The following is a 144,179-nucleotide window of genomic DNA, read 5'->3' as shown; positions in this document are numbered from 1 at the left end:
ATTGTACGGATATGTCTGATGTATTGCGTAATGTAAAGTAAAGTAAGTGCTATTCTTTTAAAGGAAGTGATATCTATCTTTTAGAAATTTAAAGAGTAACTATAACAGATTGTATATATTTATTTCTATGTTACATTTGCTTATGTTGTACTTTCATTGTTTCAGGCTGAATTAAGTACGTACATTCGTACCTAACAATAACATAACGTCACCAGCCTCACCCCGGCATCTGTTTGTGATTATTTGGCCAGTAGATCACCGACTCCGCTATCGGCCAACACAAGCACGGTTACATTCAGAAGTTAGACAATTCCTTGGATTCGCAGGATACTATCGGAAATTTGTGAAGGATTTTGCCAAGATTGCCAAGCCATTATCCTCACTGATGCCAAATGGGAAATCTAAAAGACCAAGAATTCACTTGATCAACCATGGCAATGGAAAGAAGAACAAGAACAAGCCTTTGAACAACTCAAGACAGTACTGGCTTCACCACCTATCCTTGCATACCCGGATTACAGAGGGCCATTCGAGCTGCATACAGATGCTAGTGGACGAGGACTTGGCGCAGTGTTGTAACAGGAACAAGATGGAGCAAAGAGGGTTATCAGCTATGCAAGCAGAGGACTTACCAAGTCAGAAACCAACTACTCAGCTCATCGACTGGAGATCCTTGCGCTGAAGTGGGCGGTCAGCGAGAAGTTCCACGACTATCTCTTTACAAGGTTTACAGTGCAGACTAATAACAACCCCCTTACCTACGTCCTCACCAGTGCCACAGGTCACCGATGGTTAGCAACTCTGCTTATGACTTTGACATCCACTACAGACCTTGAATGAAGAACACCGATGCAGATACATGATCTCGACATTATCTTGTTTTAAAGCTATCCGTATTCTATTTAAAGATACCATAATGTTTTTAAGATATCAAAAAATAATGAAAGATTTATTTCTGATATCCAAAATACAATTACGGATATTTTAAAAAGTTACTGTGAGAAATTGTTATTGATATTATTTATTTATTATATTAGAAATAGATTCAAGATATCTTGAACTAAGTTATACATATCCACAAATGCATTATATATATTATTAATTCGTTTTAGATATCTTTAATTCAATTCAAGTTATCATTAATTCTTACCGTTACTGATATCAAAAATCAAATTCAAGATATCATTAGTAGTATAGGTAATGGGGGTTCTGCCGCAACTCCACTGGAGCAGGATTCATATACCTATACTGCTACTACAGGAGGAATTTTTTATGTCAAAATGATGATGTGATTTAATGATAGTCATAAGATTAAGTTAAATTGGCTCTAGGTGGAGTCAATGATATAAATTTTTATAGGTAATGATGGTTCTGGACCACTACCAATACCTGGGGCCAATCATTGCTTTAGATGAGTCTAAATGGTAATAAAAATATTCTTTATTATTTTTATCGATAAAGCGATATTCAACATTTTTATTAAGTTTTTCGTTCATTTTACTAGGAGACCAGACTATATAACTACACTCTTCTTGTAAATTGATAAGAAACAATTGATAACCATATTTGGTTGGTTTGACATCACTGATATAATAAAAACCTTGTGGTAATTCTTTCCATTGAATAGCTTTCTCCATTATTATATATATTTATGTAAGCATTTGTCTAAATGTGATCAAACGATAGTAAGCAATCTATTTTTAATCTCCAACCAGTTCTTTGGTTTTGACACGGAATAATTGACGCGCTTGTTGCCTCCCCTGTTCTATGAACTTTTTTTTCTCGTCTTCGTTAATACCACTGGTCTTACGAGATTTTGATCGAATCTCCTGCTTCATTTCATTGTATTTGGTGAGTTCCGACAGCACTAAACGAAACTCATCCTCGGATATCTTACAATCGGCCATTGCTGTCGAAATATGATCCTCAATGGTGTTCAACTTTGCTTCGGCAAGTATCCGAATACTATCGTGTTTTAATGCTTTCTTTTGCAACCTACGAGAAATGAATTTTATCGCTATTCCTGCCAGTCCCGAGACTCCAGCTGTTATTTCCATGCCGACCACGATAGGCGCGGCGATTATAGTTGATAGTAAACCGATACCCGCTACACCGAGTCCCATGCTAGATACTAAAAGCGCGGTGTCAACTCCGTCCAGAGCATTCACGGCTCTGCGATACTTTTTATACAATCCAAGTCTCAACTCCCTTTCCTTCCCTATTCGATGTTTTATGTCGTTTATTTGATGTAATCGAAATCCATCAACAGTTTCCATCTTTTCAAATGCTTCACCGAGCGCCGGATATAAACTCATAGTGTATATTATGATCATATAATAGTCTTTAATTGGTCTTGCTTAAATGTTTTGATAGTATACATCAACCTTATCAAATGTATATTATACGGCAAGAATATCTTAGTAAGAGAAATACTGTCACTTTTAATAATTTGGACCCCCTCGAGGGTTGTAACGGGCGATGCTCCGATATGAATAATACTGCAACGTTGACGCTCGTGTTTCTTGAGCCATTTAATCGATAGACCTGGTAATATGTCGAAGGCATCTTCCGGTGCATCTCCGAACAAGACTTCAATAATAAGCGTAGAACTATTAGGTATTGCACGCAAGATCTTTTTATATTCTTCGAATTCAGTAACCAAATTTAAAGTAACATTTTTTATGGACGGACGACTATATAACATATGACCTGGGTTTCCTGGTAGAAAAGTGACTAACACACTTTTTCGTTTTGATGGGATATAAGCCGCGAGTGCGATGCCACTATTTATTATCTTAGTTAAATTATGTCCCTTACCCATCATCACATAAGGTGGGGTAATGACGATATTCAGTAGCCACTCGATGTTTGCTTCGATCATAGTCCATTTTTTATCGTCGTTGCGAGTAATATTGTACGAAGTGTTTTTAAGGAGTCTACTTACATCGACATCGCTTAAATCTTCTAGATTACCCGTGAATGTGACTTCTTTCCGCTTGTATACATTATCGTGTAAGTGTAAAGCGTATAACTTACCATTGTCACCGGGTTTATCAAATCCTTCCGTGTCTCCGAGATCGGAAAGCGCAATTGTATTACATTGTCTTACTGTTCCAGGGCCTGATGCATCAACCATGATTTTTAATATGGAGTGTTACACTTAAGTATCCTATATGTACAGGTTGATGTTTTACATCTAATACAGAAATTTTGAGGTCTGAAATAATACCACGCTTCAATTTTTTATATTGTAATGACGAGAAAGATTCCGTTCTACCGCTATTATATTTTTCATCTTTCACTGTAATAGATCTGAGCAGAGTTGAAGGACTTTCTAGTTGAATATTATCCGTTGTACTGATCTGATCAAGATGGATGCACAACTCTTTATAGGGAACTAAGTTGGGCAATTTAACTCCACGCTCTCTTTCGTTGGGTCGTATTATTACTTTTTGTTTAATAAATCCAAGTGTGTCTGCTAAGTTCTCGTAAAGAATTACGACCTTTTCTCCAGCGCTTAAAATCAGTATCCCATCTGACTCATTTTGTGTGAGACTATCCCCAAAAGGCTTAAAAATTTCATCATTGAGTGAGCATACGCTGAAATACCCATCAGATATAATGTGCACGTCTCCATTTATCCATATCTCATTATTTCTTTTCGCAGCACTTATATTGGTCCACAGCGGGTAATACGTTAAGTCACAGATAGCGACTTCGAGCTGTCCATCCGAGTTATCGATAGTATGAAGCAGTTCAATAGACTGGCCATTTGTTATTCCCGGGAGTGTAACATACATATTAAATATACAATGATACTATATCATAACTTAAATATGAAATCGAGATACATTACTAATCAATCGATTATAGTAACTGCCTCCGGTGCTGAGTTTACCGTTAAATTTCACGATATCTTTGAAAATTACAGGGTCACGGCAACTAGCGATAAAATGGTGCACGATTGGTTTCACAATCCGATGCAATTTTGGCAGAATCAGTTAAACTTTGCGGTATGGTGTGCCACAACGGGATGTGGTGTATCTGTTAATGCTCCAGGATATATGCTAAATAAGTCTGTTATATTATTTCATGTGTATTATCAGATTAGACGTATACTTCAAGAAATTAATGCTCCATTACCGCAGGATCGAGCGTGGAATGCATCAAATAATCCGTATAATAGGGGGGCGTATGAACGTATTTGTAATGAATTTAATGTTTCTACGAGTAAAGATTGGCGTATTAAAGGAGCAAACCATGGTCTAGGTATTCCGTACGCTGGTGCACACTCTGTTCAAGAAGTCAGCGATGATTTACTGAAAAGGGGTCGGCTCCTTCCGAGCTTTGCTCTCTCAAGTAACGAGTGGAGAGATGATCGTATGAACTTTAAGGGTGGTGTTGCTTTCACCATCCAAAAGGTTGAGCAACCACCTGGAGACGCTTGGAATGAATTTCTTAATGATAAAACGGAAAATAATTTTACTAACCCAGGATTTGAAAGAGTTAATGAATCGATAAGAACTTATGTATGGGCAATTCTCGGTGCACAATCGCAAACACGAACGGGAATCATCGGTACTGGGACGGCGTTCGATGCGCAAAAACAGTTTGTCTCAAACGTGGAGGACGCCATTAATTCACCGGTTGACATACCATCGTCTATAAAGCGTTTTCAAGATGCATTACAGTACGCTCAATCCAAAGTGGACTTCGTTTATGCGCCGGGACTATACATGTCTCCGAGTAATATGGAACTTAAGATCGGTCAAGTGATAGGCTATAATAATAAAATTGTTATCGCTACCGATCAACAAAAACCAGGTATAAATTCGGATATGAACGTCGAATTAATAACGCAAACGATCACGGGCGAAAAGGGAATAGTCAAGCCACAAACACCACATGTTTCACAACCATCTTTTAATGCACAAGTGCCACCGCATATTGAGGCTAAAAATCAACAACATATCGATGAAAAAACAGCGCTTGTAGTGGGTGGAGTCTCGGTTGGTTTACTCATGATTTGGTGGTTAAATAGTTCTTAGCGAACATGTACAACAGCCCTGCAATTGCTACGATCAGCCCCCACAAGTTTTGACTGAGCCAAGTGGTGGTCTTAGCTAATAAATTCAATAGCCAGGAAACAACACTCCCTATTATACCGGGAAGTGCAGCCGCGGCTTTCTCAGCGAGCTTTCCCAGTGCTGAACCTAATGCTTTTAAATGCTTTTTTATCCACTCTTTTATACCATTGTTATCGTTAGGAGGTGATCCGCCTCCACCTGTACTACCACCTGTTAATGAGAGAGTCAAAGTCGATATAATAAATCCCAGCGCGGTTAAAATACTGGCAATTGTTATTCCCTGTTCTCTGAACAATGTTTTAATTTTATCGGCCAGTGTAGTGTCATCGTTGAGGACTTGATCGATAGTTTCTCGAATACGACTGATTTGCGACCGAAGTGCCTTTCTATTACTGGAAGCTGCTTCCAGGCGGGCCGATCTTTCGTCTTCTAAGTTACGCAATCTTTCCGCTACGCGGCGTCTACTGAACTCATCGCCCGCCTGTTCGAGTTTTGTTTTCTCTTGAGCTATATGCTTTTCGATTTCAGATATCTTGGCTATATTATTGATGAGTTCTCCCCGCATTGTTCGCATTGCCTTGTCAAGACCTCGTAATTCCCTAATACTAAACTCTGAATATGGTACCTGTAACGTGGAATTATCGTAATAGGTATCTAAGATTTCTCCGAGTCCGTCCGAGGCCACCATCGAGGCTGCTTCCAAATCATCTGTATTAACGAGTTCAGTACGCACGGTTCGAAGAACCTTAGTAGTCTTCGCGGAAAGTCGTCGGTAGTCCACAAAACCTAATTTATCACGAACAGTGCTGATGCCGTGTTTAGCAGCTATCGTAGACAAGGCTAGGGGCTTACGAGTACGAGAATGCATAAGATCAATATCCGGAGCGCCACGCAGTCGCAATATTCCTTTACTATCTATCTCAAACTTTGAATAGTCACGACCTATTGGGGTATCTTCTTTTAAGGCATCGTAATAATCATTGACGGACGATTGTAAAAGTTCATCGTTAAGATTCGTGGCACCAAAGTTGGTTTCATCAGTACCCTCTTCGATTGGGTTATCAAAGTCATCAAAGGTACTTAGATCAAAGTCATTATGTTCAAAATTAGTCATTTTTATATTAAACATAGGGTACATAATTTCAATATAAACAATGTCTTCACAATACGGACGCAAGTTAAACCCACAACGTAGACTTCGAGATCCATTAGGGGTCAAAGCAATTCGTCAGTCTGTAACTATAACTAATAACCCTAGTACCATTGATCAGAATCAAACCCTTCTGGTTCGCTTTCCTAATCTCGGCGCACACGATGTGTTAGTTCCGGGAACTGTCCGACTAGCATTTACGATTAGTTTGACTTCTACAGATGTTAACAGGGAGCCCGTTCAGAACATAGGTCGTGCTATCGTTAAGAAAATCGCGATTAAAATTAGCGGTAATGAGGTTTTGAGTATCGACGATAGCGATGTATACTATTGCTATTTGGATCTCTGGAGAACAGATAAAGAGCGGGAAAACTTACAGTACCAAGGTATTTGTAATGAGAACACATTGAGACTGCGCGTGGGTGCTGATAATGGTGATAATACCGTCGTAAAAGATCTCGCTGTTGCCGACGCATTAGGAAACAGATTCTATATTCCCCTAGACTTTGAATTACTAGATTCCCACATGCCCTTTTATCAAGCATCCCTAGGCGATAGGTTAGAATACGAACTCACTTTTAATGACTACGGCAGAGTAATCATTACCGGTGGTGAAGATGCTAGATATTCCATTGACAATATCTCTCTGGAGTACGATATGATAACGGATCCCGAATTAGCCAGACAAATTCGTAACCAGTATACGGGAAGTTTAGCCATTTTGTACGATCGCGTGCTGCGACATCGAAAGATCACGAGAGACAAAAAAGATACGATGTGGAATATCAATCTAAACGTCCCCACGAGGTCGTTGAAGGGTATTTTAATGTTGTTCGAGGACCCCTCCGATGCGTTTAAAAGAAATACCGAGAAGTTCTACAATCCCAAGATTACAAAAGTAGAATTGACTATCGAGGGCGTTCCTAATCAACTATATAGCCAAGGAATGCTAGCGTATCACCAGTGGGATGAGATTAAAAAACTTCCTTCTATAAAACGTTCTCCGGAAGTTAACGCGGTCGTGAAAGATCTGTCTCTCGGGAGTGTATCGATGGGTGAATACCTCACCACGAAGTACGCGCTGTGGCTCGACATGCGAACAACGGACGATGACCAACTACACGGCAGTGGGAGGAGAATAGAAAATGCTAGCGAGGGTGTCACCATACAGATAACGAAGCTTCAGGAAGCGGCTGGTAAATTAAACATATATTTGTACGTGATTATGGATGCGCAACTTAATATACAGAATGGGAGATTCGTGCAAGCAATCTATTGATAATCTTTTACCTAAAGATCCGCACTGCGCTATCATATGCGGGCAAACGGGCTGTGGAAAAACAGCCTTTATTCTAGATATTTTAGAAAGTCATTATCGGGACGTTTTCGATCATATTATTATTCTGTGCCCGACTATAAGCGTTAATAAAACATACTTATCGAGAGATTGGGTAATGAATGACGACGGGGTACACAGAGTCGATCCGGGCGATCGTTTACAAGACTGCCTCCGAGTATGTCACGAAAAATACAAAGGAGAATCAACCCTTTTCGTAATAGACGATTGCAGCGCTAGTAAAGAACTCACAAAAAAGAAAGATATGCTTTCGTATTTAGCATTCTCCGGTCGGCATACTCAACATAGCGTTTGGGTACTTACTCAAAAATACAACTCTGTCCTGAAAGATCTCAGAGAGCAGACCAAATGGATAGCACTGTTTCATTGCAAAGATCGAGATTCATTCGAGGAATGTTTACGTGAAAATGATGTCATTTATACCAAGGGCGAACGAGACAAAGTCAGAAAAGTGTTAGCGGCAACGAAGCACTGTAAACTCGTATTAAAAACCGATCAACCAGCTGCTTATGCAATTGCTTAGCAAATTGTAGCAAAATGTAGCAAAATATAGCAAAATTATAGCAAAATGTAGCAAAATTATAGCAAAATGTAGCAAAAATATAGCAAATTGTAGCAAAATGTAGCAAAATATAGCAAATTGTAGCAAAGTTATAGCAAAATGTAGCAAAATATAGCAAAATTATAGCAAATTGTAGCAAAATTATAGCAAAATGTAGCAAAATATAGCAAAATTATAGCAAATTGTAGCAAAATTATAGCAAAATGTAGCAAAATATAGCAAAATTATAGCAAATTGTAGCAAATTGAACATTAGCGGTTAATATTACATAAAATGTGGTTCGAAATCCTCATTCTTTCGCAACAGTTCATTATTACGGGATGTATTGGATATGTCATATTATATTATGTTAAACTTAAATATCTCCTTAGGTATTACATTATGGAATGCGACGAACTCATCGAACAAATGCTCAAAGAATCTGAGCCTGATCAACATGCTGAAGTAGTTACAGATAAACATAGAGAAAGACTCGCGGCTTTGGTAGCCGGTGGAAAATGTTTCCAATATTTGGGGGAAAATTATACCATCGAAAAAATTGATAACATGACAGACGAAGAAATTAAAAAACTGTACGCGCGTTACGAGTCTAGACTGGGAGCTACCATGACTAAAACGATAGGGTCTTCTATATTACAACTATACACAGCCGTAGCTAGTACGTTTCTTCCCATCCCGGCAGAACATCGCATGTATTTATGCGAATCTCTCGAGAAAGACCCATTCATCGAACACGCTATAAGCGCAGTGAGCTGTGAGTTTTATCATAGATACGGAATGTTCTTAGCTCCGTTCACCACAGCTTTAATAACGGCTAGGTATTGTCAATTTAAACATACATGCCCACTTAATAATATAAAGAACGAAGTTCAAATTAATAATGGAGACACCACAGATTGTGAACGAGGAACAACAGATTGTGAACACACAACAACAAGTGAACGAGGAACCACCAGTGAATGAGAAAATACTGAAAGCTAGAGTTACTAAGAACCCCCAAAAAATAGCCGCAGGAAGAAAGGGTGGGCTGGCGCGCAAAGCGAAATTAATAAATAATTCAAATATTAATCCGATTAAAACATGGGCACTAGTAGGAGTTGCTGGTATAGCGGCTGTATGGTTCTTTTATAAGACCGGAGAAGAGAAAACATCACCCCCGCCGCAACAACAAGTTCAATTAGAGGTTAGTCCTCATATAATGCTATAAGAAGCATGACTACTCCAGTTACAGACGGTAAAATGTTGGTAAACGCGACGTATCATTCAGCAGTGGTTACCGGCTTGGCCATTGGCTATGCCCGTATGGCTAAAATGATTACTAAAGCCACACCTCCCAAGCTAGATTTTAATGGTTTTGACATAGGTATGGCCATCCTGGATATTGGATTGGCTATGGCAACGAAGGATATGCTCATCAAACAAGGACTTATCCCGGAAGACATAATGAAGTAATTAAACATTTGAATATTTTATATTATTAAACATGGCAACAATTGCGATGATGGTCGGTGGAGCTGTTGTTAATGCTCTAGCTTTTTCGGGGAGTAATTATTTATTTTCCAGTATGAGGGAATCAAACGCTAAAGAAGTTGAAGAGGAGCGTAAACGACATAACGAAGCAATGGAACAACTCCAAGCAGCTCAGTCACAATATACACAGCGGAGAATGAAGAGATTAGACTTTATTCATGAACAACTGATTAAGGAAGGACATTCAATTCAAACGTTTAAGGATGTTGAATCTGCCATGCACGAATACTTCCTCGTTTATGGGAAAAAACTAGACCCAATACCTAGACCAACAATGAGTCAGTTTTATACACCGTCAGAGGCTCAGAAAGACCGCGAGGTCACATTTGTGATTATGGGGTTGACTGCTATTGTAATTGTCAGCTATACCATGACAGCTAATCTATAAATAGCGTTGGCTGACTGCCAATAGTGTAGATGTGATTTACCTTTTAAACAAATGATATGATATGTATATAACCATGAATCTATGCAAATATACACTCATGGGGAAATCGATTCAATGTCAGAAGCCATCGGTGGGTGTTTACTGTGGCACTCACGCTTATAACATCAGAAAGGGTTTTAAAAATTACGTTTGTTCTGTATGTGGGATTGGAGTCAAATGTAGTTACAGTTTATGTAAGAGTCACGGTGCTGATAAGGTCAGGAAGCAGATTATTTATGCTAGGAAGAGAGATTACATCAATGAGAGGAATAGGTTGGGGAGAATACGTATTTATATATGAAACACAACCATTTAGACAAATGAATCATTTTGTATATACCATTCAACCACAATGGTTTTTGTCAGAAAGTTGAAGGCTATGGCAAAGCAACGTGGTCTACGTGGATATTCTCGAATGAGAAAAGCTGAATTGTTTACCTTACTCGGTTTGGAATACAACAAACCCCAGACTGTTAGAGAACTCAAAGTTCGAGCGAGAAACAGTGGGCTGAGAGGTTATTCTCGAATGAGAAGAGCTGAATTGATCGCTTTACTGGATAATAATGATGTACATAATCAACATAATGATGATGAACAAAAAGAATTAATATTTGTACCCACATCCACCGGTGTTGGTAAATATCTAAGAGGTTGGAAGATGGATATTAATTCCAACATGGATGTTAACGATATTAAACCCATCATATTGAGTAAAATTAACGATGAGTTATATGATTTACATAGTATAAAATACCAGCTGACGATTAAAATGGCATTGAGTAAAAGTAGCGCAGACGATAGCACCGAATATACCGAACCATATTTCCGTAGCAATCAAGAAGTTATAACCGAATCCGATACTATAAACTCATCATTAGATACATCAATTCAGAGAATACAGGAAACTTTAGAACGCTGGACTAATAGAGGTTCGGGTTGGGGTGTGGATAAAATCGATAGTTTATATTTAGATATAGCAAATTATATGCCTTTCAAAGGTGGATCTTATATAGATTTACCTCCGTATTATAAGAAGAAAAAAGCCATAATTAACGTAAAAAATAAATCCGATGACTGTTTAAGAATGATGATAAGATCTGCATTGTTCCCCGTAGATTCTAAAATTGCAAATAGACCTTCTAGCTATCCTCAAAACGATGGACTCAACTTCGATGGTATAGACGAACCTACACCAATATCACAAATTGATAAGGTGGAAAAGCAAAATAATTTAGCTATAAACGTTTTCGGACATTCTTCTAAAGGAATTGTTGTACACAGGATAAGCTCCGCTCCGGAAAATATCCCCAGAATCAATTCATTTCTGATCGAAAAAGATGGTAAATATCATTATACGTGGATAAAGAGTTTAAACAGGCTGCTATACGATCAAACAAAACATAAAGAAAAGAAATATTTCTGCGAAAGATGCCTGCATGGGTACAGCAGACAAGATCTATTAGAAGCGCATAAAGAAGACTGTAGAGGTGTTGGACAGAATGCTATCAGGATCGATATGCCTAAAGAGGGAAAAAATATATTAAAATTTGAACATTATTGTAATCAAATGCCAGTACCGTACGTAATTTACGCCGACTTCGAAGCGCTTATCAAACCCATAGAAAATACCAACCGTAGCAATACTGATAATAGTTTTACGTACAAAACTCAAGAACATATTCCTTGTGGGTTTGGATATATAGTTGTAAGGTATGATGGGAAAACAAACACTCCCGTGATTTACAGAGGTCCAGATGCAGCGGGAAAGTTCCTAGAATATCTACAAAATGAAGAGAGAATAATCAGGGAAGAATTATCGTGTAAGAAACCCATGCGTATGACGAGGGATGATTGGAGGGCCCATAAGAAGTCAACGAGTTGTCACGTTTGTAATAAACCCCTGGATGGGGATTCCGTAAGAGATCATTGCCACGTCACGGGTAATTATCGGGGAGCCGCTCATAACGAGTGTAACTTGAAACTAAAAATGAACTCTCAAACAATACCCATCCCCGTTGTGTTTCATAACCTTAGGGGATACGATTCACATCTCATTATGCAAGCTATCTCGAAGACCGACGGCGGTTTAACGTGCATTCCTAATAATATGGAAAAATACATATCGTTCTCGTTGACTAAACCTATACATTATAGGGACAAGGATGGGAAATCTAGAACAAAGCAAAGTAATGGGCTTAGATTCATAGACTCCGTACAATTTCTGTTATCTTCCCTGGACAATTTAGCTAATGCGAACAATCCCGATGACTTCGCGATAACAAATAAATATACCGATAAGATAACACGTCATTTGTTGCTGAGAAAAGGTGTATATCCTTACGAATATATGGATGATTGGTCTAGATTCGAAGAAACTGAATTACCATCCCTCGAATCATTCTATAGTAACTTAACAGAATCTAGAATAACAGATGCCGATTATGAACACGCTCTAACGGTCTGGGATAAATTAGGTTGTAAGAATTTAGGCGATTATCACGATCTGTACTTAAAAACCGATGTACTGTTACTTGCCGATATATTCGAGATATTTAGAAAGACATGTTTAAAACAATACGGCTTGGACCCGGCATGGTACTATTCCAGTCCCGGACTATCGTGGGATGCATTGTTGAAGAAGACCGGCGTAGAACTAAAACTACTCACAGATTACGATATGCACTTGTTTATTGAGAAAGGATTAAGAGGTGGTATATCAATGACAGCTAAAAGGTATTCTAAGGCTAATAATAAATTAGTGGAAGGATACGATCCGAGTAAACCCGACACACACATATTATATCTCGACGCCAACAATTTGTACGGATGGGCTATGAGTCAACCTTTACCCACGGGTGGTTTTGAATGGGTCAATGATATCGAAGTGAATGATATCCATAATATCCATAATAATGATATCGAAGTGAATAAAGGGTACATACTAGAAGTTGACTTGGAATATCCAAGTTCGTTACATAAAGATCATAACAGTTATCCGCTAGCTCCCGAAAGATTAATGGTTAATAAAGATTGGATGTCGGAATATCAACGCTCCTTGATGGGTAATAGTAGGTTAGCTAACGTAGAAAAACTCGTACCAAATTTGATGGATAAGACAAAATATATAGTTCACTACAGAAATCTCCAGTTGTATCTATCGTTAGGTATGAAACTTAAGAAAATACACAGAGTTCTAAAGTTCGATCAAAGCCCTTGGATGGAGCCCTATATAAAGTTGAACACAGATTTAAGAAAGATAGCTACCAGCGATTTCGAAAAGAATCTATATAAGCTCATGAATAACTCGGTATTTGGTAAAACTATGGAGAATCTAAGGAAGCGTGTTGATGTTAAATTAGTCAGATCTAATGAGGAAGAAAGACTCAGGAAACTTATAGCCAGTCCGGCTTTTAACAGAAGCAAGATATTCGATAACGACTTAGCCGCGTTGCATATGCAGAAGAGTAATATAAAATTCAACAGACCGGTGTACGTCGGTATGAGTATTCTCGACTTGTCAAAACACTTAATGTATGACTTTTATTACAACGAACTTAAGAAGCAATACGGCGATAGATGCGAGGTGTTATATACCGACACAGATTCTTTGTTGATGGAAATACAAACCGAGGATGTGTATAAAGATATGGCAGAAAAAATAGATATGTACGACACGAGCGATTACCCAAAAGATAATCCACTGCACAGCATTGTAAATAAAAAGGTGTTAGGTAAGATGAAGGATGAATGTGCTGGGACCCCTATAGCGGAGTATGTGGGATTAAGACCTAAGATGTATTCTATAAAGAAGTCCGATAATGGAGAGATAAGAAAAGCTAAGGGCGTTAAGAAGTATGTTGTAAAAAAGCATATCAAACACGAACAGTATAAAGAATCATTATTCAACGGTAGAACGTTCAAACACGAGATGAACTCTTTAAGAAGTTACGATCATAGGATATATGGATTAAGAATGAACAAGACATCATTATCCCCCTTAGATACAAAGAGATGGATTGATAATGATGGTGTAAATACCTATGCTTATGGTTATGGTGGTAATACCGTACCGTCGGGAACTATGAACAACTCTTCTCGTACAAATGCCCTACCCGGTCCATCTTGAAGATAATAAAGAATAGGCTCTCCTTCTTTCGTAACCAATCGACTAATGTTATACGTCTTAAGGGACCATATGGGATCGGTTGCGCGACGTAGGCCTCCTTCGAGTTCACCGGGCTGGTATAAATATCTTACCCTTACTCTATCCGGAAGTTTTCGTTCTTTGCCTCTCCTCGGTGCTGAAGATTCGGAAGTCACGGATTTCATTTTAATCGCATCGGATGGTTTCTTCCCTATTAATCTCGTTACTTCATTATTCAGCGCTGATACAACGGCTGATAATCGTGTCACCCATTCGGTTGATCTCAATCGTTCCGATTTCATTTCGATCCCATACTGATAGCCAAACAAACGTTCCGCTAATGTCCGGTTAAATCTTTCGACAATAGCTTGACTGCGGTGGGCCTCTCTTTCACCACGGACGATTTTGACATCGTTCTTTGTTAACAGTTTAGTTACCGATCCCATAAACTCGCGACCAGGATCTACTTGAAATAGCTTAGGCCATTTTAGCGGTCCGCGTTTATATATGCGACTCAGTGCATTAGCTACCTCTGTTGATTCTTTCGATGTTAACGGCTCAGCCTCTTTGTATCGACTAGCCACATCCACTACTGTTAAAGCGTATTTATACGTTTTGCGTTTTACCTTATCGTGGGGAAGAAACAAGAGGTCAGCCTGATGAACTTCATTCGTCGTGAAAATATCAAACTTCTTCCTCGGTATATAACGCGGTGCCGGTAAATATATCTGCCAGATCGCTTGTTTCTTTAACCAATCCTTGGCCACATCTTTAGATACCTTAGCCGCGGTGGCTAATTTTTTTATTGCTCCTACACCTTTCCAATATCCTCGTGGGCTATAGTATATTTTATTCATTATTAATTAATATTGATATTTCTTTTAATACGACTCATGACTATCATTAAATCACATCATCATTTTGGCATAAAAAATTCCTCCTGTAGTAGCAGTATAGGTATATGAATCCTGCTCCAGTGGAGTTGCGGCAGAACCCCCATTACCTATACTACTTCATTAATAATTTTGAAGATATCTTTATACCAATAGTTGATATCTGTAATATAATTTAGGTAACATGAAGGAACGTCAAAAGAATTATTCCGGTCCCCAAAAGTGCCGGAAATGATTTACAGATATCTTCAAATACTTCCGGTCTGGCAACAGATCCGTAAATTCTTCCGGTTCCGGTTGTGGATATGTTTCCAAGATTTCAGGTATTGAATTACTTTCTGATATCTTTAAATCATATTTTGATATCATTATTCGAATTTAAGATATCAGCAATTATTTTATTTTCAAGACATCAGTAATAAGCCCTAACCATATCCTTAATTAATTTCATGACATCTACAATTGTCTGTATTTAAGACAATTCAAATCAAGATATCTTCAATTCAAGGTATCTATTAAACAACTGAAGATATAAATAATTCTGTAACAAATGTGAAAACGGCTTGCCATACTCCTGCGTGACGAGCGAACGCTTTAACCACTCGGCTATCCCACCGCCCTATTCGCAGGGAAGTCAAGTAGGAAGGAACACAGGTAGGACAGAATCACACCGACACACACTCCCCACTCACGAATAGTTAACACACAGGTTTATTTTTTAAAATGTAATACAGTTACTGATTGTAAAGAAACAACAAAAATAAGCAAAGTAACACAAATAACATAAAGTGCATGATTTGGTGAGGGATGGTTGCACAAACAGGGATGTGGACTATGTGCATTAGGACAAATAAATAAACATGTCTTTGGTCAAATTAGCAATCGAAAGTCAGTCCTGGAACACGATGACATGTTATATAACCAGGTATGCTGCACGTGCATGCATTCTTCACAGTATGAGCTAGTCACAAACATACACGCGCCATTTGTCTCGCCAGACTGGACGTGTACAATTGTGTTGGGAATCAACAGTATTTCTAAAACAGTTGGGTGGAACAGGTTTAACAAAAACCTGGTGAGTGGTCATTTTGAATTTTTCAATAGTATTCAAGATTATTTTCATGAGCTTGCCCTTGCAAAAAAATCAAGGTTTGATTTATTCGTTGTAGTTTACTGGCAAGTCGATGGGTAATATAAATAATCACCAACGAGAACAACAAGCAAAGTAAGAGAACCAAAAATAAGCATATACATTTGTCTGGATAAAACAAATAAAATGTCCCAGATAATTCGTGTAGACAGTATGCTTCAGACTGTTGAAAATTATGCAAGGCGTTTTTTAGAAAATTCATATTTAGGCTCATAGTATTAATCTTTTTATCTTGTTTTGCAGCTGTTGCTGAAAAAATATCTTGTCTCCCAAAATAATCCCAGCTCAGCTTATTTAATTTGATTTTAATCTGAATAGGCGTCCTTGTGGTTGGTTTCTGGCTGCTGTTTGACGCTCGTGGGTTGTAGTCGAATCTTAATCTACAGCGATTCCGCGAGTTCTTCGAATTGCAATCTCATGGTGATTTGAAGGGCCTTGTCTATAGTTTTGACGAGTATCACCCCGTTCCTTGCAGAGACGGCGAACATGAGCTGCGATCCGAGCCCTGGACCCCGTTCCTCATAATGAATTGTAACAAGTATATACAACCTCTTGCCGCACTTAGGCAACATTTCGTTTCTTAAAATTGTAACCCTTTTTTATTGGGTTTCGCAATCCTGTATGTGTCTCATAGGCCTTTTATGGCCTGATGTATGTATTTTATGCAAGTTTTCTTTTATGTCTAATGTGTACACATACAACATGTGACATGAATATAATATTTTCTTATTTTCTTCCTCATAGTGATCATAGCGCCACAGCCATCGTGAGCCTATGTTAAACAAAGAGAGTTGCGTCTCGTCAGTCTTCATGTTAGCCTCACAAAGTTGGTTTCAGAAGATCGAGTTTATTGTCTACTTTCTGAAAAAAAGGTTTCGGTAAAAACATTGATAACCTCGTCACGCGTGAGAAGCTTCAGCGAGTTTAGTTTTCATCGAGGGCATTTTGGGACAAATGACAAGTCAAAATCCCCTTTTAAGATGCCACTGTCCTGTAGCGTTGATTGTCTCACCCTCCATGACGATGTCTCGGACGTCTCTTGGCGTTTCAGACGAGATCTAATATAATAACGGCATTCGAGGAAATAAGTTAGTACCACAATTACAAATATACGCTTTACCTTGAATAAGTCAGATTTACGTCTACAGCTAGTCTGTCACACAGACCCTGAAACAAATATATCCCAAACAGACGATGCAGGTCTGTAATATAGGGGGCAAGTCTAGATTACTGCAGTTTCAGAAAAGTCACGTTATGGCTGAAATACTGCCGATGTGGCGTTAAATATTAACTCACTCACTCAGTTTCAGAAAATGAATGGCGTCTCTGGGCTCCTTTTTATTATAATTTATTTAGATAATTTAACAACTGTTTTTTTCTGTAAGATATGTTTTTTTCTGAGACTGGATGTTAGACTGGTTTACTGCATGTATGTACACCTGCTTTCCTATCCCATCAGAAAATACTCAGTAATAATAAGTAATTGTTTCAGGCTTTTTTCCTGTGTAAAACGAAGCCGTCGTTGTTCATTTAACGGGACAGCCTCCGTGGTCTAGTGGTAGAGCGGAAGGACCGGGGCTCGATCCCCGGCCGTGTCATACCAAAAGACTTTGAAAGATGGTACTTGTTGTTACCCTGTCTGGCGCTCGGCATTAAGTGGTTAAAGCAAGGACTGGTCGGCTCGGAGTCGGTATACTGTGTCTGAGGGGTATTCATGTAAAACTGCGACATGGTATCTCAGTGTGCTAGCACTACAAATCGGCATCAGTCCGGACTAGTTCAAGCAGCCATACACACACACACGTGCATGCACGTAGTTACATAAGTGCAATAATCCTGGACGCGACGTAAACACCATTTCACCTCACCTCATTTAACGGTACTTTGTTTATGTTTTGTCTCGGGAGGACATGCTAGGTTATTATGGTACTGCACCTGTGGGTTTGTGGCTGTCGCAGGATGAGGAGTCACACTGAGTTTACCTACACCTCAGTGTAGTATAGCTGGTTGGTTAAACGTCCACGATCCACTCTCTCATGTATTTTTATTGTATTCTTTGCAAATCTTTTGTCTCACTTTCCCTTCATTCCTCCTCGATGTTTAGCGTTCCCTGCCATTCTCCCGACCCCGTGAGCGTCTTAACTCTGTTCTGGGGCCGCCCTATCTACGGCGAGACGCTGTCCGACTGCGTCACCATCACCTGCGTCGACCACTACCCTGCCTCAAGTGACGACGACAATGGCTACTGCGTGTACGAGGACTATCACAACCTTGTTGAGGATAGAGAGATTCATCCTTTGAGTAAGGCGCTGACAAGAGTGGCGTCCTGTTTCAGAAAGGTCTTCTCTTACTTCCTTGTCCCTTTATGTCGTGAAGAGTTTATGTGGATGAAAGTGTGACTGAATGCATGAGAGATAGATATGTTATCTCTGTAGACACACCGTTTACACAGCTTTTTGCTGATTTTTCATGTAACTGGTAACAGTCTATTATCACACAAGGTGAAACCTAGAATATTTGCCTTGTTTTGGAACCCCCTTTGGGAATATTACTTTCGACGATCTGTCACCCGAATAAATGTATCTTGACAGCGTACAGTTTATTTTCACTCCCGTACGGTCACTTTGTGACTGCACCATCGCAATAGCAGTATCTGGACAAAACCCCAGGCCTCTAATTTTGAGATTAAATACATTTGGATGTTGTAAAACAGTGAGATTTGGTCCTATGGCTGTAGGGGGAACGAGTGGCCCAGTCATCGCAAATTGCTGTGCAAGGTTGCGTCCCATGAGCACGCCAAAAATCGATGACTGTGGGTTCGAATCCCGGTTCGCCCCGATTGTATCTAGGTTTGTCAGCACCATGCCCGTGCTCTTGAGTTTCACTAAATATTTCAAAGTCTAAGACCTGTTTAAATTCGTTCTTTCCACCCAAATTAAGCTGACACTTCGTGCTATACCGGAATGCTTTTAAAAGCGGAGTTAAACTCAACTCACTCACTCCTGTGGCTGTGCTGCCGCCACCTAATTCTACACTTGTAGTTGTGTACAGCACCTGAGTTCTGATTACGTGGGATTATCTTAAATATTAGACACTTCTTTATGTGGCGACAATTGTGACGCAAGTCCTTATCTCTTCAATAATTTACAAAATGATTTTTACATTCCAACATGCGAGGGTAACTCCCCATTTCGTTACTTTACTGTTGAAAACTATATGCGACGTAACATTTAGATATATATTTAAACTCCCTTGGAAGGATAAGAAAAAGAAAATTTAATTTTGAAATAAGCAACGATTTCATGATAGCGGGGTTTTTAGGTTTTTTTTCATCCAGTGATTAACTATTTGTTAAATTTCATAGATCGTGCCCTCACAGTTCAATTTTATCATTTTATTTTATACCCAGAACTTCATTCCATTCAAGGTCTGGATCTGGTCTTTAAACCTGGCTATTTGTGTTCGGACCTATCCAGAGCAATTAGGATTTATCATAGTTAAGTTTGCTGAGTGCGGCGTTAAACAACAAACCATACCAAATAAACATCAACTTTCAGATTCCCACTGTAGCAAAAAGTAAGGTTACCCATCCACGATTGATGGAAGTAGATTTGTCAGTTGCAATATATTAATAGCTTACTGTCGCTTCCTTGGTATATTAGTAGCATTGCAAATGGAAGATACTCAATTAATTCTTCATCTGACGGATGCCACTGAAAGACCTCTCGGCTGGGGAAACCAGGAAAACTAAGCATATAAAGTGTTTCTATTGTACTTAATAACTTGCTGATTATGTTTGTACCTGAACGCCGCATTCAGCAATATGACGTCGGTCTGTAAATAATCGAGTCTGGAAAGTACAATCCAGTGATTGACAAGCCTGGGTTGCTGAAGACCCTATTCTACCCCGGATCTTCACGGAGCTGATGATTGTGTGTCAGTCGGTGCAGTGTCTGTTCCAGACTCCATTACATACAGAACGCCATCATATAGATAGAATATTGCTCGATGTGGCGTTAAACAGATGTATCTAAAAGTCATAGGTTGCTCAGCGACTTTGATGCGTGGTGTGTAAGGGAGATAACTCTCGATAGTATTGCGAATTAGCCGATTGATCAGAAGCGTTCATAAAAGGTAAATGCAACCCCAACATAATTTCAACGTTGGGCAAGACGTCTGCAAGGTCTTTATGGCCTATTTTACAACTTCCCCACCAGATTTTACTCTGGAATTTTTTGGTCCGTGGAATCATCAGAATATTCTCTGATGAATCAAATGAATCAGTTACGAAGTGTGTGTGTTGTCCTATTTTCCGCAAATCTGATTGGCCAACATAGAATCAAAATATAATCATTAATGGTATATTTGAATGATATATAGCCAAACAATACCTATGACAATGGTCAGATAACCCTTTGACGAGAAATCAGGTAAATAGAGGTTATCACGCGAGTGTGTTTGGGGATGGTAAATATCCTGCATTAGGAATAAACATTGTATATAGCGAGCCTTGGCGAGCTAAATACATAGTGTTTATTCCTAATACAGGATATTTACCATCCCCAAACACACAAGCGTGATAACCTCTTTATCATATAATGTCTTTAATTCTGTGCTTCAAAATCGCTTTCCCTCTCTCACAAACTTTACCGAAACATTGCGAGTTTTCCTGGAATGCACGCATTTATATTTATTACGTCACAGGGTAAGTGATGTGTCAGTCGGACAGTGACAGTAGCCAATATAGTTCCAACTGAAATCTCTTTCTTTTACACTGGCGAAGCAACATAGACGCAAAACAACAATTGTTTAATTGCCTTACGCGGCAATCCATCTCTATCCGCATATGACCCCCACGGATATCGTGCCGAGAAACCTACCCATTATATGATAAACATATACATGTATATCCTTCTTCAGGGCTCCATATTTGCCTATAATCTCCGTCGGCATGTAATAACAATGTGCAAGCGATTGATAAACCACTATTTTAGGACTTCACGTAATGATGAGGAACCGCGGACAAAGCGCAAACAGCGGGAGAGAACGCACTCCTCGTGCATCACGCAAGGGCGACTCTCACGGTAAATAAACTCTACAAAGAGTTCTCTTGTATTTTACAAATATTTTCCACAAGAATGTGTTTTGTCAAATTGTAAAAATAGGGGTGTATTTTAAGTAGGGGAATATGCGACAGCTCTTCATCCCTTAAAAACTTTGGTGACTTCCGTTTTATGGACCTTCTGAAGGTATAGATATAAATGGATATTGCTAAAGTGCTAAAAATCGTTGGCAAGCTGCTGTACAACTTCTGTACCCTTACATGCAGTCCCCGTATAATGAAATAGAGCAAACACGGGTATCCAAAATGTTAAAGAACATGTCAAAAGGTAACGGCTAAAACATTGACAATCTGAATATACCAAACATAGTTGTTTAGCATGTAAACATACATATTGTGAGTGCTTGGTCAGTACTAATGACCTACTAAATAAAACACCAAGATATTTATATGAGGAAACGACAATCTTTTAGTAAACTATGATAGAACCAATTTCAACAATATTTATACAGTGGTGAGAGATTGCAGAGACAGACCATCTGTCACTTTGGGGGTGATCTCGCAGTGATTTTATAGACAGTACTTTGTGATAACATGCTATTATCTCACAAGCTGATTCTTATGATGCTATTGGCCTCGTTTCCTTTCGACGGTCTAATAAATGTTTGTTAACTATGCTCAGCAACAAAAGTTCCTGTGACACGATATATAACTAATTTTACAAGAACCTGACTAAAGTAGACGCACACATCTCCAAGAATTCATATTTTCAATCCGACAACGGACCAATAAAACAAGTTTACACATTTAATGACACATGTGTAGCACAGAAATGACGTCATGACAAGAGAAAGATGCAAGAACCGAAATGTCAAGTCACACGTCTGTAGCGTGTGCGTCGCCGTCTCGCTCGGATGCATGCAATGCATCCCCTTCGCGTTGAACGGATCAAACGTCTTACAGTACTGTGTGATGGCATCCCCCCATATCCCCCATCAACCTGCCTCTCAGTTCCTGTACTGTAGTCGGGGCACGTGGTGAACGTCGGAGACGGCAGTCCATTTCATCCCACATGTGTTCAATTGTGCCGATATTCGACACTGGTTTTCGCAGTGATTGTTGCAAGCTGGAAGCGATTTCGCAGAAGAGTGGTTCGAATCCAACGACCTGACGGAAGCTCGTAACGGGATGCCTGCCGCTCCTTGGTCGGTCTCTGATAGTGTTTCTTTGCTGCCACTGCTGCCACTCCGTTCAAATTGTTTGTCTGTACATGTTCAATCGCCTAACAACTTCACCCTGCGGCGTGTCTGACTGGAGCATACCAATGGCTCTCAAGCGGCCATTTTCAGATAGGCGTGGCATCTCCAAACTTAAAAAAGCAGAAACAATGCATACCGAATCCAGACCCGTGAAGATTCGGGGTATAATAGGTCTTCAGCAAACCATGCTTGCTGTAAAAGGCGACTATGCTTTTCATCATCAATTGCATGATTGCTACATGAAATACACTTTTTGACATAAGATCATGCTTTACTGCTGAAGTTGCGTTTGTGCTACATATTTTCGTATCCGATTTGAACACCAGAAAGGTTTTTCTTGTATGCAACCGATTGGAAAGGGGTGTCATGGGAACTTATGTTGCTGAGTGTATACATTGGTCTTCAGCAACCAATGCTTGTCGTAAGGGGAACGGGATAGGGTGATCAGATCGGACTTGGTAGGTGCATGTCATCGTATCCAAATTGCGTAGATCGATGTTCATGGTGTCAATCTCTGGATTGTCTGGTCCAGACTCGATTACTCAGTCATACAGCTGCAACATTGCTGAGTGTGGCGTGGAACCACAAATAAGCAAACAATATCCGCAGGATGTTTTAATGACTAGGCGACAGCAGGATCGCTTTCGGAGCATGCACCTAAATCCCCAATCCTGAGAATAAATACATGTCGATGTAAAACTTGATGTACTTCTGATTAGGTGGGATTACCTCAAATATTAAACACGTCTTTTTGTGGCGACAGTTGTGACACAAGTTCTCTCGTGAAGGCAGGTCTCTATACTGTTCTTTGTAACTTACAAAATACTTTATAATTCCAATATAAGAACCCGTTTCTAATGAAAGATTATTATGCCGCCCTTGTAAATGAGTGCGACCGTCGCTGTATTGTCGAAAACTTGGTGATGCGACGTACAATTTGGACGCACGCACGCAAGCACGCACGCACGCATCTATGTATGCGTGAGAATCTTCAGTGTTAGCGAATAATGAAAAAATAGCATTCGTGGCATAAATGAAAAAATATAGATGTTTATCCAAACTGTGGGAAACGTGTAAATACAGGGTGTAGACATTTGACATGACAGGACTACATTGGGATTCACCACCTAATACTTACAGCGTGAAGGTCAACTGTCGACTAAAATGGCTAAGGTACAAGAGTTTCAAGTACACGTTGCACAGTCTCGGTGGCCTTGTAGTAGGAATAATGGATCTAGTTTCCTCCGCCACTGACGGGAGAACTACACCCAATTAATCCATGTTCACTGAGTGATACGTCTGATGCATGGATGTGACACGGGTGGCCAAGCAAGACATGAAGCATGTGTTTAGCGTGCGGAAGGAGATGTATCTGATGTGCTGATGTGTTCCAGTCACGCAACGGAGGCTTCTGGGGCTGATTTCAGAGTAGGAACATCAATGGGTGGTTCTAACACCTGGATCTATATTTCGGTTCAGCTGGTAGACGCCTGTTAATCGTGCAGATATGCATTCTTTTTATCAACCCGCAGTGTGTCCTGTTAGCCACTTTTGGTCCCGTATTTTAGAGTGAGTGAGTGAGTTAATCCAAATATCACGATAAGTGACGCAAAGAAAAGGCGTGGCACACTGAACCCAGATAAGGAATCGAACCCTGCGAGGTGTTCCGTGGTTACCTAAGACATGGGAAGCCTCGGATGTCCTGCTACAGTAAGCTGACACTGTGATTTAATTGGAATGAAGTTCAAAGCTGCATTATAAACAACGGCCCTCCTCTCTTTGTAAAATCATGGGTTGAGCATCTGAGGTCCGGTACACGCCCACATCCTGACAGCGCATTACATCAGTTCAGAGGAAGATCTGTAAATAGAATTGAAGGTACAACAATTGTATTGGACAAGTATTTTAATGAGTGCAAGTTGTGCAAAACACATCTTCCTTACTAGACCCTCTCCAGAAATACATAACAGATATAATCATCATAAACCTGTGAAATAGAAATATATTCACGAATGTAGCATAGCATAAGGAGAAATTATATGATCAATACAACCGATCACATCAAACTAATGGAATCTTTGGCTTGCAGTAATATATACGTACTGCTCTAAAAACAACTTCCTTTCCACTTTCCGAAAGGTTTATAGTACTAAAACATTGTATGTTAAAGCTTACACCACTGTTTGAGAATTCAGAAATTACTTGAGGACGGAATTATTATACATAGGGCATTCAAGAAACTAATGAAAAGCATGTTCACTTTCTAAATCACAATCGCTTGATTGGATGTCACTAAGATTTGCACGAAAGAGATACATGGATGTCTTAGCCTATCATGAAGACAATTTATTTTTCTGTCACTCTGCAAGTAGAATTGCTGTACCTTTACAAGAACTTGGATTATAATATTTCTTTAATAGTGATAAAACGTTAGTGTCCTTAATTTAAAGTCCGCAGTTTGGAAAGTGTTCCACAAATGTCTGCTTTCATAGACGAAATACTTTTTGAGGGTATTAGTTCTTGTTTAGGTTTTGCAAAATTTGTTGTATCTCTTTGATTGTAATCAGATAAGGTTCCATTTGTAGGAGGAAGTAAATCTTGAAGATACTCCGCTGTCCGTTTGTTGAAATTTTTGTGAAATGTACAGTACATGTAAATGTCAGAACATGACAGAATACATAATAATGGTACATCTCTATCGGAGAAGGTAGATGAAAAAAACCCACGAAGATCCTTGGTCAGGACATTATCCTCGTTGCGATCGGGCAACAAGCAGCAAAACTCATGAGTGATGGAAACCGTTTTGTTGTCTACGCGTTGCTGACACGCTGCTGACGTGCTGCTGACGTGCTGCTGACGCGCCGCTGACACGCTGCTGACGTGCTGCTGACGTGCTGCAGACGCGCTGTCTCAATCTGGGTTGCTATTGAGAAAAACACTCCCGCAGTTTGTGTTGTGTCGACATGCTGCGCTGCGCTACTCCAGTTTTGGCGGCCTAATTCACTTCCTGACAAAACCTTGTTTCTCATGACTATTTTATAACAAAACCTGCCAAGGCAGGTAGTGAGGATCTTTTTATTTATTTATCTATTTTGCAGGTTACAGGTATATAAATGTAATCTTGATGTTAACCCACGTGACTTCTTTTGGCCACGCCCCCTCCTACTCGAAGTGTGAAGAGACTGGCTTGAGGCCACGGTTCCCTTGAGAATCTGACACACTACGAGTAGAAGTCACTTATTATGATGACTGTACCTTAACCAAACACGGGGCAGGGTAGTCCCTGTTGAACACCTGCAGTGATCTACACAGCATCGGTGGAACCTGGTTATAACTAAAGGTTAGATCAAGAGGGACGAGGAAATGGAGAGTCTGAGGTCTGTATGCACTTCAACGATGATACCAGGGACCCGAATTTCCGAATGTTTAAACGGCATTGTGTAAACCGTAGTCGAGGTATCGAGCGCTTCATACAGACCGGACAAAGTGGCTATGCTTTTACGTAAATTTAACTGTACAGCTGAACACGTATTGAAGTAAGCCAACAACGATTTCATTTCATACCTACACTGCTCCAGGTGGCTTATAATTGATGGTGTCAGTACCGACAAGACGTCAAGACATCTGACAAGGAAACACTTTAACACCTGCCGATGTACGTGTCCCTCATGGACCGGAACACTCCGGAAACACCCGACCCTCTTAGCCCCCTCGTCGTTTCAAGTCGAAGGAAAAAACCTGGGACGTGATAAACACTCAGTGTCAAGTGCCTTGTATACGGTCAGACTCTTAGTGACGTGTTAGGGGCGGTGTTCACACAGCACTTGAGCCTCGTCAGGTGTTCCCTGAGTATATCCTCGTGCACGTCCCAGATAACGTGTGTGTAGATTTGTTTGTTTGTTTGTTGTCTAACGCCGCACTCAGCAATATTCCAGCTATATGACGGCGGTCTGTAAAAGATCGAGTCTGGACCAGAAAATCCAGTGGTTAATATCATGAGCATCAACCACGCAATTTGGATACGATGACATGCATCAACCAAGTCACCGAACCTGACCACCCGATCCCGTTAGTTGCCTCCTACGACAAGCATAGTCGCCTTTTACGGCAAGCATGGGTTGCTAAAGAGCTATTCCACCCCGGATGTTCGCGGGTCGAAGCCTATACGAGTGTTGTTGGTCCAGTGCAGATCACAAAGGAGACGGGAACTCCCGTTCACGGGGTGTATTTCCGCAAGTGAAACATGCTCACGTGTTGAGGTTTGCTGCTGAGGTTTTCTCCTAAATGGTATATGTGATGTTTAACTTAACATCGATAGATTAGAATTACTGAATAGTAACCCTTACTATCACATTGTATATTATTTGACTTCTACGGTTATGTCGACGTGGCCTTAACTTTCATAGTGTATATCGTTTCACTAATGCGGTTATGTCGACGTGGCCTTTACTTTCATAGTGTATATCATTTCACCACTACAGTTATGCCGACGTGGACTTTGCTTTGGAAGTATATATCATTTCACTAAGTACTACGGTTATGTCGACGCGGCCTTTACTTTGATAGTATATATCATTTCACCACTACGTTTATGTCGACGTGGCCTTTACTTTCATAGTGTATATCATTTCACCACTACAGTTATGCCGACGTGGACTTTGCTTTGGAAGTATATATCATTTCACTAAGTACTACGGTTATGTCGACGCGGCCTTTACTTTGATAGTATATATTATTTCACTACTACGGTTATGTCGACGTGGCCTTTACTTTCATAGTGTATATCGTTTCACTAATGCGGTTATGTCGACGTGGCCTTTACTTTCACAGTGTATATCATTTCACCACTACGGTTATGTCGACGTGGTCTTTACTTTCACAGTGTATATAATTTCACCACTACGGTTATGTCGACGTGGCCTTTACTTTGATAGTATATATCATTTCACCACTACGGTTATGTTGACGTGGCCTTTACTTTCATAGCGTATATCATTTCACTACTACGGTTATGTCGACGTGGCCTTTTCTTTCATAGTGTATATCATTTCACCACTACAGTTATGCAGACGTGGCTTTTGCTTTGGAAGTATATATCATTTCACTAAGTACTACGGTTATGTCGACGTGGCCTTTACTTTGATAGTATATATCATTTCACCACTACGGTTATGTCGACGTGGCCTTTACTTTATAGTGTATATTATTTCACTACTACGGTTATGTCGACTGTATATCATTTCATCTATACCTCAAAATCGACGTGACACATTCCCAAACAAAAATATCGTATTTCAATTGAAAGTTCCAGGAACACTAAATTCGGCCCTGTCATAGCAAGAAATAGCTTTTCAAGAGCAAGATTGAAAGGATTGCTTTGTTGCAAGGCCAGCGCAAACCACTACAAGACAAACAAAATACACGAAACATCCAAAGAACGACTCGTGTCCTTACAAAAAAGAATGTGTACAGTGTATCAACCTACCCTATTGCCTCCAATCTTACAGCACCTGCCCCCACAAACGTCTCGGATCCTAATTAGTGTCATGTGTGGAAGATTGTATAATAATATTATATACATAAATATATCGCGGGGAAACGGACCGTTTATCGGACTGCGATTGTTCATTGAACATGTTTTGTTTGGATTCAGATTAGAACTGCATACAAAAACAGGGCGCTATATATCTATCAACGGTTTATCGACTTCCTCATACATCACCTCACGTCGAGATAGCGGGCTGAACACACACAGACGTTGGGGCAAGACCTGACCGTGTGCTTATGTTGTAAACGTCTATACCCCACAAGGTGTCACCACTTCATTCATAGACAGATATTTATAGGAAGTATGCCTTTATTGTATGCGTCCAAATGTGCCTGCACGATATGTTAGATTTAAAGAAAGAAAACGTTTACTGTATATGCCATGGTTTACATGAATATAATAATTGCCCGTTTTCTAAAACGCGGACAGGACAGGCTCAGTCTTCCAAGGCGCTGCAATCCGCTGTGCAGAGTTGCGTCCCTTAGGAGAGTCGGAATCCGATTCTCGTGGTTGACAGTCCCAGTTTCGTCCTGATAATGAATGTATGTTTGTCAGTATCATACCCGTGCTGGTGGGCCTCATCAAGGTGCCTGACGCTACAGCACTTACGGACTTATCCCAAACTGTAAAACTCCCATTTGGTGTATGAGTGCGCGAGTGAGTATGTTTTTACGCCGCTTTCAGCACTATTCCGGCAATATTACGGCGGGGGACACCAGAATTGGGCTTTACACATTGTACTCATGTGGGAAATCGAACCCTGTCTTCGGCGTGACGAGCAAACGTTTTAACCACTAGACTACCCCACCGCCCTCTTGGTGTATGAAACACCCAGGTTTTATTTCAGATATCCCCGTCGTTATAGCTGGTATATAGTCGGTCTTGTTCCACACTGAAGCACATGTTGCACATGGGGTGTCTCCTTCTGCGAGTAACTTTGTTCGAAATGTGCCCGGTAGGATGAGATGGTGATGGCACTGCTGACCTCACAGAACATTGACTGAATGATTTGTTTCAAATTCACACACCGGAGTGAATCAGGGTCGCTGAATGACTATTACGCACACTGAATTTGGTCTCGGGTTCGTTTTCCAGAAACTGTAAATGAAACGTTAATGCCGTTTGGTGTTAATGTATCAGCCTGTATATTTCCCTGACGACACCGGGGGCACGGGTGGCCCAGTCGTCTAAGGCGCCGCGATTCGCTGTGCAGAGTCGAATCCCGGTTCGCCCCGATTATGTTTCTAGGTTTGTCAGCACCATACCCGTGCGCGTAGGTTTCATCGAAGTGCTAAACGTCTGAGACCTGCATCACTTGGGGCTTTCCTCCTACATTAAGCTGACACGCCATGATATGACTGGAATACTGTTAAAAGCGGCGTTAAACCCAGCTCACTCACTGACGACACCTATAGGCATAATGTTTTCTTACTAACAGAACACGCCCCAATGTACTGATTTCATGTAAGAGAAATCTTAAGGGGTATTGTGGGTTAACTGTTAACTGTGGTTTTAAGAGACGATTTGAAGGGTGTGTTAATACCAGAACTGGAGACGTCACTCAGCGTTGATGTCCACGGAACTGCAATGAAGGCATGCAACTTCTTATACGATTTATACGATCTTGTAAAAAGAGAGAGTACAAATTCATCTTTTGAGAGTAAGCACATAAACTGTCATTTCCCCTCCAGTCATACATGTCTCATTTCGATCCAGACTAGATGATGGTATCAATGAAACTAAGTATTCCAGTGAGACACATTCATTCCGTGTACATTTCAGTCGTTTTGACACTTATTTCCCTATTGACTATATTACATCACGCTACATATTTCGACATGAAGAATGTTACCGTATTGACTCGACATGTGCACGTGTACGTCTCAGACAGCTGATGTCTTTGACTGACATACTGAAGACGCACTGTGTCAATAGCTGCTGTATTGCGAGGCGTGTGTTCCAGCAGCAGTAATCGATGGACATGGATGTGGTTGGTGAGTTCAGCTGACAGGTGTACATTGCAGTTCAACTCCATTTCCAATACAGAGCCACATACAGATATCAATGTCATGGGGAAAACAATTTGTACATTTCACTATAATCTAGATATGGGGCGGTAGAGTTGCCCAGTGGTTAAAGCGTTTTCTTGTCACGCCAAAGACTCGAATTCGATTTCCCTCACAGGTACAATTTGAAGCCTATTTTTGGTACAATCTTTTAACGTCTTTGGTATGACACGACCGGGGACATTGACTATAGGCTGTCTAGGCGGACGCTTTGTCCATTGGACCACGAGGGTGGTCCCGGTTTAGTAGTAGTAGTAGTAGTAGTAGTAGTAGTAGTAGTAGTAGAGAATTGTAAATGTAGCTGTGATGGTGGTAGTAACAGTAGCAGTAGCACTGGTGGTCGAGCTTATCAGAGAATCTATCATAATGTTAACAAGCATGAAATACTCATATCCCCGTCAATATGACATGTCCGGTTGTGTGCAAGGCATGAGCCCCCGGAAAACGAGCACTACCGCCATTTTCAGTCAAAGTCAAAGTCGTTGCTATGGAAAGTCCTAAATATCCCAAACTATCTAAGGGAACCAGTTTACCACTACACCGATCAATGTGCCAAGTTTGGTGAAAAATATTGATCTGCTCCGGAGAGAAGCACTACCGCCATTTTCAGCCAAAGTCATTGCCATGGAAACTCGAAAAAAATAAAATATCCCAAACTATCAACGGGCACCATTTCACCACTAGACCTATCTTTGTGCCGAATTTGGTTTAGATATCTCTCATGGTTTTTTACTTCTGCTCCGGAAACGAAACGTGACGGACGGAAGGACGGACGGACAGAACCCATTCCAATATCCCCCTTCCATTTCGTGGCTAGGGATACTAATGACAACAAAGGAATACAAAACCAACATATACTAATAAGTTATGACAGGTACAGAGCTGACCAACATCAAAGACAATAAGTAGTAACGTCGCGTTGAATCACATCGTAATTTTCAATTGATTGACTTTATTGACAATGTACTCCTTTGTCGTCAATGGCGTGAACAACATCTTCTACAACACACGTCCACGGCTGCAGCTTCATGTATCCACATCCAAGCACCAACTACCACACCAAGGTGTGAGTCGACAGGACATGATTACATAATTCGGTTAGTTCGACTTTCACGAGATAGTTTCTCTCTGTGAGGACTCAGAAGCAATAATTGGCTTGACAGCAAAAAGCGTTACAAGTGCCTCCTAAAACCAGACACACTCATAAGCCGATGAGCTATAGGCAGTATACATGAGGACCAGATCGAACGCGCGCAAGAACGATGTTGTTCAGACAGTACTCGCTACGTCAGTGGAGGATGACACACTACACCAACGTCCCCAACGACGATATGCACGGGAAGGAAAAGCTGAAGGTCGGTTGCGTCGTGAGAAGTTGGATGCTGTCTATAGGTCGAGTCATGAGGTCGTTGATGTTCTACAGGTATGTTTAGGTTATTGTAATGAATACTCAGCGTCATTAATAAAGGGACACCTAGGTATGTAGGTGTCAAACATGAACATAGGACAACAAGCTTCACTGGGTCTGAGTATGTTGACAGTGTGGTTTACAGTTGAAGGTGTTGTTTATGCCTTCATCACACTGATTGAATGTTTTATGAAACTGGAAAAATGGACAGCGACTCTCAGAAAATGAAAAGTGAAGATTGAAGGCGATGGAAAAAAGCTACCCAAAACACACGCTGAACGCAACCATTTGTTTAGCCCGTACACGTGCAATACATGCCAAATAACAGTCAAAGTGGGTAACTGCTGGGTAACTGAACTGCACACTTGTACGTTGCAAATGCGACGTTTTATGAATATATTTATTACCTTCGTGATCCCTCAGTTATGGCGCTGGGTATATCTATAAATATGATAATAATATATGTCCAACTTCATCAAGCTCATAGAAGTGCTAGGAATGTTACCCGGTAATGACGAACGTTATTTACATAACCGGTAGTGGAAAATTTCGAACGTTGAGATAAAATAACAATGAGGTGAAATGGGGTTTAACGTCGCGTCCGAGATTATTGCACTTATATAGCGTGTGTGGCTGGTTGTACTAGTCCGGACTGATGCCGATTTATAGTGCTAGTTCACCGAGATACCATGCCACAGGTTAATATGAATACCTCAATCAGATATAGTATACAGACTCCTAGCCAACAGTCCTGGTTTTAGCCCCTTAATGCCGAGCGCCAGACAGGGTAACCAAGTACCATTTTGTAACGTCTTGTGGTATGACGCGGCCGGGGATCGAACCTCGGACCTTCCGCTCAACGGGCGGACGCTTTACCACTAGACCACGGAGGCGGTCAAATAACAATGATGGTGTCCCTAGTTGTGTAAAAGACACTGTGAAACTGAGCAGTGACAACATCATAAAGAAGCCGAGTCTCTGGTCGTTCCAGAATCCGATGATCACATGTTCAACTCAAAGAGGGGCACGGGTGGCCCAGTCGTCTAAGGCGCCGCGATTCGCTGTGCAGAGTTGCGTCCCTTGGGCACGCCAGGAACCTATGATTGTGGATTCGAATCCCGGTTCGCACCGATTATGTTTTTAGGTTTGTCAGCACAATACCCGTGCTCGTGGGGTTTCACCGAAGTGGTAAACGTCTAAGACCTGCATCACTTTGCGCTTTCCTCCCACATTAAGCTGATACGCCGCGCTATAAGTGTAATACTGTTAAAAGCGGCGTTAAACCCAACTCACTCACTCAAATCCAAGATGCGCCTTTATGATTCTTGGTTTGTCAGCGCCATACCCGTGTTGGTGGGTTTGGCCACATATGTAGATGCCCAGAACATGCATCATGGTCTTTCCTACTACATTAAGCTGATACGCTGAATATTTTTCAAAGTGGTGTCAAACTCATCATGATGTCATGGAAGAAACGGCCGTCAGTGATATTCCATCTGGAGTTTTGTTCAAGACGCGAGTTTACTATAAGTAGACCATTTGGGTGATTTTGTCAAACAGCATGTCAATCTAATATTCTGACCTGACGAGTCAATGAGTCTCTATAGCTTATATGAGACCACACATAAGGTAATACATCACCACTCGCCCCTTTCCGTAACCTGCAAGAAGACTCGATCCCCACTCGATGAATGTTATGTGCGAAAATACGACAAACCAATCAGAATGCGCGTATGATTGAACACATTTAACCGTGTCTTGTTTATATTTTTAGATGCCAGATATACGTAAAATCCAAAAATATTTACTGAACCGTGTTCATAATAATCGTATGTGCGCTAGTGCAAATATCACTCTACGCGGACCAGTGCACTGTCTACGTTGTCTTGACGGCATTGTTGACGTCATTCGAATCTTATTGTGATTTAATGTCGGAGTGACGTCATACTAAAAGAAGACGTCATGGCAGAGGATTGTTGACGTCATCCGACAATTGTGGTTTTCTGATACGGCGGTCGTGATTAGTGCATATTTCTGCAGGGGAGCACAAAAGGATTAAAAAATGGTGGGTAATAAAAAATTATTCCACTCGCATGTGTGTCACACTGATTCATCAGTGATTCATCATCATACATGGTCGTACACTAAATCTCTATGTACCATCTGCTCTGATGTTGTTAATCACAGCAAACATCCGACTGATAATATTGCTAATATTCACATTCGTGGAAAATGAGTTTGATTTCGAAACAGAAATCACAGATGTCATTGAATATACATGAACACATCACCATCACCGACTCCAGACAAAACGATCAATTCTTCCCAACCCGCTCGTGACTTTCTCCGGTCATATCTCATATCACGTGACTAGAATGTACTACTTTCCTGACAATGTCATTTGAGTGTGTGTTTTTTTTGTCGTATTCGATGTAAAAGTGTAGCTTGCCCCCATGACTTTTCTGTTCCGAAAACAAACTCATTTACCACGATCACCGTGGTTCGGTGTCTTGTATGTCCTCTATGTGTCTAATATCTAACCGTGCAGATACAGAAATGTGAAACCTTTGGCCCGTAGAGACCAGGTTAAGCCAATTAGAAGCCATTTTGATTTATATTACTTTGTAATGCAGGCGTCACACTGTCCCGAAATTAACACGAGATGGCCATACGAATATGGGATTTTTAATTTCGCGCGAAGATGGCCCCGAACTTGGTCAACAACCAATCAACAGGCGATCCAAGTACGATGCCTACAGAAGGTCACACGATGGCACCCGAACCACACACGAAGGCAACACGAAGATGAGAATTTGTATAGTAGTTTATACCCGCAGGACACACGAAGGCCACGCGATGGCTACACGACGTCGTATTGAGAGTACGATGCGTTCGAACTAGGTCACGAGGGCGTCACGTGACCTCCCGATGGTATAAAACCTTCGGCCGACCGTGGGAAATTCAATTGCTGATTCAACTTTAACATGCCACCCAAGGCAGGGACAGGCAAAGGGAACAAGCGGGCTGTTAAATACAGAACTCAGAAGAGGAAAGCAGAGGAAACTGATGATTTAGATGTCCAAGAAGACACCACTGAGTCTCCAACCAGAGAGAGAAGGGGGAGGAAATCCAAGAAAGATGTCAGTCCGTGTCCAAGTAAGGCCAGCCAGCACTTTTACTCAGGGCTACGTACCTACTCCTCGCAAGGCTGCATTCGTCCAACTTCCTTCTCAGCCTCCTCAGCGGCAAATATCACCCAGAAACTTGAGATTGTATATAATAAAAATTGTCACTTTGTTCTTTTTTTGGTCCGTTATCCTTACTTTACAAATCCTTTACTTATTTTAATTTCTATGTTAAAGTAGTATGGGAGTTTACTTTTTGAACTTGAGATTTTTAAATGTTGGGCCTTTATTTTATTAATAAGTCGAAAAAAGAACAAGTATTTTCAATCAAAATTTCAAAAACAAAATTTATTACTCCATACACATTTTGCTTTAAACTATAATGCAATAGGTGATAATAATTTGTTCATCATCACAATGTTAGTGTCTCTGTATTCATTTTACTGTCACTGCTTTGTGGGAATAATTACATGATCATCTTGTCCTGCCATGGCACTGAACCAGCCTTTGAGGTAAAGTAGTGGCCCAGGTATCTTCTAATTTGCCTCCCCTCCTGGGTTCCAGTGTTCCTTGCTCTCTCATGGTAAACATCCAGAAGTACTTTGTCATTTCTCAATGCCCCTGGGATGACATTCTGGTTCTGGTCCTCCAAGTCCATCAGGTTGTTGTGGGTGGCTGGATACCTCAGTCTGGTGAGATTGTGAAGGATCACACAAGTTGAAATGATTTTTCTGCATGTCTCTGGCCTCTGGGTCATGGTCCTCAGCAAAACTTGGAACTTGTGTGCCAGAATGCCAAAGGCATTCTCCACTACACGCCTGGCTCTGGAGAGTCTGTAGTTAAATATTCTCTCATGGTGCTCCATGTTTCTGATTGAAAACGGGTGCTACTATGTAGCATGGGACAGGAACGTCATCACCAGGTAGAGACTTCTCTTCAGGGAGATTGAATATGTTGTTCGGACTCTCCAGGCCTTCTTTCAGTTCTGACCCAGTGTAGATACTGGCATCGTTGCTGGAACCATCAGAGCCGACATCAATCCAGAGAAACTTGTAGTCTGTATCGACCAGGGCCATGAGGACAATGGAGAAGAAGCCCTTGTAATTTCTGTACACAAAGCCAGTATTCCAAGGACAGGTGACCGCCACATGCTTGCCATCCAGAGCACCACAGTAGTGTGGAAATTGCCAACTGCTCAGCAATGGCGATCCACTCTTCAGTTGTAGTAGGACACTGGATCACCTCAGCAGCAAACTCGGCATTGATGGCATCGCATACTTCATTAATGATGAGGGAGATGGTGTTTGGAACAACTCTGAAGTTGTAGGACAGGCTTGGATAATTGTCCCCACAGGCCAAGTGTCGTAGAGGGATGGACAGCTTGAGACCAGGAGGGAGAGACTCTCTGTACCATGTATGCTTCTTCTCTATTCTGCCTTCTACCCTTCGCAGCACCTCATCGTAGAGGCCTCTGGAAAGTCTTGTGTAGTTGTAGAAGGCCTTCTCATCTTCTGTCTTCAGCTCATTTAGTAGAGAGCTATTGTGGCCATAGCTTTCGCTTTTTTGTCAGACAGCCATTTCCTGACCCACATAGACCTCGGTTTCCTCCTTCGCCTCGGTTTGCCCCTGCCCTGGAAAATAAAACGCAAAACAAGATAAGTACATTGTCGAATGCTAGAAAGGCAAATAGCAAGAGGTGAGGTGAAATGGGGTTTAACGTCGCACACAAGATTATTGCACTTATATAGCGACGTGCATGTAAGTGTGTGTGTTTGTGTGGTTGCTTGTACTAGTCTGGACTGATGCCGATTTATAATGCTAGCACACTGAGATACCATGCCGCAGTTTAACATGAATACCCCACTCAGACACAGTATACTGACTCCGAGCCGACCAGTCCTTGTTGTAGCCCCTTAATGCCGAGCGCCAGACAGGGAAACAACAAGTACCATATTTTAACGTCTTTTGGTATGATGCGGTCGGGGATCGAACCCCGGACCTTCCGCTCTCCAGGCGGACGCTCTACCACTAGACCACGGAGTCGGTGCAAATAGCAAGAAATGACAAAGTGAAATAAGACAATTTTTACCTGTAAGAGGAGGTGCTGGGCCTGTAAGAGTTGCTAATCAGTTTTTTTAGGTGCTTCAAAAGAAGAAATGCTGCTGCCTTCTTTTTCCTGGTTGTCACATCATCAACTGAATTGTGATTAATTGTGATTGAAGCTTTGAGAGTTACACACTCTTCTGCTCTGTAGAGTTGCTCAGGACTGACCGAGGAAGATGCTCTGAGGCTGGCCTTTTACATGTCCACGTTACCATGACACATGATAAACGCTTGAGCTACTCAAATTCGGCTGTCTTCGCCGACACCCTGGTCCCATCTCGATGTCATCGTACTATAATACGATGGCTACACGACGGCATTGCGAGGGCTTCACGTAGTCGTGTTGCCTTCCTAAGACAATCGGGCAGCTTCTTGTTTCCTTCGTATTGTCTTCGTAGGCGAAAAATGCCCGATGGCACCGATAATCACACGAAGTAAAGACGAAGATGACACGATTTGACAAGATGCCCTCACGATGGCGTTACGAAGGGCAAAATGGACACACGAATTCAATACGAAAATGAACCTTCGCAAGGTCTTTCGGCAATTTTTTGGCATGCCAAAAATTTTGCCACCGCTCACGAAGTTGCTGCCGGAGCCTGAGACACTCCACCGGCGGTCATACGATGGCTTAAGATGCCCTCACGAATGGCCCGATGTTTTTACGATCAGAGCCGAATTTGAACATTTCCTTTATCGTGTGTCCATCTGGTGTCAATTTCGGGACAGTGTGACGCCTGCATAAGCAACTGAAATCGTTGTGTATAGATAGCGTTGATAGATACCCCAACGTACCCCTGGAAGCGTGTGATAGGGTGCTTAACGTGCCGAGATGGCTGTAGTGTGAATACACAGTGTGGTAATGTCTCACTTGGCACTTAGACGCTAGCTTTGATTTCCTTGCTTGTTATCAGGTTTTAATTAATGACATAAATCTGGATAAGAAATAAATCACTACAACAAACTATTTGATTTACATGTTCGGTAATTACATTTCCCTTCAAAGAATACTCCATTTCCAGGCTCCCGTTGTCACGTGTGTGCAGTCGTAGGTGTTCAAGAATACACATGTGTGGGAACTTGCCGTGTGAATCTACGCCCGTCTTTTGGCCGTGCAAACGTGAATGTGCTTATGTGCCTAGGATAGGATTGATGACATCCAATATGCAACAAAATCTACTTATTTCCTTGCGTTGTACGTCAAGAGGCTTACAATTTTTTTGTACTCAGATAATCGGAAACTTGATGATAAAAGAATTAAACAGATTATTGTTTGTACGAATTCGTACGTTTATCAAATGATACATCCACATTATCTGATTACAAGTTGTTTTTTGTTTTTTGTCTTACAATACGTTTTAGGCTTCTCCGAAAGAAAAACAGTGTTGCAACTGAGTAAGAAATTCCATTTGTATTGAAAAATATATATCTGGCTTGCACCTATACCTTCAACATTATAAATTAAAAAGAATTTTAACTTATCGCCGCTATTTGCTGACTGCGGAAACAAGCATCACGACCCAGATGGTTTTGGAAACTTCAGGAAGCGCCATTCGCCTACAGCAGAGAGGGTCTTAAAATGAACTCTTGACAGTATCTGATGTATCCGAGCGTGTATCTCACAGAGCACATACATCACGTCAACTAGCCCGCCCATGTGTAAGATGCCATTTACCAGTGAACACGGAAGTGTTTGATAAGGCTAGGTATTTCATGGGGATGACACTGCTGATAACAGCATCTGTAGTTGTTGGAACAGACGCAGAAAGGAAATAATCACAACAAAACTCGGGTAGAAGTTATAGGATTGTTGTTAGTCAATTGGGATCGCTGGAAGTGCAGGTGCGGTAGACATGTACAGCTAGAATATGCAGCAGTAGCAGTTGAAAAAATTCAACCAGACAGACAGAGCTGTAGCAGTAGCAGTAGTAACAGATACAGCTGTAGTAGCAGTTGTCGTAGTAGACAGCTGTAGTAGCAGCCAGTCAGACAGAGCTGTAGCAGCAGTAGTAGCAGCTGTAGTAGCAGCCAGTCAGGCAGAGCTGTAGCAGCAGTAGTAACAGACACAGCTGTAGCAGCAGTAGTAACAGACACAGCTGTAGCAGCAGAATTGCAACAAAGAAAGATACAACTCAGTATTGTCCACATTGTCTGGAGACAGTATGCTTAACTTATCATGTCTCTCACTAGTTACTGAAATAGAAAGTTTACATCACTGTGTGTCTGGACGGATTTTTACGATGATTGAATGTTGGAACTAAAGAACGTAAAATATGCCACAAATAGAGTTTTGTATATAAAGACAGTCTGCGTCTGAGCCCGGCGAAGGGACATCGGAGTCGGTCATCGATTATTTCATTCAATTATTGATCCAAACCATTTGCTTGGTCGGAGCGTCAATATTCTGCCTGGTAGGAGGCAGGGTACTTGGTTGTTGACACACATGCATGGTGGGAAACACTGTACACGTACTGACTGAATGGAGTGTTAGGATACTGGGTTGTTGACACACATGCATGGCGGTTAACACTGTACACGTACTGACTGAATGGAGTGTTAGGATACTGGGTTGTTGACACACATGCATGGTGGCTAACACTGTACACGTACTGACTGAATGGAGTGTAGGGTACTGGGTTGTTGACACACATGCATGGTGGCTAACACTGTACACGTACTGACTGAATGGAGTGTAGAGTACTGGGTTGTTGACACACGTGCATGGTGGGAAACACTGTACGGGTACTGACTGAATGGAGTGTTAGGATACTGGGTTGTTGACACACATGCATGGTGGCTAACACTGTACACGTACTGACTGAATGGAGTGTAGGGTACTGGGTTGTTGACACACATGCATGGTGGGAAACACTGTACCGGTACTGACTGAATGGAGTGTAGAGTACTGGGTTGTTGACACACGTGCATGGTGGGAAACACTGTACACGTAAGGACTAAATGGAGTGTAGGGTACTGGGTTGTTGACACACATGAATGGTGGAAAACACTGTACACGTACTGACTGAATGGAGTGTAGGGTACTGGGTTGTTGACACACATGCATGGTGGGAAACACTGTACGGGTACTGACTGAATGGAGTATAGAGTACTGGGTTGTTGACACACATGCATGGTGGGAAACTCTGTACACGTACTGACTGAATGGAGTGTAAGATACTGGGTTGTTGACACACATGCATGGTGGGAAACACTGTACACGTAAGGACTAAATGGAGTGTAGGGTACTGGGTTGTTGACACACATGAATGGTGGAAAACACTGTACACGTAAGGACTGAATGGAGTGTAGGGTACTGGGTTGTTGACACACATGCATGGTGGGAAACACTGTACGGGTACTGACTGAATGGAGTATAGAGTACTGGGTTGTTGACACACATGCATGGTGGGAAACACTGTACAGGTACTGACTGAATGGAGTATAGAGTACTGGGTTGTTGACACACATGCATGGTGGGAAACACTGTACAGGTACTGACTGAATAGAGTGTTAGGATACTGGGTTGTTGACAGACATGTATGGTGGGAAACACTGTACACGTACTGACTGAATGGAGTGTAGAGTACTGGGTTGCTGACACACATGCATGGTGGGAAACACTGTACACCTACTGACTGAATGGAATGTAGGATACTGGGTTGTTGACAGACATGTATGGTGGGAAACACTGTACACGTACTGACTGAATGGAGTGTAGAGTACTGGGTTGCTGACACACATGCATGGTGGGAAACACTGTACACCTACTGACTGAATGGAATGTAGGATACTGGGTTGTTGACAGACATGTATGGTGGGAAACACTGTACACGTACTGACTGAATGGAGTGTAGAGTACTTGTGTACTTGTTGACACACATGCTTGGAGGGAAAAACCCGTCAGTTGCTGTTGTTTGTTTGTTTATTTGCTTGTTTCTTGTCAACATCGCACTCCAGCATTATTCCAGCTATATGTCGTAAGACTGTAAATAATCGTCTCTTGGCCAGACAATCCAGTGATTGACATCATGAGCATCGGTCCACGCAATTGGGATACGAAGACATGCATCAACCAAGTCAGCAAGCCTGACCACCGGATCCAGTTACTCGCCTCTTAGGACAAGCGTGAATTTTACGGGTCTGGCCAGGATCTGACTAAATGTAGTGCAGGGAGCGTTTGTCGCACGTCTATTGATGTGACACAATTCTGGCCCGATAACCCCACAGAATAATTAATCCTCGCGTTCATGCCACAGTGGCTAGGCTACAAGGAAATGATAGTATTGCGTTATTGGACCAAAACACAATATATCCGCAATGTGTGTATTGTTTATTCCCATACAAGTAGGCTCTGCCTGAAGAAAAACATGATGCACCAAACTGCCCTCATAAAGACCCTTCATCATATTCAGCCACTAGACTGACATTTAGTCCCAGATATTAAGCTCATTTAAAAATATATATTAACAAAATAAAAAAAAAATCCAAATGGAGCCCAGAACAATCTTTAACTTCAGTTGAGGCAATCCAGACTTGCCAAATCATTCTAGACTTAAGTTTAATTCTTTTTTCATTTTGTTCCCTTGGGACTGGGATACAGATTATTCAGCCACAGGAATGTGAAGTTCTGATCAAACTAATGCAATTGTATGCCCTTCTTGCTCTCAAGTTGCCTTTCTTTATATAAATACACTTCCAGTGAAATGTGATCTCTCCACATGTCTCGCCTCTCTCACACGTATCGTGTCGTATTTCAATGAAAAAAGGACAACGCAATCGGCAAATATACAGTCTAAGTTCTCCTCGTGAATTTTATTTGGCAACCGCTGCATTAAAAAAAAATTTCAACCTTCTACATATATCTTTTTTGCATGAGTTTTGCCCAATAATTGAACGTGAAGTCCATGAAGTGATGACGTCACATACCTATCAGCACTAACATTTAGCATAACTAGTATTAAATCCATCTGTTTACATGATAATGCAACAAGTGACCAAGTTCCATGCTCCTTTATAAGGCAACATTGTAAGGGTTATGGTCTAGTCAAAGGCCAACATAATGAAACCGGTATTCGTTGTCGGCGAAATCGCCATGCTTAGCAAATAATGGACACAGAGTTGTGTCCCTTTGTATGCATGATGAATTTGAAGAGTGAGTGAGTTTGGGTTTAACGCCGCTTTTAACAGTATTCCAGTTATATCGCGGCGTGTCAGCTTAATGTGGAAGGGTTCGAATCCGGTTCGCCCCGATTATGTTTCTAGGTTTGTCAGCACCATACACGTGCTCGTGGGTTTCACCGAATCTAAAACCTGCATCACTTCGGCTTTCCTCCCACATTAAATCAGACTCACTCACTCACTCACTCACTCACTATCTCTCTTTTAATCTCAGTGTGTCTCTGTCTCGCTTACTCTCTCTGTCTCTCCTCTTACTCTATGTCTCTCTCTTACTCCATCTCTCTCTCTCTCTCTCTCTCTCTCTCTCTCTTCTCTCTCTCACTGTCCCCCATTTGATCTAAAAGCACCAAACTTGAATTACTATTTTTATTAATAAAGAGCTTTGGATTTGGAGGCCGTTTACAAAAGGACCCTTCCATAACTGATCTTCAGCAGAGCAGGCTTTCGTTTGATTACTCGTACCGTGCGGCGAACGACTCTCGTCGACTCTAACCCGTAGCATAGATTTATGGAAGGTTCGGCCCACGAACCATTTATCCATTATTATCAGTACTGAATAAAGAAGCGTGTTATTCGTACTGCTATTCTATTACACTGTTACTTGTTTCAATAGGTAATTAATGGTGAGTCTTATCTCTCGAAAATCGGATTTACCAAAATATTACAAACGTTATCAAACGCGACTAGGCTGAAAACAAGCTCCGAAACACTAAAGTCTTAGATCCAAAAACACTAAGGACATAGGTCCAAAATACAGCTACGATACCCGTATCGCATACGTCACCATCGAATATCCATTTCTTGTTTGTTTCATTTTTAGGCACCGTCAAATATTGAATAAAATACTTTCTTTTGCCCGGCAGTTTACACCTTGACATAGAGACAATGTTATTTGCCACGTGTTTGAAATTGGCGTATGTCTTGATATTTCATCCCCGTGAAAGACGAGCCATCAATCAATGCCACCACTGCAGCTAATTCATGTTCATGATGCACATACACATAATATTATATCTCCCGTTGATCAAGCCAACGAAATGTCATTTAATTATCTTAACAAGGCGAATGAAGAAACTGGCGACTGCAAAGCACAGTCGACGTCACTAAGGACAACAAAGAACTTGGGCCAAGATTTCTAACATTCATCTATACATATTCCACATGCCTGCATTACAAAAATGACGGAACGATTCCAGCCTGGGTGTTGTGAGAGCCACGATACAACCCGCCTGTTTAACAGAACTAGCTCCAGAGTCTCGCTGAATCCCGCAGAGGCCTAAAGCCACGTGGGGTCTTGCAAACTCAAGCAACACGTGCGCCTTGCAAGTGGTCTTGTCATATTTGTACAAGGTATTTAAACCGGGTTTGGACAGACAATACTTTCATTGGCTTTAGACGCTTTGGCTTGTATCGGGCTGTGGAGATGGAAGACTCTGGAAGGATTTGAATTTGGTAAGTACACGGAAACTTGAGATTGTTTCTTTAACTCGTCAAAGCAAATTTCCCGTTAATGCCTAATAATGGTTCTGTTTGTTTGTTGTCAAACGTTGATGTTGGCGATTCTCTTGTGAGATATGTCATTCCAACCTGGAATTATTATGTCAATATTTTAAAATGGCATAGGATCTCGCCCTGGCTGTTTAATCCTAGAGGAGAATGCGGGTTTGCTTAAGGTAGTAAACCAATGACGGTACAGTTTCTTCACTGGAGAATTACAAATAAGCTGCCGCCATGACCGAGTTCTATCTACCAGAGTGTATCTTCGTAATTGTCTGACGTATATACCCCACTATTCATTAATGGCAAAATGTTAATCTATCAAACGTAATTGAGAGAAACCGCAGTTAAACCTTCAGTTTGTTTGTTTGTTGTTTAACGCCGCACTCGGATGTGTCGAGATACGATAAGACGATATCCTGATATTCCAGCATCTCAACACACAGTTAATCCCGAAGTGTCGCAGTATTGAATTCCTCTCATGTTGACGTGATTTTAAGAGTTAATATATTTATGAAACCCTGCTAATCCGAACGATGCCATTCAAAGCGGAATCGTCCGGATTAACAAATTCCCAGATTAATTGTATTTGATATCATGTCAGTATAATATAAATTTATATACAAATTGGCGATATATATCTGACGCAATCAACCTTGATATATACATATAGCTATGTTGTTTGTTCATGTTTGTTCCATGTCAAGCATCAACACCTGCTTTTCTTGAAACTTGGATATCTCGATTATCAGGAGTTCGAGTTAACAAGGTTTAACCGCTCTTGTTTAAGGGTCTTTGTGTAGACGTATTGACATACTGACATTCTGTAGCCAGCCCACACGCTTCTACGTTTATATGTCAAGTCTATGTTGACCCACACAAGTATAGGTTAATGTATAACATTGAACCGACGTGATATAGTTAGAAACATTACAGTAAATCAGTGTTTGTCAAAGTGAGGACACAGCAGACTGTACCCAACGCCTTGGATATTTAAAAGAAATTGCTGGTGACATTGAAGAGAGCGTTAATGACGTTTCTTGTTGAACGTATCAGTGCTGTCAAACGTGTGATGGTTTCAAGGGTTGAGTGTCCGGTGCAGAACCACTGCTCAGAATGTTGAAACTACGTCAGACAGCTGCTGCCACCTGGGTCCCACAAAATTGAAACAAGTAATTTACACACGCCTCATAATCAGACGGAGAAGGGAATGTGTTTTATTGTCACGCACACAGTTTTGCAGATGGTGATTCTTATCAAATGTATGCGTACTTGACCATTTTTAATAACGTAAGGACAGTGTTTGTAATCTTCACTCGTCAATGACCTTGACCTTGACATTTTTATATTGTTGCCAAGTTATAGGCTCGATTTAAATTTTCAAGTTACAGAACAAAATAATCTATCTAGACTCATTTGTGTGTTTGTGCAAGCAGGTAGCCTCGGGAGTCCCGTGGCCTCTGCGAATACTTACCACCCCGTCACATCAGATGGCGTCTGTTGACGTGACGTTGTGGTAAGTACTCACAGAAGGCCTGGCACGTTCGGCTTGATGCTTGAACAAATAACACACAGGTCCAGAGTAGATACGTCTGAAGTTGAATCAACACATCACACAACATTAGGCATGTGCAGATGTCGTCAAATATAGACTGGGCCCACGTCTTCATCACTGCGGATTAGGGAAGATCAGTGTGGACTAAACATTTTAAAACCCTACATGTGTACATGTGCACCCGAGTGTGTCTGCTCTCATTATTACTGGTATGTTGGTGGTTAAGGATAAGATAAATGCATGATAAATGCATGGTCTTCAAGGCTCCCCATTTTATCATATAATGGATAACGGCATCAATGTGATAGACTAATCCGATAAACTATTTATCACGATGAATTTGCAAATGAGGTACCATAGCAGGAATTACTTTTAATAAGCTCCATGCATCGATGCATTGTCTACTTGCTCAATAAGCTGCTGCCTTGCGCCCCCAGCAAGATTAGATAGCTGCTTTTTTATGTATGGATACTGTAAACAGGGAATTTTTTGCGACCGTTTTATTATTGCGAGTTTTGCGAACGAGACTCAATCGCAAAAATTAAAAACGCAAAGATAAGTATAAATAATACATACATTCTTTATTAATTGCAACATGTCATCAAATGTTGAATTCATCAACCAGAACCACAAGTTACTCAATAAGTTAAAAACACAAATGAATGCAGAATGGTCACACAATACATCACAAATGACAGTGTAAACAGAGCAATTAGTGTCTTCTTATGAGGTTTGCATTCAAACTCACAGTCATGGCACTGAGTTGAGTCAATTATCGTTTTTGATAATTGGTCGCAATCTTTTCCGGTCAACTTTCCGGCCAACTCAGATTAACTAGCTTCGGAGAGAAGCTGTCTATTGTTTGGTAATCGAGGGGTCATATCAACACGGCAACTCGCAAAAATATCTCGTCGCAGTATTGTCTTTAGTGTGGTATTCGAAATATTTTAACGGCGCAGAAATAAAGCTGTTTACAGTATTTTTGTACACAGACCGGGCTTCACATCATTTGGCACAATTGCGTAGATATGATCATTGGTGCTGTTCACTCTAGCATTAAATCATGCGCGGTTTCTTAGGTTACATCAGTCGGTAAAATAACGTCTTAGCATATATTTTTTTACGTCGTACATCATATGATAAAGAGATTATTTCACCCATGTGCTTCCGCATCATAAATATTACATCAGGAAGACAAATACTCTTTGCATCCGAGGGTGTCTGCTTTCACCATTAATGGCATTTGCGTGATTAAGTGAGTGAGGGAGTGAGTTGGGTTTAACGCCGCTTTTAACAGTATTCCAGTTATATCACAGCGTGTCAGCTAAATGTAGGCGGAAAGCCCAAAGTGGTGCAGTTCTCAGACGTTTACCACTACGGTGAAACCCACGAGCACGGGTATGGTGCTGACAAACCCACCACATGTCCCGTTCCGTAACCTGCAAGAAGACTCCCCTCCCCCCCCGGCTTGTCCCGGAATAACACGAATTGGTCACGAAAGCCGAAAGAACAAATGAAATGGAGATCGGGTGGTCATGGTTAAATGCGTGCCACCGTTCCCTGATTGGCGTAGATCGTGTTACTTGTTGATACTGGTCGAATAATTATATTGCTGGAATAATATTCCCTTGTGATGACCGTGGGTTCAAATCCCAAATTCGGTATTATTCTGTTTATTTGGGTTGTCTGCACCCGTGCTCGCGGATGACACTAAAATTGTTATCGTCTAAGACCTACATCACTTCGAACCTTCCACCTACACCAAGCTGTTGATAATGATTACGACGACGACGACGATGATGATGATGATGATGATGATGATGATGGTGGAGATTTAACGAGCCCTTCTGGAGGACCCGACTTCTCACTTGGATCAAGCCGTGATAGAACTAATGTACTGCTCAAACCTTCATTAAACGAAAACTGACACTAACAGGCACCACCAACATTAACCGTCACCGATGTGATATGTGTCAGGACAGAAAGCTAAAGGACGACAGACCCACAAAATAATTCAATTAATCAAGCAGCCGCAGTAAGCCTGAACCAGCTGCTAGATGCAAGACAGATGGTGTTGCTGAGGCAGTCGGTTCCAGTACCAGTGCAACGCAGTACTACAAGACAATATCCTTCGGCTGGCGCATTACATGCTAATCAAACTGTTTATTCAGAGCAAGGCGAAGGGTATTAGTTGGATCCAGGCTGCCATGTTATATTGAGGCGGGCCATCAGTTAGACTTCAATAGTCATAATTCACGAGGAAGGCCCGGTAACAACCAGACTGGGCGCGTTAACGGCAACAACACCGTATCCCCAAGAAGCATTACAAGATAACGAATAAATCAGAGTCGCCCGGGGGGTCTGATGTCACTCATACAGAATGATATTAACACGATATTGATTAATTTGATGTGCGTTCAGTGCATGGTGGCTGTTGGCCTGCACTTTCCCCCGGTTCTCATAACAACGAGAATCCGACCTACATGACAATGAAGAGACTTGTTGGCCTTGCGTGAAAAGGGACAGTGAGGTAGCCTTGTGGGTAAAGCATTGGTTCGTCGCTGAGGACTCGGGTTCGACTCCCAAGTGTTCGTGATTTGGCTTTAGCTAGGTACACCATATCATGTTGTCGTACACCAAGTGTAGAAATAATTGCGATGATAATTTGATTTTGATTTTAGGGTAGCCTCGCGGTTAAAGCGTTGGCTCGTCATAGCCAAGATCCAGGTTTGATTCCTCATTGAAAAAGTTTGAATATTGTTAATAGCAGCGTACCAGTTTGTAACTTCCAGTGGAGTTTTCCTGATATGTAACTACACACCCGTGTTTTGAGATTTAATGATGTACCATTGACATTGATTATATTGTTTCATTTCGGTTAATATGTCCTCATAGTACAATAATTGGAATCTTTAAAATGATTGACTCAGAGGGATACTTCTCTGTATTATTGAAAATGTCTGAATTTATGACCAAACTAACGAAATAGTGTACTCCAAAGGCATTTTGATTCAAAGATTAATCGAAAAGCGACAATTTCGTTTTCTTAAGTATGAATATTTGATATTTGAAGTACACGTGAACCTAATTGATGAATTTAATAGTTAACATTGTGAAAAACAGATTAACATTTGAGCCAATGCATTACAGACAATGTAAAGTTTAATGCGAAGCCATGCTGCTTGTAAGAAAAGTAACGATCTGGATCCCGTTCTATATAGCGAGATCTCAACTGTAGTACCTTAAAACGAGGGTACCTTGACACGCCATCAAGTCTGTCACCGAGCCTTACCACCAGATTAATTCGTTGATGTTTGTTGTGTAACGCCGCACTCAGCAGTATTCCAGCTGTATGACGGCGGTCTGTAAATAATCGAGTCTGGACCAGACAATCTAGTTATGACATCATAAGCATCGATCCACGCAACTGGGATACGATGACATGCATCAACAAAGTCAGCGAGCCTGACCACCCGATCCCGTTAGTTGCCTCTTATGACAAGCATGGGCTGCTGGAGACCTATTCTAACACGGATCTCCACGGGTCCCCGATCCATTAAGTTGCCCCTTACGACAGGCATAGGTTACTAGGGACTAGTTCTAACACGGAATCCCCACTGATTCCCAGTTTATGCGACTAGCAACGGGGTGAGACAGAGAGCGGGGTGGAGGGTTGAGACAGAGAGCGGGGTGGAGGGTTGAGACAGAGAGCGGGATGGAGGGGTGAGACAGAGAGCGGGGTGGAGGGTTGAGACAGAGAGCGGGTGGAGGGTTGAGACAGAGAGCGGGGTGGAGGGTTGAGACAGAGAGCGGGGTGGAGGGTTGAGACAGAGAGCGGGGTGGAGGGTTGAGACAGAGAGCGGGATGGAGGGTTGAGACAGAGAGCGGGGTGGAGGGTTGAGACAGAGAGCGGGGTGGAGGGTTGAGACAGAGAGCGGGGTGGAGGGGTGAGACAGAGAGCGGGGTGGAGGGTTGAGACAGAGAGCGGGATGGAGGGTTGAGACAGAGAGCGGGGTGGAGGGGTGAGACAGAGAGCGGGGTGGAGGGTTGAGACAGAGAGCGGGGTGGAGGGTTGAGACAGAGAGCGGGGTGGAGGGTTGAGACAGAGAGCGGGGTGGAGGGTTGAGACAGAGAGCGGGATGGAGGGTTGAGACAGAGAGCGGGGTGGAGGGGTGAGACAGAGAGCGGGGTGGAGGGTTGAGACAGAGAGCGGGGTGGAGGGTTGAGACAGAGAGCGGGGTGGAGGGTTGAGACAGAGAGCGGGGTGGAGGGTTGAGTGCGTGCGTGCGGAGGAGTAACGATCCGCACAGTAAAGGTAGGATTACACACGGTCATGCACTGAAGCCACCCAATCCACATTTTACATGTCTATATTTACTTGTATAGGTATGGGGACATGCTATGCAAAACATCTGCATATGTACCAGGACGTGTTGTCAAACTTGTGTTTGAACCCGAAACCATGTTGGAAACATATATTTGCAAAATATAATTAAAGTAATATTCCACAAAATTATTACGAAATGATTAATTACGTACGGTTTGTTACGAGATTTAAATCAATAACTGCATTAGTTCCAACGAGCTTGGAGAAACACTTAATTTCAAGGCCGAGAATATCATGGCGTCATTAAGAGTACCGTGGCTTTTAATGGAATGTTTGCATTTCTTAAGCATGCCTTAACAATTCATTGAAAGACAAGGATTATATACATAAAAGCTCACCTTACTTCTTGTTCAGTACCAACGTACGTTTGTATTCGTGATTTACAAATCAGGGTGCCGTTGTACAAAGCGATCTTAGCACTGAGGTGATCGTAACTCCTATACTTTAACATAGACTACGACAGTCGTTGCGGTTAGGTTGTTTTGAATAACGGCACCCTGAGCTCATCGACTTTATTATATGCCAATTGCTGGTTAATGGAGGAGAGCCCAAAGTTACGCACGCCTCATGTCACTTTGAAAGCCCTTAACACGGGTTGTATCACATTCTTCCGAAGCAAGGGAGTTAACTGACTGTAAAAGCCCAGTTTGGACCCTTGCCGAACTTGCCTGGAATTTCCACGCTCGATCGCAGCGTCACCAGTGGCTATCACGAGTGATGTCCCCTCTATGGTCCTCCTATTGACCAATCAGTTTCCACCTCTCAATATCACTATAATTGCTTCAAACAAAATGGTGTCGTCCAGTGAAGACGATCTGATCGATAATCAAGATGTATATTGTAATAAAACGGGTCTTACTTCTCAAAGTGCATCAAATCACATGACCACTTTGATTTAATACATGAAAAGATTTGGAAAATATATGCTGACGCTAAGTTGTCGGTACACATGCTTTGCAAATCCTGCAATCGACCGAAATCTGCATGGCAGTTGACGAACCGGATGTCGATTTCGTTACGCGATTTTGATTGGACTATGCATAGACTCGTTAGTCCATAATTCCAGCTTAGTTCGACAAGGGTGGACACTGGACTTTTATAGTGAGTTAACTCCCTTGCCTCGAGAAGATGGGTAATCAGGGCTCCGTTCCACAAAGCGATCGTAGCGCTACAACTATCGTAAGTCGATGTAAAAGCGTTGATCGTCTTCGTGCGAAGACTGCTTAGTGGAAAGGGGCGCAGAGCGCTTCTGCTATTGGGACCGACGATCGTCGTATGACGACGCATTAGACGGCTGGGCCACCAGTCCTAGTTGGAGTAGCAACCTCGTACTTGACCTTCCGATATATTTACTCTGGCCTCTAGTCTACAAAACCTTATAATAACCATGACATTATGATGTTTTATACTTCATTTATGTGCACGCTGGGGTAGCTTAGTGGGTAAAGCGTTCGTTCGTCACATCGAAGCCCTAGGCTCGATTCCCCAAAGCTGCAAAGAGTAAATCCCATATCTGGTATCCCCTAAGTGAGATATTGTTGAAATTTCCATGGCCGAAATAGTGGAATCACTCGTTTACAATCATACTGCTGAAAAAGCCTTAAGCACATATTGCATTTGGACAAACCATTCCAATTTTCTAACGAAGAGCATAACACATGAGAGCAGATGATAGCAATGTACCATTTTGCTTTTTAAATAAAACAACAACGAGATGTTTGCGCACTCTGAAAATACTTGAAAACTACGTCAGAGTTGTATTCTTACAACTTGGTTGAAGTCTTTGACAGGCATTTAGAAGTGGGGAGAACATGAATACATGACCGTCTTTTATGGATGGCAACTTCTTTTTCTTTTTTCTTTGTACGTAGATTAAGAAGCAAAAAGAAGCTCTGAAACGTCCACAAAGAAAAAGAAGTTGCTTTCCATAAAGAAGTGTCATGTATTCATACACCTTGATTGTATTTGAGCAACCACGGACACGTTATTCAGTCGCACAATCTCATACAATAGCCAGTGAACTTAGATGTATCAAGGTGTGTGGACTAACATTGCATGCCCGCTGAGATACCACGCCGCGGTTTCACACGGATACCCAACTCATACCGTATACTGACTCCGAGCCGACCAGTCCTTGTTTTAGCCCCTTAATGCCGAGCGCCAAATTAGTACCATCGTTTTAAGTCTTTTTGTATTACGCGAATTGGGATCGAACCCCGGACCTTCCTCTCTCCGCAATATTCCAACTATATGACGGCCGTCGGTAAATAATCGAGTCTGGACCAGACAATCCAGTGATTGACATCATGAGCATCGATCCACGTAATTGGGATACGATGACATGTATCAACCAAGTCGGCGAACCAGACCACCCGATCCCCTTAGTCGCCTCTTAGGACAAGCATAGTCGCCTTTCATGGCAAGCATGGGTTGCTGAAGACCATTTCTTACCCAGACCTTCACGGGTACTCAGACATTTATGAATGTGTCGGCGTTTCCTATTTACGTGTAATAACAGTGTATGATTTCCAGTATGTACTTTTCAAAAAAAGAAAGAAAACAGTAGGGGGTCATGAAACATAAATGTGCCCGTGCTCACCGTGCACGAATTGTCAATGTTAACTTTGTTAACATCCATTGAAGGGCTTCCCACTGAACATGACTGGGACATGACGCGTACGTGTGCGTCAACGTCATAGGCCGCCGACCACGTTTGCTGAACTCAGCCAGGCGCTGCAAGAGAAGAGGGGCAGACTCCCTCAAATGACCATTCGGAAACTCAAACGCAGTTTGTCTCGTCGGGTGAATGAATGTTTGAAACATCTTGGCGGCATTACGCACTACTGATCCCGATGTTCAAATGTCCCATCTTACCCCTATCGTCCTTCAAGATCGCTGGTGGTCATAACATCGACTGTCATACTTCACTACCGGTTGTAATATCTTCCCTAATCGTTCATTATTATCAGAAACTATTACTAGAAACTATTATATCTTATAATTTTAGAAATTTTAATTTATCGGTTAAAACAAACCAGAATTTTCTGAAGAGATGGTGACAACAATCCGTCTCTTCTCAACATGAACGTTATGCAACGCAAATACTGTCAGGAACCAGGTCAGATTATAAGGCATTCAGACACATTTATTTAGAATTCAATGGGGATCGATAGATTTGAGGAACACGCATCGTGAATCAGAGAGGTGTGATAATTGTTCTTTTTTTACTGTCGAAATATATTTGTGTAGACGAATTTTTTTCATTAAAAGTTTAACATTCTACAGGTCATAGAAGACGCACAATATTTAATATCTTCACGTTACGGTACAAACACCTCTACAACGATGGTAATGCCATCTTCCTAGCACGTGGCTATTCTCTTGCCGTTCTATATCTACTTGAACTGGGTCGCTGTTCCTGCCGATGGACTAAAGTCCCCGAGTTTCAGCATGACCTCAGTAGCATTTATGTATGCTACAAAAAAATGTTTAGGCCGAGACATTAAAACCGCCCCCGCTGTGTTGCAAAACGAATTTATTTCTCAAATGTTCTTCTTTACTTATAAGCAGAAGAATCCCTGCCTTTGTAGACAGCAGACGTAATTCAAAATTAACAATCGTTTATATTTGTTTCGACAAAATCAGTAAATGCCCTATCGTGTCACTGGAATTTCTGTTCCATCGATCACTTGATTATCTGGCTTGTTTCCAGGCTGCCGTCACAGGACATGGTTACCCTTTTAACGAAATCCTGGTGTCATCACTGATTTTCAGTGGTTCATTCATAGAGTTTCCACAGCCATATTGCCCTTTTACGCCAAATAGAATCTGTTTCGGGGGACAACCAGGATTGGTTATTCTCTTACATTGACATTTCTATAATCCTTATCATTTGCGGTTATTCTGCTGAAAGTAATACCCTTACGCCCAGTGATGTGTCAGATTCAATGCTTGGACACTGTGATAAATTATCATCTGGCCTAAACTGATACAATAATAGGATAAATGCTACACTATACATAGATATTATATCTACGTACCATCCACAGTTCCGAATTAACACCATTACTTATATAAGTACTTATTTTGCGTGGGTTCCCGTGGTAATAAAGGTCAACTCCGTTCTTGGTGATTGTCAAAAAGGTCATGCTTTTCCCCCCTTATCTACTAATTCGTCGCCATCTTTAAACGTTCTACGTCAAAAGTGACATTATGAACATCAAAGTGGTATAATTACATCCCAAATACACTTGGACCAGTTAAGCTCAAACGTCATAACATATTACGACTAATTTGACACCAATAATCCGATAAAAATAAAATGACGTTAAAGATTTCAGGATCGTCGTTGTTCTGACCTGGATTAGAGATACTCAAACCTTATATTTCGTCATCGCGTTATGACGTATACATACGAGTAACTTGACAACTCAGGCCAACTGAAACCAGAAGGACGTGACTGTTATAGGCAGTATTTAATAAACGTCCAATCAGCGTCAATGGTTTATAGTACATCCACACTCTGAAGAAAACATGACACTTGTAATTAGATTATACGGCACGTGATATGAGCATGTCAGTTAGTTGATGTCGTCCTTCTATTTTTCCCTGGTAAATCTACAGTTCCCGTTCAAATACTCCAAATACGTCAATGAGAAAGGTCAACGTGGGAGACACGGGTTGTCAGCTTTAATGGTGTCTTTTCGAAATCTTTGAACTACCTCCGATACTGATTGAATTAGTCAGGTCTGAGTTATTTGATCGTGTGACAAAATAATGGTGTAAGGTCAAGGACAAAACAATAAGATCAAGAAGGCGGTGAAGGCAGTACAAACGAACCCATTTGTCTCTGTCTGATCTAGTTCCCCTTGTGTCACTGGTTCTGATATCTGAGAAGGTACATGGCAAACAATGTGCACAACACCACTGGATACGGAAACCGTGGCGTTAGCGTAGCAATACGTATGTCACGTCCGGACTGTCATTAATACTTCGAAGAGAAGAGGATTTTGTTTTTGTTTGTTTGTTTGTTGTTTAATGCCGCAGTTAGAAATATTCCACCTATATGACGGTGGTCTGTAAAAAATCGAGTCTGGATCAGTCAATCCAGTGATTGACATCATGAGCATTGAATACGATGACACACATCAACCATGTCTGACAACCCGATCGCGTTAGTTGCCTCTTACGACAAGCATGGGTCGCTGAAGATCTATTCTTACCCGGATCTTCATGGGACTTTTGTTTTTGTGCTGTTTGCATGTTTCAGGGTTTTTTTGCTGAATATAGATTTCAGCACAGTGTTTCATATTTTTACACTAGTGTAAAGATTTTGAGATGCGTTGAAAGTCTTTTCTGTTTTGTTTTTTTTAAAATAATTTCTGATTGTCAAAATTCAATTGACTAATGCCGGTTACATAGTGCTAGCCCAGTGACTCACGATACCCAACTCAGACACAGTATACTGACTCCGAGCCGACCAGTCCTTGTTCTAGCCCCTTAATGGCAAGCGCCAGGCAGGTAATAACAAATACCATCTTTTAACGTCTTTTGGTATGACGCGACCGGGGATCGAACCCCGACCTTCCGCTTTCCGGTCAGACGCTCTATCCACTAGACTACCCAGCATAGATAGACTTACTAATTGACAGTTGACAAGTAAGGTCAGTTCGCGTCTCCTTGGACGTGTTTTTATGTGAAACGTTACTTCTTTCTTCGTTTACTTGCGTGGCCTGAACACGATACGGTTATTCAGAAGGAAAGAATCTGTTTGTAATCATGTCGTTTTTTTGTCTTCCTATTTGTCCCCTCCAACACGAAAATAGTAACAATCCAGAGATACTCTGACGAAAAAAAGCCCACAGAAAGAGTAGGAATGCTGTCCTTATCAAAGACGGTGCCAGAAGCGCTTGAATGAAACCAAAGATTGTTTATGTCGTCTGCAGACTCCCACTCACTGATTAGAACTGAGTGTGATCACATGATGCAAGGGGTAATGCCCGGCTTGTAGCTCAACAGAGATGGAGTCGGATAAACCCGTGGTGGAAACCGAGAGAAATGTATCACATGCATTCAGATCTTCATGGCTCCGTCTCAAAGCAGCCGCAGCGCTGCCAGTGTCCTAACTCCCATATCTTAACATCGGCTCACGATGATCGTAAGGCTGAAATAGATTTATGAAACGGACCAATGAACATTTGTGTTACCGCGGGTACACATGTACCTATATTTTACACGTGTGTTCATCCATGCACATTAATTGTACCTGGATCCATATACTGTGATGACACCGTGCTGCGGAAACCGTTTCTCCGTTCAAACGATTTTGATACTGACTTGCTACAAGGAGCTACGGGCTGTCCCATAGTGTTTTCCTAATAGATTCCCGATCCAAATCTGCATCACGCTTTATATGTTTCAGCCAAGTAGATGAGTCGTGATCTAACGCGAATGCAACACGATTCACTTCCTAAGACACATGCGTACAAATGCCTGTACCTGTATTTTAGATTGTGCTACGATATATTTACTTAACGAGTGAGAAACTCAGCAGTAGCGACCACAAATCCGAACCATCTCGGTGATTCCAACCTAATAAATACATAACAATTAAGTTGCATGATCGAAAATATAAGTACCCATATTTCAAGGCAAGCGTTAGGGAACAAACCGTGTTTGCAGTTTCGTGGGATAACGGTTCATATACATTATGGCGGCTAGTGCGGTATTTTCCGAATCAGGAATCTATTTTGAAAACACTATGGGGCAGCCTGTAGCTTTATGTAGCGACAAGTCAATATCAAAGTCGTTTATAGGGAGCAGCATGGAGATACGGTTACCGCAGCTAGTATGGCAGTACGTGAGTGAGATGGGTTTAAAGCCGCTTTGAACGGTTTTCCACTTATATCAGCTTGTCAGCTCGATATGCTAGGAAAGCCCGAAGTGATGCAGGTCTCAAACGTTTACATCACGGGCATGGCGCTGACAAACCGAAAAATTCGAACACATGCAGGAAACTTGTTGTTACCTTGCCTGGCGCTCGGCGTTAAGGGGACAAAACAAGGACTGGTCACTAGTCGACTGAGAGCCGGTATACTATGTCTCAGTGGGGTACCCATGTTAAAATGCGGCATGGCACCAAGAATGGCCTGCATTGTTCCCATGACGATCCAACGTTTTAAACGCTGTGCTACACACGAGTCGATTGTGCGATTCCGACTACATCATTAGCATGTGTTTATGAATCACTATCAAATAGTGATGATACCAGGTGTTCGCGAAAAGCTGAGCGTATCCTGTCCAAACGGTGGCACCCGTCACAAACACATGCAAAGGCAAGTCAATTGTGCACCAGAATAATCACGGGAACATGTGGTCCAAGTCAAAATAGGGAACTGAATCGGACATCATTCTTGTTATTGATGCGTCAAAGTATCCTCCACATGTCTATCATAAAACTTTTAAAAGTTTTACTGAGGCCTTGAATGTTGTAACCCTGTTCAAACAACCGCTGAGCTAGAGTCGTATGACGCTCTTTGAAATGTTGGTGGAAAGAGCCTGCCCGATTGTACCTCAAAAGTTGTGAAATGTAATCACCAAAGGCTGGAGCTGCAGGAATATTGCCTCACATAAAGTTGAAGTACTGTGAAGAATGTTGTATGCAAAGATCGAAATATGAAACAGATGAGGCGGTCTCACTGGTCTCCTTTATTTCTAGTTCAGGTGGCTCAATCAGTGGAAGGGAATTGGCTGTATGACCGTTATTGAACGATATCTTATCATCGATATACCTGAAGTTAACGAAAAACTTCTTGGTAAAATTACCTTGGTTGTCTTTGCCAATCCCAGCAGAAACTCCGATTCATGTGTAAAAGGAAGAGATCACGAAGAAGGGGAGCACAACTTGTGCCCACGGAGATGCCTACTTCTTGCCTGAATGTCTTTACCCACACATGTGACACAGATGTTATCAGTGAGGAAGTCCAGCATTTCACACATTGTTTTTTCCCGTTGGCATTTGCTTTCATGCTTGACAAATTGTCCTGAACCTCTAAAGATAGATATGTAACTGTATCGATGGTCACCACGCTTTGTAACAAAAGTCCCATGGTTCAAGGGATGAAGTTTGTCATGTGGGATAGTGGTGTACAAAGTTGAAAAAATCAAATGATTTGACAGAATTAAACCTGGTTCTTTTCTCAGATTGTAAACAGTTAAGTTTGTTTGTTTGTTGTTTAATGCCGCAAATCCTTTGGATTTTTGAAAATCAACATGGTACTAATTCCACTTGTCTCAAATACTTTCTGAGAATATAAAGAAAGTACTTCCTGGATTGTATTAAACGCGTTCTATACCAATGACTTCATTGTAGACTCGAACACAGTCTTGTCTTGTGCGACACACTAACCAGTATTGCCAACCATCCTAAATCCATGGAGCTCATCAACAAGAAGCAACATTATTGTACACCACAGAAGCATACCTGCAAGGTTCATGTCAAGAACTAATTAGCATCAGCAGATCGCGTGACGACCCTACCCGTGTTCTACTGACCCAAATCATGTTTGGCGCCCTCCCCAGCTTATCGTCTGCCCTGTCTGCATGTGCCGTCCGCCATCTCCTCGCCAGATGTTGGGCGATTAATGCCGATCAGATCTGATTGATTTCCGTTTACGCTGCCACCTGGCCGCCTAGACGTGATGTTTACCTCGGTATGGGGTCGGGGATTAAACACGGGCAACATGGGAATTCATGGCGGGATTTGTGGCCATGGGTTCTGCGCATAAAACTCGAGGGATGGACTGGGAAATTAGCTCTTTCCTTTCCTCGACGTCAAGCCGCCATGATGCTAACCCAAACGTATTTCTTCCCCCCCACAAGGAAGAAGGCTGGGGTGGTACAGCAATAGACATGCAATACTTGTTCATGTACAGTCCGAGATTATCGTCGCATTAATTTGGTCTTTAACGTCTGACAATGTTGCGTCCGTATAAATGATTCTGGCTTATGAGGTATTTGGTGGAGGGTTATTATCGTCAACATCATTTATATTTGTATTATTGTTGCTTATTATTTTGTATTGTTTTTTTTCATAGAGCATGTAATTACAAAGGGAATTCGTACCGCAATCTTAAGCTCGATCACTGATGAGTGCGACAGGTCAGTTATAATCTGAAATGTTGCTGAGTGCGGCGTTAAACAACAAACCAAAAAACAGAAACAAATATCGTCAAACACCGTATACGAGAAAATCTGTGAACTGACAACATCAAGCTCAAACAGGCATATTTTACCTGTTGAGGATGGTGTAAGAGATTTTACGAATGCTTCCGTTAGAGTTACTTCCGCACACAGAGCCTCATTCTTTATCCTATTGGTATCCTTCCGTTTCCCAGCCTCATTCTTTATCCTATTAGTGATATGTATTTCTTCATTCTTGACGCCTGTGAGTCTAAACATGTCCCGTATCGAGCCTCTGTTGTGCCATACCCTGACACACGCCAGTCTCAATGTGTCCAGTGTCGAGTCTCTTTGAACGAACCCTACTCTTCTCAGCCCAGACATGCACCGTATCTAGCCCTTTTTTAGGGAGACCCTACTCTTCTCAGCCCAGACATGCACCGTATCTAGCCCTTTTTTAGGGAGACCCGACTCTTCTCGGCCCAGACATGCACCGTATCTAGCCCTTTTTTAGGGAGACCCGACTCTTCTCGGCCCAGACATGCACCGTATCTAGCCCTTTTTTAGGGAGACCCGACTCTTCTCGGCCCAGACATGCACCGTATCTAGCCCTTTTTTAGGGAGACCCGACTCTTCTCGGCCCAGACATGACCTATATCTCACCTTTGTTGAGCGAGCCCCGACTCTCCTCAGCCCTACCATGCCAATTATCTAGCCTCTGATGAGCGAGCCCCTACTATTCTCAATCTAAACATGCCTATTATCTAGCCTCTGATGAGCGAGCCCCTAATCTTCTCAATTTAAACCTGCCTTTTATTTAGCCTCTGTTGAGTGAGCCCCTACTCTTCTCAATCTAAACATGCCAATTATATATCCCCGACACTTCTCCGTATAAACATGCCCTGTATCTATGCTTTATTGAGGGCGCCCCGACTGTTTTCAGTTGAAACATGCCCAGTGTCGAGTCTCTGTTGAGCAAACCCCTTCTTGGTCTAAAGATTCCCACTTTCTAGTCTCTGTTGAGGGATCCCATGGCACACGTCAGTCTAAACATGCCCAGTATCTAGTCACTGTTGAGAGATGTAATTGTACACGTCAGTCCAAACACGCCCAGCATCTAGTCACTGTTGAGAGATGTAATTGTACACGTCAGTCCAAACACGCCCAGTATCTAGTCTCTGTTGATAGATCCCATAGCACACGTGAATCAAAACATGCCCAGTCTCTGGTCTCTCTTGAGAGACCCCATGACTTGTTGCTGGAAGACACACGTGAAGATGTGGGTAGAGAATTGGTCATCAGCAGCCCATGCTTGCCGTAAGAGGCGACTATCGGGTGGTCAGGCTCGCTGACTTGGTTGATGCATTTCATCATACACCAATTGCGTAGATTGATGCTCATGATATCAATCACTGGGCTGTCAGGTCCAGGCTCGATTCATTACAGACCGCCGTCATATGGCTGGAATACTGCTGAGTGCGACGTTAAACAACAAACAAACAAAACTTTTCTGGAGGAAAATACGGAGCCAGTCAGGTGAGAGTCGAATGTGCGTCAGAGGTCGATTGATTGCCATCTCAGATGACCTTCAGCTCAATTCCTACAGCCGTCCATGTCGTCAGCTTACTGTGTTTCAATAACAAATATATACCTTCATGAACATACATGCCTGTGACCGACCTACTTCTTTTCCGCGTTTGTTATCTAAAACCGTCATACATTAAGATGGTTATTGTGAAATTGCTTATTGTATAGACAGGCTTTTCTTGCCTCAAACCATTTTTGTCAAAGTACCACCGAGGTGTTTCCAGCATTCGAAGAGTCTCTTTAATTCCTTCAGCATGCGTGCAGGCGCGGTGTGCATGTACCTGTGGTACCGACACCAAATCAGTCAGTATCTGCAGTGTCATTACTCGCGTGAATATTCTCGCCTGCCCGACCCAGTCTCCGAGCGCACGTCTCTTGAAATTAACCCCTACTATCGAATCGGCCCTAAAATAGCTTCTAATCTCTCTGTCCCGGTAGACCAAATCGAATTGCAATCAGGCACTTCAGCGTTTCACTTCCTTTATAACGGGTCAAGGGAGGCTATTTTTTTTACATAGTTATCACCTTTAAAGTTCAGTAGGTCAGATAGTAGCAAAATGTGTCTTTGCTCGGCGATGCTCTTCCATTATTAAACACAAGTTTGTTTCAGACTGTTGATTGACAATAGAAACTTCCTGCCACAAAAATGTTCTTAAATAAAATTCAGGCTCATGGCTTTAAATAAAAAAAGATGTGCTTATGTCGCTGTAGCGGGAAAAAACTATTCTCAAAACAAATTCCAGATGCGTTCCTATTGTGATCACCAAACCCGAACCTATAATATGGGTTTTACCGAAATAGTCACATACTCTCTTTGATAATATAAGCTTTCTTGGAGATGGTAGGATACAGTTTCAGTTTTCAGTTTCAGTAAAACTGCACATGTGTGGCGCCTAGATGGAAAACTACATAACGCGATGTTATCACTGAAGCGTCGTTACGGGACGTCTCCTACTTACACGTAGACATGGGATGGTTGCTTTGTACCGGGCATTGATCAAAGTGTTTCAATACAATGATGTGCTACATTCCTTTCTAATCCCACGTGCTCCTCTCACAGATAAGTGCATTCCAGGTGACAATAGATTGCTGAAGACCTTAGTTAGTTAAACAGATATATAAAAACGTGTTTTCCACACTGAAAGTCCACAGGCCCATGGTAAAAATCTATTGTCGGGAGTGGTTGCAATTCAACAATTCAAATTCTAACTAGCATAGCATGATACGTGAACATTGATACTTTTTTAAGAGTAGAATTATTGAAGTAATCGATATAATTTTTGTTGAGTGGGATTTACATAAAACGTCAGTTGTATATTTTTACTTCTTAGACTGTTATGGTGGTCCTGGAATATGTCTATGCTGTAAAACAATAGTCGTAAGTAATTTGGATACACGAAGAAAATGGCGCACCTCTTCAAACACATTGCTCACAGACTCTCAATGCTCTCGCTATGTTTCTGTCTGCATACTTAGTCAAACGAGAGCTACATTTATTTTGTGTTAAGGTTATTCTTATCTTTTAAAAATTATATCAAACAAGTAGTGTTCTGGAGAAATAAGTTACAATCAATTATTCAAAAATTAAAAAAACTTCGAACAGCTGAGCGGCGTGTGAATGAACAGTAAGTTCAAACAAGTAGTGTTTTGGAGAAATTAGTTATGATTAATTATGCCAATATTTTAAAAAATCAACCGTGAGTTCTTCAGTGGTGTAGTTTAAATGATGTAGACGCTATCACACTATTGTAAAATGAACTAAAAATATAACCCCCCGACAAACGTCTCTCAAACATTTTGTACCTTGCTGTGGAGAACCGCTGTATGAGTGTGTTTGGGACGTGTCACTGCCTGGACAAAACAGACGTACAGTGAAGGGGGCGAGAGACACTATATGACCAGATGTGCAACCTTCCCATACAAAATGTGCATTATATTAAAAGTAAGTGAAGATAATACATTTAAATGCATGGTTCCATGTGTAAATTGTATGAACAAAATTCCTATGGAATAAATTGTAGTTCGTTTTTTGTGTGTTTAAGGTTTTAGCAACCACGTGTTGCCGTATGCGAGATACGGGCAGTGAAGCGATGGGTTTCATTCGGTGTCAGGTTTCACCATAAGCAACTGCAGCGTCAGGCAGTCGTACTCGGGGATGAGCGGGCTGGAGCTACTGTCGATCCTCTTTGTACATAAGCCGACATTGCCATTTCGGTTGCTCTATATGAATGCTATTATTCCCACCATGACTATTTCTACCAGTTGAACAGCTGATGTCACTATCTGTGTCGCTGTTACGTTTACCTCTCCTGCTGCAACATGTACTACTACTACTACTACTACTACTACTACAACTACTACTACTACTACTACTACTACTACTACTACTACTACTACTGCAAAGGTGTCCCGGGCGTCTAAGGCGCCGCGACTCGCTGTGCAGAGTTGCGTCCCTTGGGCACGCCAGAAACCTATGATCCCGGTTCGCCCCGATTATGTTTCTAGGTTTGTCAGCACCATGCCCGTGCTCGTGGGTTTCACCTTAGTGGTAAACGTCTGAGACCTGCATCACTTCGGGCTTTCCTCCCACATTAAGCTGACACGCCGTGATATAACTGGAATACTGTGAAAAGCGGCGTTATACCCAACTCACTCACTCACTCACTCACTACTGCTGTGGCTACTACTGCTACTATTGCTACTATAAATGTCAATCTACATGAGGCACGTCGATTCTTGTTCACCATCTTGATGTTGGCATATTGCTAAAAGTGACGTTAAACTAATCTCCCTACAATTATATATACCACAATGCTCTTCTCCCCGCCAGCAGTGTTATCATCGCTCCTTCCCCTGTTGACAATACAACTACTGTTAACAGTGAAACCTCATCAAACCGGTATCATTCTTATGAAATCGTCCGTATTAGTTATGGCATTCATAACTCGTGGTAGTGGCTATAAAAAGGCAAGCATAAGCCAATAATTTGTCATTCAATTGTCGAAAATGCCCAGACTCAGCGCTGCCGATCGGAACATCGCAATAGGACGTTTCCAAAGAGGTGAATCGCAGTCTTCTGTTGCACGCCATGTCAACGTCCACCACAGCACCATCTGCCGCCTTTGTGACCGATACACACAGTTCAATTCCACTTCAGACCGTCCGAGAACCGGCCGACCAAGAGTTATCACCCTTACACAGGATCGCTACATTCGACTATTCCACCTACGTCATCGCAATGCCACAGCTACGGAGACTGCAGGACGCATCCCTGGTTTGAGGAGGATATCGGACCAGACTGTCAGGAACCATCTTCGCGAGGCTGAATTCCGCAGGACAGAATTCGTACACTTATCCAGTCAGTACCGAGGAGATGCAGAGCCGTGATTGCTGCCCGGGGCGGTCAGACGAGATACTGAATTCAGCGCAACCTTGTGGCCTTATGTGACATGACAATGAATAGTTTTCAATGCCTTTGTACAACGACAACATGTGACTATCGAGCTTCCAAATTCCACATTTGTATCTATGATATTAAATTAAATATATCGACTTTATTAGGTACAATACATTTACTAAAAATCTACCTGTGCGTTTCTTTTTTAGAAGAGTGTATTTTGAGTAATGAAGTTTGAATATACGTGTCCTTTCTGCGCGCGCATGTGGGTATATACACTTCTTAACCAGAACATTCAAAAACGGGTTTTCCGGGTAGACGAGGATACTAATAATGTATACTGATAAGTAGAAGATTATGGATTTTCTTCTTTATCTTTTGATCACTACGTTGATTAGGTAACTCAAGTATGCATTCTTGCTTATTTAATCCTAGAAAAGTGTTGGGACAAGCTCAACCCCTCATTACAGATGAAGAACAACCCTCCCTACTGAGGTCATTGTTCTTGACTGAAAACACCCTTCCCCCTTGAATGCAACCTGCCCCTTTCACGCCATGTAACGCTTGAGACGTGCGAACCACCCAGGCGCTATCGTGTTGAGGACTTGGACCTAGGCCTTTGTCCTGTGGCATACCTCACACCCCCAGACAGTAACTATGTTCGTGTCAAAGGGGTCACTCACCTCTTACCTGTCATATATTCACTCGATACCTAACGCATCATCATCATCATCACCATCATCATCAATCATTATCATCATCATCTGCTTCTTCTTCTTTCTTCATTTTTCTCGGTCAGTCCGGATCCCCCTGCTGAAATTCGCTGTGCCCCGTCCGTCCCTTAGGGTGCCAGATACATATCATGGTTTCGAATCCCGGTTCACCCTGCTTGTGTTTCTAGGTTTGTCAGCACCATACCCGTGCTCGTGGGTTTCACCAAAGTGCTAAACGTCTGAGACCTCCATCACTTCTGGCTTTCCCCCACATCATGCTGGCAAATGAAATATTTTTCAAAGCGGCGTTAAACCCAACTCACTCATTCAGATCCACGTATCTATAAAGAAAAGCGTACCTCGCACACTAATTGACGGGACCTACATCTGCGCATGCCTTACATAGTATGACGAGATAGGAAACAACCACGTCGCTGTTACAGTCTGATGACAACACCTATTACATGTATTACAATTCTCACTTTCTTCGCGTGATGTTCTTTATCACCCCCGTGATGTGGCTAGCATATCGCTGACTGCGGCGTTAAACAACTCTTACTCAGTCATTCGTCACGATCATCTGGTATGATTGTTATAACTTGAAGATACTTTCTATAGACTGCCATCATCATCATCGTCGTCGTCGCCGTCGACCTCATCATCATCAGCGTCGTCGTTGTCGTCACCACAGTCATCATCATCGTCAACGATGTTGTCGACATCATCATCATCATTATCATCATCTTCATCAACAACATCGTCTTCGTCGTCGTCACTACCGTCATCATCGTCTACGTCGTTGTAGACATCATCACCATCATCATCATAATTATGTATTATTTCAGGTTAATGGTTGACTAATATCGATTACCTTATTTACAAATCATGAGCACTGTTTGACCTTTGTTGCGTTCTTTTACTCGAGCAATTAATGCCTTGGAGCTGATATCCATTTTAAAATATTATTCCTCTTGTATACGAGCAAGGGGATTCGTTAAACCGATAGCTTTTAAGTTTATCGTTAACATGGTTGAGGAAAATGTACCGTTACTTTTAAACCGGCCAGGAACTTTTCTCCACCATATGGTTTGCTTTTCATTATCTCGCAGTGTTGAGGTTTCGACTTAATTAAAGAAGAACGGTCATTAATGTCAACCACGTTGATTTACATTTAGCCAATAAATCGTTAAGTTAACGCCACATGTTAACGGCGTTGTGTCAACAGGGGAGATAACTCTGATAAAAGTGCACATGAGTCAGTAAACCCAGATTAAATATAGTCACCGCCAAAAGAAACGCGAATATCGTACATGTTGGTTAATATATGAAGAATAACTTACATTCAAGAGATATTAGAGTGATTCGATGAACAAACGAACATACTGTTATGTTGTGTGAACCGGCGCTCATGAACGTATCACACATGTCACATGTGACGTCATAGTTCCATGACTCGAGATGCACCATTTGTCTCATGTGCAGCATATCGTGATAGAAATAAAGACACTCTGTGGTAACACTCGACTGATTGTTAATTTTGTCATTAGGTGGTACACATTGGAAACATTCCCTCTTAACATGCAGACTTTATATGGTTCACGTTTCTTCTTATCCAGGTTACATACTAGTGCCTCCGTGTTAGAATGTTTCCCCAAATCCATGTGTCACGGTGAGGACGGTCGATCATGACCTTGATAACCTGCCATGTCACGTCGTTATCAGACAGTGCGTGACAGTGTGACACGTCTGCGTGTACCGAGACACACCACGCCATTACATACCAAGTTTTTGTATAAATTTAAACGAATAGGTATTTCGATCTCGGAACTTCTTAAGACGGGCGAATACCTAGTAACAATACCGTTGTGGAATATATACATTTGCAACACACAGCACACCTTTTAGACAGAACCTGCTGTCAGTGAGTCATTGGGATAAAGACACCGACTCATTCATCGCTCCTGTTATGGTGGCATTTGAGTGCACCATACAATTTTACACCTCTTCTGATACGACTATACGCCAAGTGTTAACCCTTGCCGGTTAACTAGATAGCCTTAACATAACCACTGCTTTGTCAAACTTTAATGAGCCGTTTACTACGTGGATGGTTCACATAGAACAGTTCTGATACAGTACCTCACATAACTTTTCTGTTCCAAATATATATATATATACAGGAATACGTAGGTGCAGTAGTTCTATAGTTCTATAGTTCCTTTCAAAACACATATTTATTATCTATTTTTGAAACGGGTATATGTGCAGTGGTATCCAGCTATAAATAAGCACTCCAAATCCATCAAGCAACCAACACAATAAAAACTCCGGTAATGATCATATGACCATGAACCATCTGACACAATAGGATACGATCTCCGAATGCAGTGCTCTTCAACAACGCCATATTCATCATGCCGTTCAGCGCAAAAACAACAATGTTAGAATACTTGACTTTTCTATGCATTTGTTAAAACATGTCATTATTACGTCAGATTCCTTGGACGCATTTTGTGCAGTTTTAAAGCGATTTTGATCACAAACGCCGTCCTCCTGGTAGGCCAATCGGAATACTCCAGATTCTTGGTATCACATTGCTTTTTCTTCCGTTATCATTTTCTATGTCTCAACGCAAACGTGATTCCCACGCCTTCATGGCAAAACCTGCTTCAACACTAAGGTCTTATGGCAGATGTAGATTGAGATTTAGTCAAATATAACTTCTTTAGATACATGAAGGGGTTAGACAGGCATATAGCATAAGCCCAGTTCTTTTCCAACAAAATCTCGACACAATTGTATCGTCATAAAATTTCCTACCAAATTTCATGTTTCCTACAAAATATTGTTTTGTACAAAACATGCCTTTGTGTATATTTAATGTCTACTTAAAAGAAACCGTTAGATGTAAGGCAAGGGCGTGAAATAGTTAAATACATCTCCTTTACTGTTACCGACACAATAGATTAAGTATGGGATACTATTCAGTGCAACTTAGCCGAATAGCACAAACTTACCAATGAATGCCATTTCACACCAGAGTATGAAACGCTGTTAGACGGTTGTTACCTGAAGGATTTGCGCAGCTCGCACATGGATTACGCCCTGAGAATCATATTGTAGTGAGGTCTGCTCTATTAATTGTTTCGATAGCGATAATTGCGATTCACTCTCTTCTCGAATGTTACAATGAAGATATACAACGCAGTATGTGCACTGGGTTGGATCTTGTCGTTTCGCTGTTGTTGAAAAGAATGAAATTTTCTCCGGGGTCCCGGGCCCACTTGCACAAAGTGACCTTAGCGCTAAGATGATCGTAACCCCCATACTTTAACATAGTCTTACGATAGTCTTAGCGCTAAGATGATCGTAACCCCCATACTTTAACATAGGCTTACGATAGTCTTAGCGCTAAGATCGCTTTGTGAAAGTTGGCCCTGAACTCTACCAAAGGCTATCTACTACACATAAAAAGCCTTCATTTCAAGAGAGCTCTTGCTAAGTTTAGATGCGGACACCATAACTTAAATACTACAAAAGGAAGATGGGAAAATATTCCAAGAGAAGAAAGACTGTGCAAATATTGCTCTTATACGTGAAACATGTGCACTGTGGAAAATGAGAAACATTTGTGTTTACAATAACAGGAACTCACATCTTCGAGGAGTAAAGACCATCTATGTTTTAATACCATCCTTTTTTATGTGTAACAGTGAAGTTGAAGCATGGACATTGGGAGGCATATCTATGTGTTAGCCTCAAGTAAAGGAAAGATTGGATAGAAAGACGTTGAGCGCTAATTCTGTGTATCCTTATCGTGATACATACAAATTGTGGATATTGGTACTGTTTTGATTTAATATATTATCATTGTGTTGTATTCATACCTGTATATGGTAGAGGTGGTATGGGCTGTATGCCTTGATATGTATACATGTATATAATATTATTTACAGGGGCATTGCTGTGACCACTGCTTGAATTGTTGTGTAGTAACACAAAGCATTATGTGAACCATGGGCTAGATCGCCGACATTCTGAATAAACACTGATTGATTGAAAGAGCCACAAATGACATAGAAGTCTCGTCGATGAGTTGGTCTAGAACAGTATAGGATGTCTTTCTTGCTGTGGAATGTTGGCATCGCTTCTATATGAGGACACTCGCCATCTCTGAGAGATGACACACCTTCGTCGTACAGGGCTGGCATCGGTGCCAGGGAAGTAGTAGTCTTGAACTTTAGTGACCTGAACGGCCCTTGCAGCTGTAATACAAATGTAGCAATACGGTATTTCTTTTAAACATTTTTGGTCCAATGTAATAATTTACTTTTGTATGTAAATTATTATTACAGTTTCTTAAAACAACTTAAATTAACACCACATTATTCCCATGCTATGTGTAGAAAACTGAATTACCGTTTTATTGACATGTACATGTGGGTATGGTGCGCTCCTTCTCGCGTCAGAATGTCGATCACTGACAGTTCTTTACAATCTTTGGAAGCGCATCTCCAATAAACCACCTCTTCTGCTTTGCTTTTGCCGAATATAAAACCACCAACACATAAATGTTTACCATACCACTTTCAACTATCAACGTGACGGAATTAAATCAGTTTTGATATATGCTTCTCAAAGTTTGCTAAGGATCACGTTTGGATGACAAACAAATCAGCCAACAAATAAATATTGAAATATCCCGGTACATAATGATTGGGTAACCCCAATAGGACCTCAGTTTCATGTTGAACGGACAGAGGCATGCAGTCATGGGCACAATGTGCACGAGGTGCTTGAAAAACTGTGTTTGGATGTATCGTGACAGAATCGTTGCGTATCAGTATCAGAGAGCACAACAACATTTGCTCCTGAGGATTGCAACAACTGAATGTATGTCCCCTTAGTTTGACGACCAAAGAATTAGGGAGACACATAGGCATGCTTGAAACTGGGTCAACACACCGTCACTTTGCAAACGTCTTTGTTGTCAGTCACAGTGTGATAAGCAGGGCATGGAATCGATACCAGACGTTTGGATCAGATACCCAGCGACACGCAGTTGATCGACAGCGTTCCACCAGACAGTGGGACTCATGATTGCAGCAAGTCAACACTTCGTGACTGCCATCATACTCAGAAATGACCCGCGGAACGCCAGTGATGTTAACGTTTCTGCTCAAACAGTGAGTAATCGTCTCTGTGAGGCTGGTCTCCTGTCGTGGAGGGCATGCATTCGCATCCCACTGACCCAACATCTTAGGCAGGCACGCTTGGACAGGTCTGAAGATCACATCCAGTTATTACTGATGAGTCGAGATACAGTCTAGACTTCACAAATCGCAGTGTCTAGTGTGGCGTGGGCAAGAAGAAAGATTTCAGGATTCCAACGAAGCCAAAAATGACATGGAAGGGCTCTATCATGATTGGGGGGGGCACATACCAAGCTAACACAACTAGAACAACCACAAGCACAACCCCAACAAGAACAACTGCAACAAGAACAAGAACGGCCACAAGTACAACAAGAAGAGCAAGAACATGTACAAAACATTCAGCATAACCAGCCCCTACAATTAGAAAGGAGACCTTATCACACCAACATGGCCACTGTATTCGCCCTGCAGACACTGCCTGAATTCCATGGCAAGGAACAAGACTGTGCCACTACCTGGCTCAACAGCTTTGACCAGTGGGCCCTGCTAAATGACATGGATGATGACCAGAAAAAAAAGAGCTGCCTTTATGCTGTGTATGAAGGATGGTGCACAGATGTGGCTGACAAAGTTAGAGGCAGCTCAAAAAGACACGTTTCATCATTTATTGCCTCTTTTAAATCAAAATATGTAACAAAGAAGAAGTTCAATGCTGCTAATCTGCGCCCGGTACAAAAAGACGATGAAACAATTGAAGATTATCTCCTTAGGGCCCTCTCATACTTTCGGCACATTAATATGGACGAAACGTACGTTGTAACCCTTATTATGGATGGGTAACAACAAAGCATAAAAGATATTGTTTTGATGCATGAACCCCACACCCTGGATGATTTAGAAGCCAAATGTAAAATGGCAGAAGCCATTATAACAAACAGGAAACATTCGGCAGTCGTCAATGGCATATCAGCTAAGGATGAACAGATAAGCAACCTGGTGGATGTCCTGAAGGTTATGCTGATTTCATCTCAAAAGTCATCCCCCGACCAAGCGACAATGGCCGGACATGAACGGTATAGACGACCCTTCAGAACTCGCCCTCAACATCAAAAGTATCAACAGGAACCTTTTCAGTACCAACAGGCGGGCAACCTGAATATGAACATCCTGGACTTCGGTCATCACGACCACCAACAAATAACTGTAGGCCTTATCGACCTCAACAATTTCAGCCTATGCAGCTGAATTCTTCCCAGGACTCTTCCCGACAGTACCAGCCAAGACGTCAGAGTCAACAGAACAGGAGCAATAGAGCTGCTGCAAGAGCTGCGTACTCACACTCGCCATGCTACCATTGTGGTGAGTATTGTAATGGGTTCAATTGTGCAGGATTTCATTCAGTATGTCTTAATTGTAATATGGTCAACAACCATACAACTAGAATGTGTAGGAAGGCTCAAAAAGCCCAAATCATTACACCCAATGTCATGTCAAATAGAGATCCCCATAACCCGTCCCGAAGCAACCCCTCCCATACTGCCTAGGGATTCTCGCCTGACACTTTGTCACATGCAAATGTCAGGCATACACAGCAAAGCATATCTTTGGTTGCACCTCTACATAAGAACACCATACTGGTTCATTTTGATGACAAAAGAACAAATGCACTCATAGACACAGGCGCATCCATCAGTTGCATTAGCCAAAATCTTTTAAACAAAATTCAGTTAGGTGATTCACAATAAAACAAATCCCCCATTCAAGAAGTGGTTGGATTTGGAGGTGAAAGGCAAACCATTTTAGGCACCATATAATTGTCTTTTTCAATAGGTCACCTAAAGCTTTCACACCGCTTTTATGTCTTTGCAAAGCTGCACCATTCACTCATCTTAAGAATGGACTTTCTTGAAAATAACAAAGTTACTGTAGACCTTGGTTCTCGAACCGTTTCTATTCATGATGGATTAACCTTTGTCTCACTGGTTCAAGCTAATACAGGTTTAGCTCGTGCTTACAAACCAATCACCATACCACCTAGAGGACAAATGGACATTCCAGTTCGAATTTCTCGGAACACAGATGACACAGTCCTTTTATTGGAACCCACTCAAAATCTGATTAATCACAATCTACAAGGTGCAAAGTGTCTGGTACAAAGACAGAAAGGTAAAACCACATTTCGTTTACTAAATCCAACTGACAGCACCATCAGCTTACCAGCTTGTGCAGTTCTTGCAACAGTAAGTGAAGTAGATGTCAGTTCCATTCAGACTTTGTATGAGGAAGATGATTCAGTAAGCATTGTGTCTATCTCAAGTAACAACAGCAACCAAGGTAAATCTACCAATAATATCGACTTTGATCTTTTCACTTCTGATCTCTCACCTCTACAAAAGAGCCAACAGAACACTTTTCTTCAAGACAACAGAGAAGTCTTAGCTGAAAACTGGCATGAGCTGGGGAAAACCAACTTTTACCACCACAAGATAGAAACAGGAGATGCTCGACCCATACGACTCCCGTTTTATAGACAGAATCCAGAAATGCGAAAAGAATGTTCCAGACAGGTACAGGACATGCTTGACGCAGGTATCATTGAACCAAGTCGCTCAGATTGGAGAAGCCCTGTTGTCATGGTCAAGAAGAAATCGGGTGAGTATCCGAAAGTTGAACAGCGTTACTTAAGTTGATTTCTTACCTCTGCCTCGTTTTGAAGATGTGGTGGACACTATTGGAGAAACTCAAGCTCAGATATCCTCCAAGCTGAAAACGTATTCATGTCTTCCCTGCTTACCAAACACATGATGAAACCATCACATTTAAAACACCAACTCTACCAACTTAGTTCAGGTGTTCAAGATCTAGCAAAAGGAAAACGTTCTCCACTCCTTGTATTACCACAGGACATGAGACACAGTTTTCGGCAAATAACTGCCATTATACATGACAAATACAAAACGTTTACACTGATGCACCAAAACACAAATTACTATTATTCACAGGCTGAATTCATCTTTGCTCGACACCACAAGAACTTATATGTTTCTGTTAAATTCCCCATCTCAGCTATGAAATTACCAATGTCAGCTATGAAATTATTTCTCTTCCTGTTCCCATTAACTCCACTTCAGCTCATGCTACCCAACTTTTAGATTTACCCAAATATTTAGCTATTTCTTCAGATGGTCAATATCATGTTCCCTTAACATACAAACATCTTTCCCAGTGTCAAGGATTCAAACAATTACAATGTCCTTTCCAACTCGCCTTGATACCTAACACCCAGTCGTCCTGTGTTATGTCCTTGTTTTATAACAGGGTAAAAGATGTTAAACAGTTTTGCAACTTCCGTTTTCTCATCACTACCAAACAGTCTAATTATTTCAAATATCCCCTTCCAAAGTACTAGTTTATCATGTTCCTCTAATTTCATTGGACTACGAGGTTTAAAAATGGTAAAAGGTTGTAATTTCTGCATATTGTCGATTCCATGTCGATGTGCGCTATCTACCCAATCACTATTTATTCCTGCAAGTCTTAATTCATGCAGTAACGCAAGTGACACTGTTACTCCTTCTCATCCAGTCAATTTGGCCTTGCTACAACATTTCTTTGAGGACAATACATTAGAATCACTTACAGGAACCACCACCTACCTATCTCCTGTCAAAGTTGAAATTCAAGACTTTCACATTTATTCACACAATTTTTCGAACATTATAGCTAATGACCATAATAGTCACCTCAATCTCAGACGCATGGCTGAGAGCGCTAAAAAGGACCAACTCATTTTCCAAACACTTACTGAACCCTTATTGGATGGTCAAATAAACTTACAAACGTCATGGTTAGATGGTAAGTCTATGATTTCCTATGCTTCCTTATTCATGGTATGTGTATTATCCATTATCAGTTTTTGGATGTTTTTAAGATTGCGCGCTCTTACAGCAATGATAATACTGTTTACACAAACTCCATCTGCCAAAGCCTTGGGAGATCCGACCGTTCCATCCTTTAAATATTCATTTGAGACCACGCCCCCTCCCCCCTCACCAGTCTACATTGATGTAGACTATGCCTTCCCCTTAACATCATTATTGGTTGGTATCTGTACATTGCTTGTACTTCTTCTGTTCATTTCGAAATTGATTGAGAAGCGTTCCCACACCACTGAGCTACATTTGGAAATCACCACAGGTTCTGCGTGTGTTATTATCCCTATAATCAAACTGTCCCTCTGTCCGTCATATTGGCATCTGACACACCCTATTACCACCGATAGCTTATCCCATACTGGAACGTTTTGGCCGACCCTTTCTCTTAGCTGGCCAGGATTCAAAATTGAAAACAAATTTTCGGGTAAAAGCATATTAGTAAGTTCTACTCTGAATGTACCATTCCTTTCTGGTAAAACATTGAAGACCGTCTTGAAACAACCCTTTCAAGCCCACATTCTGGTTGTACATCAAAGATTCTTCACCGTGCTGGAACCAGAGATTATCAGTGACAAAATGTATCCAGACATGTGAATACTGAACCCATTACAGTACTAATCACCATGCCTTTATATATGTATGTTTGTATAGATTCCATATGTTATTAGTCTTATATTCAATATGTCATTTGTTTAACATGTTCTTTAGTTAAGCTTTTGAGGCCAAAAGCTAAAAAACACAAGAGGGAAATTATACCAGTGTAAAATACACTCAATATTGTTCCAATATGTTATGTAAATATTAGCGTTTTCTGATATAATTATTAACTAAATATAAATGGAATTAAAATATTCATAAAGGTTTCATTACCTACAACATATCAACAAGCAATTAAATCTTGTAGACGTTCACGTGTTCACGTGTCACACTAGCTATGACAGCTACATAGCAGGCTACAGTGATGTAAGATGGACGTATCCATCAAACCCATCGCGCTCAGTGAATTCTATTGCCCAGAGGCCGCAGTCGCACCGGCGTAGAAGTTAATATGATGTAATAATACAGCATGATTACCTCGTGACGTATCATCGGTCAAGAACTAGATGAAGACAATGCACAATTTATTGACTAGGGAATCACTCAAAGTCAAAATATACGAGGCGATTACTATAAAAGTCAAGCACCTCCACTGGTCAGTACACAACACCACTGACAGTAAACTGCTTGACTGTAATCGTTCCTCTTCTTCTTATTAAAGTAAGAAACATTTTATTATTTGATACACTTGGTCTTATATTATATACATGTGTGTGATATATTCTAGATAGTCTGTGTTTCTGTAGATGGTTAACTCTAACAAGCTAATGTAAGATTGTGGAGACATAGTTTCACTGTGCATGTGCACGGGTCCCTTGTATGTTTAAATAATGAAGCGTTCATTGTTACCTATGTACGTCTGAAAGATCATACACAATAACGTGTGTGTATTAGATATTTGTTTACCAGAACTTGTATGTATTATGAATAGATGTTTACTATACTTTGTATGATTTATGAAATGTGTTTAGCACCACATGTGTCCGTTAATGAGCAGTAATTCCCTATTAATTGAATATGATTTTCAATTATCAATATCCGAATATACACGGTATCAGAATACAATATGTATCAAATAAGTGTCATGAAAGTAACGTTAATCGGGCGGTATGTTGAACGATAAAGACACAGACAGTTAGTCTGTATATCTAATGTTCGGCCCTTACAGAAACTGTTACTCTATCATATTTTGATACACACAATGGCAAAGCATTGATGAACTTAGAAATCAAATCTAACATCGTGATAAGTCAACTCCATGCAAATGATACTATTCTGATTATCAATATCGTTCATATCCTACATCTACATGTTTTATTATACTTGGTTTGAGGTTATTGTTATTATCGTTTATCGCGTATATGTCTATCTACATTTAGTAAATAGCGCGTCTCACTTCAGACGTAATAAGCCAAGCGTATTTATAGTGACGTTACTTACAAATGCAGTCACAGGTCATAATGTTGGTGTCATGATGTAATGCTCTCTCTAGACATGAAAGTGTGCTTAGCTCTACCTATAGCCATACCCCCTACCTTTCCAACTTTCCCCCTCAAGTATTATAACCGTTGCTTATTCGATCATTATTCTATATGTTTCATGTATTCATACTATTATCATTCTATGTACCATGTATTGCTATTATGTCTCTTGTATTCTGTATTATAAAACACAACACCACTGACAGTAAACTGCTTGACTGTAATCGTTCCTCTTCTTCTTTTTAAGGTATAATCAAGTTCCTAAACCCGGGACAAAACCTTGATTATAGATGCACGCAATTTAAGTACCGTGAAGATTCCGGGCTAGAATTGGTCTTCACAAAACCATGCTTGTCGTAAGAAGCGACTAACGGGATCAGGTGGTCTGGCTCGCTGACTTAGTTGTACGCGTCATCGTATCCCAAATGCGTAGATCGATGCTTATGTCAACCACTGGATTGTCTGGTCCAGACTCGATTATTTACAAACCGCCGTAGTATAGCTGAAACGTTGCTGCATGCGGCGTTAAACAACAAACAAACAAAAATGAAAAGAAATTACCTTTAAAAGTGATGATCCTTTGCAAACGTTGAGAAGTATATACTTTGGAGTGTAGTTCAATTCAATTTCTTTATTCAGTATAAAGGCCACAGGCCCAGGTACAAATAAATATTGACATATAGAATATACATATTGGTACAACATTAAACAAGTATTACAAATGGGATGAACGTAATACAATAGCCTCTTTAATATATTTACAGCATTGAAGTAAATCAGTTAGTTTGCCTGAGCTTATATGCTTAAATAACTGAGATTTACAATATATATTTGGAATGTGTTTCTGTCTGATATCATCATATAATGGACATGATAGCATAAAAATGTAATTCAGTTTCAATGATGTTCTTACATAAAGGACAAAGAAAAGAAATTACCTTTTAGTAAATTAAGCAATGTGTATTCAAGATGTTCGTTAGCATTCTTGAATGTTTTGCCTATAGTTTTGGCAAATTAAGAAATTTGAGGTGTATATGTGTACATTGAAAAGAAATCCAACATTCGAAACGAGTTCAGTTTATTTTTAATAACTGTCAGTTGTAAAAATACTCCCTTCATCAAATGACACATTTATTTTCTAAATGTCAACATCACAAAATACCAGTAACTCCAAGCGCGACTGATTTAAAACCTGATTTTATTTGAATAATCAGCTTCAAAGACAACTGTAAAAACACAATTCCTCAGTGAAATAAAACATGGACCTCGTCCATAACTTTTTCTATTGTGGACAGGTACATCTTCATACCGACCGGTTTCCACTCGAATAGGAGCGACGCCACACCAAAACTTGGCTGGTGCCATTCTATAGTTTCTGGGCATCTCATTTGAAACATAGTATTCTGTCCCATATACTTGCTTGTAACATCGGTACATTCTCAATTTATTAAGCCCATTCGCCCCTCTTCTTTTCTTAACATATCACTCCAACGGGTAACAGAAAAATCATCTGCAAAACCTGCTGCGTTTAACAGATGTCCTAAATCCATATTACTAAACTTCTTTCTTACCCTACCAATCCAGTTTTAACAACCATTTACAGCGTACCCATCAGCCCAGATAAACACATGTTTGTTTAACCTACCAGACATATTTTTTAAGGCGACACCATTGTCTTGCTACACTTTTCCACTGTCTGACAACAGGCGGTATCCATCCCATGTCCCCATTTATAGCGACGTTAGGGGCGTATTTGCCGAGTCCCAAATAGTGGCACTTTGGTGTACAGCATATATTGCTGACACGTAATCACCCCAGATAAAACCCCGTAGTCAAGAACTGACCAAACTATACTATCATACCATTTGGAATAGGTTTGGAAATGCGTACCGCCTATTGTCTTAACTTTGGAAATTAGCTGGCCCAAAGCCCTATTAGCAGACTTCGCTGCCGCACGTGCCATTGCAGTTAAATCTAAGTGGTCTGTGAACAGTTGACCAAGATAATAATACTAAGCATCAATGTCTAAAATCATATTTCCGACACTAAAAACATGCTTTCGCCTGTATCACAGACGAGTTTCAAAAATGGATTGTCTGGTCCAGACTCGATTATTTACAAACCGCCGTCATATAGCTAGAATATTCCTGAGTGCAGCGTTAAATTGTAGGGCTGGGCCAGGTCCACAAAACGATCTTCGCTTTAACATGGATTTACGGCATCATAAGATCGCTTTGTGGAACGGGCCCCTGTTAAAATGTTTTGATGTATCGAGATTATGTCATCGTCATTTTCCGTACTTTTGAGTGCGATGGTATTTTGATATCCAGGAAACATTTCACAGAAATAGATCAGGAAAAAGACCGCGATTCAAGTCTCACTTAAGTATCACTGCAGTAATGTACTGCTGTATATACAGTGAATCCTCGTTAGTTTAAACCGGAGACCTGATCATTGTTGGGAACGCTTCAAAGGACACTTCCGTACTCTGTAATCCGGAAACTTGTTAATCCGGAAGGTATCACTGGGTTAGGAACCGGATTAATGAGGTCTCGTGGAATCCCTATACCTAAAAGCTGCGCTCTGGAAATCTTTTCTGGTAGTGTCGTGTTTGGGAAATATTTTCTTTTGAGGCTTCAGATTTGACCAGTTTAATCATGCACACCCCCCCCCCCCCCCCCCCCCCCCCCCCACCACACGTGTGACCATATGAACATTTCTGCCACATTAAATACTGTTTTACCACTCATAGCTATAGTAATATACAGTTGGAGTAGTTTATGTTTTTCATTTATGACCAGTTCATTGCATTTAATCATGACGAGATAAGTCCTCGAACCTTAAAAACGTTGCTTGAATCAACACCTGTGCACATTAATTCAATTTTATTTTATTTCAGGAGATAATTCAGCCAAATGTGACTCACGAGCTGTATAACAAACACCGATCCCGTATGAAAATGAGAGCTGCATTAGACGAGACCGCGAGTTCTTCAATACATTTGAAATTCCATCTGTGAAAAATGTGAAAAAAGATTTCGTAATTTTCCGCATCCTTTAATTCACTGTGTTTTTAAAATGCTAACATGTTTTGCGTGTTTTAATGCATTGTTTTATGGTAGACATGTGGAGGACATTACCAAATTTGACGCATCAGTGACTAAAATGATGTCCCTAATTCGATTTGTACCTTATGTTCCCGTAATTTATTCAAGATGGGCAATTGACTTGCCTTTGCATGTGTTTGTGACGGGTGCCACCATTGGGGAAAGATACGCTCAGCTTTTTGCGAACACCTGGTATCATCACTATTTGATAGTGATTCATAAACACATGCTCATAATATAGTTGGAATCGTATAACAGACAGATTTCTGATAAATATGGAAATGCTTTTGTGACTTTTATTTATTTGTACAAAAAGAAGTTAGATTTAAAAGAAATGTATAAGAAGGTGGTGGTTGGGGTTTTGAGACTGTATTACTTCTGTTGTGTGTCTGCCCAGACTCCTGCTTTGAGAATTATTTTTATTGAATTGTTTGGGATACGGTGGCATGCATGAACCAAGTCAACGAGCCTGACCACCCAATCCCGTTAGTCGCCTCTTACGACAAGCATGGGTTGCTGAAGACCTATTTTAACCCGGATCTTCACGGGCTGATTTTTTATGAAGGCGTATTCTTCTGAGAAACGTTATTTCAAAAATGCTAAAGTGGAGATCAGTTGGTCAACATGGATATTCAGCATGTATAACACCGTGATACCCGTGCGGCTGGTACACGCTGTGTGTCATTTTACTCCGACCCCGTGGGGTTCCGGGTTAGAACAGGTTTCAGGGACCTATTTCTGTCTTGAGTGGCCACGAAATAGATCAGGTCAGACTTGTTGGCGCGGATCGTTTCTTATGAATGTCAAGACTCCAGACTCATGTATTACAGAGCGCTGTCATAAAGCTGGAATGCTGCTGAATTCGGTGTTAAACAAGGAAAAATCTGAACGGAACACGCATTGCAGCCCGCCTTAGTCACATCCACTTGTGTTACGGAATGGTCATTTTGTATAGCCTTTGGGATAATTTAAATGAATGTGCTGAGGATAATCTTACAGTAGAGGAATATGCTCATACTTAGTGGCGAATAACATGTAGGACAGAAGTTAGAATGGCGTGTGGCATTTCAGTGGTACATTAGTGAGTTAGTGAGCTTGGTTTTACGTCACTTTAAAATGTATTTCAGTTTAATCATGGCCTGACAACCTGGGAAGCAGGCCTTAGATCTTTACCACATTGTGAAACCCAAGAGCACGGCTATGGTGTTGACAAACCTTGAAACACAATCAGTACTAATTTGAAACCACGATACAGTTTTCTAGGAAAGGCATCTAAGGCTGGGCCAGCCTGGATAAATAAGGTGGTACTAACGTAGAAATGAATTTCAGTTAAGACCAAATATGAAACAATGCTGCTAGTTAGACGCTTGTTAGTGCAAACGTTTTGTTCAATTTACTGGCGGTAATCAACTGGCGGTAGGGCACATGTAGCCAATAAGTTATGGAAATGTAAAACCCACTGTCACACACTGTTAGTGACGTAGTTAATAAATGCAAAGACTACCACTTTGGCGCTGTCAGCCAGCTGTCAGTCAAACAAACAAGATACAACATACACCATGAACAAGGAAGGCAATCGTTGAATTTCGTATATGACCACGCCCATTTTTAGACGTCATCAGCACAACATATAAGAATGGGTCGTGGCATTCTGTGTTCACTGAAAATCACAGGACCTCTTGGTGAGTAAACAGTTCTATGTCAGTTAGGTGTAGTGAGTGAGTGAATATGGTTTTACGCCGCTTTTAGCAATATTCCAGCAATATCACGGCGGGGGACACCAGAAATGGGCTTCACACATTGTACCCATGTCGGGAATCGAACCCGGGTCTTCAGCGTGACGAGCGAAAGCTTTAACCACTAGGCTACCCGACCGCCCCGTCAGTTAGGTGTACCGTACACATATCTATCAACATATGTGCCGTAATATGTTCATTTTGACACACACGGATGGTGCGGGCAGCTTCAGGCATGTAACATTTGTAGTGTAGTTAAACCTGGCGAGGCCAACATGTCTGTATTTGACTTTGAGATGTGCCAAGACAGCAATGGCGGCATCTCTGCTGGGATGTACATATTGATTTAAATCTGATTTAGAGTTGCATGGTCTATGCATATCCGTCCAATCGAAACCTCAACCAGTAGGGCGGTGCAACAAGGTTGTGTTCTCTGTCCGTTTCGTTTTGTCAATTTCGGTAAATATTTTTCTCCCGTAAACAGAATTATTAATTTTTTATGCATTTTAAGACAAACTATTTGAGAAATGTTCATATACTTGTATAACAACACGGGACAATCTCTGACCGCCCCATAGTGACGGTTCTCGTGACATTATTGCCGGAGCTCGATACACCATGCCGCGCTTATTCTCTATCCTTCCTTGTATGTCTGAAAATACTACTTATTCATTTTCAACAAAAACCAGGTCTACCAAGTTGAAAGATGACACCATCGTGCTTCAGTTTCTCCTGATCGTGTGTATACACTTCTTTAACCTGTTATGTATTTGCGTGGTCCACGCTTCATTTAACACGGACAATGCAAAACCCCGAATCGTGACGTTTAGGAGATGTGAGCTTCCATCATGTCGCTTGTAACAGCGAGTATTGACAAAAACAACGACGCGTATTTTTCAATAATTTATAAAGTTTATTATATTTCCATATATAATAAACTAACGGGCAAAAGAAACGCCACCAAACAATTTTCTGGTCTAAAACAAAACAGACGCAAAATTTAGTTACAGTTGATGTTTTATTATAAAAAGACAATTATTCAAAAACGGTATTTGAAAATGACAAGATAAAAAACATGTACTTAAAGTTCTGCAGACACGTTTATCATGCTGGATGCACTGTCCAGTATTCGATCACACCCGCAGAATCAACGTCGATCTATTTTAAAGTCCCGTGCTGCGCACATGGTTCAGCATCGGATGTGACTCCCTCTAGCAACGATGCAGGCCCTAACACGACAGAGTACACGAGACTCCTGTCAACCTGATTGCAAGGCAATTGCCAAAGCACCCTTCGTCAATGACGGTTGTTGACGTTTCCGAATCCTGCGTCAAAGTTGGTCACAGAGGGGCTCTATGGGCGACATGTCCATGTTTGCGTTCAGAAAGTCGCTAATGACTCAAGCTATGTGAGGAGTGGCGTTGTCCTGCTGAAACAGCGTTCGTGGGTGTCGTTGCAGGAAAGGCAATATAACGACGTGCAGTGACATTTCCGTCGATGATGACCAGATCTGTCTTCTGGTCCCCGCGGATGCCACCCCAGACCATGACACTACCACCTCCATCAGTCTCCACTTCTTGGACGCAACAACGTGCCGTCCGTTTACCACGTCGTCGGTATATTCGAACCCGCCCATCAGACTTGAAGAGCTGGTACCTACGCTGAAGGGCACTCTTCGCCAATTTCTCTGCAGCCAGTCCTAGCCCATCTCAGTCTGTGACTTGGGTGTTGAAACGTTAACGTCATGCCCTTGAAAGGTCGATAGGGACGGTCACCATACAGACGGAGTCGTCTAGCAACGGTCCTTCTGCTGACTGGATATCCAAGGCTGTTTGTGGATGATGACGTCATAGTTAGGAATCTGGACATTGGGTGAAGCACCCGTACATACCGGTCTTTCTGTGGGTTCGTGACCTTGGGTCTTCCACTCCTCGGCCTGTCTGCAGAACAGCCAGTTTGCCTGTGACGTGTGACAAGTCTGGCGATGGTGCACTTGAAGCAGCACATGATCCTGGCAACGTGCTCCTACGTCGCTCCCATTGCAACATACCGATGGCTCTCTCCCTCTGCTCTGCGGTTAGTCGAGGCATATTCGTTGTTTTAAACGGTGTCATGTGATGAGAGCGTACAATCCTGCTCATGTTTTATACCAGGATTTAATACGGGTAATTTTGTGCACATTTTGCATTTTTAGTGATTAAATTCATTTTTTTCACAAATAACGTGAAGCACGTGCACATGTTCACGGAGAATAGGTAAGTTGAATTCAAGCTATGTGTTGTTCCCAACTGTTTGCGTTCTGTTTGGCAAATTTGTTGAAAACTGACGACCATTATTAATTTGGTGGCGATACTCGTATCTAAAGTCGTTTGGTAACGAAAGATATGTATGTACAAACTGTTACACTCATATTGCAATATATACGCGATAAATCGCAAAGAACAATGAAAAACGAAGCGTGGCTTATTGCACGATAAAACGTTGTTTTATCATGACGTCATTTCTGCATATTCGAATATGCGCTCGCGGCTTGATGACGTCATACATAGGACGACATTATTTCTGAGAGGGAAGTGTCTAGTAAGTAGCTGGGCTATGCAGTAAAGGGCAGGGAGAGAGATATGACAAACGGTTTTAGGAGAAAAGATGATCGACGTGAGGATTGTGAGAATATCCGGGAAATACTAAACGTAACCCACCTTTCGTAAATGGACTTGTCCAACATTTCCGAGGTCAGATTCTGTCCAGGGAGTCATCATTATTACAATTTGGGTAAATACTTTTAAAGCTTGTACATTTTATCAACATCCTTAAATAGGCTGTACATAATGCATCTTCCCGAGGCAAGAGAGTTAACTAACTATAAAAGTCCAGTTTCCATCCTTGCCGAACTAGGCTGGTATTATGGAGTTACATTTTGGCTGGACTAACGAGTCTATGCATAGTCCAATCAAATTCGCGCACCAAAATCGAAATCCGGCTCGTAAACTGTCGTGCAGATTTCGGTCGATTGCAGGATTTGCAAAGCGTGTTGTCAGCAGATATTTTCCAAATCTTTTCATGTTTTAAATCAAGGTGCTCACGTGATTTGATGCATTTCGCGATGTAAGATCCGTTATATCACAATATAGATTTTGATTATCGATCAGATCGTTTTGACTGGGCGCCACCATTTTGTGTGAAGCAAACGCAAGTGATACGAGAGATGGAATCTGATTGGTCCATAGGAGAGGCTTAGAGGGGACAAAACTGGTAATAGCCACTGGTGGCGCTACGATCGAGCCCAGTAATTCCAGCCTAGTTCGGCAAGGGTGGAAACTGGACTTTTATACGCTTGTTGGCATATGTTCATGTTTGACACCCTACATACCTTGGTGACCCTTCAATAATGACGCAGAGTATATTTCCAAACAACACATGGAAGTTGGGGGGCATATTGACATAAAGAAGGGTGGTATATATATATATATATATATATATATATATATATATATATATATATATATATATATATATATATATATATATATACAGTGTGTGAATATAGTGACCATAAAACATTTTTTCCTTTCTTGACTATCATCATTTCAGTTTTACAATATACTAGTATCTACTAATGTAATACTTATCATTTTTCCATTCACGACCGCCGTGATATTGCTGGAATATTGCTAAAAGCGGCGTAAAACCATACTCACTCACTCACTCCATTCACGAACTTAAAAAGATAAGTGCACTATTTCAGTTTGACTTTTGTGAACGGATCCACCGAAACTGTTTCAGGGAAACCCTGACCTCCGTACAATGGCTGTTTGGAATCATTATGATACGTATCCTTGATTCGTTAATCCGGATATGTGTTAACCGATTACTTTGCACAGTGATGAACCAGATATGCATATCATGACTGGAATACCCGCCTGTGACGCCACAAGTTGTTTCAATCAGAAAATGCTGATTTGGGTGGATGTCGGACAATAATTCCCGTTATGCAGCATCATTACTCGAGTAATGTCCCACAATCAGAAGAGAGAAAAAACCCAAAAGACTTGTAAAGCAATGTCCATTATTAATATGAGCAATACCCCTGGTAATTTAACCGACCAGCATGTTCAGGATTTACCAACTGAAGTGAATATATGTTCGGTTTTGCGCCATTGTCAGAACTATTCCATTGATATGGATGTAGGGCACGTCTAGAATGATGTTCACGATGGGGAAAGAGACCAGGGTATCCGGCTTGACCAGCAAAAGTTTTAACAACTAAGTCCTGGCTACCCACATACTTAATAAATATCATAGCGGTTATAATTAGATTTGACACACAATGGTATAGTATACATGTATATATCTCAAGAATGTCTTTTGTCATCCTGCGAAGAACGTCCCCCGTCCCCCGAGTCTAATTTGCTACACAATGCTGCCGGATTCGCTGTGGTCCGTTGGACCCCGTCAGTCTGACCTTGGGTCATGCGGTTAGTCCCTGAACACAAATGAAGGGTCAGATGCATGGACTACCTGTTGTGCATTGGGTCACTCCAATAATAGTACCTGAGGCGTTTTTGTCTGAATAAGCTTGCCAGTATATCTTAGACAATATGTCATAGAAACTGGACAAAAGTCTTGAGTTTAATCACTTAATCTGATAACTACACACAGTGGGCTATTTATATAGACAAATTTACGAAAGGGTCCCTATCGGTACAGTTGCCCCGAAGGACTGGCCGGTCGATGTCACGTGCGAAAGCATGACAAACTAATTTGAGGGGGGGGGGGGGGGGGGGTTAGTTAGGAATAGTTCGTGTCTAAACATATACCAAAGTGACAGTCAGAATTATTGTTTCCCAATACTGAATAACCACTGGTTGTAAACTGCAACCTTGTTATATTTATAATATATCCATGTACACTTACAATGCAATGGTACTGTGCCATGAGTGTATATATATATATTATTGAAAGCCTAGGCAAGTCTAGATCAAACTAACCCAAGTCTAGTTTCCTTGATTCCACATGAAACAGCAGAAGAGTATAGGTTCTTTTGAAAAAGATAAATTACAATTATTTTAAAGAAATGTCAGAATTGGTACAGTTTAGACACCCAGAACGTGTCAGAACAAGAGAAACATCCACGTTAGGGAGAAGGGTTGTGATAACAATTCCTTGTAACGAAGATACAATAATGAGAACATAGCATGTCTGGTTGAATCATCCACAGAAACTGGTTTACCCAACCAGACCCAGATATGAATCGAACTGTCGCTAAATATTTTTCCTACAACATTCACAAGGCCATCCAAACCACGTTGCGACTATATATTACTTGTGAAAGGACATAGGTCAAATGTTCCAGAGCGTAATGACATTGAACTTTAGACTATTGTTGAAACATGTGGCCCTATTTCTGACATTTGTAATAAAGGTATTCGTGCAAACGGGAAAACACAGTCCATATATTCTTGACCCTTCGTGTGACCATCATAGATGTATTTGATGCCAATCTCATTAAAATCAGATATTAGTTCTCGGTAGCGAGTACTAAGATCTGATTTGAATGAGATTGACTTGATACTCTCTATCTCAAGAGGTGAACTCTAGCTGTTGGCAGGATAAGGTATTTGTCTTGCAATTGGCCTATTGACTTTTACACTGCTTACGGTATATTTACCTTTGATCGTATAGACCATACGCTTATGTATTCGCATTTTTAGACTGGTCTAGAAATTACAGACCTTTTTTTGTAAAATCATTTCAATGTATCTCGCTTCATCCTGTTCACCTTTAGTCATTAAGTCCAGCGGGCAGTGTGTTCGCTCGTCATGCTGAATTAATTTGTTCGGTGTTGACTCATCTTGAAGTCCTACATAGAACAGGGACCGCCTCCGTTGTCTAGTGGTAGAGCGTCCGATGGAGAACGGGAGGTCGTGGGTTCGATCCCCGGCCGCGTGATACTTAATGGCGTTAAAAGATGGTACTTGTTGTTACCCTGCCAGTTCGGCTTACGGGGCTAAAACAAGGACTGGTCGACTCGGAGACAGTATACTGTGTCTGAGTGGGATATTCAAGTGGACCAACACTATAAAATCGGCATCAGTCCGGACTGGTACAAGCACACACACACACACACACACACACACACACACACACACACACACACACACACACACACACACACACCACTCACACACGCTATATAAGTGCAGTAATGATGACCGCGACGTTAAACCCCATTTCACCTCACCTCACCTTGAAGTCCTCTATAGAACAGTGCGTTATCTAAGGTATACGTCTTCGTTATCAACACAGCTTCAGCAAGTCATTTATCTGTTTCCTACACTCGTGTAAGCCCGTCTTACAACATGCCTAACTACCAAACATCCTTATCACAAAGTGGTCGTTCCACATGGCTGTGTAAACAGGGTTACGTGTTTCTCCTGTGTTTATACATTCTCCATTGGCCGAGGCTGAGGGGGCTGCTTCTCACAAGGTTGTATAAGAATAGGCAATAACTTTTTAATACAGATAACAAATGTGTAAGCCCAGTCTACCTTGGGACATTTCTATTCATACCAAGCCAAGCTGAACACACACAAGTGAAAGGGTAGCTACTGCATACGGGGCGGACCATTTGATATGGTGGGGTTAATCATAATGTGTTTAACAAATATAAAACTTTCACGTGACACTTGCTGTTATGAAATAAAATGTTTGCGTCCTCCTTTCAGGGAAAGGAATTGTATGTCTTGATGCTGTGATTGAAAAAAATGTTGAAATTGAAATAAACGTCTCAGACACCCCTGGAACATTAAATGGACGGTCCCATATAATTCGTGTTTTTTCTATCATGGAAAGCGTTCATATAACTACACAATGGCGTATCATGTGAGATGACTCGTTTTTATTCTGTAGTGCGATACTTGACTTGTTACCGACACCCATGACTTGGGGATGGCATGAGGCGACAGGCTGGGTGGTGTCAGCCACGCGATACACCAAGATGCGTATCCCATTAGTCCTCATTAGTCCTGCGCAATGGCTGTGGAATATATATATATATATTTATATATTTCAAGGAGACTAGACTAGGTTTAGTTTCATCCAGTATATAATGATGTATTTTACTAAGAGCCCAGGCAAGGCTGGATCAAACTAAACCTAGTCTAGTTTCCTTGAAACAGCAGAAGAGGGAAGATTCTTTTGAACAAAATTATTTTAGAAATGAAATGTTTTCAAAGACTAAGTGTTAATCTAGTGTCTCATGTGACATCTAGCTTTCTCTAAAATAAAAACTTTTTGTCCTGAAATACATTACTGATGATGATTAATAATGCCGATGTGGAATAAAGCTGACTAGAGCTGGCAAGACCTGCTTTACTATATCTAGATTGGTTTTGTTTCATGAAATACATATAGTAAATTACGGTTATAACGAACTCAAAGGGACTACTAATTTTAGTTCGTTATAACCATAATTCGTTATAAGCATATATACAGCATAACTAAGCATATAGTCGGGACTAAAAAGTTAGTTCGTTATATCCGTTAGTTCGTTATAAGCGTGTTCGTTATAACCGTAGTTTACTGTATTCCAGAGTGATGGTGCAGGACTATGGGGAATACCTACAAACATAGACACGCAACCAAGTACCCCCCACCCCCGGAATAGCTACCATCAGATCAGTTGTCTAGTATTATATCCGATTTATCATGACCTGTTATTGACTACAGAATACTCAACCTTACAAACAGCATACCTTACGCGATCCCCTAAGGCTGTACGTATTTTTTCTGTGTTTCCTATCTCTCGCCCGCCCAGAATTTTCATTCCGACGAAATAATACAACGTATTCGTGTCTCAATTTTCCCTGCCGCTATGGAAAATTATACATCATGTGATAAAAACCTACCCCTAACATTGCACAGTCATAAAAATGTAGGGTCAGTTTTATCTTTCTCCAGCTATGTGTATTAAACATTCCGAAGCAAAGCGCCCCGATCTACGGCATAAATTGATTGAAAGACTGGTAGCAAGTGTTTTTAGCGTCACGATGTAATATAAAATTAGTTATACAATTGGTGAAAACAGTTTTTAAAATATTTTTTTATTTTTTAATATTCCATTTCGCCCGCCTGCTCTTTTGCTGGTTGAGGTTGGAGATGAGAAACACATAAAAAATATGGATGGCCTTACGTTAAGATAGCGTCAACTTCAATACCATACCGAGAAGACTAACATTTGTTTTCTTTGTTTGTTGTTTTACGCCGCACTCACCAATATTCCAGTTATATGACGGCGGTCTGTAAATAATCGAGTCTGGACCAGACAGTCCAGTGATTGACATCATGAACATCGATCCACGCAATTGGGATCGATGACATGCATCAACCAAGTCAGCGAGCCTGACCACCCGATCCAGTTTGTCGCCTCTTAGGACAAGCATAGACGCCTTTTACGGCAAGCATGGGTTTCTGAAGACCTATTCTACCCCGAATCTTCACGTGTCAGAAGACTAACAAGAAGGGGTTTGTTCTTGGAGTGGGTTTGGTTTTACGCCGCGGTTAGCAATATTCCAGCAATCTGACGGCGGGGACATCGTTACCCGAAATGGTTCCACACATTTGGGAGAAGAGGCATGTTGGGATGTAGCTATCGATCATCACGCGCACACTTTCAATATACAAGTCAAGTCCCGTTAATCCGACATCGTTGGTTGCATATGATTATGTCGGATTAACGAGAATGTCGGATAAACGAAATTAAGTAGTATCAACGTTCGTGATCGAAAATCGGACAACTACACGATAGGTAACGATACAAACAAGTAATAAAAAATGAAAAATGAAATATTCATATTGTTTTATTACATTGTTAGCGGAATATGTTTTCTAATCATGCAACCTTTAAAGATTACCACAAAACAACTGTTACGGACTGTATGACTTATTCAAAATAATTTAAAAAGGATAGTCTGGAATGGAAGTCGCCAGTTTGAAACTGGTACCGCAAAGCTTGAGAAAGCTGCTTTCTTAGTGGCTAACGTTGACTTCCTGTTGGGCAATTCATAGGTAGGTCATAGTTCGCGAAAGGTTGTTCTGTTGTGACCTGTAACGGGATGTCCTCGGCGATAGCGAGAACTTGTATCTGATTTTAATGAGAATGAGGTAATCTAAGCATGTGATTAATCCTGTATTTAAAGCATTAATTGTTTATTGTTAAGCAAGTTTATCTCTGCATCCGTTGTAATATGCAGCTACCAGCCGATTCTTTTCCCATCAAAACACTGGCTGTGTACTCGTGAGCAGATGACCACGGAGTTCGCTGATCACTGTGTCGGATTAACGTGACTGATTAATGAGTGATTTCGGTAATTCGTTGCAAATTCGGTGTGTCGTAGTCGGAGTGCGAGACTGTCGGATTAACGGGTCTAAATAGCACTAATTTAGTGGTTCCCATCATTAGTGTCGGATAAAGCCGATTGTCGGATTAACGAGTGTCGGATTAACGAGACTTGACTTGACTTGTACGTCTGCTGCACTTGACGACCGTTACTTAGTATTGTTTGTTTGTTGTTTAACGCCGCACTCCGCTCTATTCCATCTACAACATGTATATGACGGCGGTTGTTACTTAGTAATTAGCAATGCATTTACATATGGCTAAAAAATAATACCCAATTGTTGTTCCCCGATACGCACAGATAACATACGTTACGCGTAAACATTATACCTACGTCAAAATAGCATACTTTACACGTAAACATAAAACATTACGTTAAAGATAACATACGTTACGCGTAAACACGTGAAAGATAACATACGTTACGCGTAAACACGTGAAAGATAACATACGGCACATGTAAACACGTTAAAGATAACATACGTTACGCGTAAACGCGGGAAAGATAACATAAGGCAAACGTAAACGCGTTAAAGATAACATGCGTTACGCGTAAACACGTGAAAGATAACACAATGCACACGTAAACACGTTAAAGATAACATACGGCACACGTAACATACGTTACGCGTAAACACGTGATAGATAACATAAGGCACACGTAAACACGTTTAAGATAACGTACGTTACGCGTAAACACGTGAAAGATAACATAAGGCACACGTAAACATTATACGGCACGTTAAAGATAACATACGCTAAGCGTAAACATTAAACCTAACGTTAAAGATAACATACGTTACGCGTAAACACGTTAAAGATAGCATAAGGCACACGTAAACATTATACGGCACGTTAAAGATAACATACGGCACACGTAAACATTAAACCTTACGTTAAAGATAACACATGCTCTATGAGAAGCAGCATTACTTACGTTAAAGATAACACATGCCCTATGGGAAGCAGCATTCCTTACGTTAAAGATAACACATGCCCTATGAGAAGCAGCATTACTTACGTTAAAGATAACACATGCCCTATGGGAAGCAGCATTCCTTACGTTAAAGATAACACATGCCCTATGAGAAGCAGCATTACTTACGTTAAAGATAACACATGCCCTATGAGAAGCAGCATTCCTTACGTTAAAGATAACACATGCCCTATGAGAAGCAGCATTCCTTATGTTAAAGATAACACATGCCCTATGAGAAGCAGCATTCCTTATGTTAAAGATAACACATGCCCTATGAGAAGCAGCATTCCTTATGTTAAAGATAACACATGCCCTATGAGAAGCAGCATTCCTTACGTTAAAGATAACACATGCCCTATGAGAAGCAGCATTCCTTATGTTAAAGATAACACATGCCCTATGAGAAGCAGCATTCCTTATGTTAAAAGGGGTAAGCAAGAGAAGTTAACACATATTTGTGCTGTCGCCATACATTATTTTTTTGCCCAAACCAGCAGATCATATTTCCAAAGCATCATAACATAAGTGTTTTACATTTAAGGCGTATCCCAGCTGAAACTTTGAAATCTTTACACATTGTACCATATTCCATATGCCCGTTAACCCATGACAACCTCTTAGTACGGTGCCCTGTATCTAACAACACTCTTCATACATCACATTCCAAACTGGAGTCCAACAGCGGTAAACCACAGCATCATCATCACACATACGTCCAGTCACTGCAACCGTGCACGCGCCAGACACTGTTATCAATCATTGAATGTCACGTACAAGGCAGACGATACATTTAACCTGACGCATTATCCCAGCATGCTTCGCGCAACACTGGGCAGCTACCGAAGATGTCAATAGAAGCTTTGTCAACGACAATTAGAAACTTTGTTCATGGAGTCTATCGTCTGAACGGAGCGCGCTCCTTTCCCTTGAGACGTCAGATCCTCTACCATGAAGCTCCCCTTGCAGACTCCCTAACCGACACAGTTGTCAACCAGTAGCAGTTCGGTCACCTGGCTATCTCACTGAAGCGAGGACTGCCGCTCGAATTCTTCAAATGTTACTTCAGAGCGGGTTATCTCGTAGATCTGACACCCTACCTGTGGACACCGTGGAAGAGACTCATTTCACCCGTGCATCGCGTGTAGTAGCGTCGTACTGATCTCTTTCCCTGGATAAACGCGGATTACACTAAACTAACAGGTAGGCTGCGGGTGATATCCTTTCTTGCTTTCTTTAATATGTCTATAGGCAGCAAGTGGTGAATGATGTTAGATTACCAGCAATATTTTTATGGAGCTGCTTGCTTATCCTGTGTGTTATTTGTTCCTCTACAGTGTTGTACTCCCTTGTATCTGTAATGCGTTACGTTATTTTATTCATGAAGTAGTGAACAGCTTTCGTGTTCATATATACATATTTGAAATGTGAATAATTATTGCCATTATTGTTATCATCATTATTTTTATTATGACATATCGTTTATATTTTATATTGTACTGCTTTTTTCAGTTCTTATAGGTAGAAATAATTAAGATCGTTCAAGTCAATCGTTGTCAACACATGCTTTTATGGTATATGTGTTGATAAGTGTGCTGATAGTTGATAGTATGTGGAAACGCATTGTGAGGTTCATTACACAGAATACGATAGTCGCGGGGCGGGTGGGGGTGGGTGTGTTCGTGTTTTCCTCTCTTTTTCACTCTCTATTTCTCTCTCTACTCTTGTTATATTTTTCTAGCCTTGTCTCTCGACTTTCTGTCTGCGTCTCTCTCTCTCTCTCTCTCTCTCTCTCTCTCTCTCAGCCTCTATCTCACTGTCCCTCCCTCTCTCTTACTCTCTATCCTTTTTACTCTCTCTACCTCACAGCCTCTCTCTCACGGTCTCTCTCCCTCGGCCTCTCTCTCTCTCTCTCTCTGGCTGTCCATCCCTCTGTGGGTCTGATCCGTGAAGATCGGGGTGAAATAGGTCTTCAGCAACCCATACTTGCCGTAAAAGGCGACTATGCTTGTTGTAAGAGGCGACTAACGGGATCAAGTGGTCAGGCTCGCTGACTTGGTTGATGCATGTCATCGCATCCCAATCGCGTGGATCGATGCTCATGATATTAATCACTGGATTATTTACAGACCGCCGTCATATAGCTGGAATATTGCTGAGTGCGGCGTTAAACAACCAACCAACCAACCTCTGTGGGTCTGATAGAAGGCCCGGCGATTCGATGTGTAGAGTTGCGTCCCTTCGCCGTTCACGTATCTGCAGGTCATGGGGTTCGAATCCCAGGTTCGCCCTGATTATCAACTTCCTCTGTAAGCGCCATTCGAATTCCCCTGTAGGTTTCACCCCTATTTCAAATGCCCACCTTTGTACAGGGAACGGCCCATGCATCTACCCCCACAGCTGTAATTCTTCCGGATCGCTATTGTTCTAACGTGACAGTAATCAATATGCTCCTCAGTGTTAAATCGATCATCTGCCCGACAGGGACGAATACCTTACCTACTATACATGTATAGACTTCTAGTAATTGCTTATTTATCGTAGAAATTAACCGAACTACAAAACCGATACAACACTCAGTCTAGCTTTGACAAAAGTATCTGGTTGTGTCTTGAAGGGTCGTTGTTCCCCGTCCTTCGTGAGATGTTCTTTGTGTAGCGACGTACAGCTTATCGAATGTTCGTCAACCATTAGTGGATGTACACCTTCCCGTGGAGGCTCGGCCATCTGCTTATGTCCCCCATTCTCACGATGGTCGGACCTTCATATGTATGAGGAACATAATTAACGCCGACGAAGGTCGTGTCCGCGATTAACATCGATGATCGAGTTCCAGGAAAGATAGAAGGGATATTTTTCTGTGACCTATGTTTTTGCATATACTGATTAGAAGCTGTTTTATTCACACTGTTTTGAATTTTTTTATGAACATATAAACCTCATTCACTGATGATGGACCAGTCATTAGATTGAGAGTTTTGTGGTTTAGCTCTGCACAGCGATCTTTCCCCATCAAACGCTTAACGAGTGTCACGCAGTGAGATGGAGCCCTGAGTAAAGTGGCTCCTCACGATGACTGGGCAACGGCTTTTGACGGAACTAGATGTCACTTATGCACAATCTATTTCCATGAGTCTATTTTAGAGGAAACTCGTGTTCCATTGTTTAACGTCGTCTCCGCCAAAGGCATCATGAAGACGTCTTTTTTCGCCATCAAATATAACCATGTAGATACAAATACTTATTTAAACAAACTCAATTGGTGCCTTTGATAGTCTAAAAAGTATTTTCGATAATTGGACCATCTGTCGAAAAACCCCACAATCATACTTTCTGGATGTGCATGGGTGAAGTATATTGAAAGCGCATTTAAAAACTACAGCATAGCATTTTCAGTTTTGAACATGCCTTAATGTCAATGTTTCTCAGCATTTCCATGACGGCACTTTACAGTTCCAATGCAGACATTTCGAAAGATAAACTTTCTGAATAAGAGCGTCGGTTCATTTCTTTGCATTCCTGCCCAACCATCCTGCTATCAATTTCGGTAGAATTTGCGATAAGAAAAGAAGAAAAAAAAACCCGTCATAAGGTTAAATGTTTTTTTTAGTGTTCTTGCCCTCTTGGTTTTCTATCTTAGTCATGGGGCTTTGTGGGATGCCATGGCAGTTGATTGTGAAGCTAATTCAGGGAGATTAAGTTTGTCAAAGTGAGATGTGTACGGGGTTAGTATTGTAAAAAAACACCAGACCACACAATAAGTCAAAGGGCTGCGTGAACCTGGTTTATAATTACATCGTAATCGTTCATAGCCCCGTATCACCGCGCCATGCGAGTAGAAGGCCGACTCGAGAAGACAACCAGGGGTCGATAGTCTCAGGATCGACCGATCTCCTCTGGTGTCTAGGCAAGAGAGCTATGCCACAGCCATGCTTGGATCTTCTGGATTGTTCTAGTACTGTCCATACGCGGAGGCATTAGGGGTTTGTTATTCCCCTTGGACATTCAAGGGTACTAACCCTGGAGGGGTCAACCAGGATACTGCTGTCCATACTCAGGGGTCAGTCTGACCGCCAAACCCACTTTAGCTGTTCACCTTCATGGCTGACCCTTCACAAGGCCCAGGAACTCCGCAGTGAGCACAAGGGATTATTTACCCCGGAATGTCCCAGGGGAACAGCAAACCCCAAATGCCTTGGCTGTCCAGCAGGGATGGGTGCCGTCACAAACAATCAGATGAAGATTAAGATAACCTGTTTTTCCGTCCTTATCCCGCCCTTTGAATCGATGAAACTGAAATCCGTATAATATAATTGTCTGTTCTGCGTTCGATTGTGGAGTAGCCATACTAGTTGTCGATACTATGAGCATCTATCCGTATCACCATGGTATTGATAACACACAAAACGGCATGAACTAGCCATCTTTCGGTGAATATTCCTTAGAACTGATTATTAATGGTGCACTAAGGCCAACTGATCTCCATTCTCATCGTTCTTTATAATACAAAACGTTAACGCCAGACAATAACAAGTCTCGATTATCCGTCGAAACAGATCCATTGGGCGTAAAATGCAAAATAGCGGCAAAGATTATATGAATGGGTCACTTAGTGAGTTTGCACCGCTTTTATCATTATTCCGGCCATACAACGACTGGCGTCACCATCATCGGCTTCACATGTTTTACCCATGTTGGGAATCAAACCGGGAACTTCAGTGAAACGAGCGAACACGTGAACCGCTATGCTAACCCATCTTCCTGAAAATAATGAAAAGTAATTTACCCTTTTATCAATAATTTTCTGTTCAATACATTTGCAGCAATTTCTGAAACAACAGTAAAAACGTGGCAATATGTTGGTGTTCCCAACATCAACACTGTTCAAATCGCTGTCTTATCTCTGCTCCATCTAGAGCTCAAGGCAAGCCACGTTAAAAACATCAAGGGATAACGTGATATTTATTAATGGCCCTCCCCACTGATGTCGGTTGAATGATGTATTCTAGGTGTCAAATGTAATTCGCTTACTCATTTCATTCTGGGGGTCGTGTCAAAGGTTTCACCTATTCTGGTACGTAACTAGGCGACGTTGCGACAGCATTGTATATCGTCTTTGACCTGTCCATTTTATGTTGATATATCGGGAAGAAATTATACATATACGAATGTAGGAACGTGTTATCTGTGACGTACTGGAGCGGCGATGCAGACCTGCTTGCTGACAGTGATGTGTTCATTATACATCTTCAGTTTGGATCTCGACTTTCAAGGAGATTTTTTAACATACGACTCTTGCTCGGAAGTTGTTTGATCTAGGTTACAACATTCAAGGTCTCAGTAAAGCTTTCAAACTTTTTATGGGAGACATGTGGAGGACATTTCCAAATTTGACGCATCAGTGACAAAAATGCAATTCCCTATTTTGACTTGTACCATATGACCCTTGTTTTTCAGGTGAACAATTGACTTGCCTTTGCATGTGTTTGTGAGGGGTGCTACCTGTGGGGCAGGGTACGCTCAGCTTTTCGCGAACACCTGGTAGCATTACTATTTGATAGTGATCAATAAACACATGATCATGATATAGTCGGAATCGTACAATCAACTCTTTCTCTTTGATATGAAAAGGGTTTTGTCGCTTTATTAACGCCCTGTATTCATATGGCTGGTGTCAGAATTATAAGTCGTTCGTCCCGAATATCATCTTATCATACACTGTACCCACCTTGCGCTTTACACGCCTTATGCACACCTTATGATACCTTGCAACGTGTATCCTGTTATACATTGAACATACATTGAACATGCATTGAACATACATTGAACATACATTAAACATACAATGAACATTCAACGAACATACAACGAACATACAATGAACATGCAACGAACATACATTGAACATACAACGAACATACAATGAACATACAACGAACATACATTGAACATACATTAAACATATATTGAACATACATTGAACATACATTAAACATACAATGAACATTCAACGAACATACAACGAAAATACAATGAACATACAACGAACATACATTGAACATACAACGAACATACAATGAACATACAACGAACATACAATGAACATACAACGAACATACAATGAACATACAACGAACATACATTGAACATACAACGAACATACAATGAACATACAACGAACATACATTGAACATACATTGAACATACAACGAACATACAACGAACATACAACGAACATACAACGAACATACATTGAACATATATTGAACTTACAACGAACATACATTGAACATACATTGAACATACATTAAACATACATTGAACATACAACGAACATACAACGAACATACATTGAACATACAACGAACATACAATGAACATACATTGAACATACAACGAACATACAACGAACATACATTGAACATATATTGAACATATATTGAACATACAACGAACATACATTGAACATACATTGAACATACATTGAACATACATTGAGCATACAACGAACATACAACGAACATACATTGAACATACAACGAACATACAATGAATATACATTGAACATACAACGAACATACATTGAACATACAACGAACATACAACGAACATACAATGAACATACAATGAACATACATTGAACATACAACGAACATACAATGAACATACATTGAACATACAATGAACAAACATTGAACATACAACGAACATACAACGAACATACATTGAACATACAACGAACATACAATGAACATACAATGAACACACATTGAACATACAATGAACATACACCGAACATACAACGAACATACAATGAACATACATTGAACATACAACGAACATACAACGAACATACAACGAACATACAATGAACATACATTGAACATACATTGAACATACAACGAACATACAACGAACATACATTGAACATACATTGAACATACAATGAACATACATTGAACATACATTGAACATACATTGAACATACATTGAACATACAACGAACATACAACGAACATACATTGAACATACAACGAACATACATTGAACATACATTGAACATACAATGAACATACATTGAACATACATTGAACATACATTGAACATACAATGAACATACATTGAACATACATTGAACATACATTGAACATACAATGAACATACAATGAACATACAACGAACATACATTGAACATACAACGAACATACATTGAACATACATTGAACATACATTGAACATACAATGAACATACATTGAACATACAATGAACATACAATGAACATACATTGAACATACATTGAACATACAACGAACATACAACGAACATACATTGAACATACATTGAACATACAATGAACATACATTGAACATACATTGAACATACATTGAACATACATTGAACATACATTGAACATACAACGAACATACAACGAACATACATTGAACATACAACGAACATACATTGAACATACATTGAACATACAATGAACATACATTGAACATACATTGAACATACAATGAACATACATTGAACATACATTGAACATACATTAAACATGTCAGTACAGATCAGCTGGTACCATTCCTACCCTCCACCAGCTGCCAGACTGCCACCATTTCCTCCAACTAACGCTCCTCCATCTCCTGATGACTCCAGCACCAGGATTAAATATTGAGAGGGTAACGGGTTTACCGACACACTTCCAAGAGGCCAATGATCAGCAATCACGGCATGGCCTGTTTTGGTTTCAGCATGGGTCTGGTTGTGTCCACTGTGCAGTACATCTTCGGTGTAGGTCGAGACATGGACACGCCGGATGAAGCCACGGGACTGACGGAACGCCAGAAGGACGCCATCAGAGCCAGCTGGGCTCTGGTCAGTATCAACCTCAAGGGCAATGGAGTTAGCTTCCTTATCAAGTAAGTGTGTTTCTAGTTATAGACGGAGTAATTGTGTTCAGGTTGTCATACCGCCAGAGAAGTGACGTTTTAACGTTTGAAAAAAAGCTTATAGACACAATGAGATTTTTAATTGGATTCCCGTGACGAACCCGTAGAATGAAATGAGGTGAAAAGGGAACAGACGACGCGACCAAGGTTATTGCACTTATAGCGACGTGCATGAGCGAGTGTGTGTGGAGGATTTATTCTATTAATACTGGTTCAAATGATGGTCGTTAGAGTTTACTAAACTGGAAATCGGTATTCATATTTCATGCCGTCAGTTTGGATAGTTGCTCCTGTTATCAACCACTGGTTTCTGCTCCAGGTTCGATTATTTATAGGCCACCGTGATATAGTTGTCATATTGCTGAGCTGCGCAGAACAATTCATTTGCCTAAAGATTGTAATTCAAGTGATTTTTCAAATCCGCGTGGAGAATACGCGTACGGTAGCGCTGCATTTAGCTGTGCAGAGTTGCGCCCCTTTGCCATGCCAGATTCCTATGATCGTTGGTTAGAATCCAATATTCACCCTGAAAATGATTCTAGCTTTGTCAGCACCATATGCATGCTCGTGGGTTTCATCCCTTCGGGCTGTCCTCCCAGATCAAGCAGACCGCCTCCGTGGTCTAGTGGTAGAGCGTCCGCCCGGAGAGCGGAAGGTCCGGGTTCGAACCTCGGCCATGTCATACCAGAGGACGTTAACAGATGGTACTTGTTGTTACCCTGCCTGGTGCTCGGCATTAAGGGGCTGAAACAAGAACTGGTTTGCTCGGAGTCAGCATACTGTGTCTGAGTGGGGTATTCATGTTAAACTGCGGCATGATATATCAGGCTAGCACTCTAAATTCGGCATGAGTCTTGGACGCAACGTTAAAGCCTTTTCACCTCAATGAGAACCATGGGTCAATGTATAACAGACTATGAACAGATAAAAAGACACCACGCTTAATTCTTTTTTCGTACGGCAATGTTATGGATAACAATTCTCAAATTAGTCGTATATTATCCTTTATCAGCGTGAAAGTATACCGTTCAAGGTTGCCTCACGTCACAACACACCGCTTCAGACCAACCGCTGTGAAAACTGAACTTTGATCAACATACCACTCGGACACACAATAGGCCAAAGGTATTTTTTCATGCGTAGATATAGTACGCCCACAAAGGTGTTCCCTGAAGGGTTAAATAACCTAAGGTTCATATTAAAGAAGAATCTGTCACCCTGGAACTGGTTTGCGGTCAGTCCCTGAAGGGTTCATTAAATGTTTCCAATTTCTTGATTTCCGCTTCAGTACATTTCAATGTGGTATGTAGTTATTGTGTTGCGTTCACAATGGATCCGTAGAATCACATAAAAACTGTGGCAGATGTAGTGAACGTCAAGGATCAAACGTGACGCTTGCAGGACAGTTTACTTTATTGTCAAGGCCGCGACATAGACAGGCGTAGATATACATATGTAAGTATAAAAGCTTATATTTCATCGATTTTTAAGCGTGTTTGGTACATCGCATTTTCAAAACAGTTTGTGAGGCTGGAAAATGTAAAAAAGCAATGAATGAAATGTGGTGAAAAATCAACGCCGCATCAGTTGTTTCTATTGTAATCAGACGGTACATGTATACGTAGCCGTTATAATGTGTAGCGGGGTCAAAGAGAAACCACACATCAACATCTCTTCCCATTTCAAACTGTTGTGAGTATCTGGGAAATGAAAATGAATATTGACTTACCATGTTAGTAAATCGAATTTTAAAGTTTTATTTTAAAAAAATGTTTAAAAAAACAGTCCAACTTCAGCCAAGTTAGAAACTGGTACACTTTAAATCTTACAAGAAAAATATGCTACAATAAGAAGAGGATGACATTTACTTCTGTGTGTGTGTGTGGATCAGATGGTCACAATGGCAGCTAGATGTGGACACCAGGACACGACTCTCCAGTGTGGTCTGATGAACAATGAGTCATCATGGGCGACGTGGCCCTTTGTATGTACAAGCAACAAACGTTTTCGATTGCATAAACGCCATCGTGTGTATATCCAGCTCATTCAGAAAAGAACTAACTCACTCAGAATAGAACTCACTCAGCAAAGAACTCACTCACTTAGTAAAAAGTTCATAACTCGGATAACTACGGTAAGCCCAATACCAGGGGTAAGGTCTAAACAAATACCGTAGGTCCCTAAGAAACTGACACTGATGAATGTAAAACGGGGAACATGTGTTTGACCGTCCTGATACGAGACCCGGTGGTTAATACCACTACTACAGGAATCAAACACAAGATGGCACGTAGACATACATGTGTATACAGTTATGAAGCTCGGCCAGAATTCTAATGTGTATATATGTAGATAAGTACCATAAGTAACGATTTTGTAACAACGTATCACAAGAAACACCCCCCCCCCCCCCCCACTCCCACACACACACATGCACGCGCTACACACAAACACACGTGACACACACACATAATAATAATACACGATACTCACACGCACACACATGCACGCGCTACACACACATACACACGCGCCACACACACATAAACATACACGATACTCACACGCACACACACATACTACACATACAGCACACGCACGCACGCACGCACGCACACACACACATAAACATACACGATACTCACACGCACACACACATACTACACATACAGCACACGCACGCACGCACACACACATAAACATACACGATACTCACACGCACACACACATACTACACATACAGCACACGCACGCACGCACGCACGCACACACACATAAACATACACGATACTCACACGCACACACACATACTACACATACAGCACACGCACGCACGCACACACACACATAAACATACACGATACTCACACGCACACACATACTACACATACAGCACAGGCACGCACACACACACACACACACACATTCACACACACATTATAACATTATATACAGTTGAACCTCGCTAGTCCGGAAACACTTCAATCCAGGCAATGCCTGTTCAGAACGTCTACACATACAAACGACATTTCTCCGAAACTCGTTAATCCAGGACTTTGGCTAAATGGATGATTTTACATGGAAAGATGACATCCGGATTAACGATCGAGGTGTAACTGAAAATGGAAGTTTTCGGAAGAATGCTCTTTCTGCCCTGATGTAGACGTTCCAGCCCAGAGCCTTGCGATGCCCTAATTAACACAGCTCCGCACGTCAGTCTGACCTACATCGTGCTAATAACGAAACCATTCAATTTGTCGTTTGAAAAGAAGCTGTTATCCTTTCACCATGGGTCTTTTTATTCAAGTAATGCCGACCCATTGAGAATACACAAACTGTTACTTAACTATGCCACCTGACCCAGTTTTTCGTGGGAAGTCGAATTTAAGAAATATCCCTGCTTACTTTGTTTATAAACAACACATAAATATTTATAAAGCAACATCTCGTCATCTGCTGATGTGTATGCAATGCTAAAAATGAAACAAAAGAAAGCGCAAATGCTTCTCTTATATACTGATGGCATTTCTCCTGCTCAATATGAATGTCATTTCTAAAATTCACAATTTGATTTCATGTATTAACTTTGAAGCCACATTTCTTCGTATTATGTTTTTATATCAAAGGAATGCGAAATTACTTTTCATGCTCACATTACCACCACTGAATGCGAAGAATTTCTTTCAGTGTGCATTTCGCTGTCAATTATTTCGGATTTATTCGTTCGGGGACTTGTGACGCGTCATTAAGGCCATCCAACGTTAATTATGTATTCCTTGTTTTACTTAGTCTTAAAATACGCAATATATGTTTTGTAAAAAAGACTTTTACTGTACAATAACCAGTCTGAAATTGTCCATGGGTCTGGTTATCACACATCAGCACGTCGTAATTCATGCAATCAAATATAGTTATCGGCGTGTAGATACTGAGGGTTCAAAGGTTACCGCATGTTGGGCAGAGATTGAAATAAAACACCGAGCCAGACCACGCGATTAGTTTATAGCGTCAGAAAGTATTTACACCATGAAACAACACAAGGCATTTTCCGTAAGAAAAAAACATCTGCACCACAGAGCCTGAATATTGTTGAGAAGCATTCCATTGATGAAAGCCGTTCTTCCGCATGCTGATTGTAACATTCCAAATTCTACGTCAAGCTATAAACATCCAATAAAAAGATAAATTCTCAAAATATTGCAGGCGGTTCAACTTTAAACACTCTCCGTCTGTATATTTTAGTTTCATCTTAATGCCGTTTGCATCTGGTTTGTTTGTGTTGGGATTCACGTGCCTCATAACTTACGTTACAGCTTTCATTTGCATGTTATCACATACTTAGAAAAAACAAAATGGTATTTAGAATGTCCTGTCTTTAAGGGGAATACGCTAAGATCAAATGGCTTCATAGAAAGTTGGAAGGAAGACTTATGGACCCCACGTTTTTATCTGCTATCGAAATACTACGATGTCTATCAAGCTGACTTGTAAGGATTGCCCTCATTGTACAATCGGAATGCCTCAGTCGTCAACCAAAAGACGTTAAAAGATGGTACTTGTTGTTATCCTGACTGGCGTTAAGGGGATGAAACAAGGACTGGTCGGCTCGGAGTCAGTATACTGTGTATTCATGTTAAGCTGCGGCATGGTATCTCAGTGGACTAGTACTATAAAACCGACATAATCTTTTCTCTAGTGACGGAGAAGTGTTGAAATCACGATTTTTCCGCTTTCATTCGGTAGAGCATACATAACATATGACGTCAGTCGACAGAGCATACGTAACATATGACGCCAGTCGACAGAGCATACGTAACATATGACGTCAGTCGACAGCATACGTAACATATGACGTCAGTCGACAAAGCATTCATAACATATGACGTCTATCGAGACAAACGGAGTGACGGTGTTATACCATATATATAGTGCCTATCGAGACAAACGGAGTGACGGTGTTATGCCATATATATAGTGCCTATCGAGACAAACGGAGTGACGGTGTTATGCCATATATATAGTGTCTATCGAGACAAACGGAGTGACAGTATTAGACCATAATGCATATAAAGAATTTGCCAGGAAGATATCGCCACAAAGGACACAAAGGACAATTCGAGTTAAAAGAGTATGTTTCACTGTATACTTTTTACGCAAAGTACATTCATTATATTTTACCATAATTGTCTAGAAAAAAAACCTCTTTTTAACTGGTGATCCAGTCGTCGCTTAGCAGACTTGGTCCATAAGGCGTGCGATAATCCCGTGATCTTGGGGTCGAATCCCAGATTTGCACTGATAATAATCATGGTTTCACCAAAGTGGCAACGTCTCAGGCCTGCACCACGTCGCCCTTCCTCCCGCTGACACGCCGTGGGATAACTGAAACACGGTTCAAAGCGTCGTAAAACCCAACTCACTAACCAATCTAACTCAATTTTTAATAGAAAATACACTGCCTCTGTCTTCTACCATTTTACAATTTAGGATCCCATACAAAGACACCAAATTTATTTCCCATTCCTCGACAACTTTTAGCTCTCCATTTCGTATCACTGTCGTCCTCATTGATCAGAAGATATGTTTGAAAGTCGGTGAAGTGCACGCCATGTCAAGTTGGGTAAAGGAAGTGATTGTTGCGAGGGAGGTACGCACCAGTGCAAACAACTATAGGACGATAAAAGACAGCGTGCGCCTCCCTACAGTTTAATTGGCGTCGAGTTTTTATCACGCATTTCAACTTGTATGCCTTGTCCTTTGTTCCCTTGTTTAGGGGTTTTGGGGCTAAATAACTTTTGAAAAATATTTTTGCTACACTGAATTAATATAGTAACCATCTGTTCTGAAAACATATAAAGGACAAAAAATGTAAATCACAGTACATACTCAGGACAGAGCAGAACTTTTTTACACTCAGGCCAAGGACCTCGGTATGTGAGGTACAAAGAGAGACAACAGAGTGAGGCGTACAGAGAATTAGCCGGGAGCTTGATCAGCTTTCGTGATGATATCAGTATGTGTACAAAGTTTCATCTGCACAGATGTTTTAGAAGTTAAACAATTCTCTGCACTTAAGCATATTTGCTTGATTCTTTTATGTACATGGTATATACAATTTACGAGTATCGTTAGAATATGTACATATAAAAATACTATGGTATTCATCACCAATAGTTCATATCACATAATTTATCACTTTTTGGAATGCTATTCCATCTTCCTGTTTCAATAGGTAACCTGTGTCAGGATGTTCGAAAGAAGAGACATGTAAGTGCTTATGGTAGGGAATATTTAATAAATATGATTCAAGCTCATTGTCAATTTTGAAGATTCGATATGTTGAACAGTTAGATGAATTTGAAATACCTGCTTTCCAGGTTCGCCAATTTATATGATGTAGTTTGCGTGAAAGGGTTACTTTCGACCGCCTCCGTGTGCAGGCCTCATCGCTGCATGTTGACGGGTCCTGTGGCAAACAGTAATGGTTAGACACGCATATACAAATGAGAATGAAGCATAGTATACGCAATAAATATTTTGGCCTTGAATAAATAATTATCATGAAACGATGCGTGTTTATAGGCGGGTGGTCATAAACAAATTACCCAGGGTCCGGTTCCAAAAGCGATCTTAGCGCTAAGACGATCGGAGCTCCCATACCTTTAACACAGACACGATGATCGTCGCGCTAAGATCACTTTGTGGAGCCGTGCCCCGCATGTTTAAGGCTCCAACATTCGCAACAGAATTTCATCCCTTTGAGATCAGGATCTCGTGATCATGGGTTTAACTCCAAGACCTCCCTAAAGCGATCGAAACGATTATCCGAAGTCTACGTTAACGTATACGCGTTACATGAGTCGTAGCTAAGGTCACTTTGTGACACGAGTCCCAGTGTGATTTTTTAGAAAAAAGCAAGATACCAACCTAGGTTTCACACAATTAAAATACGTATAGATCAAATGTATGTTTTACTGATTTGGCACACTTGGGTTAGAACTACTTTAATACATTATAGTATAGAAAATTCTATTGTCTTTTTAAAGTCAAAGTCCCCAAAACAAATTTGAAAATGCTATGTTAGGACGTTTGAGATTGGTTCGTATTAAAAATCAATTTCACGAGCTCGATTTCTACTCTCTTTTTTGACAACCACGTCTGTATTGTCGTACCAATTTGGCTTTTGCCTTGTGTTTACTGGTTCATTTTTTCAAAAGTTCGAGGGCTGTTCCTTTCTTAGGACTATTATTGAGGGAAAGGTGGGAAGCTGCTTTCTTTATAGACAAAAAGAGCTAGATTTAGACCTCGTGTGCCCCAGGGGCACCTGTGCCCCCCGTGCCCCCTGGCACACTCTTGACATTCTCTCACCGAGTACATCTCGCATTTCAGCCGAGTTTACAATACCACGCCCACGTACGCCATCTTGAGCCCAGCTGCTCGGGGTATCATTATAACATAAGGCGCGCATCGTTTGTGACATGTTGAGAAATAACTAGCCGCTATTATAACCTTGCTTCAAGCCATGTAAAATGATCCGTTTTGTATATTTCGTATTAAAGGTACAAATAAATAATGAATTGATAAAAAATCAAAGATTGTATTATTTTTATATTGAAATTCGACCAGAGAATTATTTTCTTTTGTTTCTGTTTAAATTGTATAGCTGCCTACACCGAAATGTCGTGCGAAATTTATATTCTTTACTTTTGCTTACCAGCTAACGAAAGGTTGATGAGATCGTGAGACTGATGTGATATTCTGGATGAAATACCCCCTGGTATGTTTTCAAAATGGATGCTCTTTCATCCGGAACAGTCAATCAATCATTTGCCTATAGTCAATATTCGTTGATCCACACACCCAATGATCTGGTTTGTTGGATAAGCAAGTCGTCCTGATTGAAGGGGCTCCAATGTCCCCTGTATGTGTGAAGGGAGATCGGGTGGTCAGGCTCGCTGACTTGATTGATGGATGTTATCGTAACCCAGTTGCGTAGATTCATACTCATGATGTCAATCACAGGATTGTCTGATCCAGACTTGATTATTTACAGACTGTCGTCATATAGCTGGATTATTTGTGAGTGCGGCGTTAAACAACAAACAAACAAACAGACCAGGAGCGGAGGAGAACCCAGTTCACTCACTCGTCCCATGTGCTATTATAGTCATTTGTGTGCTATCCATGTTATGTGATAGTTCACAGTGGATGCACTAGATCAACATTATTAATATCAATATTGCAAAATCAGCATTTGAACCTTCATCAGATGCGCTAAAGGAATTCCTGTCATTATGTTTTTCTGTCCTCACCAAATCCCCACAGGTTATTTGATACTAATCAGATACGCTGTAGTTGACATTTGCTTGAAGGCAGCTGGCATTTAAATGTTCTTTTTCGCTGACTAAACAATTTATTTGTTAGCATCTGTCCTCAGAAAAAAATGTTCAACTAGAAACCAATTAAAATAATAAGTAGGAATATGTAAGAACAACAAAAACAACTTCATAATACAGTGGAACCTCGTTTGTCCGGACCACGTTATTCCGTACCCACGCAATCAGGACGTTTACTGTTAAAGGGACATTACTACGGTATCATGACTCGTTAGTCCGGACGACTTCATAGGGATGACTCGTTAATCCGGACGATTTTATAGGGGATGACTCGTTAATCCGGACGATTTCATAGGGAATGACTCGTTAATCCGGACGATTTCATAGGGAATGACTCGTTACTCCGGACGATTTTACAGTGAATGACTCGTTAATGCGAACGACTTCATGGGAAATGACTCGTTAATCCGGACGATTTCACAGGGAATGACTCGTTAATCCGGACGATTTCATAGGGAATGACTCGTTAATCTGGACGATTTTACAGTGAATGACTCGTTAATCCGAACGACTTCATGGGAAATGACTCGTTAATCCGGACGATTTCACAGGAAATGATTCGTTAATCCGGACGATTTCACAGGAAATGACTCGTTAATGGTGCCGTCCGGATTAACGGGGTTTCACTGTATATGTATGAGCTTGATAAACATACATTTCAATATTTAAACAGTTGATACATCCTTCACATTTGACTTGGAATGTAATTCCACTGTTTTATTTATTTGTCTGTATATTCACCTTAAAGTGATATAACAGAAATAGCCTGATACATAAAGAGTTCTCTCGTCACACCGAAACTCCGGGTTCGATTCCCAGCAAGATGACAATGTATGATGCACTGTTTTATTTGCTGGAATATTGCTAAAGCGGCTTAAACCCTTACTCCCTCACTCCCGCACTGTCGATTGATACAGGACATAATTGTTTATTTGAACATTTCCAACAAAGATCAAGCAGTATGTGCTTTAAATACTTACAGGTACACATATTTTGAATAATTCTCATGTTGTACAACTGTCTATGTGGAACATGCGTCTTCCTCATCACCGGTGGCACGGGACGTGTGGATGCTGTTTTCAACACATTATATTTATGATCGTCTTAAGATGTAAGATTAATCCGGTTTTTTTCTTGAATATTCTTGCATCCGTTTCAGGTCATAAAGTTATTCTCAGGCAAACAATCTGTCACGATCTTCAAATTTAGCATTGCTGAGCTCAGCTAATTTTCCCTGGTGTTACAAAACCCTCAATAACCATTCCGGAAGGGAAATATATGTTTGTCATTATAGGTAAGCTGTGTTATTCGCCATCACGTCGCTGGCGAAATGTGTTGTGCTAGCTATCTTTTGAATACGATATATGTTATACATGTGTGACTATCTGATATGAATATACACAGCACCCACCAAACCATTTCCATAACCACATGAAAGCTCTGCTAAATTCATTCAGAGTTCATTGCACGACACCCGTGAAGATCCGGGGTAGACTAGGTCTTCAGCAACCCCTGCTTGCCAGACCCGTGAAGATCCGGGGTAGACTAGGTCTTCAGCAACCTATGCTTGCCGTAAAAGGCGACTATATGCTTGTCGGCTTAGGCGACTAACGGGATCGGGTGGTCAGGCTGGGTGACTTGGTTGATGCATTCTTCGTATCCCAGTTGCGTAGATCGATCCTCATGATGTCAATCACAGGTTTGTCTGATCCAGTCTCGATTATTACAGATCGGCGTCATATAGCTGGAATATTTCTGCGTGTGGCGTTCAACAACAAGCACACAATAAACACATCATTCATTCACAGATCTGTGTACGTGTGATTATATAAAACATAGTTTATACTAGTTCCTGTGATACTATCTGTAACTGTGTTACCTTGGGTCTGTGTGGTCTTTACGTGTTACACAGCGTCAAAATTACGTGTTGGGTAAGAAAGACTGCATAGTTTTGTAACATGGTACATGTATAACTGGTGGTACAGTCGAAACTACGTTGTGTCGAAGTTGAAGGGACCTTCGTAAATACTTCGAGTTCCCCGAGGTTCAACATAACCGAAAAATGAAGATTAAAGAAGTAATACACAGGGACCACGTTTTTACTTCGAGACAACCGCAAGATCGACACATCAAAGTTCGACACAACAGTGTTTGACTGTATATACTTCCCAAAGCCATACATAGGATATTTCGTTTCAAGCGACCTACTTCGATTCAAAATAGACGGTAAATTTAATAACACTAAGTTGATAGATAGCTCGCTGTGTAACTAAATTAATGACGTCAATCGACTTTCAGAAAGTGTATTTATTTCTTATACATGTATATTCAATATGATGTCTTTTAACCAATTCCCCTTGTACCAATGTTATCAATATAACAATCAACCACTGGGTAAGGAGGTGGGTTGATCAATATTAACGACTTTTTATCATGTGGAGTTTATTATTACGATTAATTGGTCTGAAGGGTCTCACTTTAATGTTCGCATCACAGAATATCAGTTTCACAACACTGACAACTGGTATTTACGGTATTTCCATCTTCCTGGTGACACGCGGGGGGATTACTGGTAAACACACAACAATACGTTATCCCTACGCGGGTCTAGGTTTTCACATTCAGTTGTTAATGCCCCGTTTGACAGGGGTGCATTCTAATGCTGTGTCGCTCATAAGTTCAAGGGTTCACTGAAACAACCTGTTCTGAATTTCGTTGATCCACGCCTGAGGACGGCTTTCACTGTCATTGATATTATCTGAAAGAGGACTATATTTTCGTGTCATGCTTCAAGCAGTATGAAGAATAGAAGCCTTGTTATGTGAGATGTGATCAGCATGTCGTTGCAGGGTCGTTCTCTGCGTCTAGACCAATCTCCCGATATAATCGCAAGGTGTCTGTATCGACTGTTAGCAGTCACTGTTACCATTTGGCTGTCATATTGTGCAAGAAATGGGACGATCGTTTTATTCTAGAATGCCTCGATGAATGTTGGAATGTTTTGTTTTTATTCCTGTTTGCGACTTCGATAACATAATATAACAGTTATAACATAAGGGAAAAGAAGGGCCCTGTGTCGTTGTATTAGCTCTATAGAGTGTGTGTGTCCTCGAATAGTACATATGTTTATCTATGAAAAGTAGAGACGGTGGGTTTATTTCAGTAAAGGGACCACCGGTCCGTTATAGATTTACAACTACTGGTGTGTCATGGTATACGTAGCACCAATATTTTAATCGACATAACTACATATCCACAGAGATGCGATATACAATAGAATGTTAATATAACTACAATGCGAAATTAGCAAGACATGTTGAGACGGTGATTGTGATGATGGTTGTAGTGATTGTGTTAGCAGCAGCAGCAGCAGTACTCGTAGTAGTAGTAGTAGTAGTAGTAGTAGTAGTAGTAGTAGTAGTAGTAGTAGTTAATTATAGTGGAAGCACAACCCAGTTAACTGAGTTCGTTCAAAGACGCAATATTTCAATGTTATAGCTAACTTTAAGCAAGGTAATGCCCTTGTAGAATGATTTAATACACGCGTTTCATTTAGAAGTAGTTTAAAATATTAAAATGCCGTTTCTGATAATCAAATGCAGAGCACCTGTGTACAGTAAAGTGCATTTACTCCATGCTTCCACTGTCTGCGACATAATGGATCATTTAACGTTCAGTATGTACTCAACAACATCCAAGACATGCAAGGCGTTGGCCAAAATCGTCTGCAGTAAACAGTCTTCTATAAATAAACATCGGCCGGACGCCACCTTGAGCTGAAGATCTAATTAAAGAACGTCGTGCACAGGTTCTACTTGGAGTTTAATGGTATCGATGGTTCAAAGATTATTCCGAAGTCTGTTTATCACCCATAATGCATTAGTAAATATGTAACACCGTTTTAAATTAAGAAACGTTTTATGACTCTGGGCAATTTATGTATGAATATTTACCACCTCACTTTTAAATATAAATTTAAATATTTGACTCACTTCAGCTCTGCCGTGTGGTTTGTTTAATGTTGTTCGCATGTAAAATATTCATTCTTTTAATATATATATATATATATAACTACAGGCTGGTGTTTATTAAGTTAGTATTGTTTATTGAATACTAAATTACTTTGTGAAGCTGGTGTCAGATTCCTGCATGAATGATCACATGACCTACTGAATGCCAGTTTGCCTTTCCCACAGACACACTTGCACGTAATGGCGTTGAATGAGGGGGTCCGGTCTGGTTCAGCGTTCAACGACGATCACGTAAACACATACCCAGTCTCCCCTAAACACTGTTTACGTTTACTGCAGATGTACTGGTCCGTCTCGACCATACTCACCTGGCTTCTGTACGCCAGAGGGAGGCGGGTCGGGGATATTTCGTTCAGATCTTGAGTTGTACAGTTGAATACCATTGCGTCGAGCTCTGACGTGTCGGATTCTCGTTTAATTGTGTCGAACTGGCGATCTCGTCCCGGCAAAGTCCGCTTTCTTTATTATTATTTGAACCGAATCTGATTTGTCGATGTGTCGATTAACTCGAAGTTATTTTGTTGTTCAAAATAAAAAATGCACTAAATTGTTCCGATAAGTACGAATTGAAAATTGAAAATATGTTATTGCTAGTTTAACATAAACTATTCAATACTGCAAGCTACTGTAGTTCCTTTCGTGTTGTGAATTGCGTTGAGAATCTGTTTCGAATGTTTCACACACTCGGATAAGTCGTACATTTTCTCAGATTCTTTTGAGACGGCGTTCAACTGCATAAGGATTGATCGATTACATAGGTAAGGTTGTGCCTTGGTTCAAGCCTTGAAGCACACAGTAGACTACTATTTAGTGTCCCGTGAAAATCCAGGTTAGAATTGGTCTTTAGCAACCCATGCTTGTCGTAAGAGGCTCCTAACGGGATCGGGTGGTCTGACTTGGTTGATGCATGTCATCAAATCCCAATTGCGTAAATGTCACGCTAGGAACCTATGATCGTGGTTTGAATCCCGGTTCGCCTCGATTATGTTTCTAGGTTTGTCAGCACCATACCCGTGCTCATGGGTTTCACCGAAGTGGTAAACGTCTGAGACCTGCATCACTTCGGATTTTCTTCCCAGATTAAGCTGACACGCCGTGATATAAGTGGAATACTAATAAAAACGGCGTTAAGCCAAACTCACTCACCAGATTCACGCATTACTATTTCCAACTTTACTGTGCTAACCTGTGACCTGATTGATCGTGTGTCGCGACGCAGAGTGAGTGCGTGCTCATTGTATCAACCACCGGTGCTAGATTCGGGTTCGACTGCATCACAAGGAATGTTGTATCGATATTCGATATTTTCAGCTACAGCACCAGAACCAGATAGGGCTTTTTGAAATGGTTGAATTCCCCCACAGAGCGCATTAGTTTCAATGTTATCCTTTGCATCTGGTTTACAATTATTGCAAACCCTCCTATAGAGCGTACTTGTCTTTGAAACTTGGTGAACTTGATGTTTCAAACGTACAATGTTTTAAAATCAAAGACAAGAAATGAACGTTTTCATTATGGATGACGGGAATCGAACCTGCTACCGCACATATCGTGTTTAGTTTTGTAACCCACTGTTTTCCCACTGAGCCACACGTTCAGGTGATGAAAGGTTGTTCAATTTTTCATGTCATGAATCCGTTTGGTCCATGCTGCTCGTGGTTTTTCTCACACACGCTTTGATCGAATTCCTTTTATACCGCGACACACTGTATGGTATCTCGATTATTTCTTGTTATCTGTGTGATGAGTCGCTCTATAAGTTGGACAAACCACTTCTCGTAGGGATTACTTGAGATTGTAAACCCTGACATTCGGGAACATACCTCGGGGGCCGTGGTAGAAGTGGTTTCTCCTTTACATATTAACCACTGTTTCGTCTGGCCAGGGTTTCATCATTTTCATCATTTCCATATAGGCAGCCTAGTGGTTAAAGCGTTCGCTCGTCACGCCGAAGACCCGGGTTCGATTCCCGACATGGGTAAAATGTGTGAAGCCCATTTCTGGTGTCCCCAGCTGTGATATTGCTAGAATATTGCTAAAAGCGGCGTAAAAACATACTCTCTCAAACACTCACTCATCATTTACATATAGTCGTGAGTGAGTGAGTGAGTTGGGTTTCTGGTGTGCCCAAGGGACGCAACTCTGCACAGCGAATCGCGGCGCCTTAGACGACTGGGCCACCCGTGCCCCCACATATAGTCGTGATATGGCCGGAATAGATCTGATCTTTGCGCAAAACAACAGTGTCTCACACACTCCACTTGTTGTGACCTCAAAGATCTAACGTGAGACTACAGTGCTTGTGTGAAACCTCTTCAACGAACAAATCACGCCTCTCGGCGCCATGTTTGTCCAGCTTAAGTAGCTCGCGTTGATCCGAAAGATGATGGCATCTGTGAAAAAAACATCACCTTGTGAAACTGACCATCTTGACTTCTGTAACAACTCAAGATGTAAAAAGTCTGTTTTCTAGGGTCAAGTGTTTGCCCGGGCTGACTTGAAGCAGGCAAGCTACATGAAAGTGTCCGACATTAAACAAGCGTGTGTATTTACTATTGCTGTGTCTGCCTGTGGTCGACACTGACCTCCTTGTTGCAGACCCCGGCCCACTTCACCAGGTATTCCATTGATGGAACTCACCTAGAATTGCTATAATGTACTTTACACAGAAACCAAACGCAGTCTGTTGAAACTTACTTTGAGGAATGCAAACGCATTTGACTTGTGTCTGTGTGTGCATTGTGTGCGCGAGCTCGGATACAGTGTTTTTAGAAAAGGAGGCGCATTTAATATCCATTAATGCCAGATTATGTTTTTCGTCTAACTTCTTATTGAATGATTTTATTATTTAATTGAATGATTGTTTTATACATCTATATATTTGGTAAGCTTTAAAAACGGCTGATCGGCACCCCTGCTATCCCTCTGTGCTGTATCAGGGTCTAGTGGTTGGGGGGGGGGGGGGGGGGGGGGGGGGTGAATGAGTAATCTGAATCTGCACCCATTGATTTATTTTGTTTGTAAATTGAAATGCACGGTATAAAATACTAAAAAGTAACAAAAGTTAATTGCAGGAATATAGCAATTATTAATAGCCAATTCATAGCGTCGTTTACAAAGTCGTTGATAGGTAACATGGCATCGCTTTTATTCGCAAAGTCTAGAACTACTCTTTGTGATGTAGAAACACGTGATCACCGCTCGGTAGACAGGTGTGGAACGATGCTCAACTATCTAAATATTATCTTTTGTTGACTTATAAATAGAATTTGTCAATCATATTTTTCATCAAAAGTATCAAAGCGAATGTTAGACATGTGAACGTGGTAAAGTACGCATTGTGCGGACATTCCTGGCTGTGTCGATCACTACGAACTGTCTCGGCGGTGAGATTTTGTCGCCGACATGAAGAACACTGAAGCGCACGTAAAATACTTTGAAAGCGGCCCGTATCGTTTCTCCTTATTTCAGTGTTAGACTTACACTGATGACATTCATATTTGTTTGTTTGTTGTTTTACGCCGCACTCAGCACTATTCCATATGACATCAATAGGCGGATCCAGAGAGGATCCAGTGGGTTCGAGCCCCACCTTTTGAAAACCAAATAGTATGTTGTAGGCAGTAAAGTTATCTGAGAGGATTTTGATAGCTTGGACCCCTCCCTTTTAAAAATGCTGGATCCACCCTTGACATTTCATTTGTTTCCTTCTGGGGATCTCCATTCTAGAAGGCGGCTTCAGGTAAAGATATGGCTAAAATATATACCCAGACTGGAACGATTCCTCACCGATGCATCACGGCATCATTGTTGGCGAAATGTTCATCCGCTTCATTTCTTAACGATACATAATTTGTGCAGATGTATATTTGTATCATCATTTCTGTTAATATCTGCTCATTTACAGTTTTGAAAACTAGTACTATTGATACTGGTGTTATATTTATCACTTGAAATATAACTATTATATTTAAATTATTGTCAATGTTATGCCTGATACAAAATATATTCATGCTACTGTCCAATGGCGTAAGTGTCGGCCCTCGGATGGTAGCTCAGGGTGATGACGAATGACAAAACTCAGGGGTCAAGTTTAAGACGACAGCAGCCATGTTGATTGTTGATAGTTTGGAATAAGTCGAAAAGGCACATGTTGATAATAACGTGACAGAGCGCACACCGGGACCGAGTGGCCAATGTTCCCGGATTGAGACTCGCTCTGTCACTTACCTTCTGGCTGTCTCTCTGACTTACCATGTCAGTCGGGTTTTGTAGAGCGAGGTATTACGTAACGAGAGGCAAGGTCATTGTCACACGTGTATGTATATACGTAAGATCCGGCGACGTAAGGAGGTGTTAATTGAAATTTATAGCTAGCGCTGGAGATTAAGGGTCCTGCCCGGAGGGCCTAATGATAAGAGGGAATACGCCGAATGTTTGCTGAATATATTAAACAGAAAACGGGCATAGAATTTCGGTGCACTTGGAAATATATTGAACCAGTTAGGTATTTAGATAAATGAAATGTTTAATAAGTATTGAAATGGTTTGCACTATTTTAAATAAAAGTATTGAAATGGTTTGCACTATAACAATACTTTACAAATAAATATTATATTGTTAGAAATGTATCGCGATACGCAACTATTGTCATTTAGATGTGTTCTATCTATAAAACAATATGAAGGGTCTCACGTAACCAAATACTGCCGATGTGACGCACTCACTCACTCTCACATAAACAAATGATAAGTACATGCTGTTGTCGGCGACAAAACTCACGGTGTAACATAAATAACAGACCCGTGAAGATACGGGGTAGAATAGGTCTACCATGCTATGATTGATGAAAAGGCGACTATGCTTGCCGTAAGAGGCTGCTAACGAGATCGGGTTGTCAGACTCGCTGACGTGGCTGATGCATGTCATTGTATCCCAATTGCGTGGATCGATGCTCGTTATGTCAATCACTGGATTGCCTGGTCCAGATTCAATTATTTACAGACCGCCGTCATATAGCTGGAATATATAGCGGCGTTAAACTACAAACTAACATCAATAACAATTCAGCGGTGTCTTTCCAGCATCACCTATGAACTTAATTAACTAACTTTTACAATTTTATACATTTGTCTTTTAAAAATTATATCCTTTTTCAGGTTTTTCCAGGATTACCCCGAAGACAAAGCCTTCTTTGAAGCATTCAAGGACAAGAAACCGGAAGAACTTGGTGATAACCCAAAAATGCGTGCGCACGCTTCGACGGTGATGCATGCGCTGACCTCGGTTGTGGATAACTTGGATGATCCCGAATGCCTCATTGACATCCTCAAGAAAAACGCCCAGAGTCATTTTGGACGAAACATCAGGATCCAACAGTACAAGGTAGGCCAGATCTGTGACGTCACGGGTTGTCCCACTCACTCGCTTACGCAACTTCGCGCGTTTGGATTTTAATTGATATGTTTGAATATTTTAAGAGAGCAGTGCAAATGTCGGATGCAATACGTTATTCCATAAGTTTTGAGACATAAGGGGTTAAGGTATTCATCCCTAACAACGAGCCATTCTGCCACCAGAGGGCCCTTTACACTGCTAATTTTCTCCGTCTCTGCACATGCATATTTGCAAATTTGTTGATTTTTTTCCGATGGAAATAATTATTTGCGTCAGCAAAGAGGTAACGTAATTGACTCTCTTGCGTCCCTTAGCGGCGACAGGATCCTATGATCGAGGTTTCCAATTCCAGATTCTCCCTGATTCTTGGTTCGCCAGCACCATGCGGATGGGAAACCTGCAACACTTTCCTCCTGTATCAAGCTGACGCGCCGTGATATGCTGTTCACAACGGAGTTAAACTCACTCACTCACTGATTGTGTTAACACAAGTTAAATGTCTGATAGTGGGGTTTTTTTCATTTCAGGATCTGTTCGAGACCTTCATCCGATTCCTGCAGGAAGGTCTGGGGGACAAGTGCACAGACCTGACCAAAGAGTCGTGGGAGAAAGCTCTCGGTGTCGTGGTTTCAGTCATTGAGAGTGAAATGACAGCATTATCAAATGGCCCTACCAAGTAAACGAACTGTTCTGGAACCATAGCTTTGTGACGTCACACTATTCGTCAGAGACGGTTTGCGCCACATCAGCGTTCTCTACGTTACCATGAAACAACGTGAGACAATTGTCTCAGGGTGGATGTCTCAGAGAAGTGGTATCATTTCCTGGGTATCTTTGAATTGTATCATCACCAATTAAATGTAATCAACCGTAGTGTGTAGCACTGACGTGGTGCTGGTGGGTTCGAATCCCGGATTCGCCCTGATTATCGTCCAAGGTTTGTCAGCACCGTACCCATGCACGTGGGTTTCCCCAAGTAAACGTCACTTCGAGTTTTCCTCCCACAAGCTGACACGCAGTGGTATAACTGGAATACTGTTCACTGCAGCGTCTGGGGCGGTCGGGTAGCCTCGTGGTTAAAGCGTTCGTTCGTCACGCCGAAGACCCGGGTTCGATTCCCGACATGGGTACAATGTGTGAAGCCCATTTCTGGTGTCCCCCGCCGTGATATTGCTGGAATACTGCTAGAAACGGCGTAAAACCATACTCACTGATTTACTGCGGTGTTAAGCAAATATCACTCATCCCCACTGACTTGGTGTGTCTATTGGTGAACGCAGGTTTAAAAGCTATCATCTGTGACCAAAGACCTGTGGGTACTAAGGTTTAAACGATATATAAATGGAACATGTTGAAGCGTTCCGTCAGATCATCACTTGTGAATTATTATTCTACACCACCGATATGTGGATAGGAATATGCTAATTGTGATATGAAAGTCATACTAAACATGTCCTATGTTTCATGTAAGGTTTATAAAACATATATTTACTTCTAGTTAAATGTTGTTTAATTTGCAATATTTCAAATGACAAACTGGTCAAAAACAGATTGATGGCACGTTTAAATAACCTTCACCTTGCGTGACCTTTGATATATTTTAGACATAGTTCAAACGTCTGGGACAATAGAATTGTTTGAGTACAAATTCTCAGCAATAGGTACAAAATACACACACAGGAAACGGAGTCACGTGTTTATCATGCTTTCCGAGTTCAGGACAGGGAAGGTACCACGTGACCGAAGATTTCATGATATGGAAGATTGCGGGTCTATATAGTGCAGTGTTTTCATACTAAATGTACAATATCGTTATTCATATCCTGACATTTACGCCTCTGGGTCATGTGTATTTGATTGTGTGGAATAGTACTGTCTCAACTTATCGTCTTCATCCTGTGGAAACGGTGCCGTATGATTTGTGTCCTTTAAAAATAGAAATTAATTGCTTCCCACTTTCAACATACATATATAAAACACGATGCTATATTTCGTAAATTATTAAATTAATTTAATAAAAGGTATCGTTAGATTGGAATCATACATTTGTCATATTAGGTACTGTTAAATTGATTTAATTGATTTAATGTATCTTTTGACGAGTATTCAAAATTATTGCTTGGTGAAATTAGTAGAACAATCTTGATGAATGGGATGTTGTCACTGTGTGCTGAAGGCATTACACAACGCCCTGTGACATGTAAAATTGTCGTACACGAACGTATGTTGCACATTGAATCGTAGTTACTGTAATGTACACAAGTACATGGTGTTTTAGTCAGTTCATGGTACACCGTAATCTATCACCTGCACATCTCGATTAATAATTATTTTATCTTTTCGTGGATGTGGGATTTTTTACTGTCCAACTACGACATTGAAAGAGTAACAGGTTGTCTAAAATACTTTGAAGAGTCGCGTCCCTTAGACGTGCAAGGATCCGTGGTTGTGGTTTCAAACATCATACCCGTATTCGATGTTATTTCCAAAGTGAAAGATGTATAAGACCGTATCAATTTCGGGCTTTTTCTCCAAATCAATATCACCTTGTCTTCAAATTTTTGGCCAGACTGATGAAAAAGGAGGAATAAGTTATTCCTTGCCCTGGTATCAGTGCAGAGGAGTGAAGTATACATTGATAACCGAAACTTACATGGAACGCTTGAGGCTAATGTAAAGAGTTGCGTCCCTTAGTCGCGCCAGAACCCAGTGGTCGTTTCATTTCAGACAAATGTGACTGTTTCATTCACAAGACCTCTTTCACATACCAAATGCGGCAACGCAAAGCTGAGAGAACTAAATGACTCAAATGCTGATCCAAGTTATATGAAAAGTGCCCAGCTGCACAGGTTACGGATGGAAACCCGGAAACAGATATTGTTTCTGTACGCATGCGTTGATGGTGTACCCTGGTCAGTGACGTAATGAGTTTTGTATAATTGTAACCACCATTATGATCATATTTGTTTGCGACATCAAGCTGTTCCGCACACTGCAGTGAAAATCTAATGTGCCTAAAGGAGCTGACCTTCACCTCTGCGCAAGGTTCAAGGTTTACGTCTTTGCTGTCGCCTAGTTTGTGTATATAACATGATATAATGCTGAACACAGTTACATTGTAACATTGTTACACAAAGCCTATTCCTTTAAAACAATGAAGGTTACGCCCAGGTCATGTACAAGATGTTGTGCTTTTTGTATCTTTGAACGATGTGTTTGTTAAGTGGCACCAAATGTTGTGTTCAAGGACATGCTGTAACCCTTGGTATTTAACAGACATGCTGGAACGCCTGTTGATTAAGGACGAGATGTAAAGCCAATTTGTCCAAGGATATACTGTAACACCTGTTTGTTCAAGGACGTGGTGTTACGACAGCTTGCTCAAGGGCGTGATGTTACGACTTCTTGTTCAAGGACATACAATAACACCTGTTTGTTCAAGGACGTGCTGTAACGCCTGTTTGTCCAAGGACGCGCTGTAACGCCTGTTTGTCCAAGGACGCGCTGTAACGCCTGTTTGTCCAAGGGCGTGCTGCAACGACTGTTTGTCCAAGGACATGTTGTAAAGCATTCTTGTCAAGGCATATGTTGTAACGCTAACACCTTGTAACTATGTATCTACAGAATCTTTCACATATTTGGACTGTAAATTTTTATCATTTTCAATTTTATATTTGTGTTGTCTCGTTAATTACTGACATTTTTATACTTTTGTGATATCTGGATATGTTGCTGTGGAAGAAATACACTGTACTATTATTGTCTACATGTCTTGTGTTTATATCATATCATACCCTACCAATCCCTTATAATGATATATACATAGGTACACGGTCCAACCCTCTGAGTGTCGTTTTGAATAATGGTTATACACAATAGATCATACACCCACCTACATGTCGCCCAAAGCGCTAAATCTCTCTGTCCAAGGATCCCTAGAACGTGAGTTCGAATCCGACATCACTAGTTTGTCTGTACTACCACACCCGTGCTCAAGGATTTCACAAAGGTGTAAGAGGCGACTAACGGGATCGGGTAGTCAGGCTCGCCGACTTGGTTGATGAATATCGTATCCAAATTGCGTGGATCGATGCTCATGATGTCAATTACTGGATTGTCTGGTCAAGAATCGATTATTTACAGACCAATGTGATATAGCTGGAATATTGCTGAGTGCGGCGTTAAACAACAAACAAACAAACAAACAAACAAACCAAGGTGGTAGACTCACTGGTTTGTCTGGTCAAGAATCGATTATTCAACAGACTATATATGGCTGGAATAATTCGGCGTTAAACAGCAAGGAAATACAATTGGAGTATTAATTGATCAAAATGGGTAAATGTTTACTCGATATTTACTGCCGGGGAAACGTATACACCTATGGTTGATGGCCGGGGAAACGTATACACCCATGGTTGATGGCCGGGGAAACGTATACACCCATGGTCGTTGGCCGGGGAAACGAATACACCCATGGTCGTTGGCCGGGGAAACGAATACACCCATGGTCGTTGGCCGGGGAAACGTATACACCAATTGTTTCTAGGCCGGGGAAACGTATACACCCATGGTCGATGGCCGGAGAAACGTATACACCCATGGTTGATGGCCAGGGAAACGTATACACCCATGGTTGATGGCCGGGGAAACGTATACACCAATTGTTTCTAGGCCGGGGAAACGTATACACCCATGGTCGATGGCCGGGGAAACGAATACACCCATGGTAGTTGGCCGGGGAAACGTATACTCCCATGGTTGATGGCCAGGGAAACGTATACACCCATTGTTTCTAGGCCGGGGAAACGTATACACCCATTGTTTCTAGGCCGGGGAAACGAATACACCCATTGTTTCTAGGCCGGGGAAACGTATACACCCATTGTTTCTAGGCCAGGGAAACGTATACACCCATTGTTTCTAGGCCGGGGAAACGTATACACCCATTGTTTCTAGGCCGGGGAAACGTATACACCCATGGTTGATGGCCGGGGAAACGTATACACCCATTGTTTCTAGGCCGGGGAAACGAATACACCCATGGTCGATGGCCGGGGAAACGTATACACCCATGGTCGTTGGCCGGGGAAACGTATACATCCATGGTTGATGGCCGGGGAAACGTATACACCCATTGTTTCTAGGCCGGGGAAACGTATACACCCATGGGTGATGGCCGGGGAAACGTATACACCCATGGGTGATGGCCAGGGAAACGAATACACCCATGGTCGATGGCCGGGGAAATGTATACACCCATTGTTTCTAGGCCGGGGAAACGTATACACCCATGGTTGATGGCCGGGGAAACGTATACACCCATGGTTGATGGCCAGGGAAACGAATACACCCATGGTTGATGGCCGGGGAAACGTATACACCCATGGGTGATGGCCAGGGAAACGTATACACCCATGGTTGATGGCCGGGGAAACGTATACACCCATGGTTGATGGCCGGGGAAACGTATACACCCATGGGTGATGGCCAGGGAAACGTATACACCCATGGTTGATTGCCGGGGAAACGTATACACCTATGGTTGATGGCCGGGGAAACGTATACACCAATGGTTGATGGCCGGGGAAACGTATACACCCATGGTTGATGGCCAGGGAAACGTATACACCCATGGTTGATGGCCGGGGAAACGTATACACCCATTGTTTTTAGGCCGGGGAAACGTATACACCCATGGTTGAAGGCCAGGGAAACGTATACACCCATGGTTGATGGCCGGGGAAACGTATACACCCATTGTTTCTAGGCCGGGGAAACGTATACACCCAATGGTTGATGGCCGGGGAAACGTATACACCCATGGTTGAAGGCCAGGGAAACGTATACACCCATGGTTGATGGCCGGGGAAACGTATACACCCATTGTTTCTAGGCCGGGGAAACGTATACACCCATGGGTGATGGCCAGGGAAACGAATACACCCATGGTCGATGGCCGGGGAAATGTATACACCCATTGTTTCTAGGCCGGGGAAACGTATACACCCATGGTTGATGGCCGGGGAAACGTATACACCCATGGTTGATGGCCAGGGAAACGAATACACCCATGGTCGATGGCCGGGGAAACGTATACACCCATGGGTGATGGCCAGGGAAACGTATACACCCATGGTTGATGGCCGGGGAAACGTATACACCCATGGTTGATGGCCGGGGAAAACGTATACACCCATGGGTGATGGCCAGGGAAACGTATACACCCATGGTTGATGGCCGGGGAAACGTATACACCTATGGTTGATGGCCGGGGAAACGTATACACCCATGGTTGATGGCCGGGGAAACGTATACACCCATGGTTGATGGCCAGGGAAACGTATACACCCATGGTCGATGGCCGGGGAAACGTATACACCCATTGTTTTTAGGCCGGGGAAACGCATACACCCATGGTTGAAGGCCAGGGAAACGTATACACCCATGGTTGATGGCCGGGGAAACGTATACACCCATTGTTTCTAGGCCGGGGAAACGTATACACCCATGGGTGATGGCCAGGGAAACGAATACACCCATGGTCGATGGCCGGGGAAATGTATACACCCATTGTTTCTAGGCCGGGGAAACGTATACACCCATGGTTGATTGCCGGGGAAACGTATACACCCATGGTTGATGGCCGGGGAAACGTATACACCCATGGTTGATGGCCAGGGAAACGTATACACCCATGGTTGATGGCCGGGGAAACGTATACACCCATTGTTTCTAGGCCAGGGAAACGTATACACCCATGGTTGATGGCCGGGGAAACGTATACACCCATGGTTGATGGCCAGGGAAACGAATACACCCATGGTTGATGGCCGGGGAAACGTATACACCCATGGGTGATGGCCAGGGAAACGTATACACCCATGGTTGATGGCCGGGGAAACGTATACACCCATGGTTGATGGCCGGGGAAACGTATACACCCATGGTTGATTGCCGGGGAAACGTATACACCCATGGTTGATGGCCGGGGAAACGTATACACCCATGGTTGATTGCCGGGGAAACGTATACACCCATGGTTGATGGCCAGGGAAACGTATACACCCATGGTTGATGGCCGGGGAAACGTATACACCCATTGTTTTTAGGCCGGGGAAACGTATACACCCATGGTTGAAGGCCAGGGAAACGTATACACCCATGGTTGATGGCCGGGGAAACGTATACACCCATTGTTTCTAGGCCGGGGAAACGTATACACCCATGGGTGATGGCCAGGGAAACGTATACACCAATGGTTGATGGCCGGGGAAACGTATACACCCACGGTTAATGGCTAAAAAAGAAACAAACTAAAAAATATTATTCGATGGGGATACATTTGATACGGGTTCATATTTGTGTTTTGGATGTTAGGTTTGCAGTTTTTCGGCGACTGTTTCCGGCCTAGTCACCTTGTGGTAACGTTTGTAATGTCGTGGTCAATTCCAGCTTTCAAGTGTATACTTTGTTTTGTCCGTCAGTTAAGTTCTGTTTGGATCATTCAAGTATCTGGGCGTGTGAAGTCCGCTATCCGAAAACAGAGTTGCCTCTCCTGGATCTGATGATCGTAGGATTCTAGGCGCAGTGAAGTGAAATGGAGTTTAATGTCGAGTTTAAGATTTTTGCACTTATATAGCCACGTGCGTGCACGCGCGCGAGCGTGCGTGCGTGCGTGCGTGCGTGTGTGTGGCTGCTTGTACTAGTCCGGACTAATGCCTCTTTTATAGTGCTTGCCCACTGAGATACCATGCCTCAGTTTGACATGAATACCCCACTCAGACACAGTATACTGACTCCGAGCCGACCAGTCCTTGTTTTAGCCCCTTAATGCCGAGCGCCAGCCAGAGTTACAACATGTATCATCTTTTAAGGTCTTTTGGTATGATGCGGCCTTGGATCGAAACCCCGACCTTCCGCTTTCCGGGCCGTAGGATTCTAGACCCAGGCAAACATCTACGCGTTAATTAACTGACTTGGACCCATACGGTATTGATAGCATCTCTCGGCTGGGGGTTACAGGTGAGACAGACTGCAACTGCGGACCATTTAATTCGCTGTTCGGGGTCCCGTTTGCGCGCTGGAATTGTATGGTTGTGTTTTTGATCCCAGAATCTCCCTGATTATCATTCACGTCACTCACGTCACTCACTCACGGCTGACACGCCGTGATACTAGTAACTGGAATACTGTTCATTGTGGCGCAAAACACTCACTCATTCATTCCTTCATCTGTACCCTTAAAATGGGTGTACAATAATGTAAATTGTCGAGCATCAGCAAAGAAATAAGACAACGTTGTTTTCCTTTCTGGAAGCGAAAGAGTGAGTGAGTGAGTGAGTTGGGTTTAACGCCGCTTTTAACAGTATTCCAGTCATTTCACAGCGTGTCAGCTTAAGCCCGAAAGCCCGAAGTGATGCAGGTCTCTGACATTTACTACTTTGTTGAAACCCACGAGCACGGGGATGGTGCTGACAAACCTAGAAACATATTCGAGGCGAACCGGGATTCGAACCCACAATCTGCACAGCGAATCGCGGCGCCTTAGACGACTGGGCCACCCGTGGCCCCTGGAAGCGAAAGAGCTGAAGTGAAGAAGTGGGTTTTGAGGAGAGACTTAAATGTTTCCTTAGAAGCAGAGTGTCTCAGATTCAAAGGCAAAGAGTTCCATAACTGTGGACTGCAAAAGGAGAAGGCAGGTCAGACATAGCAGAAGTAGACAGAGGCTGATACAGTAGAGTTCCACCAAAGGATCGGAGAGCACGCTCTGGACAGTACAGGGATATAAGATCTTTGAGATAGTCTGGATAGTCGCTATTGTTAAGGCATTCGTGAGTGATGATACATATCTTATAGTTTATACGAAAGGAGACTGGAAGCCAATGTAGTGCTTTGAGGACAGGACTGATGTGATTGGATCTTGGAACTTTAGAGATGCATCTAGCTGCAGAGTTCTGAATGCGTTGTAGCTTTTATATGGCTTTCATGGGAAGATTAGCATACAATGCATTGCAGTAATCCAGTTTGGAGGTCACAAGACATTGCATCAACAATTTAACTGTTGGGGTATCACGTAGATGGCGGACTTTACTGATGTTATAGATGCTATGGTCGCATGCTCACTGGTTAGTGAAATATGAGTGTCCATGGCCATTGTTGAATCAAAGGTGATTCCCAGATTACGGGCACTGGCAGTTTGGTACACAGTGGTATCACCAATATGAAGGTATACAGAGTCAGGGTAAAGCTTTCTGACTTGCTGTCGCGATCCAAGGATTAAAAACTCAGTCTTCTCTTCATTGAGTTTGAGATAATTGAAGCTCCAGGAACGTATGTCATCAACACAGTGCTCAAGGGCGGCGAGGTTCAGAGACAGTTCGGAAGTTTTAAAGGAAATGTAGATCTGGTTATCGTCCGCATAGAAGTGGAAGTTAAGAGCATGTTTCTGGATGATATCTCCAATTGACAGGATGTAAATTGTGAATAGCAGAGGTCCAAGGACTGAACCCTGTGGTACACCATAGTGACTTTTGCATGTTGTAGAATGACGATCATGGATCTTAACAGACATGGTCCGGTCAGACAGGTAGGACTGGATCCACTGGAGAGCTGTTCCCCGAATGGCAAGTCGTGTGTTGAGTCTGTATAATAAAATTGCGTGATCAATAGTATCAAAAGCAGATGAGAGGTCAAGGAGAACAAGAAGAGTGGCTTTTCCGCTGCCCAAAAGATGTCAAGATTGTGGACCCGAACGAGTACTGTCTCAGTACTGTGACTTGACTTGTATGCAGACTGGAATTTTTCACCGAGATTGTTTTGTTTCAGATGATGTTGTAGCTGCACAGCGACAATCTTTCCAGGCATTTAGACACGAACGAGAGATTGGACACAGGTCTAAAGTTTTTGAAATTGTCGGGATCCAAACCAGGTTTTTTGACGATGGGAGTGACATGAGCATGTTTCAGTTCACTTGGGAACTTGCCATGAGACAGAGACGTGGTGATAATATCCCACATAGAAGGTGTCACGTGATCCATTATGGTCTTGAATAGCCAGATAGGAACTGGGTCAAGTGAAGACGTCTTGGATGGAGCATGCTTGATAGTGTCCGATACGACTATCAAAGAAACGTGACTGAAGGAGGTTATTTCATTTCCAGAAAAAGAGTTGTCGTCAGGGCATAGTCTAGATTCAGAAGATTCCTGGCGTTTCTCAACCAAAATATTTCTGATTTTCTGTATCTTGTCATTGAAAAATGATGCAAATTCATTTGCCAATGAGAAATCATCATCAAATTCCGGAAGTGTTGCTTTTGGAGTCCCTTTCAACAAACCGTTTAGAAGTGAAAAAAGTTCCCGTGTGTTTGTTTTGTTACGGGTGATATTATCAGAAATGTATTTTTGTTTTGCACTTCTAATTAAGGGCACTGTTTACTTCATTTCTGGCTGATTTGAAGATCTGGCGATGAATCTCCAGCTTGCTTTTGCGCCATGTTTTCTCAGCAGCTCTTGATTGTTGCTTCTTCTTCCTGATGTTATAGTCATACCAGTTGGTGTTTGGACGCAGTATCACAGAGCGTTTCTTGAGTGGGGCATGGTTGTCCAAGATGGTAGTAAGAAGGCCTTTGAAAGAAGTAAACTTATCATCAACATCCTCAAACTGACTGACTTTGCTCATGACATCTTCAGTATCCAAGTCATGATCCTACCAATACCAAACACAGAGCAGTATGGATCCTACCAGTACCAAACATAGAACAGCGTGGATCCTACCAATACCAAATATAGAACATGGTGGATTCTACCAATACCAAACATAGAACAGCGTTGGTCCTACCAATACCAAACATAGAACAGCATGGATCTTCCAATACCAAACACAGAACATGATGAATCCTACCAATACCAAACATAGAACAAAATGGATCCTATCAATACCTAACATAGAACATGGTGGGTCCTACCAATACTAAACAGAGCAGTATGGATCCTACCAGTACCAAACATAAAACAGAGTGGATCATACCAATACCAAATATAGAACATGGTGGATTCTACCAATACCAAACATAGAACAGCGTTGGTCCTGCCAATACCAAACATAGAACAGCATGGGTCCTACCAATACTAAACAGAGCAGTATGGATCCTACCAGTACCAAATATAGAACAGCGTGGATCCTACCAATACCAAATATAGAACATGGTGGATTCTACTAATACCAAACATAGAACAGCGTTGGTCCTACCAATACCAAACATAGAACAGCATGGATCTTCCAAAACCAAACACAGAACATGATGAATCCTACCAATACCAAACATAGAACATGGTGGATCCTATCAATACCAAGCATAGAACATGGTGGGTCCTACCAATACCATACATAGAACAGCGTGGATCCTACCAATACCAAACATAGAACAGCATGGATCTTCCAAAACCAAACACAGAACATGATGAATCCTACCAATACCAAACATAGAACATGGTGGATCCTATCAATACCAAGCATAGAACATGGTGGATCCTACCAATACCAAACATAGAACAGCATTGATCTTCCAAAACCAAACACAGAACATGATGAATCCTACCAATACCAAACATAGAACATGGTGGATCCTACCACCACATGTCCAAAGTAGGAAGCTCAAACGACTCCCACGTCGTAGGCTCAGATAACTCCCCAGGCTCAAACGACTCCCCTGTCGTAGGCTCAGATAACTCCCCATGCTCAAAGACTCCCCTGTCGTAGGATCAGATAACTCCCCAGGCTCAAACGACTCCCCCATTTGTTTTGAAGAATACAAATGTTTTGACACTAATTGTGCAACAGTCTGTGAATGTCGTACACACATAATATGTTTTCGATGATACAGCACAGTATTTTCGATGATTGCACCCCATTTTTTATATCTTGTGAAATAACCAGATTTTTTGCATAATAAGATTTTATGTGATAAATTTGAATTTGAAGGACATTATCAAGTAATTTCGTTTAGACTTTATACACATCAGCAACTTTATTTTCTGACACAGTGGCTGATATTGACGCTTTAATTTACTGCAATATTTGTTTAACTTTAAGATTTGTATTCAATATTCTATTTGAGTTACTAACTTTGTATTTCAAATAATACTGCACCTGATGTTTGATTGTAATGTTTGTAATATTTTTTAGAAAGATAATTATATTGGCACTATGACCTTTTGGGCAATCTTATTTCCTCATGTAAACTGTTGATATGCATGCACAATCATAATGTAACAAAATTCATGGAATTCTATATTGTTTAAAACATATGAAAATAATTACTATACCTAAAGTGATACCTAGGTGGTTGATACAGTTATGTCTCTTTATACACGAAAACTAATCGTCTTGTAAATTTAAAATATATTATGGGTTTTATTAAACTTATCTATTGTTTTTAATCCACCAACTCGCCAGCTACAAAACACTAAATCTCGGTAACTGGGCATTATAAATTGTGAGTAAATAAAATCAGATATATTTACCTTCCAGGGCAATTTTATAATAATTTGTACAATGTGGTAATTTGTTATTTGTGAATCAAAGTTTACTGAGTATTTGGGGAATTTGTTTTAACTGAGTGGAAGGGGTCATATAATACAGATGCGTGTCTATGATTTTAAAAGGAAGTGTGAGTGGATCGTCTGTTTGACAAATCTAACAAATGGTAGTCATGATCTCACAACGACTATGCAATGTACAAATATTTGCTCTGTTCTTTTAATCTCAACCCTTGACTAGTAATTGACTAGATGGCATTGACGAATGTTGCCTCATCGACCAATGTTGTTTTAACAATATAAGTAGGATCGCCTACTTGGATTTTGAGCAGGAAATTCTCATAATGACTTGAAATGTTGAAAAACAGCTTTGTAAAGATTAAATTCTCGGATATCATGAGAAATATAGAGATGATGATATATAAGACGACACAGAACTTTGAACGCGTATTGCGTCGTCGTCGACATATATATATCTGAGTTGGAGATGAGAGGACGTGTCCTCTATCGGGCACAACACAGTCTCACCATTTAACACAACCTGTGGCCATCAACCCATTGAACTGTGAATACACATACACATTCAAGAATCAACCATCACTACAACAAGGGCATTCTTCCTGTGAGATTCGGACTCTTGACCCCAAGCCGCCATTGCTCTCCCGGTCTGACCCCCCCCCCCCCCCCCCCCCCCCCAAGCGCTTCCCGAAGGACTAGCTAGCCGTCATGCTCAGCTTAGATAAGTTTATTTACCATCTCTTTTTGCTTAAATATATCCTTCCCCCAATATTATTTTGTACCATTTTTCATATGTATGTCTATAAAAACCCAATCCCAATGTAAATATGTGTAAATAACTTGCAAATAGTTCTTGTGTATATTCTCATCATTGTCATTTACTGTCATTTTTGTCACAACCCACAACCCACAACCCACTCCACACCCCAACAAAATCACCTCCCCAAAACACATCACCATCCTGGACCCCTCATTCTCCCCAAACATGGATCTCACATCATCCCTTCTATCAACATCAATCTTTTCAACCCCAGACCCAAAAGAATTCCCTGGACTCCCCAAAACACAGAACATAAACATCATCCCTTCCAACTTTGGCCTTGACCTTGAAATCATCACCCCCTCACGTCCCAGCAATAAAACACCTCCCACTACTCACCAACACCCAACAAAAAAAAAAAAAAGAACTTACAACTCCCCGGCAGAACACCAACAAAGCCCCCCCAAAAAACATGCGACCAACCAACACCCCCACAAAACCCTTCACTTAACCCACCACCCAAACAACTTCTTCTCGCTTTCCACGCCAACTCCACTAACCCTTTAAACGAAACCTACTCTTCTAACAAATTTGCAGTTTGCCTAAAAAAATCCAACATAAATTTCAAATTCATAAACTCTTGCGGCCGAGGCTTCAAAATCACCTTCCCGGACCAAACTTCATGAAATAACGCGCTACGCAACCCCATCATCGACGGACTCAATATCAACTGGCAAATCCCTAGATGGCAGACAGAAATCCAAGGAGTTATCTACCTTGCTAACGCGACACAACAGAAGATATACAAGAATACATTGCTCTCTCAAACCACACACCTTCACAACCACAGATCACAACCTATAAAACAATCAAAAACCGCCAACACACACAAAGCAAACCAACTAAACAAACAGTCTTTCTTACATTTAAGTCAACTACTCTCCCCACACACATCACCTTCGGCGCCTTCAATTAACCAAAACACCATTCGAAAAAAACCTCCCTAATGTATCTACTGCCACTCATTTCAACATAAATCATCAGATTGCAAAAAACAACAACTCTGCCCAAAGTGTGGATCAGAAAATCACACCATCCAAGAATGCTCCTGGTCCCCATATTGTGTCAACTGTCAAGCCGAAGGTCACACATCCAACCAAAACACGACTCCAGCTACCACAGCCAGCCATGAACAACCGCACTCAGGGCCTCCACCACCAGTCACTACCAACGTAGCCCTCCTAGATCAAACTCAAACCTCCGTACAGCACACACAACATCCTCAGTATACACAGCAGAAGACACAATCGTCCAACTACAAAATATCCAACAAAACCTCATAGAATTCATCACTGCACTAACCCTCTCTCCCAACAACATAATCGAAACAATTCACCAGTATCTCTTCCAAACCTAACTATACACTCTCCCGTTGGTACAATTTAAATCCATCAACTATAATGGGACAACACAAACACCTCTATAGCTGGACCACTAAAAACTACACATACATATTTGGTAATAATACTATACGCGTGGGCACAACAAAACGACCTTATAATTTTTAATGAGAAATCCCCTACCAGCTACAGCCCACAGGAAAACCAAAACTACCTCACTGCAATGGACCTGACAATAACTACTCCCAATTTGGCAAGTAAATCTACATTGGAAGTATTTGACGACCCATGCGGAAGTCAATCCCAACTTCCCAATGTCAATAAATTTAAAATTTGGTCCAAATTATATACCAGAACAAACTTCCTGAGATCCAAAATTTAACTACAAAAAAGCAAACTGAAAAAATAGAAAACCCTAATTGGCCAAACTGACCAACCACAAATTATAAATTCAGACCCCGAAATCTTTTCCAAACATTTAACAAAAGAAATTATCACTATAGCCACCAAGTGTATCCGCAAAGCTAACCCCAAACCCGAAAGAAATAAAGTTGCCCGATGGACCCCAGAAATCAAAGAGGCTAGAAGACAAAGAAAGCGAGCATTTAGACGCACATCCCACCCACATGAACTCCCACAAGGATTGCGAGGATACTATCAAATAATCTAAAAACATTCTTTTAGCTTGTGTTTGATGACGACTCATTCAAGCTGCTCATTCAAGAACGTCTCCTTTGATCAATAATCAACGGGTAATTAAAACATGTTCTTTATTTTCACCAATTTTTGCCATAAAGAAGTCCAATTCTTATATTCTAGAAAAAACAACACAGACTGAAATGAAGTATGGTGAACTCGCCCATTTTTCACATACTCGTGATGTCTCTTAAAGGAACTGAGTGACAATCCTGCTTTCTGCGCAAGAACACCAGTGACGAAAGTATCATCCACCCAATAGAATTTCGTGTCTTCAGACGCTTTACACAACGCTTTAACTTCATCCACAGACGTTATGTAGGCCAGACCCTCGCAGTAAGGAGGGTATAACTCAAATGGGTACTGTTCTTCAGGGGTGTACCATTTATCGCTAGTATCCCTCTTCGGTTTCCCTCTCTGAAAGGCGGAACAGTAAAGATTATTATGGTAGTGACCAATCTGAACAGAATAACTGACCAGCTTGAAAATATTGATGAGAACATCGTCATCAACCTTGACAACAGTTCTAACGTCATGGCATTGTGACGTGATCCAGCAAAGAGCCATCACGTGTTTGTAAGTCAGATTTCTGTACGAGTCCAGAAAGTTGCCTTGAACTATGTCACCATATGTACCAGATTCTCTGATTAGTTGTTCTTGCAGGGCACGGTCTGTTGTCTCTCCACACATAAACACAGTAGCAATGGATAAATTTCCGTGCCTCTGTACAGATCCCCATGTGTCACGTATATCATTCCTTTTCTCAATGTTATTAGGAGCTGAGTGTACGAATATCAATATGTTAATGTCACCATTGCAAACCTTTGAGTTCAGATGATATACAAAATCATGTCTGTTAAGTAATGCATCTTTTTCCGATTCATGCCTTACATGAAACCAGTTTTGGACATTTGCAAGAATTTGTTTAACCTCTTTGGGGTTTATTTGTCTATGTTCTACCTTTCTGATTTGAGGGGAAACCTTGTTTAAGGAATTCTTTGCTTTCGTTTTCTGGGTTTCATTATCTTGCCTGACCATCGCCCTCTCTCTTTCACTTATATTGTTCACCAAGGGCCGTTCAGATCTTCTTCCATCGAGAGGTTTGTTCATTTTCATCCTATAGGTTTGATAAGACTGAATCCCTTTTCTGACGTGACGGTCACTGAACTTAGGCACTGCTATGTATTGACCATGTCCTTTTTTCCTTGTAGGATGTGTTGTGATCTTTGATACTTCATGATCATTAACAACGAGAGTTTTATGGACCCTGATTTCCAATTTACTTCGTGTATCTTTAGAAGGGATATCTCTACCCGATGTGTAAATCTAGTCTGTCTGAGATTGATACCAAATATATACGAACAGCACCAGTACCAGTATAAATGCACATTTCTTAAAGACACGAATTCTGAGAAAAGGCATTGTTCAGTTTCTGGTCATGTCAAGTCCTATGAGTTGAGTACGTCTTCAAGTCTTCAAGTCTTCGGGGTCCTAAAGCATGGGTCCTCCGCTGCCGTGTCCCCATCAAAAAGGAATTCCATCTGAAGAAACACAATTATAGATACAATCTGATATACATCGGATGTTTATGTACACTCTTATAAAAATACCACACACAAAATCCGGTATATGTATTGGATATATGATATTTGAAAATGTTGATGGCCTGATATTCGACAAACGGTGCGTCACAACGCAGCCATTGTCGATTTGCAGTGTCTTAAACGGCATTGTTTTCACACTTGTTCAAAAATGTCATGGAGGAAAACAGTAAAGCAAAATGCGCGTGCAAGTTATGTCATTCGTAACTCGTGGTAGTGGCTATAAAAAGGCAAGCGTAAGCCAATAATTTGTCATTCAATTGTCAACATTTTTCAAGCTCGAAAATGTCCAGACTCAGCGCTGTCGATCGGAACATCGCCCCAGGACGTATCCAAAGAGGGGAATCGCAGTTTTCTGTTGCACGCCACTTCAACGTCCACCACAGCACCATTTGGGACTGATACACACAGTTCAATTCCACTGCAGACCGTCCGACCCAGAGTTACCACCCCTACACAGGATCGCTACATTCGATTGTTCCACCTACGTCATCGCAATGCCACAGCTACAGAGACTGCTTGAAGCATCCCTGGTTTGAGCAGGATATCGGACCAGACTGTCAGGAACCATCTTCGCGAGGCTGGAATCCGACCAAGAAGACCAGTTACCGTCTCTGTTTTGCAACAGATCCATCGACAGCGACGCTTGCAGCCTTGGAATTTGAGAAACTGGAGACGAGTGTGGTTCAGCGATGAATCATGATTTCTTCTTCAACGTGTTTATCGTCGTCGAAATGAGCGTTTTGCCCCACATTGTGTACGTGAATTCGACAATTTCGGTGGCGTTAGTGTCATGTTGTGGGGGGCCATATCAAACACCAGGAGATCTGACTTGGTTGTGCTACAGGGAAATTTGACAGCAAATCGCTACATGAATCAAACTCTTCAACCTCACCTTCTTCTAATCATTGACCGCCAGAGGGAGCTGTTTCAAATGGACAATGCCGCAGAACCGTGGCCTCATGTGACATGATAATGAACAGTTTTCAATGCCTTTGTACAACGACAACATGTGACTATCGACGTCCAAAATTTCTTATTTGTGTCTATGATATTAAATTAAATATATCGACTTTATTAGATACAATAAGTCTACCTGTGCGTTTCTTTTTTTGAAGAGTGTATATCCAATTTATATACCGGAATATTTGTGTAGTCAGGTTCAATGAACTACATATTACCTGTGCGTTTCTTATTTTGAAGGGTGTATATTTTTGTAAATGAATTTATGCATTAGGGTTTGCATCTATTTAAGATTGTCGTCCTCTATGTAGATAAATGAATATTTACCGTGTGTCGTCCCCTATGTATATGAATCTTTATTTACCATGTGTCGTCCTCTATGTAAATGAAGTTATATTTGCTCTATGTCATCCTCTTTGTAAATAAAGATATATTTACTCTGTGTCCTCCTCTACGTATATGAGGACGTATATGAATGTAAATTTACCCTAGCTGCATCGTCCTTTATGCATCTTAATGTATATTCATCCCGTGTTATCCTCAACGCATATGAATGTATATTTACCCTAGCTGTATCGTCCTTTATGCATCTTAATGTATATTCATCCCGTGTTATCCTCAACGTATATGAATGTATATTTACCCTAGCTGTATCTTCCTTTATGCTTCTTAATGTTTATTCATCCTGTGTTATCCTCTATTATATGATTGTATATTTACCCTAGCTGTATCGTCCTTTATGCATCTTAATGTTTATTCATCTTGTGTTATCCTCAACGTATATGAATGTATATTTACCCTAGCTGTATCTTCCTTTATGCATCTTAATGTACATTCATCCTGTGTTATCCTCTATGTATATGAATATATACTTACCCATTGTCGTCATCTACTATATGAATATATATTTACCCATTATCGTCATCTATGTATATGAATATATATTTACCCATTGTCGTCATCTATGTATGTGAATATTTAATTCCCCAAGCTGTATCCACCTTTTGTATATTAATGTATATTTACCCTAAGTCGTCATCTACGTCAATGAATACATATTTATCCTCTTTGTACATCAATGAATATTTACCCACGGTCGTCCTCTGTATATATGAATGTATATTTACCCTGTGTCGTCATTCATGTATATGAGTGTGTATTTACCCTGTGTCGTCATACAAAATGAATGTATATTTACTCTTTATCGTCTTCTAAGTATTTGGATGTATATTTATGGTGTGTCGTCCTCTAAGTATTTGAACCTGTATTCAGAAACACCATGACGCAACTAATATTCAACACTACACTACGCAGATATAACATTGCGATACCCAGATAGAACACTATACTACCCAGCTACAACGCCACAATACTCAGTCACAACAATACTCAACTCCAACCCAGATACAACACAACACCACCAAGGCACAACACTACGCCAACCAGATACAACACAATACTACCCAGACACAACACTACGCCACCCAGATACAACACTACTCCGCCCAGATACAACACTACTCCACCCACATACAACACTACTCCGCCCAGATACAACGCTACTCCACCCAATACAACACTACATTACCCAGATACAATATTACCCAGACACAAAACTACACCACCCAGAGACAACACTACACCACCCAGATACAACACTACTCCGCCCAGATGCAACACTTCTCCACCCAGATACAACACTACACCACTAAGATACAACACTACACCCCCCAGATACAATATTACCCAGATACAGCACTACACGAAACAGATACAACACTAGACCACCCAGATACAATACTACCAAGATACAACACTACTCCAGCCAGATACAACACTACACCACCCAGATAAAATACTACAACCCCCAGATACATACTACATCACCCAGATACGACACTACATCACCCATATACAACACTACATCACCTAGATACAACACTACACCACCAAGTTACAACACTACACCACTAAGATACAATACTACACCACCCAGATACAACACTACAGCGCCCAGATACAACACTACACCAACCAGATACAACACAATACTACCCAGATACAACACTACACCACCCAGATACAACACTACACCACCCATATACAATACTACACCACCCAGATACAGCACTACACCACCCAGATAAAATACTACAACCCCCAGATAGAATACTACATCACCCAGATACGACACTACATCAACCAGATACTACACTACATCACCTAGATACAACACTACACCACAACGTTACAACACTACACCACTAAGATACAATACTACACCACCAAGATACAGCACTACACCACCCAGATACAGCACTACACATAACAGATACAACACTACATCACCCAGATACAACACCCCGCCACCCAGATACAACACTACACCATCCAGATACAGCACTACACCACTCAGATACAGCACTACACCACTCAGATACAGCACTACACCATCTAGATACAACACTTCACCATCCAGAAACAATACTACACCACCCAGATACAACACAATACTACCCAGATACAACACTACACCACCCAGATACAGCACTACACCACCCAAATACAACACTATACCACCCAGACACAGAACTACACCAACCAGATACAGCACTACACCATCCAGACACAACACTACACCATCCAGATACAACACTACATCACCCAGACACACAACTACACCACCCAGAAACAGCACTACACCATCCAGATACAGCACTACACCACCCAGATACAACACTACACCATCTAGATACAGCACTACACCACCCAGATACAACACTACACCATCCAGATACAGCACTACACCACTCAGATACAGCACTACACCACTCAGATACAGCACTACACCATCTAGATACAGCACTACACCACCCAGATACAGCACTATACCATCCAGACACAACACAACACCATCCAGATACAGCACTACACCACCAAGATACAGTACTACACCATCCAGATACAGCACTACACCATCCAGATACAGCACTACACCACCCAGATACAGCACTGCACCATCGAGATACAACACTACACCATCCAGATACAGCACTACACCATCCGGATACAACACTACACCATTCAGATACAGCACTACACCACCAAGATACAATACTACACCACCCAGATACAGCGCTATGCCACCCAGATACAGCACAGTACTACCCAGATACAGCACTACACCACCCAGATACAACACTACACCACCCAGATACAACACTACACCGCCCAGATACAGCACAATACTACCCAGACACAGCACTACAACACCCAGATACAGCACTACACCACCCAGATACAACACTACACCACCCAGATAAGCACAATACTACCAAGACACAGCCCTACACCACCCAGATACAACACCACACCACCAAGATGCAAGACTACACCACCCAGATACAGCACTACATCACCCAGAAAAAAAAAGTACACCACCCAGATACAGCACAATACAACCAAGATACAACACTATACCACCCAGATACAGCACTACACCACCGAGATACAACACAATACTACCCAGATACAACACTTCCCCCTACACACTACACTACACATATTCAACACTATGTATCCATATTTTGTATTTCAGTCCCTACCTCGTGCCTCGCATTGAGGAAACAAACCGTGCATCAGCCGTTGCGCTTCAATACAACAACGCTGCCCTTCGTGTTCTAATGAAATGATTAATTCACGAGACACGGTGTGTTGGGAGATCTATTGTGTGTGATTGCAGCATCCCCAGGGTGTCCCTCGGCAAATATTTCCACACAACATGACCTGAACATGGAATATTTATAGACAACTAGCTGTCGACTGCCCTGAGTCACCAAACGGTGCATTTGGACTGCACAAATATCAATGATTTTCCTGCTTGAGAAAAAATCGATGTTTTGAAACACGTCCATCACAGTTTGTTTTACATAACATTACCTAGATAGTTTAGCATGTTACCTGATCTAGTTGTAATGGAGATGTACAAATATTCAGTGAATGGTTCATCATATCCAAATGAACTCTTGTAAGGTTTTGACCAGTTTCAGGGATGTATACGTACTGCCATAGATGTAAGTTGTAATAGAACCAACACAACACAGAGGAATATATGCTCACTCTATGAACTCTTTATCTCGTGGTAAAAAAACCCTGTTCACCCGGACACACTGTGTGAAGCCCATACCTGGGGAAACTAACAGAATTACTGTGAAAATTTATGTCAATAAGGCTGTTTTAATGCTTTTGACATAGGCTATTAGATACTCTACATGTCTGTCTCCAGCGTATATGGGTGTGTTCTACAAGGGCGTGTTCCATGTCGCGTTTAGTTTCCATATGAAAATTTTTCGATCATGTTTAACGGTTTTCATTTTAAACTTTATTTTAGGAGACATGTTGAAGTAACACGCTACCGACTGACAGGCTAAAGTGACTAGATGCATAATTTCGAAAGTGTAAGGTATAATTTGTATCAAATTTTGTTTGAGTTACTTAAAAATAATTAAATTATTGTGTCAAGATTTACCTAATTTTTCAAAATTTAATTCTTGTGGAAGTCTCTATCAACACGATTTCACAATTTAACCAATACAGTCACCGATTCAAATGAAACTTATCAGTTCGAATTTTGTAAAAAAAATATATCCTCAGATCAAATCAGTCTAATAATGATCACATCCCCCCAATGTACAATTATCTGTAAGAAGAAAATACACTTACCGGTGACAGAATGGAGCTTTCTGGAGCCGAGCTTCCTTCCTGCAGCCAACGTTCCCTATGATGCTTCTAACACTTTTAACGATCCTTCAACAGCTGGCGATGTATGGTTATGTGTTGTGTGCAATGGACAAGCAATCGATAGCTGTAGATTTCATAGATGTCAATCAATTTTTATTACACACAAGTTCAGCAGAAGGTATCAAACATCACTCCTGACAGCTTCCCGGATGTACTCATGTACACACAATATTAATTTGCATAATCTCGCCCGGTTACACTCAAAGTTTAGGTTTTATTCAACGGGGTTTATTTAACCCACGTTCTCAATACACATCTCTAAATGGTCCAGTTGTGTGCGAGTCCAATACTGTTTGCACACTGGTTGTAGGTGTATTATCCGGTGAAGTTGAAGGACTCCTGCTGACATACACTTACCTTGTTGACACTTCTTACAAACGCCCTTTCGTACATCTACTTGAATGACATGTTCCTGTCAGTTAAGTTCGATTAGATGAGCACCGACACGTCATAGTTCACGTCATGACGTCATTGTTTCAGAGCGTCATAACTTTTGTTTCATGGGATGTCATCATGACCATCTATAAGTATGACGTCATGGAGATGTGGTTCGCTGCGCGTAGTTGTACATGTCTCTGGGTTACCAGGATCCGCTGATCACGGGGTTGAATCCAAGATTTGCCACGATTATGACAGTTGATCTGCTAGCCTTTGTCTTTTGGGGGCATTCCCCCCCCCCCCCCCCCCCCCCCCCCCACACACACACACACACATCAACTGACGGAGCGTGATACCACTGCATGCTGACCAAAAGGTGAAAACAAGACTTGCTCGCTATCCGGTAATAGGCTCGCATCCATATGAAAGCCATAGCCATAGCTAACAACCTAACACACAGGTCCCCACAATATGGCTACGTCTTCATGATCGATCAAACGTCTTCACTTACAATATCTATCAAGAGTTATACTTGGAGATCACGATTTTTAAAAATAGATCATGAGGTAAGGGATTTAACATATATAATGATTTACTAATTCCACACAGAACCTTTTTGCCTGAGTTGATGCACTATTAACATGAGCAGACCACAGTGGTTATCTAGAGAATAATAATCCCAAGTATTTGTAACATGAAACACATTCAAGCTGGTGCTCGTTAAAATACCACTTTTCCACTCTTGATAAATTTCCACCATTTTTAAAAACAACGATTTTAGTTTTTGCTAAGTAAACAGACAGGTGGTATTGATCACAAAAAAACATCCCTTCACACAACTATAGATAGATTCAAGTGCATTTAACATCTTGGGTGAAACTTCCCTGTATTTTAATATAAACCATAATTTAGATCTGTTAACAAAGTCGAAAGCATTTTTGAAGTCCACAAAAGCGAATGAAACTTATAAATTACCACGCTTTTTTGAAAGGCAGTGTTGATTTGATTGGGATCGTCTAAAGTTATGCTATTAAGTTTGTTTCTTTAAGGAAAGTGGCTATTTGTAAGTAGGTGGCTGGGGGGTTGTTTGGTTTAAATAACATGTTGATATTGTTTTTGTAGTTGGGCGGGAGGGAGTTGTATAGTGTTTGTTGTTGTTGTTTATATTTTGTACAGGTGTTGAATATGTGATTTATGGCTTCAGTGGTGTTACAGTGGATGCAGTTTGGGTTTGGGTGTCTGTTCTGTTTATGAAGTGTTTCGTTTAAGTTGGTTTGGTTGCTTTGTATTCTGTGTATGATTTTATCTGCTAGGATGGAGTTTGTATAGTTTTTGCATTTTGTGATTGGGGTGGTGATCAGTGTTTTTATCCGTTGTGATTTGCATTTTTGTATATTATTCTGGAAACTTTGTTGTTTTATAGTGTGTTTTATTAATGTTTTTGTTTCGGCTTAGCTTGTATGGAATTGTATTGGGGGTGACTGTTCATTAATTTTGTTGCTGCTTTTGCTGTTTGGTCTGTGAATTCATTTCCTGGTATGCCTGTGTGACTGGGTATCCATACTAATGTTATTGTTTTATTTGCTGTGTTTAGTTTTGAGTGGGTGTTTACATTTTGTTCAATTAGGTCGGGTCTGGTTTTTGAGTGTTTGTCTGAAATTTGTTTTATTGAATTTAGTGAGTCAGAGATAATGATGATTTTGTTTTGGTTTGTTGTTTCAGCTTGGTGGTATGCTTGTAGTATGGCTATCAATTCTGCTGTATTTGTATGGGTATAGTTTGTGTAATGGTATTTTTTGGTGATTGGTGTAGGTTGTGTTGTGTGGATACCCAGCCCTGTTTTTTGTTTTTTTTTGTATTATATGATGCATCTGTGTATATGTGTACAGGTGGGTGATGAAGGGGGCTATTTGTTTGTTGTTTTTGAATTTTTTGATAGTGGCGGGTCTGGCGTTTTGTTATTTCAGTGTTATTTGTTTGAGGATGGGGTTTTGTTGTGCCCCAGCCCAGTAGTTGAGTATTGATTGGTGACGTTTGAGTTGTATTGATGTAGTGCCTGTAAGGATTTGTAGTGTGCTTAGGGAGGCGCCAGCTCTGGTACCCAGGGCTATCTTAAGAGCTTTATATTGAATAGAGTTGAGCTTTTTTTCCAAGTTTTCTGTTGGGGAGTGGAAGACCGGAGCAGCATAGTCTAATTTTGCTTGTATAAGTGTTTTGTATATGTTGATAAGTGTTTGTTTGTCAGCTCCCCAGTGAGAGCCGCTGATGGCTCTCATAAGGTTTATGTCTTTTTGACAGGAATTGACCAAATTATGAATGTGGGGAGCCCATGTGAGATGTTGGTCAAATGTGACTCCTAGACATTTTGCTTCTTTTTGGAATTTAATAGTTTCTTCATTAAGTGTGAGTTTTGGTGTTAAATTTGGCATGAAGGTTTTTTTTAATAATAAGCCGATGGTATTTTGGGTTTAATTTTGAACCCCCATTGGGAAGCCCAGTGTTCAAGGTCCAAAAGGATGGGTTTGATTCTTTTTTCAATTTGTTTTAATGATGTTGATGACGTCCAGAATGAGATATCGTCTGCGAATTTTGCTGTAGTTATATTATTTGGGAGTTTTGGAAAGATGTCAAGCGGGTGGGGGTCAGATATTGTGTTGTTTGATTTTACTGTTATGTTTCTGTTGCTTAGGAATGAGTGAATGAAATTTAGAATTCTTCCATCTATAGCTTTGTCTATAATTTTTGAATTAGGCCTTTTTGTCAAACCATGTCAAAGGTTTTAGAAAAGTCAATAAATATGGCCACAGTGTATTGTTTTTGTGCTTGGGCTGTCTTTACGTCGTGTTCCAAATTTAAAATGTGGTCTAAAGTCTGTCTATTGGCTGTAAAGCCACTCTGGTCCTCCTTGATAAGGCTATTGTTTTTAATTTTGTACTTTAGTCTGTTATTGATTATTGATTCCATGATTTTACATATATGTGTTGTGAGAGAGATGGGTCGGTATGAATCAGGGTCATTTGGGGGTATCCCTGGTTTCAGAACTGGCACCACAAGTGCATTTTCCATGTTTTGGGGAGATAGCCAGATGTCCAAATTAGGTTGTAGAGTTGTAGTAGTAATTTTTTAAATTTGATAGGGATGTGGTTGAGGATTTTGTAGCTAATATTATCTAGTCCGGTGGCTGGGGATGTGTTTTTGTTTTTTATTGCTGTTTGGAGTTCATGTATATTAATGAGTTTGTTGATGGGTAGGTGTGAGTGAGGTGTTCTGTTTTGGTATGTAGGTTGAGTTTTTATGGTGTCTTGTATGTGTTTTGAGTGGTTGGTGGAGCTACTGGAGGCCGAGAAGTGGGCAGCCATGGCGTTAGCCTTTTCTTTATCTGTTGTTAACGTGGGGAATTTGGGCATATAAAAAGTCTTAGCATTACCTTTAATTGCTTTAATTTTTTTCCATAGTTTTGATGTGTTTTGTTTGCCCAGCCTTAAGGTTGATGTGAAAGTTTGCCAATGTTTTTTTTGGCTGCCTTTATTAATTCCTTAGTTTGATTTCTTTGTGTGTGAGCCAAATGCAGTTTAGTAATATCTCGTTTAGCCTTAGTTAGTGCTTTTATCCTAAGTTTTCTGGATTCAATGATTTCTGTGCTCCACCATGGTACTGGGTTGTGTGTAAGGTTTGTTTTGGTGGTGGGTATCCATTTCATAGCTATGTTGTAGAGTGTATTGCTGAGGTTTGTGTTGAATGTGTCGATATCAGTATTATGTATGTTCTGTATGTCTATTTTGTTGCAGAGTGTGGTGAATTCCTGCCAGTCGGCTTTAACGAAGTTAAATTTGGTTTGTTGGTGGTTGTTTTTGGGGTGGTTTTTTTTATGAGAATGGCTGCTGACAGGAATTCAATGATTTTTTTGGTGTTTGTGTGGAGTTTCTTTGGGGTGATTGTTTGTTGTTTTTTTGTTGTTTTTTTGGGGGGGGGACATGCGGAGTGATTGGATTTTCTGTTAGATGAGTTGTTTTTGGGAAGTGTTTAGTTTGTGAGGGGGCTCACGGGGTTGGGGTTGGGCTGAGGGAATGGGGATGGCAGACCTGAAAATCGAGGGGGGGGGGGGGGCTAGGGGGGTATGGGTCAGTGTGGGGGCCGGTAGGGGAGGTATGGAGGGAATTGGGGAGGCTGAGAGGGAGGGGGTTTGGGGGTTGGCGAGCAGGGCCTGTGTGTGTGTGTGGGGGGGGGGGGGGGTTGTTTGGTTTTGGGGGGGGGTAGGGTCAGGCGGTTAAAAGGAGGAGGAGTCTGAGGAGTCTGAAGATTTTGGGTTGTTGACGTTATGATAAGACAAGTTTAAACAAGAGATAGGGTTGATGTACAGTGATTGATGGGTATGGGATTAACACAAGGATTACTAATAAGGAATGTATGGAAAGCCAGTGGGGAGATAATAGTTCAGTGTTGTTTTGGCAAGCTGATGAGATCATGGTAAGCTGGAGGGATGTAGTATCCTTGATCTCTG

The 144,179-nt window shown here is 41.3% G+C and overlaps 2 protein-coding genes across 3 annotated transcripts; one reads left to right on the top strand and one right to left on the bottom strand.

Annotated features, from left to right (window-relative positions):
- The first annotated feature begins 43,378 nt into the window (after positions 1 to 43,378).
- LOC124136293 (globin-like) lies at positions 43,379 to 120,287 on the top strand. 2 transcript variants are annotated; one of them, XM_048401458.1, is made up of 4 exons: positions 43,379 to 43,501; positions 98,502 to 98,669; positions 116,286 to 116,511; positions 117,051 to 120,287. In XM_048401458.1, exons 2-4 carry the CDS (start codon positions 98,503 to 98,505, stop codon positions 117,201 to 117,203), a joined length of 546 nt encoding a protein of 181 aa, XP_048257415.1. In that variant the 5' UTR covers positions 43,379 to 43,501; position 98,502; the 3' UTR covers positions 117,204 to 120,287. The 2 variants fall into 2 exon arrangements, with proteins under 2 accessions (XP_048257415.1, XP_046358133.2); XM_046502177.2 differs by lacking the exon at positions 43,379 to 43,501 and adding an exon at positions 91,491 to 91,952.
- Positions 120,288 to 131,996: 11,709 nt separating this feature from the next.
- LOC124136400 (beta-1,3-galactosyltransferase 1-like) lies at positions 131,997 to 139,278 on the bottom strand. The gene is made up of 2 exons (XM_046502330.2): positions 139,223 to 139,278; positions 131,997 to 133,477 (listed from the first exon to the last, which is right to left on the bottom strand). Exon 2 carries the CDS (start codon positions 133,050 to 133,052, stop codon positions 131,997 to 131,999), a length of 1,056 nt encoding a protein of 351 aa, XP_046358286.2. The 5' UTR covers positions 133,053 to 133,477; positions 139,223 to 139,278.
- Positions 139,279 to 144,179: the final 4,901 nt, after the last annotated feature.

Source organism: Haliotis rufescens, unplaced genomic scaffold (genome assembly GCF_023055435.1).
Source record: "Haliotis rufescens isolate VD_foot unplaced genomic scaffold, xgHalRufe1.0.p SCAF_22, whole genome shotgun sequence".
NCBI lineage: Eukaryota > Metazoa > Mollusca > Gastropoda > Lepetellida > Haliotidae > Haliotis > Haliotis rufescens.
Note: the sequence above shows the minus strand (reverse complement) of the source record. Positions and strands in the feature narration are given on the sequence as shown.

What these genes read in the sequence shown, in the direction of transcription:
- LOC124136293 (XM_048401458.1), top strand. Translation starts at nt 98,503, where the DNA reads ATGGGTCTGGTTGTGTCCACTGTGCAGTACATCTTCGGTGTAGGTCGA. An exon ending in GGAGTTAGCTTCCTTATCAA is followed by an intron (nt 98,670 to 116,285) that starts GTAAGTGTGTTT and finishes ATCCTTTTTCAG; the next exon opens with GTTTTTCCAGGATTACCCCG. An exon ending in TCAGGATCCAACAGTACAAG is followed by an intron (nt 116,512 to 117,050) that starts GTAGGCCAGATC and finishes TTTTCATTTCAG; the next exon opens with GATCTGTTCGAGACCTTCAT.
- LOC124136400 (XM_046502330.2), bottom strand. Translation starts at nt 133,052, where the DNA reads ATGAAAATGAACAAACCTCTCGATGGAAGAAGATCTGAACGGCCCTTG.